The 144179-nt window shown below is 43.5% G+C and overlaps 1 pseudogene; it reads right to left on the reverse strand.

Moving 5' to 3' along the window:
* Window positions 1-68058: 68058 nt before the first annotated feature.
* LOC113613300 (eukaryotic translation initiation factor 4E pseudogene) lies at window positions 68059-68709 on the reverse strand (annotated as a pseudogene).
* Window positions 68710-144179: the final 75470 nt, after the last annotated feature.

Below are 144179 nucleotides of genomic sequence, written 5' to 3' on the forward strand. Positions count from 1 at the left end.
CACGTGCTCCTCCATGAACTTGCAGCCCAGGAAAAGCCATATATGCCCACTAAGACTTGGGAGTAGGTCACAGGCTTCCCTCTCCTCTGCGGTTCCACTAAGACTAAGTTCCACTAAGGCTTACCCTGTCATGAGCTGCAGTGGGATGGGATGAGAAGGCTGGACAGGAGTGCTTTGGAAGGGGTACCAGAAATAGATTTGAGACATTTTATATTTGAGATCCTTTCAGTATCCAAGTGGAGATGTCAGGTGGGCAGCTAGGTATGCACATGTGGGGTTCAGAGGCAAAGCCAGGCATGGAGATGGAAGTTTGGGTACCATCAGCCTATAGGTAGTACTTAAAGCCATGGGGCTGCATAAGACCACTAGGCGTGGGTGTTAGTATGGAGGCAAAGAGATTCAAGGACTGGGCTCTGAGGTGCTCCAACAGTTTCAATTTAGGGAAATGCAAAGGAGTCAGAAAAGGAGGCTGAGAAGGCCCAGTCAGAGAAGCAGGAGGAAAACCAGGTGAGGGTGTCGTTTCCAATCAAGCCAGAGAGGAAATATTTTGAGGAGCAGAGACGAGAAGATGAACAGGATCCCCTAGCTAAGTTCATCTAGGTGTTAATCTGGGTACTGGCTCTTCCAGAAAGCCTTTTCTGGTTCTCCCTCCATTTCATTCCCTCCCCTGACCCTCACCTCCAGGTGGGATTGGACGCCCTTGCCCTGGGTTCCCAGCCTCTTCAGGGTAGAGCCCTTTTTTTGCACACCCCATACTGTCTTACAAGGGTCAGTTCACGTGTTCCTTTCCCACACGAGACTGGGAGCCTATGGAGGGCAGGGCCCGTGTCTTCTTCAACTCAGAGCAGATAGTCAACATATTTTTAATATAAATGAGTGATGTATTTCAATCTGGTTTTACTTTGCATTTTTTGAAAATGAGTTTTTTCTTTTTAAGTTTTGGTACTTATAAACTTTTTTTTTTTATAAACTTGTTTTTTTTAAAAAAAATTATATTGGAGTGTAGTTGATTAATAATGTGTTAGTTTCAGGGGTACAGCCAAGGGCTTCACTTATACATGTACGTATATCTATTCTTTTTCAGATTCTTTTCCCATATAGGTTATGACAGAATATTGAGTAGAGTTCCCTGTGCTGTGCAGTAGGTCCTTGTTGATTATTTTGTATTATAGTAGTGTGTATCTGTTAATCCCAAACTCCTAATTTATCCCTGCCCCACACTTTTCACCTTTGGTAACCATAAGCTTGTTTTGAAAATGAGTTTTGAGCCAAGTATGTAATAATTTGAATTTTGGAGACTTAGCCGTTAAGGAGGGTGGCAGACAAAGAATCACATTTGCCTCTTCAGGTGCCTTTGCCCACTATACATAAAGTTTTATAATCACTTCCGTATATCACAGCGACTGTCTGAGGCATGCTTTGTAACTCCCTCCCTCTATACCCTTGCTAAAGCCTTTCTTTCCACCTGGAATGGCCTCCCCGAAGGAACCTTCCCCAAGAAACCTTCCTACTCACCACCTCTGACCCAGACTCATGTTCTATTAACACTTTTCTGGCTCTTATGTTAGTATCAGTCTGCATTAAATTTGTTAAGATTAATTGGCATACATATCTCTGCTGGAAGCCAGCAATGGATTCATTTCCCTATGGCTTACAGCTAACAATGCAGCATCTGGGTAAAGGAAGAACCCATTAACAGTTTGCAGTGTCAAAATTGTTCGAAAGTAAGCAATTTCGGTTTCAGAGGCCATCCGTATTGAAGACAGCTTATTGTGTAAGAGTCCTGAATTGATTTAAGGGCTTTCACAGATGCACAGCTTCCTAATAGGAATCAGTGCAATGTTCCTGCCCATTGTTCAGCCAATGGACCTTCTAAAACAATTTAGGCATTGTTATATGTTGGGAGGATCTGCAGAAAGTAAATACTGTAATTGAATGCTCGTAATTCTTAGCCTCAAGTAATATCACCTACCTTACGTTCTGTAAAAGGTCAATGGAATCAGTCACCATTGTTCTTTTATGCTCACTAAATATTTTGTACACACGCTCCATCAGTTAGTCACTCAGTAAACAGTGCCAAATGGCCTACTATGTGTTCAGAATAGGGAGTTGTGCTTTGGACAGTCCAGAGCACTTACATGTGGTTTCCATCCTCGTGAAATTATTACGTACCATGGCATCTGCAAATATCTCCTTGCTCTCTTCAGTGGTGGACATTGCTAATTGATTGTCACATTCCATGTTGCTAATCGTGAGCGTGATCTAAAATCTTTCTCAAGGAAGCCACTGATGATTGGAGCTCACATACGACATGAGAGCTGTTGGCTGTTTCATATGCTGGATTTCATGACCTAGGTGCAGTGAGAGTAAAATGGAGCACAACTGTGAGAAATGGAAACCAGTCTCCTGGCCCAGTGAATGGGTCACTGGGCAGGAAGTCAGCAGTGCTGGCTCCAGTGCCCGTTCTGCCACTGGAAATGTGATTTGGGACAAATCACTTCAACTTCAGGACCTCTTCGTTTGGATAACCCTATGTGGCCAGAATATTTTTACAGCAGCTGTTTCTTCATATGTAGGAGCTAGGCTAATTCAGGGGTTAATATTTCTCTCACTCAAACTTCTGCTGTGAAATCACTATTGAACACTTATTCTGTAACAGGTGTCCTGCTAAAGGACTTACGGGTTGTGGATCAAATTCCAACCTGTATGTGAGGAGTTTTTCCCACATCACCAGGCATTTCTCCCATACCAGCTGAGTGTCTTAGAGTTCAACTCAATTCAGACATTATATGCCTGGAGATAGCATCAGATTCCACAGTTAAACGCTCAGTTCCCTAAGATTGCCCCACTGCAGACGCCAGTCAAAGTCCATGTTATCACCTGTGCATCTGACCAACGGGCTATAAATCAGAGTTTCCCAACAACCGCCTCCTTGGCTTTGATTAATTTGCTAAAATGCACACAGAACTCAGGAAACCTGTTTACTCACTTGATCATCAATATATTACAAAGGATGTTAAAGAATATGAATCGGGACTTTCCTGGTGGTGCAGTGGTTAAGAATCCACCTGCCAATGCAGGGGACACGAGTTCGAGCCCTTGTCTGGGAAGAGCCCACATGCCGCGGAGCAACTAAGCCCGTGTGCCACAACTCCTGAGCCTGTGCTCTAGAGCCCGCGAGCCACAACTCCTGAGCCCACGTGCCACAACTCCTGAAGCCCGCGTGCCTCGACCCCATGCTGTGCAACAAGAGAAGCCACCGCAATGAGAAGCCCGCGCACCGCAACGAAGAGTAGCCTCCGCTTGCCACAGCTAGAGAAAGCCCTCAGACAGCAACGAAGACCCAATGTGGCAATAAGTAAATAATCAAACAAACAAACAAATTTATTTAAAAAATATGAATCAACAGCCAGATGAAGAGATATACAGGATGAGTTCATAAACAAATGAGCTCTGTCCTCATGGAGTTTGGAGGAAGTGTTCCACTTCTCCGACCTGGAAGCTCTCCAAGTGCCCCCCTTCTGGGTTTTTCTGCAGGATTCATTTCGTAGGCATGACTGACTACATCTTTGGCCGCTAGTGATTGATTCAAACTCCAGCCCCTCCCACCTCTCCAGAAATCAGAGGGTGGGACTGAAAGTTCCACCCCTCTATTCCTGGTTGGTTCCCCTGGCAGCCAGCCCCCATCCTTAGGTGCTTTCCAAAAGCCACCTTATTAACATGAACCCAGTTGTGGTGGAAAGGGACTTGTTACCAGTAACAGGACACCCGTTTCCCCTCTATGGCCCTGAAGCCACTTCAGGGACGGAGGACAAGAGACCAAATATCAAAAGAACAGATGCTCCCATTGCTCTTTGCCAAGGCTTTTGGGAGCTGTGAGCTGAGAACTCTGGAAGAAGACCAAACTACATGTTTATTACGAATCACAATATCACAGGTCTTTATCAAGCAGTTTAACCTTCCGAATGATCACATACAGTCGGTCTTATTAATATCCTCATTAGACAGATGAAGGAACTGAGGCACAGAGAGGTGAAGTCATTTCCCCCAAGTCCCACAGCTAGTGAGTGAGTGAATTTGAATCCTTGTCCACCCCTCACCTCCAAATAACCCCCAATTCCACTCCTTGAATTGCTGCACTTGACTCGAGCCTTGTGGTTTCCAAACTTTGCTCTGGTTGAAGCCAGGGACGTGGACCGCAAGACCCTGTCCTGCCCTGCTGGCCTCTCAGTGCTCCTCCGACCCTCACACATCCTCTGAGGCATCTCTGTGGAACCCAAGGAACAGCCTCAGAACCTCTGGGTTGGAAGACCCCTGGCTCTTCAGTTCCATGTTCTCTTTGCATGTGACTAGTACAGCAGCGTGAAATGGCAGCATCAATTTCCCAGCTCTGGGACTTCCCTAGTGGCGCAGTGGTTAAGAATCTGCTTGCCAGTGCAGGGGACATGGGTTCGATCCCTGGTCTGGGAAGATCCTGCATGCCGCGGAGCAGCTAAGCCGGTGCACCACAACTACTGAGCCTGTGCTCTAGAGCCCACGAGCCACAACTACTGAAGCCAGCGTGCCCTGGAGCCTGTGCTCCACAACAAGAGAAGCCACTGCAATGAGAAGCCCCACACACTGCGACAAAGAGTAGCCCCCGCTCGCCACAACTAGAGAAAGCCTGTGTGCAGCAACGAAGACCCAACACAACTGAAAATAAATAAATAAATAAATAAAAAATTTCCCAGCCCTGAAGGGGACCACTTAAGTTATAGATGAGGCTAACTTGAATCCTGGCTTTACAAAACATTGCAAATAGGAAGCGATTGTTCAGGGCTGTTCTGGGGGCTGCCAAGGATGGTGTTTGTTACATTATTCGGTGTCTTCACTCTGGATGCCCAGGGGAGGCATCTTTCTCTGGCCTCTGTGTGAAGGGATTTTCTTGAGCACTGTGTGCTTTAGCCTTATAGACACTGTGAGTCCCCTAACCCACTGGGGCTTCCTTGACGTATTGGCTTCTGGACAACTTGGATCCAAATAGTGGCAGAGTCCTAGGGAGTTTGCTGGCTTTGCTCCTGACTCTAAATCACTTTCTTTCCCTTATTTTCCTTTTGTCTCGTTTCTCTTCCTTTTAATTTAATTTATTTTTCTGTGGCATGTGCATTTGGAGAAGCAATTTTAAGTCCCTTTTGGAATAAGGTGGGGTATGAATGAAGAAAAATTATTTTCTTTAAAAAGTAATTTTCTTCTCATGACCGTATCTGGGCTTCCTTAATTAGCTCAACGTCGTGGATGAATGAGTTTTTCATTGCTATTGATAATATATTTTAAAGTTCACCATAACGGTGGACCCCAATCTTGCTAGAGATGAAAGGAAATAGGGACATATTCCCTACTTCCGAGTCATCATATTGTAGATGGGCCAAAGTGGACACAGGAGCTGTTAAAGATGAAGGAATGAGGGTGAAGCTGGAGAAAAAGAAAAGGCTTCTGAAGAACAGAACTCCTACTAGCTGAGTCCCTATTTTGTGTTAGAGACCATGCTGGCTGCTTCATATATATTTTCTCATTTAATCTTCATAACGAATCTGTGACTTACTATCCCCATTTTACTTAAAAGAAAACTGAAGTTTGGTGAGGTTTAGGGAGAGAAGCAAGGGTGTGGTGGTTGGATGTTTCAGCCGGTTTCCTGCATCCGTCTTCATAGCCATTTTCATTATCCCGAGTTCAAAAGGCATCATCTCTCTAGTGGGGCTGCAGCTTCCCAACTGACCCCGCCACTTGCAATCTAGCGCCCCCTACAGCTTGTTCTTCACACTGCAGCCAGAGTTATAGCAAATTGCAAATCTGATCATTTTACTTGCCAGAGATACTGGGATGTAAGATTTATTTGTTTGGTCATTCATTCATTAATTCAATATTTATTGAACACAAGGCTCTGCTCTAGGTCAGGGGACAAAAGGATTGTCCAAAAGAGAAAAAGATCCCTGCCCTCATGGAGTTTGCCTTCTGGTTGGGGATAGGGGTGGGGAAGACATGAAATACTCAAAACATATGTTGTATTACACATAAATCAAAGGACCAAAATAAAGTAGGAATCAGGAGGTAGAGAGTGCGGGGTGGAGAGGCAGGCAATTGCAATTTTAAATAGACTGGAGAGTGAAGGTTCTGCTGATAAGGTGACATTTTAAGCAGAGAGCTGAAGGAGGCGGAGGGGTTAGTCAGTGAGCCAAGTAAATATCTGAGCATTCCAGACAGAGAGCGAGTCAGTTCAAGGGCAGTGAGCTGCCTGGAACATCCACGGACAATAAGGAGGCCAGTGTAGCTGGAGCGGGGTGATCAGTAAACCCTATCAGCTCTGGATCAGATGTTAGGTCTAAAATAAGACGCAGACAGCGTGGATTCAGGACATTCCCTGGGTGAGGAGCCTCAACACTGTCTGGTGACCAGCAGCTCAGATGTAAGGCTCTCCAGTCATGACAGTGAAGGAAAAGTAAAGATTTTACAAACCTCCCAAACTCAAACACTCTCTTCTTGGCCTAGCTACCCCTGAAATAAAGCCCCTGAAATCTGGCAGTTCGGTAGCATAAGCTTAGGGGAAAACTTGAGGCCCGGGTTTACCAGGAGATATTTCAGGAAGATCTCTCACTATTTTGAGCGCTTTGCCTGGAGGAGTTACTGGGTAGTGTTTAACTAGATTGTACTTTTTTTAAAAAAAAAAAATGATTGAAGTATGGTTGATTTACAGTGTTATGTTAATTCCTGTTAATTATAATATGTAATTATGTATATATTCATATTCTTTTCCATTATGTTTTATTATAGGATATTGAATATGGTTCCCTCTGCTATACAGTAGGACCTAGTTGTTCATCCATTCTATATATAATAGTTTGCATCTGCTAGTTCCAAACTCCCAATCCATCTCTCCCCTAGCCCCCTCCCCCTTGGCATCCACAAGTGTGTTCTCTGTGTCTGTTAGTCTGTTTCTCTTTCATGGATAAGTTCATCTGTGTCATACTTTAGATTCCACATGTAAGTGATATCATATGATATTTGTCTTTCTCTGTACACTTAGTATGATAATCTCTAGGTCCATGTTGCTGCAAATGGCATTATTTCTTTCTTTTTTATGGCTGAGTAGTATTCCGTTGTATATATGTACCACATCTTCTTGTAGATCCTACCTCTTTTTTTTTTTTTTTTTTGCGGTATGTGGGCCTCTCACTGTTATGGCCTCTCCCATTGCGGAGCACAGGCTCCGGATGCGCAGGCTCAGTGGCCGTGGCTCACGGGGGCAGCCGCTCCGCGGCACATGGGATCTTCCCGGACCGGGGCACGAACCTGTGTCCCCTGCATCGGCAGGCAGACTCTCAACCACTGCGCCACCAGGGAAGCCCTAGAGGAAGATATTTTTGCATTCACGTTTTTAATGGCTTTGTGGTATCCGATTGGTGGATGTACTATACTTCATGTAACCATATCCCTATAACTGGGTATTTAGGTAGCTGATAATGTTGTGGTGAACATCCTTATTGCTAAATCGTGGCACAGACTTTGAATTGTTTCCTGAAGATAAATTCCCTGAGTAAACACAGTGTGGTGAGCATGTGAGAGCTGGGCTTGTCTCCAGGGAACAAGAGAAAAGAGGAGCTGGGGGTGCCTGAGGTCACGCTGCCTCACCCAGACTCACGCTGCTGCGGACAGCCCCTGGGTGACGTTCAGGGTGATGAGCGATGCTGACTGGTCAGGCCTGGGTTGTGGACCAGCAGTGGATAAGTGGGAAGTTGACAGCACGACAGGAGTACAGGGACTGAGGTTTGGAGCTCGGAGGGCAGGTAATTTCCTTAAGGAAGTGGTTCTTAAACGCTGGTCCCTGGACACCAGCAGCCTGAGCATCACCTGGAAACTGTTAGAAATGCAAATTCTCGAGCCTCACCCCAGAACTACTGAATCAAAAATGCTGGGAATTTCCTGGCAGTCCAGTGGTTAGGGCTCCGCGCTTCCACTGCAGGGGGCACAGGTTCGATCCCTGGTCCAGGAACTAAGATCCCGCATGCTGTGTGGTGTGGCAAAACAAAAACAAAAACAAACAACAACAACAGCAAAACGCTGGGCTCAGGCCCAGTCATCTGTGTGTCATGCAGCCTTCCTACTGATTCACATGTTGCTGAAGCTTGAGAACCATCTCCATGACGGAAACAAGGATGCTCATGCCAGAGAGACGGGAAGGGCTCCTACAGAAGCAAAGAAGACAGATGCTGTGAGGATTTAACATTTTCCTTTCACTAAAATTCCACAATACTCTATTTATAGTTTGTTTTACACCCATATGTTCTCTCTCCCATAGACTGCGTGCTTCTTGAGGGCCCTCAGTGAGGCTCTTCAACTGTGTGTCCTCGGGGTGCAGTGCGGTCGGGGTGCTGGCATCTTCCCTGTGGCCCTGCATCCACTTCCCATCCTTCTCTGCTCTCTTTCCCCGAAGGCCAATCTCTATGCATCCCATCAGTGGGTTCTGCCATCCTCTGGTTCCCAGTTGGATTTGGCTAATGGACGGTTCTGGTGCCCCTCCCCCCACAAGAAATGGAAGAAGAGAGAAAAACAAGGTCAAGGTCTTTATTCCCTTGGCCCCTTCCCTGTGAGTGCTCTTCAGACCAGGTGTTTGTCCCCTGCCCCCATCCCCCAGGTCACTGCTCCTCTAAAGGTAGAGCCCCATTGGACTGTTCTTTCAGGGTCTGGGAACTGTCCCCTCCCTTGGTCCCTCTGGCCTCGGGGCCACATGGCTTCACTGCTGCTATAGCCCCAGTGCTCACCACCACCCCTTGTCATTACCCTGTGCTCACACCTTCGTAATCTACCCCTTTGTAAATAAGCCCTCCAGGAGTATTTATTTTAAGTGCATCATCTATTTCTAGTGGAGACTTGATTGGTAGAAGCAACACCTAATAAATATTTTTTAATGAAATTGGAACTTTTTCAAAATTATTTTTTGTTGAAAACAAGGTATACACATACTTTCTAGTGTATTTTTTAAATTTTTCTTTTTTTCTTTTTTCCCCCACATTCTATCATCTGAAATCCTTTGGTAAAATTCTTTTGAGATGGATAACTTGAACCCCCGTTTAGCCTTGATAAGAAACATAAGTCCTCAAATATTTATAAGGAATTGAGACAAGGATTCTCTTATTCATATTCTTGGTTTAAACCATGGCAGAGGGGGTAAGGTGGCGTCTCTTCCAACTGCTGTTCGTAGTGATAACTTGGACCCTTGGCCTGCACAGAATCTCAAGGGATATATGTATTTGTAAAGGTGGGCAACGGTTTAATTTATTTTCAAAATTATAATGACATAAATTAAAGGTACTTTGAGTTATATTATAAGCCAAATAAATTAGTTTTAGTCCTGACGGGCGTAAATTAAACCTTGGTATTTAGGAAGAGAAATGTTCCCCACGGCCGCTGACGGGCCCTCACCCTGCGGCTTATAAACCAGAGGTACAATTTGAGAATAAAACACGTTTTATGAAATCGAATGTCAAGAGCTCCTTGTTAAATTTGCTGTAGCAATTAAGTTCTCAGGTGAGAAAATGCCTCTTTTTCAATGTTGTATTACCTCTGTCATTCAGTACTCCATTTATAGGAGCTACTCTTCATAGTAAGTGCACGTTAGGATGACTTTTCACCTCCATTTAAATGATAAGTTTGAGAGGAGGAATTGGTTCCTGTCTGTGGGCTTGTAGAGCGATGCAGACGGGATCCTTGCCAGTTTGGAGAGAAGAGAGAAGAGGGGAAAAGGACGGTAAATGGTCAGCTTGTTCCAGGCTGGCTGGTGCCGATGTCCCCCAGCTAATGCGGGGCGGGCAGAAGGCCATAGGATGCCCTCAGAAGGGAACTGTGTAAACCGGTGTGCAAGCTGACATTATCAGGGTCGTGAGGAGTAAAAGAGAGGGAGACTGGAGATGGGGAGCCCAGGTGGATAGAGTAAAGACAACAGCAGTGTGGCCCAGATAAAAGCAGAGACTCTGTGATAGAATGGCTGGCCTCAGGGCTTCTTCCTTGGGGCCGGACCACTTCCCAGTTACACCCTTGACCACACCATGATAAACTCCTTCCTCACGAGCTGGCTCAAATCGACCTCTGTGCTTTGTAACAGTGTGATGCTGATTTGTGTCACTGTCTACAGTGTTAGAGATTTCAGGAACTGTAGACATCATCTAGCCTTTGCTTTCCAGTTGAGAAAACTTAGTCTAAGAAAAATGAAAAAACTACCTGCTCAAGTTGCTGGCGCAGGTTGGAGGGAGGGTGTGAATAGAACTGTACACTCGTCTTCGGGAGAGGCGCACACAAAGCACAGTGTGCTTTTTGCTAGGGGTGATGATCCCATTTGGGGGAAGTCTGCTTTCCCAGAGAGTCCTGCATGTAGAGGGAGTAGGTAGCTGTCTGCATGGTATTTGAGGAGCCCTGGGAAGCTCTCATTCCTTCCCTGTTCTCCTCCCTCGACCTTGGGTGGTAGCACCTTGATCCTCAGATTGTTGCGAAGGTTAAGTGAGCTTCTGTGTTAAATCATTACCACAGTGCTTGGTACATCGTATTATAAGAGCTAAAAGGGTCGTAGCTACACAAATGGATCAAGCCACTGTTCTCACTCCTTCACTACTGGCTCCAGAGCTCGTGGGAATAGAAGATGATGCTGTTAATACGACTAATGTTAGCGAGGCTTGTTAGGTTTAGCTTAAAACCACACCTGGAAGTTATGATCAATAGTACAGGATTGATATCACCTTGCTAATACAAAAGAACAATATCTTACACTTACATGTATCTGGCTACCTATAGAAGCTCCTTTAACAAACCCCAAACTTGAAATAGTTATCCCCATTTTACAGATGGAGAACTCAAGGCTCAGAGCCATTGAAGGATGTGGAGGGATGTTCTCCCTGCAGGAAGCATTGTGGGGACTTGGGGCACATGGAGGTGGGGAAGAGAGTGGGCCAAGTTGGGGTAAACTTTCCTCAGTTCAGTGTTTTGTTCAGGACCGGCTCTCCCTGCCCAGAAACTTGCAAATAAAGGGCACTCTCTCCATCTAGCTCTGAGTGTCATTCTTCTGTGTCCAGGCTGAATGTCACCAATGTGATTAGCACCTGGACCAGGGAAATCACTTCCCTGGGGTGCATCCACCTTTCCTATTCCTCTCTGTCTCTGCAGGTGATGAGAATGGCAGCTGGAGGTTGGAGAACATTCCTTGCATAATGAAAGCAACCCTTATGGAACCAGCTGACCTTCCAGGTCAACAGAGGTAGGAAAGAGATGGATGTGTGACTTCCTGCGGTGCAGTATAGAAAGTTTATTTGAAAAGTTCTTATACTAAGAACTGGCAAGTGCAAAGCCCCGTTCCTTTCGAGAGGACCCATTGCGAAGCCATGGTATCTGGGGCCCTTCTGCTGCTTACAGGCAGGGCAGTGCTGATTTGGGAGGCAAGCGGCTGCTGGACGTTAGGAGTTTGTCCAGCCTGACAGTCACCAATTGTTGGAAGGTGAGTAGCTTTTTCAGGAAGTGACTCTAGAAACTATGTGGACTGAATGCCTACATTTTCTAAGCTTTTGACAATTCTGAAACTAAGTCTAGGCATGTTTTTAAAGCTGTCAGACTTAGGATACTTATTTCGATCACAATGTTTTTAGACACGTGAAATTCACTAAAGAGAAATCCATTACTAGTTTGACTTTGTGTGTGTAAGGCCACTTAAGACCTTAATTCTAAAATAACTTTTTTGGTTGCTGTCTCATGGGTCAAGTGCCCAGTTTCTGTAATATACTCATTTTTTTAAAAACAAAGTTTCATTCTAAAATAGAATCTCTATTATATTATAGTTCATAATACACATTAAGTGTGGCTTTGGTATTTATGCAGAGTATATATATCTACTCAGAATCATAAAGTCGGTCTGGATATTAAAGGCTTATGTTCATATCTTTTGCACTGTTAAGACAATCAAATAAAATTGCTGTATTTTAAGTAATGGGTTAATCTTAAGGAAAAGAAAACACTTCTGAGGCTTTTTTCCCCTCGAAAAAGTTATTTGCAAAATTACAGCTAACTTTGCCTGATAGAGTCAATTCCCTCTTGTTTTTATTGATGCGGTTGCCCATAAACAAAGCAGTTCACTGCTGTGTGCGTGCGTGCGTGCGTGTGTGTGTGTGACACACTTTAACAAACGTGTTACCTTTTTGGCAAAGATAAATACCAACTTGAGCATTTCTGGACTGACTTCGTTATAATATCAGAACTTATATTACAGATACCTACTTACCTGGGTAATTTGACCCTTCTCTCCTGTTTCTAATCATGAATCTTGCTTTCATGAAATCAAGCAAGAGAATGGAATGACATCTCTGTGATACTAATAGTACAGGTTCATTTCGGTAGGTTGGTTTGATCCTCTCTTTTAAGAGAGTTGTCTTGACAACCTGACCTTCTTTTCAGCCTGCTATTATCTGAAAAATAGCCTTTGTTATTATTTGGAACTTTTCCACTTTGTTTGGCCTCCAGTATTTTTATCATCGTTCAGACATTTAGCTTTGCTCCCACGGAAGTACAGACTTTTTTTTTTTTTTTAGCAAGTCTCAATGTACTTGCCAAAATACAACAGCCATTATTAGCTAATCATTACTGTGTGCTGAGCAGATAAAAGCTCTTTAAAATGAGCGTAGGTTTGTTCTCCAGTGACAGTAATTCACGGACTCGGTTTTGTCCATCATTACATGCCAGCAACTGAGGCTGAAGCTTGACTTCAACCTCGGGAACGAGATGAGAAGAAAGGAAATACACATGGGGATGATGTGCAGTTTCAGTAAAACCAGACACTTTGTCCTACGCCTCTGTCTTGGGTACTTCCTGTCGCCCTTCCCCATCCCCACGCTAGCATGGCTAACTGGGGGCCTGGTGGACTGAATGGTTGGATAGATGAGCCCACGTATAGCATGGACATTTGTTATGTTTTGTAGCCACAGAGAATCTTCTGCAAAGTCTTAGGAGTATTTTCACAGTATGAACACTTCCTCTCCAAGGCTGGAGTCGAATCCTAACTTTCTTAGACTTTCTTGCTGCTGGGTGGAGAGTCATGTGACCCAGGCTCCATCATTAAGATGCAGACGCAGGAGAGATTTTGAGGTGACATGGCAAGAGGAGGCAAGCTGGACACAGAGTACATCTTCGGGGAGTATTGTGGTGGAGGCAGCTGGCTTTTGGGGACAGTTGTAGGGCAGGATTCCTGGCGGTCAGGGTCCAGCCAGTGGACAGGATGCAGTGTGTGTGTCCCAGAGGCCGTGGACCTTCACTGGGGCAATTCTGAAATGAGCTTTAGAGTTAACTGCGTGCTCCGTAGCCTCTCAGCTGCCCTCTTGAATATAAATTGTTTTAACTTATTTTAAAATGTATTTACATTTGGATTGTATAACGTGATTTTATTTTTAAGGTGTACAGTGTGATGTTTTGATATACGTATACGTTGTGAAATGATTACCACAATCAAGTTAAATAACACACCCATCACGGCACAGTTACCTTTTTTTTTTTTTTTTTTGTGGCACGAACACCTAAGATCTTCTCTGCCAACAAATTTCAAGCGTACAGTACAGCATTATTAACTATAATCACCATGCTGTACATTAGATCCCTGGAACTTATTTATCTTAAAATTGAAAATTTTTACCCTTTGACCAACATTTTCCCTCTCCCCCACTCCTAAGCTCTGACAGTCGTTCTACTCTCTGGTTGTATGAGGGTGACTTTTTTAGATTCCACGTATAAGTGAGATCGTAAAGTATTTGTCTTTCTGTGGCTGCCTTATTTCACTTTGCATAATGTCCTCCAGGTTCATCCATGTTGTCACAAAGGGCAGGATTTCCTTCTTTGTCATGGCTCCTTTATAGGAAAACACATAAAGGAATTGGTGTGAGAAGGATCTAAACAGTCTTCCATAGAGTTTTACTGAGAAATGAACTTTGACATGTGTCTAATTAATTATAACAATTATGACACAGCCTCCTCACTTGGGACAGGTAAAGTCTTTTAGCCAAGGGAGGTAGCGAGAGGCTCATCCCCTTGCTGACTCTTGGCGCTCTGGGGGTCATTCATTTCTTAGGCTCTACCCTCGATTTGGTGTGCTTTCATTGGCTGCTGGTCACCTCTGTGTAGAAACAGGCTGATCACAGGAAGGCAATTTGGGAGCCATATCTCTTGGCGGTTTAAGTTAATTTTCTGACGTATGAGGCTTTCTGTGGCATCAGTGTCGCTGAAGTTGTGGCATTTTCTGGTGCTGCTTTGAGTCCTCTGCTTGAGGAGCACATCTGTTCTGGGTTGTCCAACAAAACCGTGAGTGCCGCCAATCACACTTTGTACCCCAGTGCTCAGTTGTACTGGGCTCCTATATCTCGTGTTCTATGTGGTAGGTTGTGCTAACCTGAGCTGCCCTTGGATTCTCTTCCTAGGCTATTTCTTTCTTTCTTTTTTTTTTTTTTTAAGTTATCTGCCTTCCCTAGAGTGTAAGCTGCTTGAAGACAGGAATCCTGCCTTGGCCTCTTCTTGGTCCTCAAGCTCAGAAATAGTGCTAGACACATTTCCACTACTGAAGGAGGCATCAGAGCCCTGGTGCTCTGAGGGACCTTAGTTTTGGCTGCATGAACCCAGAGATATTGACATTGCCTGACGATCTCTCTGGCCTTACTTGGCCCCTTGGTCACACTGCCCAGTAACCAAACCTATCCGTTTGGTCTTCAAGTGAGACCTGGTCTTATCTTCCAGTGTCGTGTCTATGATCTTATAAATCCCCTCATGACCCCTTTTACTAAGGCTTCTTAGGGTGTTTAGGTACCTCCTTTGGCCTTTCTGGGCATGTGCTTGTTTGGGCTCTTAAGGAACAAGATTCCTTTTTTCATGACTTTTTCCCTTTCTTCCTTTTTTCAAAACAGTTCCCATTTCTTCCACAGCTGCTGGAAAGTGGACAAAATAGTTGTTCTTAGTCAAGTAAAGCCACATTGTGCAGTTTAAACTGCTGTGGTCCTAGAAAACAGAATAAATAAGCAAAAGGCATTGAAATCCTTTAAATTGTGTCTGTCCATGCTGAGCGGATTACGTCTGCCTAAAATACAAATAATTGAGTGAAAAGAAAAATGCATGTTATTATACAATTCAGTTCCGTAACTACAAGTATCTGAATATTCAGGAATACATCCAAACCACAGAATACTTAATTGTGAGAGTCACAAAGGACCTTAACATTTTTCTTACGTGGTATATCTATGCCATAAACTGACATCTAGGCAGTTTCGTATATCAGACAAAAGACTTGTATCCAGAATATATAAAGAGTTTGTACAACTTTATAACAAGAAGCAAAATACCCCAGTAAACATGGGCTACTATTTGAATAGACACTTCAGAAGTAAGGTTTACCAATGGGCAATAAGAACGTGAAAAGATGGTCAGGGTAATTATTCATTAGAGAAATGCAAATTAAAACCACGGTGCCATAATGCCCCGGGCCCATGCGGCTAAAGTGAAGAAGCCTGACCATCCAAGTGCTGGTGAAGACGGGTGGAACCAGAGCTCTCACACGCTGCTGAAGGGAATATAGAATGCTGCAGACACTTTAGCAAATGTCTAATGGTGCTTTTTGAAAGAGTTAAAAATACACCTACCATGGGATCAGCCATTCCCCTCTTAGGTACTTACTCATGAAGAGTAAAAACACGTCCTTCTAAAGACTTGTACCCACATTTCCATGGCAACTTTATTTCTAGTAGCCCAGATAGAAACGACCCACGTATCCATGAGTAGGCCATGGCTTAGTCATATAATGGAAAACTAAGCAGCAATAAAAAGGAGTCAGCTACTGATACAACAACTTGGATGAATCTCAGAATCCTTACACTGAGTGAGAAAGGCCAGACCAAAAAACAGAGTATATAACGTATGATTTCATTTACGTAAAATTCTAAAAAATGCAAGCTAATCTATAAAAATGGAAAGCAGAGCAGTGGTCGCCTGGGGACAGGGATGGAGGAAGGAATGAATTACAGAAGGACGCAGGGAACTTCTTCCAATATTGCTTTTGTCCACGTTACATGTAGTGCATTTTCCCCCTCCATTCCTGATGAGGAAGACATATTTGAAAATGATACTTCTCTTTTGTATTTCCTATCTACATTATTTCTATATAAGAAAATTGCTTGGATGTTGTCTTTCCTCCATGGTTCCTGAGTTATTTTTGTCATCCATCATAAATGGGTACTTCACAGTTAGTGAGAATCTTTTATACTTTTTCTTTGACTCAACACACTGTATATGCCTAACCACTCTGCACAAAACTACCCTTTCCCCTTTTAAATGACCCAGAGATTCAATAAAAATGATGCAGTGAAGAAAAACATCTTTGTGTGCCCGAGAGAAGTCACCCAACAAAATTGTATCTTTAAGTTTCAGCCTGACCTCTCTTGTAATTTGTTTGAAATTTCATGATTTCAAAAGAAATAGACTGTTCCTTGAGGAATGCATCCTCCCCCTCCCCATGCGAGATTTGGAAAACCAAAGCTCTGAGTCTAATAATCTAATGGCAACAGCAGCCTTGCTATTTGCTGTCCATTTCTATGCCCGCGAAGAGTGGGAACTGATTGTATCCAAGTTTGGTCATCATCAGGACCAAAGTTACCTCTTGGTCTTTCTCTGAATTGAAGAAGTCATGGCATGCTTCACCATCTCTCAAACTTTAACATGCATACAAATCGCATGAAGGTCTTTTAAAAAGGTAGATTCTAATTCAGTAGGGCCAGGGTGGAGCCTGAGATTCTTAATTTCTAAGAAGCCTATGAGTGATGCTCAGGCTGCCCGTCCATGGAGCACCCTTTGCATAACAAGGGCATAGATGACACCAAAATATTGGGCTGGCCAAAAAGTTCATTTGGGTTTTCCTCCATAAGATGTTACAGAAAACCTGAACTAACTTTTTGGCCAACCCAGTAGCACACAACCCTCCTATTACTCGTTTGCACGTAGAATAAATTCCTCAGCTTAGAAAATGTTTAAAGTAGAACACTCAAAACGTTGACCAGTTTTTAGGTCTTCATTATGAAATAGTCATCATGAAGCATGTTGTCTGATGCTCTTCCTAAAGATGACACCAGCCAGGAGGCAGAGCTAGTTAAAGGGCCAAAGGGAGTAAAGAGACAGGGATGATAGAGTGTCTGTCTCCAGCCTGTGCTGTGTATGGAATACTGGGATTGTGTTCAAGCTGGATGTCAGGTCAAGTCTGGGGGAGTACATTGCATCCTTAGCCTCAGTTTTTAACCATCCCTGTATCTGTGCCCTTTTCCTTACAGCTTTGCAGTGGAGTGGTGGCAATCCTACTAGACTTTGGGCTTGGTCATGTGACTGACTTTAGCCAATGGGGTGTTAGCAGATATGACAGAAGCAGAGGCTCTACTGGACTTGTGCATTGAGACTTTGACCTCCTGCATCTTTACCGTTGCCATGGGAATGCCGTGCACCGGCCAGCCCGCTGGCCTCAGGATGAGAATGAGGGGCATGTGGAACAGAGCCACCTGTGGCTACATTCAGTGTAAATCAGCTCACCGTGGCCGACCTTCAGATCCTTGAAATATAGGTGGTCATTGTTTTAAGCCACTCAAATTTGAATTGGTCTGATACACAGCACTAGCTTCCTGACTCCCTGGAGTAGTGTGTCTGATACAGGAGGGCATAGCTAGAGGTGGGTGGTAAGGTCCTGGGGGCCAGATCAGGAGCTGGAGATCCAGAAAAAGCAAGAAAGGATATAGCAGAAGGTCGAAGCAGGTGAAACAGAATGGAGTTCCACCTAATGCCCTCCGCTGGCTTTGGAAATATTTTTGGTACGTACTTGCATGGATTGATGAGATCTACGTAAAGGTGAGCTGAGGTGAGACAGGTGGACATTGTTTTGAGCCAACCAGGACTAGACCTGACACAACAGGATACTGTTTTCTTGTTGAGTTCTTGGACTGCTTGTATCATGGAGCAAAGATAGAGAGAAAGAGGGTCGGGAGAAAACACTTCATTGACTAAATGTGAGAATGAATGAATGGAATAACTTGTATCTTCTCATGTGGCTCATCTGCTCGTGATGACAGAACAACATTTTTTCCATGTAATTGACAGACAGTGCCTGAGGGATTTCGCTAAATCACTAGGCAGGTGGTACTTGGGCTGTAAGTCCTGGGTTGGCCCACTCCATGTATAGGACATTCTTGAACTGTTTTAGTAATTCACTTACTAACTCATTCATTCTTTCAGATGTGCTTGTGAAGCTATTATGTGCCTTCGTAGAGCTGATAGTCCTGCAGGGAAGAAATACATTGATTATTTGATTACAGTTGTTGTAAGTGTTAGAAGGGGGGAATCACAGTGAGTTCTATGTTTGGAAAGAATGGGTACTTGATGGAGTCTGGGGACCAGTGAAGGTGTCTCTGAGAATAAAATGATGTTTAAGTTGAAATCTGAAGTGAACAGGAGGACACATCTGGGCACTGGGGACAGAATATGCAAAGGCCCTGAAGGTGGACGATGGGTGGCTTCTTTGAGGAAGTAAACGGTCAGTTTTGTTGAACAGCGGACGTGGGCAGGTGCCTGATGAGCCATGACCAGGTTAAGGGTTTGGGGTGTATTCTAAGCGCAGTCAGGAGTAACTGAAGAGTTTCAGGCAGGGGAGCAACATTATTAGATTTGTGTTTTAAGAGATTACTCAGGATGCGACGTGGAGAATGGGTTGGAAAGGGGTAAAAATGGAGGATAGCTCTTGCAGTGATCCAAGGAAAAGAAAACGTTGGCTTGGACTCTAGTGGTTTCAGTAGACGTGGAAAGCTTTGGGTGGGTCCTAGAGATATTTAGGAAGTAGAATCGATGGTTCTTGACATGAATTGGGATGTGGTGGATGAGGAAGGAGGAAGATTGCCTTTGAGTTTCTGCTTCGTAACAACTGGTGGTGCTCTTCACGGAGACAGAGGACTTTGGAGAAAAATGAGTCGGGAATTGGTCAAGAGTTGAGTTTTAGACACGTTGATTTTGAGGTACGTGCGGTATGTGGGGACTTGCCGAGTAGACAACCGAGCATTTTGTTCTTCAGCGCAGAGGAGAGGCATGAGCTGGGTACATACATTTGCAAGTCATTGGCACAATGATGGTCATATGGAAGCCAGGAGACAGAGTATGAAGCCAGGTGGTAGAGATATCCTTGGGGAGTATCACAGTTGAAAGGAGGATTAGTGGGCAAAGGAAGCCAAGAAGGTAAGAGGCAAACCACAAGAATGCAGTGCCGTGGAAGATAAGGACAGGACAGAGGAGTCAGCTCTGCTGAATGCAGCTGCGAAGGTTAGGAAGCTGAGCAGTGACACTTGTCTGTTGGATTGAGCAGCAGGGAAGTCATTCATAAACTTGGCAGTAGTCACCTGGCAAGACAGAGGCGGAAGCCAGGTGATAGTGGGTTAATGAGGGAATAGAGGTAAGAACATGAAGAGGGAGAAAGCGGATTAGAATAAGAACACAGCTTCCAAGCGCTCACAATTTCTGTTTCGTGCAGAGGCAAGCCTGATGCATGTGGCAGTAGGAAAAGACGTACATGAGCTGAAGGAATGTTGATGGATAGCTCGAAGAGTAGACATTGTCTTTACCAGCGTAACTTATAGTTAAGTTGCATTGGTTCACATGTCAGGAACTCATGATTTGGATAGTGGCTTTGCTCAGAATTACCTATAATTTTGTTATAATAATATTTATCTTTGTATAAGTAAGATTAATGGGGTTGGTTGCCATATTTGGAAGGAAACAGTTTGTGTACATCTTTTCATACAACCATTGATTTGATGACGACCTGTCTTTCCCATTTCTGTTGGATACGAAGTTCCATACAGGCAGAATCCTGCCTATTCTCTCATAATTGCGTCTTTTATCACTCAGAACAGCATCTGGTGCAAGGAAGGGGTTCAGCTACTGTTTGGTGAGTGAATGGATACTAGGTGTTCCTCTCTGATTCTAGGAGTTACTCTGCACTCAGAAGAATCACAGTGGTACCTTGGCAACAATACTCAATGCGTCTGACCTCTCTGACAGTTAAGTAATTCAGGCTTGACATTTTACCAGTCAGCCCAAGTCAGGGGGCTTATACTGTCCTGGACAACTCACCATTGAAACAAGCTCAGCATGACTTCGACTGGGCCAGATGGAATTCTGCTTTCCAGAAACCTTGAGTAAATAGCGAGTAAGTGGGGCACTGCCAAAGGTAACTGTTTGCCTTTGCTAGCACACCCTTGCTATTACCCAGCTGATAAAGGGAGCGTGCTCAGAATGTGCGTGCACAGAGCTGAGTGGTACGTGAGGAGCCCCAGAAGTCTAGAAACCTCTCCCGCGGTTCCTCCTCAGTGCTAGCAAGGATATGGGAGACATTGGGTTCGGCTGTAGCAAGTGCTCTCACTTGTTACTTAATCAGAATTTGCATTGTTTTTTTCATTATGGTATTAAAGTGTAAGTGTTGCCTCCATGTGCTGTGGAAATAACAAAGCCCCGAAACAGTTGGTTTTATCCGTAGCGCCTTCCGTCTTAGAATCTCCCGGGATCTCATAAGGTGATAATGTTCTTTCCAAATGAGCTATTTTGTAATCACACTCCACATGATTGTTTAAAATGATTATTATCGTGTTACCTTAATATAAAAAGATGCATTTGCCAATCGAAAGCTGAGTTTACCCAGCGATGCTTGTGTTAACTGCCTCGTGGCTCATCAAGGTCTGTGGGACTCTGGAGCTGGGGAAATGCAAATGTTAGTTTAGGGTTCTGTACATTTTAAGAAAATGAGGAGCTGACTTTCCACATCCAAAGACTCATTTTACTATTCTACTCCAATCTCAGATTAGGGCATTGACCTCGGCAAAAGGAAGGAAGGCTGAAGTGGAGGGAGGGTGCTCGTTTGGGGAAGGTTAGGGACGTGAGGATCAAGTGAGAACTGGAGATGCATTCGTTTCTCCCCACCCCCCAGCCCGGGGTTTAGGGTTAGGATCAGATTTCCAAAACTCCGATGCTGCTCTTGTCCAGCATCCCTGGATTTCCACCACATACTGGACCTGGGCTTTTGTTTTGTTCTGATTGCTGTAAGCAGATATCGTCTTACTCAAGCGATCATGTCACTGGCCGATTTTCATGCCCCCCTCCATTGACTCAATCCCTGCCTGGTACTCCTCGATAGTTTCCTGACAATGTCCAGACCGCTTTTAGGTCAACAATTTTGTGATGGACTTGGAGATCCCTATTTTATCGTCCTTCTGCTCACTTTGTACCAAGACTCTACATTATGTGGGTCAAAGCTACACAATTTTTTACGAACCATATGTGGTAGTTTTCCTATTCTGAAATCACCTGTACTTCATCCCTGAGATGACTAACTCTCTAAATCAGGGTTGGCAAACTTTTTCCGTAAAGGAGAGAGTAAATATTTTAGGCTTTGTGGGCCATATGGTCTGTGTTGCAGCTGTTCATCTCTACCATGGACGTGCACATGCCACCTTATGCAATAAGTAAGTGAATGGGTGTGGCTGTGTGCCAATAAAACTTTATTTATAAAAACAAGTGGTAGGCTGGACTTGGCCTGTGGGCTGTAGTTTGCTGACCCTGTCTCTAAATAGTAGCTCCCACAGTTTCTCTCTTCTCGTGACGTTGAAACAGGCATACACTGGGCTCTGATATGTCTTCACAGTTGGGATAATTTCCAGCTTACTTTGTCATTCTCTCCCTTTCCACATAGTCAGTTGGGAATCTTGAAATCTTTTTAGGGTAATAGCATCATTTCAGTGGCCTCATCATCTGGCTGTTTCTGATCTCATTTTCTGCTCTTCTCTCCCGCCATCACTCTGCTTTGATTCCCTTGGCCTCCTTGCTGTTCTCTGAAAATACCAGGTGTGCTCCTGCCTCAGGACCTTGGCACCTGCTCTCCCCTCTGCCTGGAATGGTCTTCCCCCAGATCACCACAAATGCCACTCCATCCTCTTCAAGTCCCTACTGACCTGGCACCTTCTCAGCGAGACTTATTGTCTTGGTCAGTGTCCAGTCAGAAACACAGGAACAACTAGGCATTTCATACAGAATTTAATAGAGGAGATTGGTTATGAAATGAAAGGCTTGGAGGAGCAGAAGGGATAGGTGGGCTTATACAGAGGTTCGTGACCGAGGAGGGCTGGATGAGGAAAGGGGAAATGGTGTAACCCAGAGCCCATGCTCCTCGTGCCACGGCTCACCGCCACCACTGCCTCGCAGGAAGACCAGACTCTTCACTTCCATTGGTGCCTGGGCTCTAGAAGGGACCTACACTTGATGTTATCACTGCCAGAGCCAGAGCCATTAACTGCTGCTCTTAATGGATCACTCTGTCTGATCAGGGACCCGAGAGCCCTCTACTCAGCCTTGGTAGCTGCAGGTTCTTGGGGCACCACCAGAACCAGAAAGAATACTGCTTCCTCCTCCTTCCTGCTTTCCAGTCTCCCGCTGTTGCCTCCTGTTGGCGGGGGCTGCACTGGCAGAACCTAGCCAGGCCTAGCTACCAGGGAATCTGGAAGAATGTAGGTTGTAAGCTTCCAGCCCCTGGCTGCAGAGAGCTGACCCTGGAAGGACTAGAATAGGGCAGAGACACACTGAGCCAATAATCAGAGAGTTCTGTCCACTCCGTATAAATCGGCAGCTCTCCACAATCCATCCCGTTTCCCTGCTGTATTTTTCTCCATAGCTTGTGTGGCTGCCTAACATAGGATTTATGTACTTCGTTGTTTATGACCTGTCTCCTCCCCTAGAATGTTAGCTCGATGACAGCAGTGATTTTGTTCACACTTGTACCCCCATTTCTAGAACGTCGTCTGGAATACAGGAGACATTGCGTAAATATTTGTAGGATGAATGAATGAATTCCTTCACAACACCGAAGGTCTACTCCTGGAAACTGCTGTGGTTCATGGAGCCCAACCTGACAGCTTTAAAGAATCATAGAAAATAAAGGATCAAGAGAAAGTCTCTCCCTTCTTCTCTCCTCTTGTCCTCTCATGCATATGTACATTATATTTACATTTCCCCCCTGCTGGAAAGCATCTGCTTTGAAACACTGACCATTTTTGTTGGCATTGTAAACCTGCTCAGAGAGGGAACCCAACACCTGTATCTCCTTCTTCAGTTCTTGGGCAAATGTTGCCATGGCTCTGAAGAGTTTTATGAGTTTGCCAGGGCTGCTGTAACCAAGTATCACAGATTGGGTGGCTTAAACAACAGAAGTTAATTTTCTCGCATTTCTGGAAGCTGGAAGTCCAAAATCGAGGTGTCTGCAGAGTTGGCTCTGAGAGCCTTGGGGGGGGGGGTCCATCCTAGTCATCTCTTCTTGGCTTTCATTGGTCATCTCCTCCCTGTGTCTCTTCACATCATCTTCCCTCTGTATGTGAATGTGTCCAGATTTTCTCTTCTGATAACATCACCAGTCATATCAGATTAGGAGGCACCCTGATGACCTTATTTTAATTTAATTACCCTTGAAAGGTACAGTTTTAACTCCAATATGGTTCTCTTTTGGGGTTCTTGGATGTTATGACTTCAACATCTGACTTTTGGGAGGGACGCAGTTCAACTGAGAACAAGAGTCCAGGCAGATCCTTGGTCAAGTTCCCTAGCTTTCTGCCTGCATTTCGTCTTTCCAGTTTTTGAACCACAGCTTACAGGTTTGAAATGGAAAACCTTTTTCACTTGCAGTCTTCCATGTTTTATTTTTCCAGTTTCCTCCTAAATCATTGGGGGAATATGGTGACAGCGTGCTTGTTGTGTTGTTTTCCTGAACCAGGAAGCTTCTGTGCATGTCTTCACAGGTGGGGGTTGGACGGTTTCTTTCTTTACAAGCACTGTCTACCGCTGATTGGGTGAGTATAGGTGCCCATCAAGGGCTCAGATGTCAGCCATTCCAGCCAAAACGTCAGGGTTCCATGGCAAGGAAAGGGGTTCTGTGCGTGTCCTGCGCTTTAGCCCTGTGATGACTGTTTCAACAGACTGTTAAAGCAGATTGCATAGCAGGGGTCACCTCGGACCATGAAGTTGCACAGCATCTCTTGACTGGTGATGCTGGTCCTGTGTTTATAAGTCGGTGTCCGTTAGGGAGGAGCTCGATTTGGTGGCTAGTGGGCGAGCCAGCACCTGTGAGGTAGGGAAAGGTTCAGCAAGAAGACGTCCCCTCTTTGACCTGTGACCTGTCATGGAACACACAGCTGAGCTCTCATCTTGTCTGCGTGCAGCCTCGTTCTACGAATAGGCCACCAGATACCTTTCCATTCTCTCCTCGAATATTGAGTGACCTTGGAAAGAGCCTAATCTGTCTTGGCACGTTTGAAGATAGAGAAAACAAGTGGGGGAGACAGACCTGCTGGTTCCTGCTGTCGATCAGAGGCTCGAATGAAAGCTTATCGTGAGCTGGAGAGATGTGTCAGACACGGTGTCAAGGGTGGATAAACTCAAAACAGACCCTGGCAGCAGGGAGAAGTGATGACAACGGCAGCAGCAAGACACACACCGCAGAAGCCACTGTGCGTTCTTTGGGTGAGTTTATTCTGCGTGTTTGGCCATTTCTCCCCAGTCACGGGAGGCTACACGAGAGAGACGTTTCCTAGAAATCAATCATCTGGTTACTCCAGTTCCCTCATTGGATAAAATGAGGCCAAGAGGGATGAAGTAACTGCCCACGATCCCACAGGGAGTTTGCAGCCCCGTAGGGGCGCTCGAACCGTGTCTGAGCCGACTGAAATCCAAGTTCCTTCTGCCGCTTGCTTCAGCTTCTCCCCCTTGCCCAGCGCTAGGTCTCAGGGTCCTGGCGATAGACTCTGCAGTGTGAAGACCCTGGCTCCAAGCAGACCAACACAGTTCTAGAAAGAGCCCCAAACCAAAGACAGACCCACATGAGTTCAAGTCGCTGACACTTATCGGACACGTGAGTCGGTCTTTCCACTTTACGTGCCTGAAACTTACATCCTCATTAAAAAAAAAAAAAGAAAAAGGACATACTAATGCTGTTCACCTTGCTTGTCTGGGAGGATGTGATATTAAAATCAGCCCATGGACACACTTGCAGGTGCCCGTTATGATGCATGTTCTCCCAGAGGAGTCATCTCTGAGTCTATTCATACCTAATAATGCTGCAGCCAGAAATAGTTAATCAGATAGTCCTAGCAAGCCCAGGCCCCAGAGCCATGCACTGTGATTAGAAGGAGTGGCATGGGACTCCCCTGGCGGGCCAGTGGTGTAGACTCCGCACTTCCACGATAGGGGGTGCGGGTTCAGTCCCGGGTCGGGGAACCAAGATCCCGCCTGCCGCGTGGTGCAGAAAGTAAGCAAACAAATAAATGGGTGTGTGGATGTGTGTGTGGCGAGCGATGGAACTTAAAAACATAAGAAAAGGGGAGTGGCGAAACCATCCGGGTTCTCTGGAGAGATGGAACCAATAGGATGTATGTATCTAGAGAGAGAGATTTATTTTGAGGAATTGGCTCATGTGATTGTGGGAGGCTGTTGAGTCCCACGTTTGCAGGCCAGGCTGGCAGGTAGGCTGGAGACGCAGGCAGGAGTTAATATTGGAGCTTGAGTCCCGAGGCAGTCCGGAAGGCGGAATTCCTCCATCCTTGCAGAACCTCGGTCTTCTCTCTTCCGGCCTTCAGATAACTGTATGACGCCCACTTGCATGATGGAGGGTGAGCTGCTGAACTTAGAGTCTCCTGATTTCAGTGTTAATTACATCTAGAGAACTCCTTCACGACAGCATCTAGACCGGCGTCTGACGCAAAGCTGGGTACCATGGCCCAGCCAAGGCGACACAGCAGATGAACCACCACAGGTGGAGATTTCCAAAGTCTGGAGCGTTTGGGGAATGGAGCGTGGGCCTCCTGAAAGGGAAGGAAGAGAGAGGTGGTGTAGAAGTACGGGGCCGGAGGAGCCAGCAGGGCTCAGCTGCAGAATGTCAGGCCTGGCCTGAAGCACTCGTTTCGCTGAGAACCAGACTTTATCTTACGGCCCTGGGACAAGTCAGGTTCTCGCTTCTCATCTCTGATCAGAGAAAGCACCAAGGAAAGGGAGCGAGGGGGCGCCCCCTTGCTGTTCTCCTGTACCTTCCATCCGTTACTGGCTCCCTCCCGTTCCCTTTTCCCACCCTCTGCCGCACCAGTGGCAACCTGCCAGAGGGCCATACCACCTTCGAAGGCCTTCTCTGTGGGAGGAAGAAGGCTTGATCTCAGTGTCACACTGCAATTGTCATTTCCTTGGAAGGTCACAGGCTCTGTTGATTTCTGATTCTTTTTTTGTGTAGCCGATTCGAAACAACAGTTGCTTACGTTGTAGATTAGATGAGTGGATGGTTAAAAGGGGGAAGCAGGTCTGGGCATCCTTGTCAAAGGGGCGAGAAATTGACACTTTCTTTAAGAGTGCCGGCACGTGTATGATTCTGTGTAGCACGCGTTGCCCACCCATCACGGCTTTGCATGACCCCCCCCCTCTTCCCCCTGTTTCTACCTGCTTTCTCCCCTTGCTTCCTTGCTCCTTCCTTTCTCCTCCCCTCCTTCCTTCCGTGAATGTTTATTGAGTGCGTACTATGTGCCAGGCCACTGGGCAGTGTAACGGAGTAACAATAGTGAGCAAAATAAACATAGACCTGTCATCACAGAGCTTCAGTTTTGGAGAAGGGGTGGCAGAGACAGTTGTTAAACACATAAAGTCACAAGTAAATAGTCATAAATCACGGCAGGTGCGATGAAGGAAAGGTTTTGAGGCCACGGGACCCTTTGGCAGGGGGACTTGATCTAGTCCATGTTGTGCAGGAAGGAAGAGAAGGTGGCCTTAAAACTGAGAGCAGAAGGAAGGGAAGAGTTTTTTAGGCGGAAAGAAGGGCTAGGACATTACAGGGAAGTGAGAAGTATGTGCCGAAGCCCTGATGTGGAAGGGAGCTGTTCCTACATATGGGACAGCAAGGACGCCCGAGAGAGTGCGTGGGGAGTGGCGAGGGCAGTGGAGATGGGTGGACAGGTGGGTAGGGTAGAGCTACGCCCTAAAGACCACCAGCCTGACGCGTGGAGAACAGGTGGTTGGTGCTGCAGTGCAGCCAGTGAGAATGATGACTTGGACCTGGGTGATTTCAATGGAGGTGGAGACAAATATTTGGAATCCAGAGAAATTTGGGAAGGAAAAGCAGCTCAACTATTCAACTAGCTTTGTGACGTTGGACAAGGAAGTCGGTTAACTACCTTGACCTCTGTTTCCTGCAGAGCACAGTGGTGCTGATATTACCTGCCCTACTTTCTTTGTCCCCAAAGATTTTTCTCATGTCTTCTGGATATCATTCACCCTGCCAAGCATGGGGCACAGGAAATGAATAGTCACTGGGCTGTGTCCCTGGGGGAGTCACAGTCTATGGAGGAGCAAGTGATTGTCATAAAGTATGACAGGTGCATAATCCTGGTGAACAGGCAGATGGAAGAGAGCCAGAGAAGGGTACCTAACTGTCTTTGTGAGACCAGGGAGGACTTCCAGGAGGAGGTGATGTCTCATTCAACCATGAAAGGATGAGTAGGAGCTTGCCAGGTGAAGGCTGGGAGAAAGAGTGGAGAAAAGGACATCTAGAAGTGAGGTAATACCTGAGAGCAGTGGTTCTTACCAGGGACAATTTTGTCCCCAAATGTCTGAAGACATTTATGATTGCCACAGCTGGAGCGGATACTACTGATAGATAGTGGTCAGAGGCCAGAGATCATGCTAAACATCTCACAGTTCACAGGACAGTCCCCCAAATATACAAAGAAGTATCAGTACCTAGCCCCAAATGTCAACTGTGCCGAGGTGGAGAAACTCTGCTTTTTAAGATAATTGCTGGAATAATACATGTGAAAAGTCTTAGCAAATTAGACAATTCTGTATATGTAAGAAGTCCCTTAACATTTCCTAATCCTTTATGACATTGTTATCAAGTGTGACTGAAGAGTGAAAATGACTGTTTCTAATGCACGAAAACCTATACGTCAGGACTCGTACTTTATCATTGTGCCCGTATGGTCTGTTGAGAGGCAGGGATGACGTCATGGAGGAATGGGGCAAGAGTGCAGGAGAGTGAAGTGTGGAGTCTGATGCCGGCTGGGTGACCTTCTAGGCTGCGGGAGTTGCCAGGCTCAGTTTGATAGGTAATCCCACCTGCTTGCATGTGCAGAGAGGCCGCTAAAACCCGTTACTCTCTGCCCTCATTTCTCAGCGTCAAGTCCCAAATAAAATGAAGCCCAGAATGACCTAAAATAAGGCGTAATCATCGGATGCTTTCATTTCTCCCTCCTTTTCCTGAGGAATACTCGAGTTTCTTGGTGTTAGGCTGAGTTCACTTCATCCAAGTTCAGCCTCCTTAAAGGTGGGCAGTGAGGAGAGGTGGAGATCACGCTGTCTTGTCAGGAGTACTGTTGAATTGGAGGACTCTGTAGATTTTTGAGAGGACTGGAGTATTTTAGACAATACAGTGACAGTAACCACACACTTAAAAACAAAAAACAAACCGATACAAACCGATTTTCTAAGGCCGAGTAATAGAATGCCACGTGTAACCTGAATGCTCTCTGGTTCCGTGAAATTACATTTCTCAGATCTGAAACCACCAGGATTAGAGAAGAATGTGCTTCTGACTGTCTGAAATGAAATTTACTTTGCTTTATGGGATGCCTAGCTTTGAGCTCTGTGGTTTCTTTGTAGATATTTCAAACCTACATCCAGCCCCTTGTTTCCAGGGGAGGGTGAATGTGGCTCTGAGTAATCTTTGATAGGCGTCTCAGTAGATGGCGTGCCTTGTGCTGTTTGGTATCTGTTCCTTCGAATTATTGAATTATTTCTGCGTGTCTGACGATAATCTCCCTATTCTTAAAATCATTTAATGACCCTCCATTTTCCATTTAATTAAGCACAGACTCCTTAGCCTGCGTTAAAGATATGGGTTGCAAGCAACAGAGTATGATGCAAGCAAAGGCGGTAGCTGAGGAAACCAAAGGAGGAGACAGATAATGAAGCCTCGGGAATGGTAGGACCCAGGGATGCCCCCAGGGGTCTCAGAGGCCAGAGCTCATGGCCTGCTCTCTAGAAGAGTGCCAGCAAGTGACTCAGGTCCAGCCGCTCGCGGTGGTTGGGTGTCTGAAGACCACTTGGATTCCCAGAAGAGAGAATCTGATTGGTCCAGCCTGAGTCAAGGGCCTTGCCCTCCACCTTGAACCAATCACTGTGGTCAGGTAAAGGTACTAGGATGGGCTTAGCTGGGTCACATGGTACTTGCTGGCATGCGTTAGCAGCGGAAGAGAAGATGACGGGGGCCACAAGCAAGGCCGCTACCAACTGATACTCAGTGTTCTCCACGGCTCACCCAGGCCAGGTGATAGATAGACACCCAGTACGTCTACTCTGTTCTTCTACTACATGTATTTTGTTCTTTATCAAACCTGAACTCTGATTTGGGACATATTCCTGCCTTTGATAACATCCCTACTCCGTACCTTTGTCCATAATGTTTACATTTCCCCACAACTTGGTTCCTCTCCAAAGCATCATGGTCAAGTGCTGTCTCCTCTCTAGAGCCCTGCAGATTCCAGTTGCAGCTGGTTGGGTTTTGCACGTTTTGAACTCCTGCAGCCTTTGTTTCTTGACGCTCCAGTCGTGGGTGTGAGGTGTGGTAGAACTGGCAGAATGGGGCAGGATGGATGACTCACTGGCCACCCCCCGCTACACGCACGGTGAGGGGGTCCTCTGGACAGTGTAGCCTCTGAGGGACCGGATCAGGAATGTAACAGAGAGGGGAGTTCTGGTCAGAAAAGAGGGCGGTGTAGGTGAGGGGTTAGGTGGTTAAGTGTAGAAGGCAGCGTAGATGAGAGTCAGACAGGCCTGCATTTGAAGCTGTCTCTGCCACATTCTGACCATGGCACACGGACTTTATCTTCATGGCCTCTCCCTGTGCCTCATTTCCTACCTACTGAATAGACAGCAGACGCTAACCTCAATGATTTGTGTACATGTAAAGGGTGGGGCACAGAGCCCAAGGCATAGTGTGGAAATCGGAAATTAGAAGCTTTGATTTCTTAGACCAACGAGTTGTTAAAGTGTAAATTATAATTGTAAAAAGCAAACAGATCAGAAACCTTTGTGAAATCCAAAATACGTTGGGCTAATCTTGCCTTTCTCACTAAAAATAAGGAAGAAAATGTTAGAGTTTTCATCCCTAAGTACTGTATGAAAAAAGGACCAGGTGGGGCAAAAGCTTCAAAGAATAACTGCACGTTTTCTTATCCTCCATGTAATATTTTCTCCTTCATTTTAATGAGTTGATGAGACAGCAAACCTGAAGTATCAGATTAACCATTTAAACATGTAAATTGTTTGGAGACTTTATTTGTTTGCTTAAAATTATAAAACATATTTGTCATAGGAAATTGGCTTTACTCCCCCAAGCTATAAAATGAACTTAGCGGTCTTATTTTAACTTAGCCCACTGTTACACGTATCATGGAGATATTGTTGCTAATCAGAAAAAAGGGAAAGAAAAGAAGCCCTTAGGTTTCTAGAAACACTAGGTCTAAGTTTTCTAGAAACACTAACTAGGTCTAAGTTTTCTCTTTTAGGCAAGTAATGGTAAGTAAATGAAGAAGGGCCTTTAATAGATTCCTGTCAAAATACAGCATGTATTAGTCAGCTCGGACCATCGTAACAAAACACCAGAGACTGGGTGGCTTAAACAACAGACAGTTATTTTCTCACAGTTCTGGAGGCTGGAAGTCCAAGGTCAAGTTGCCAGCGGGGCTTGATTTCCGGTGAGCACCCTCTTTCTGGCTTGTAGGCAGCACCCTCTCGCTGTGTCCTCACGTCCAGAGAGGGACAGAGAGTGAGAGGAGTTTTCTTATAAGAACACGAATCTTGTCGGATCAGAGCCCCACCCTTAACCATAATCACTTCCCTAGAGGGCCCATCTCCAAATGCAGCCACATGGGAGATGAGGGCTTCACAGGAATTTTGTGGGGGACACGTTCAGCCCATAACACCTCCCAAAGGCTCGTTTGTTCACGATAGTAAACGTTCAGTGTTGATTAAGTGGCCCTGATGTTGCCGAGCAGTGGATGTTCAGGTGTAAGTCGTCTTGATCCGCGGTGACAGCAGGGGTCCAGATAAGCAGTCCCATCTCAGTGCATCCTTAGGTCTCCACGGAAACATCATCCTCAGGAAAGCCTTCCACGCACCCCTGATCGGCTTTGGCTCCCCTGTTATTCACTTTCACAGTGCTCTGAACCTCCCCTCCGTGGCACTGATCCCTGTTTGTAGTGAATTGATGGCCATCTTCCTTCCCCGAGAGGCCTGCAGTCTGGTTTCTGGGTGTAGATACGGCATCGGTCTTTTATCTCCATAGTATCTCCATCCTGGGCACACGTTTGTGAAATAAACACGTGCTCAAAATCCAGGTGCTCCCCCTTCTGGGAGCCGACAGGGAGATGGTTGGACATCAGCAAGAGGTTTGTACCCTAACAGAGCAGGGGTTTTCATCTTAGCAGCTATACAAGGAAACCCACGCCCAAACCGAGGTGAACACACTAACACCAGCATAGCTGGTGTGCAGGTGCACGCTGGGGGCACGCGGAGGCCTCAGTTCAGGCAGCAGCCAGGAGAGGGACTGAGGTCATGGGCAGTCTACTGTCCTGGTCAGGATGGTGGCTCTGGTGCCAGATGGGGCCAGCTGGCCGAGGGAGGGCACAGGGGTTTCTACTTTGGGAGAACTGACTCGGCTGGTTGCGTGTCTTTTGTGTCGCCAAGAGCCCGTGCTTTGGGTTGTGTTGACTTGTGTCTTTGCGTATCACCCTCCTTTGTACCCCTGATTCTGATGCTGAGTGTAGGGACTCAGCAAACGTTTGCTGAACTGTATGGAATTGATCAGGTGGCTTCGAAAGGAAAGTCGAAAGCTTCCCTGGGATTCCAGATCAGCAACAAGTGAGTGTCTTCTTAGGATCCCTCGAAGGAGCCGTTTCCTCCCATTTTTGGTTACATCTTCCAGTTCTAGAAGAAAGCCTCGAACCCCACATCTAGACCTTAAAAGGAAGGAATATCCCACAGCGTTGGTTTTCAGGCGTCAGTGTGCCGTCAGGATAATCTGAAGCCCTGGGTCCCACTCCCAGAGAATGCCATTCACACCAGGAATGGACCCCGGAGGAGTGCCTTTTTCCTAAGCACTCGGGTGGTCAGAGGTAAGCCATCTGGGAACTACACCTGGAATTCTCAGCACCCAGTTACCTGAGGAGCCTGGTAAAGCGTAGGTCTGGGAGGGAGGCGGAGATTCTGCATTTCGCGCAAGCTGCCAGAAGGGAGATGCAGCTGGTCCACACACCACACTCTGAGCGGCAAGGACACAGAAAAGTCACTAACGTGACGGTTGCGTTAGGGCGCTGGAGTCAGACAGTCACGGGTTTGAATGCAGCTTCCCCACTTCCTCATGTGACCAACCTCTCCCAATCCCTGAATCCTTGTGTCTCACATGGGAATAGGTGCAGGGCTTAAATGGGACAGTAATAGACATAAAACATTCGTTACCTTGCCCGACATGCCATTCATTCTCCATGAATGTAAGCTACCCCAGTATGTTATTATGAACACTAAATCCTGCTACTTCAATGCAAATTAGTCAGAGACATTTGTTTTATAATCTCCGTCATTTTCCCCCCCTCGTTTCACCTCTGTGAGGATTTGAGATAATGTTTCCGTTCCTATCATACAAGACATCTGGAAGATAAGAAAAAGGAATCTGTCCCCTACTGGATAGCCAGCCCATGCAGTGCCGTGAACACAACACATCCTTAATAAGATGTCACGTTAATGACCATCACAACATCTGGATGAGGGGCAGCTGATCTCATCTGTCTCCAGATGTTGGCCATTATGTTTACAGAGCTGGTGACCCAGAGCTGGGTTGATGTGATTCAAAACTGAAAATCCCCACGGTGAAAGTTTCAGCCCCCGCAGGTAGGTAGGCTGTTTGACATCTTGGGAAATAGCAGCCTAGGGATTGGACCAAGTGCTTGAATTTCAGCTGCTTGCTACATGCATTCCAAGCGTACCTAGTGACGTAGGAGCCCATTGTTCTGTCCCACGTTTGTTCAGAGCATCTTTAAGGTTCTTCTTGGAACCAGACAAAGTCCCCAAGGGCAGGGTGATGTTTACTTGATGGGCAAATATTGCAGCGTAATGGTTAAGCCCTTAGTCTTTCTTTTCATAAAGAGCTGGACTACAGCCCTTTACGCCTGTGTGACCTGGGTTCACTGCCTAACCTCTCTGAGTCCGATTTTCCTCAGAGCACCACTGCTGGGACCACTGCTGTTGGTGACCTTAATGTCATGTGCCCCGTTCTTGTAGGTGAAGCCATAGTAGGTGAACTGCACGGAATAGTCTGAGCCATAATTTGGTGATTGGCCATAACTTGGCCATAATTATGGATTTGAGCCATAATTTCACGTCATTGGGACTTGTTTGACTCACAGCCTAAGTTCACATTTAAAATTTAATTTTCACCATAGACTGCAAGTGTTAGAGTGAAAAGAACTGATGATTTTTATTTTCTTTTAAGACTGGTATACGTGGGCTCCCCCAGTCATATGTAGTAACTCTGGGAAGGGGAAGAAAGGTGTTTTGGAGACGATAGAGGCTATTTCAACTCTCAGATACAAGGAAAACTCAGGACGCTTTCATGCATGCCATTACATCTGACCATTGGCTTTATTCTGCCTTTTCTTTTCTTTTTTTTTTTCAGATGAGAAGCTGAAGCACAGGGATAGCAAATGTCTCCTCCAAAGATAGGTAGGGAGTGGAATTTGAATCCATTTAATCTGATCCCAAAGAACATGCCTTGAAATGGCCCTGTACCAATTATCACACAATCCCTTCTCACAAGACATTAATTTTTTGAACTCATAAAAGAGTCAGAGTCCAGTTAATTCCAGGAGCAGGAATCTATCTTTCTGCCTACAGTAACTGGATGAATTAGATGTTATGTGTGAAAAAAGCTATTTATGTTATACGTACTTGATATTGACATTACAATCAATGTCTAATTACAATTAATGTCTGTTGTCCCGATTATTTTGCAAACACCATGATCTACATGAAAAGCCTTTGTCACTGTAATAGTAAGAGTCAGTTTCTATGATTTATAATCCCCAAATGATGTGTCTGATGAGCCAATCAAAGAGGGAAACTACCGAGCGTTTCGGCTTATAAGGTCTAGGACCTGCAGACATACCAGCAGAATCCCATATAGCATACCTCGATTGGTTAATTAATTGATTCGTTCACATTCATTTTTTTCTCTGTTGGAAAATCTCATTTTCATTTTTTGCATTTTCCATAAATATCTTGAGCTTGACTGAGTGGACGACTACCTCCTTCTAGACTCTGGAAACTTACATCTTCACTGCTCTGGGGCTGTTTTCTCGCTCCATATGGTACACAGCTGCTCACAATGATTGCTAGCTGGTGGGTGCAGTGAAATGGGATTCATTTAGTAAATGCTCACTGGCGTTTCTACGCCTGTGTCAGGGCTGTACTGACACTGGAAATATAGACATGAGTAAGACGGTAGTGGAAATAGATGACAGCTGTTACGGACTGAATTGTGTCTCATCAAAATTCACATGTTGAAGTTCTGACCCCCCAGTGTGACTGTATAGAGATAGAGCCTTTAAGGAGGTAACTGAGGTTAAACGAGGTTATGAGGGCAGGGCCCTAATCCAATAAGAACGTATCTTATAAGAAGAGGAAGAGACACCAGAGATCTCTGTTCCCACGCACGCGCAGAGGAAAGGCCATATGGAGACACAGTGAAAGCCAGGAAGAGAGGGCTCACCAGTAACCAACCCTGCTGGCATCTTGATCTTGGCATCAGCCTCCAGAACTGTGAAAAGATACATGTCTGTTGTTTAAGCCCCCTAGCCTGTCCTGGCGGCCTGAGCTGACTCTGACGGTAGCCGCTTACTTTCAGGCGGGCTCTGGGTGAGCCGTGGGACTGGGCGCTGAGGATCGTAGTGATGAATGAGCCGTGGTCTCTGTCCCTGACGATTATGCCAGGTGTCCAGGGAGGTGAGTACACGGATGTATTCACACCCCAGAGTGCGGAACAGGCGCCTGCAGGGGGAGAGGAGAGTTGGGAGGAATTCACACAGGTGAATCTGGGGCAGGCCGGAGCAGAAGACGGTGCAAAGCTTTCCCCAGTGCCTTGTTCAAGGTCTGCTCTTGGTCTTGTCTGCCTGACCCTGTGAGTATTTTAAACTTCCTTCCTGGTTGTATCCTTCCAGGCCAAGTCCTGCTTCAGTAAATCCTTTCTGAGGGGTTTAATGATGGCAAGGAATCTAAAAGCCAGGTGCATTTAGCAATTCTGTGTACATAGACATCATCTAAAAAGCTGGATTTCTCCCGTTAGAGTTTTATAACTGAAGGTGTTCTGCTTGGCAAGTGAAACTCACCCCCTTTTTTTTTTCTTGCCTGAGCAGAAGGGTGACTAGTTTGCTCTTTAATGAGTGCTCAGGAGTTATGATAGGCTGAAGCAGGGTTTCCCTGTGCATGATTTCCTGTGTGAACCAAGCCTTCTGAGTCCTCTAGGCCTGGCTGTCTGGTGCCCAGGGATGCCTGTGTGTCGAGGAACCTGACCTTTGAAGTCGGACAGGCGTGGATAAAGAGCCATGCCTCCATACAGGAGCTGTGTGGCTCCAGGCAAGTTTGGGGATCTCTTAGAGCCCCGGTACACCCATCCGGGAAGGATAATAGTGGCACCCGGAATTAAGTCAGTGCTGCAGCTATATAAAATACTGGGCGTAGGGCCTGGTACATGGTAATGGCTCCCAAACCACTTTTGTTGCTTTGTAATTCGGAGGAGACGGGCAGAAATGTAATAGTGACTGGTAAGCAACCTCTGCGACCCAAGGCCTCAAATGTCAATTTATCAATCAATTGAATTTGACCATATCCATTTCACATGAAATATATGAGGGCGAAACGCAGTAGCATGAACCTCTGTCTGGATCATAGTAGGTGCTCAATAAATGTCACTTTCCAATTCCTTCTCATTAGGAGCAGTTATGGTCGATACCTTAGCTGCATGGCTTAGCAGTTAGTATTCTTTACTTCCTCCAACCCCAGTGGTTATTCATGACTCTCCATGCATTAACCTCTCATAGTGGGTAAGGAGGGGTTCGTATTATCAAAGCTCTTTTAATGTGACATCTGTGAGCCACATTTGGACATTAAATTTTCAGTGTTATTAACGTTCCAGTTACTTCCAAGTCAAAGGTGATATTGCTGAAAATACAGCCAACACAGGTTTCTGGTATAATTCCTTAGTTCAGTGTAGAGACTTGAAATCACCTGGTATCCTCTAGTTAAATCATTAAGGTTAAGGGCTCCCAGGTGGACCTCAAAGCACTCAGTCTGTTCAGGAGCAGGTGAGCAAAAACCACTAAATAAACTGAAACAGAAATGATGGGCTGTGTCCCTTAGTCAGAAAACTTTTATAAACAGTGAGCACCTACTCTGTGCCTCATGAAATCCATTTGCCCTTCAGACATCGGCTCAGGAAAACCATTATTTTCTCGGAAACCTTCCTGGACCACTCTCCCCACAGCTCTAGACACACAGGCGTGTGTGCTCAGAGGATGCTGTGCTGCTTCTTAGCGCTGGTCTGTTTACGTGTACACCATTGGATCCTCAGTGCCAAGCAGCTGGGCACATAGTAGGTGTTCAGTACAGACAGGTTATTCGACTGGCCGCATACAGTGAAGTGGGTGCGGATTTACTGTAGGTAAGAACGCTTGACTCTTTGAGGGAAGAAAATTGGTAGCCATAGAGGCTATACCAGGGGATTCTGACCAATAGCAGTTTCACTGCTTCTGACAATGTCACTTTCCCACAGTGGAATCTTCATATCAGGGGGTGAATACTGAGCAGTGACTTCTCTCGGTCCAGCAGGCGGAGGTGAGAAGCCTTGCTCCTGCCTCCAGTTCCAAGAGCTGATTAAATGGCAAAATGCAGAGTTGAAAAGGTTTCTGTCCAGTAGGGGGAGCTCTGGCACTTAGTCACATTGATCCCTGTTTAAAAACTTAGGGGTAGATCTTCATAAACGTCTCCTTCTTTTTACATTCACAGAACAGAGATAGGAGGGACCAAAAGTCATCTAGTCCAGCCACTCTGAGAGCAATAACTCCCTCAAGAACTCCCTCAAGTTCTCCCTCAAGAACTCCTCTCTCTATTATATCCCCTTCCCTTCCTTTCTCAGACATATTTATCGAGCACCTACTGTGTGCTGGGCAGAGAGGTTATAAAGATGAACAAGGTGATCATGAACTCTCCCCTTTTTCTGCTTACAGCCTCACTTGATTACCTCCCCAAACCGGGCAGCTCCTTACTCCTTGAGGATTCTCCACTCTTGGGCTACTCTGAAGGCTCAAATGTTCTTTGCATTGAATCAGAAAGTCTTCCCTGATACCTTCTATCTTTGATTCCTGTTTGTGTCTCAGAATTGTACCTACAACATTATAACTATGAGTGCTGCCTCTGGGCCTTCTGTCCCCTGAGTTCCCTTCAGATATTTGAAGGAGAGGGATTGAGCCTCTTTGAGTCATTAATTTTCATCCTTGTTCAGTCCCGACTTTGGATTATTGTTGCAGGAAGGGGGACCCCTTCCAGGGCCCAAGAGTGGGCTCTTGTCTAGCTCTCAGAAATGAATTGTCTGAGGAGACACACGTGCTGACAAAGCAGGAGACTTTATGTGAAAGGGGCCCCCGGAACGAGAGCAGCAGGGTAGGGGAACCCAGGGGAACTGCTCTGCCACGTGGCTCGCAGTCTCGGGTCTTATGGGAATGGGGTTAGTTTCCGGGTTGTCTCTGGACAGTCACTGTGACTCAGGGTCCTTCCTGCTGCACATGCATCGTTCAGCCAAGATGGATTCTGGTGAGAAGGATTCTGGGAGGTTGGTAGGACATACGGACTGACGTCTCCTCTCTCCTTTTGACCTTTCCCGAATTCTTCGGGTTGGCGGTAGCTTGTTAGTTCCGCGTTCCTTACCAGGACTGCTGTCGTAAGAGAACTCATGCAAGTGGGTTACTATGGTGTCTGGCCAGGGCGGGCGGTTTCTGTCAGTGGTTCCCCTAACATTATGAACCCTCCTTTTGGTGAGTGAGGTGGGCAGGGAATAGGCAGGTGAGGGGCCTTCATACTGACAAAATGTAAAAGCCAGCAAAATGAGACTTAAGCTTCTCTTGTAACGCTCTGAGTCCTCTTCCCTCTACCAAGATTTCTATCTTGAGTTCAGAGTTCTGTGATCTTGCTGGGGCTGGGCATAGCCAAACCCCATCTAATCCATCTGTTTCCTCTGAGGTATTGGGGACTAAGTGCGGACATTGCCCTGGGAGATGAGCAGCTTAAAAAGATAGTGTAGGGGGTAACCAGCTGGATCCAGGCAGTGCTGTGTCTTCTGTTTGGTAAAAATGTCCTTCACTGGAAAGAAAAGAACCAAAACCAGAGTTGGGAATCCCCACCCAAGCAGGTAAGGAATCAACAAGAGAACACCTGGCTGGGCCATGCCTGTGGCTGCTACTTAAAAAATTTGTGAGTTTGAACGAATAAATGAATCAATAAATCAATTAACATATTCCAAACTTCCTGATCCTGACAAACTACGTTTCTAGGTTCTGCCGCTATATGTAGACAAATCTTTTGGTACCCTCTGAGGAGCTATGGAAAATGAGAAGAGTGCCAGAGATGAGATAAGCAAATATGTTGTGATTAAAAAAAAAAAAAGCTATTGACTAGCCGTCCTTGATATCAGCTTAATATGGAATAGATTTATTAATGGGGAAGATCTTAAGTATTAGCAAATCTGGGGGCGGCAAAGAGGTTTAAGCTGGTGTGCCAGTTCTGGCCTCGTGATAATGCCTGTCCATTGAGAAGAATTGTGACACTTAATTTTGGCTCAGTGGAAAATGATTGATTAGTGATGTCTGCCTCGGGTCTGGGAACGGAGCTTGGTGGCAGGGATTTGCTATCCCTGAGGCTTCCAATGGCCCCTCTTCTCATAGGAGGGAAGAGTCTTACTTAAAGTCACACAGCAGGTTAGTGGCGAGGGCTAGCCAGATGGAGTATCTAAGTGTCTTGACTCAGTTCAAGTGCTTATTTCTGTCTCGTTGCCCACTTCCTCTACGTGACTGTTAGTTGAAGATCCCTCTTGTTGGGGGAGACAGAAGCAGTGGGTAGAGAACTTCGTCTACCACAACCCTGAAGTAGGTGCTGTATTGATGTTGCCCAGCAGTGTCGTGGAGTTTCTGAGGAGTGCAATGCCCTGTGTTTCTTTTCTCACTGATTTTTATTTTTTTGTGATGAGAAGTCTTAGGGCTTCCTCTCTTAGCAGCTTTCATATATACCATACAGCAGTGGTAATTGTATTTATCAAGTTGTACCTGATCTCCATAGTACTTATTTCTCTTATAACTGGAAGTTTGTCCCTTTTTGACGGCCTTCATCCAATCCACCCTCCTGCCACCGCCTCTGGAAAACTCAAATCTTACCTTTTTCTATGAGTTTGTTTGTTTTGCTGGTGAAGTATAATCAGCCTCCAACACTGTTAGTTCCTATTTCACAAACAGTGATTCGAAATTTCTATACATTTCAAACCAATCACTGTAATAAGTTTAGTGACGATGTCACCATACAAAGATATTACTTAGTCATTGACTGTATTCTGCACACTGTACGTTTCATACCTGCGACTCACTTACTTTACAACTGGAAGTCTGTACCTCTAGATCTTCCTCATCTATTTTTTTTCCTCCCCGACCCCCGTCCCCTCTGGAAACCACCTGTTTGTTCTCTGTATCTGACTCGGTTTCTGTTTTATTTGTTGTGTTTTTTAGATTCCACATGTAAGTGAAATCATACAGTATTTAGAAGACACCTTGTTTTCTTTCTGTCTCAACAGAAGCCATGTCTCTGGGAGGGGCTTTGCGAAGACGACAGTGGTCTAGAAACAGCACTGGGAATCTTCCCTCCTTTTCCTTCCTTCTACCAGCTTTCATTAATATCTACTTTGTGTAAGGACACCGGATTACCGGGGGAACTTACACGGAATAGGTGGGGAACTGGGGTCGCTATCGTACGTCCATAAGGTCACCAAGAATTTCAGGGATACCATGTTCAGTTGTTGTTTGTTTAGTTTTTTGAGGGGCAGTTGCTTTTATCCCCCCCACCCCCAAATTATTTGTTAAGTTAAATGGGCTAAACAACATGGACCTACTGTATAGCACAGGGAGCTATACTCAATACCTTATGGTAACCTATAGTGGAAAAGAATCTGAAAAACAATATATATATATGTATGTATGTATGTATGTGTGTGTGTGTGTGTGTGTGTGTGTGTGTGTGTGTATATATAAACTGAATCACTTTGCTGTACACTTGAAACTAACACAACATTGTAAATTAAGTTTACTTCAATAAAAAAGCATACATTAAAAAAATATAGAACAAGCAAATAAAACTTCCTATACTTAAGATGATTAAAACAAACTGTGTGAATTTACAATCATAAAAGGGAAAGTTCAATGGGGGCTGGTATTTGGGTTAAAACTAACCAGAAGCTTCCTTGGCATGTACGCCCCAGCCCTTTTTACTTTGTACGAGTTACTTACTCTCTCTGTGCCTCAGTTTCCTCATCTGTAAAAATGGTACCCACCTCCTACATTGCTGTGAGCATGAAATGAGTGGTTATATGTAAAGCATTTACATCGGTGCCTATTACATAGTACGGGTGACTACAAGGTAGCTATTATTGCTCTGCCGGTTTGGATTATCTACTCCTGTGACTTGTTTTTGACCTTCTCATTTTCTATTTTTAAAACAATTTGTGCCATGGCGTGCCCCGAGGATAGCATGTACAGCTACAAGTCAAAACAGGCCTATTGGGAAGAAAAAGACTTCACCTCTTGCTGAAGCTGAGGATTTAAAACCCTCGAGATACACCTTCTAAATCAGGAATCAAAATATTTAATTTCTTGGTAGTGCAGCCACAGATTGCAGTAAGTACTTAGTAAAATAGAATCAATAGCAGAACGTTGGAATTCTAAGGGTCCCAAAACTTGGTTTGAATGACTCTGTGTATATTTTGAAGCGCCAATCGTGCTGTGAAAGGTTTCTCTACCCGGCAGATAATGAAGTGATCAGAGAGCTTTCTGACTGCCAAGCACGGGTTATCATGAGGGTGCAGATTACCGGAGGGGAGCGTGGACATATCTGCTGCAGGCACTGCCTGGGTCAATGTTGTACTGTGTAGGAGGGTGGCACGTTGCCAGTTGATTCTCAGGGTGTTGAGATGGCCTCGGCTGATGGAATATTGATCTCAGGCCTGTATGTTTCAATGGCATTCAGGAGTGAGTTGCAATAAAACAAGTTCGTATTTAGTTTTCTAGATAGTTGCCATCCTGTTAATTTCTCTTTGTATGTAACTTTCCCTTCCATTCTCAGAAAACTACACCTTACCTTTCTTATAAGAGGGACCTTTGTGGAACTAGGGGAAAATGTTTTGAGAGAAATACCTCAGGCCTCCAATATTCTGTCTGTGAGCCCTGCTAGGAATAGAAAGACTCCAGGGCAGTGAGGATTTTCAAGCCAGGTTGTAACCAACGCAGTGTGTTCACTAGATGGGCTCATAACTGCAGTGAGATATTTCAAATGTTAGGTAATCAAATCTGTTGCAGGACGAAGAGTTTAAACTTCCAAATTAGGTGTAATACACCATCACGGTGTCTTTGAGACCCCTGAGGTGGGACCGAGCTGAGTGAATTAGAAGCAAGCTTCGCTTTGTTTTCTGGTGTACAATCAATTAAGCAATTTCCAGAAGCAATGGCACAGTGGCATTTTACTTAGTTTTTTGTGTTTTTTTTAAACATTTTTATTGGAGTATAAAATTGCTTTACAGTGGCATGTTAGTTTCTGCTTTATAACAAAATGAATCAGTTATACATATACATATATCCCCATATCTCTTCCCTCCTGTGTCTCCCTCCCCCCCACCCTCCCTATCGCACCCCTCTAGGTGGTCACGAAGCACCGAGCTGATCTCCCTGTGCTATGCGACTGCTTCCCCCTAGCTATCGATTTTACATTTGGTAGTGTATATATGTCCATATATACACTACCACTCTCTCACTTTGTCCCAGCTTACCCTTCCCTCTCCCCGTGTCCTCAAGTACATTCTCTAGTAGGTCTGTGTCTTTATTCCCGTCTTGCCCCTAGGTTCTTCATGACCATTTTATTTTATTTATTTATTTTTTTAGATTCCATATATATGTGTTAGCACACGGTATTTGTTTTTCTCTTTCTGACTTACTTCACTCTGTATGACAGACTCTAGGTCCATCCACCTCACTACAAATAACTCAATTCGTTTCTTTTTATGGCTGAGTAATATTCCATTGTATATATGTGCCACATCTTCTTTATCCACTCATCTGTCGATGGACACTTAGGTTGCTTCCATGTCCTGGCTATGGTAAATAGAGCTGCAATGAACATTGTGGTACCTGACTCTTTTTGAATTATGGTTTTCTCAGGGTATATGCCCAGTAGTGGGATTGCTGGGTCATATGGTAGTTCTATTTGTAGTTTTTTAAGTAACCTCCATACTGTTCTCCATAGTGGCTGAACCAATTCACATTCCCACCAGCAGTGCAAGAGTGTTCCCTTTTCTCCACACCCTCTCCAGCATTTATTGTTTGTAGATTTTTTGATGATGGCCATTCTGACCGGGTGAGATGATACCGCATTGTAGTTTTGATTTGCATTGCTTGAATGATTAATGATGTTGAGCATTCTTTCATGTGTTTGTTGGCAGTCTGTATATCTTCTTTGGAGAAATGTCTGTTTAGGTCTTCTGCCCACTTTTGGATTGGGTTGTTTGTTTTTTGATGTTGAGCTGCATGAGCTGCTTGTACAATTTGGAGATTAATCCTTTGTCAGTTGCTTCATTTGCAAATATTTTCTCCCCTGCTGAGGGTTGTCTTTTCATCTTCTTTATGGTTTCCTTTGCTGTGCAAAAAGCTTTTAAGTTTCATTAGGTCCCATTTGTTTATTTTTGTTTTTATTTCCATTTCTCTAGGAGCTGGGTCAAAAAGGATCTTGCTGTGATTTATGTCATAGAGTGTTCTTCTGCCTATGTTTTCCTCTAAGAGTTGGATAGTGTCTGGCCTTCCATTTAGATCTTTAATCCATTTTGAGTTTATTTTTGTGTATGGTGTTAAGGAGTGTTCTAATTTCATTCTTTTATATGTTACTGTCTGGTTTTCCCAGCACCACTTATTGTAGAGGCTGTCTTTTCTCCATCGTATTCTCTTGCCTCTTTTATCAAAGATAAGGTGACCATATGTGCGTGGGTTTATCTCTGGGCTTTCTATCCTGTTCCATTGATCTGTATTCCTGTTTTTGTGCCAGTACCATACTGTCTTGATTACTGTAGCTTTGTAGTGTAGTCTGAAGTCAGGGAGCCTGATACCTCCAGCTCCATTTTTCTTTCTCAAGATGGCTTTGGCTATTCAGGGTCTTTTGTGTTTCCATACAAATTGTGAAATTTTTTGTTCTAGTTCTGTGAAAAATGCCAGTGGTAGTTTGATAAGGATTGCATTGAATCTGTAGATTGCTTTGGGTAGGAGAGTCATTTTCACAGTGTTGATTCTTCCAATCCAAGAACATGGTATATCTCTCCATCTGTTTGTATCATCTTTAATTTCTTTCATCAGTGTCTTATAGTTTTCTGAGTACAGGTCTTTTGTGTCCTTAAGTAGGTTTATTCCTAGGTATTTTATTCTTTTTGTTGCAGTGGTAAATGGGAGTGTTTTCTTAATTTCAGTTTCAGATTTTTCATCATTAGTGTATAGGAATGCAAGAGATTTCTGTGCATTAATTTTGTATCCTGCTACTTTACCAAATTCATTGATTAGCTCTAGTAGTTTTCTGGTAGCATCTTTAGGAATTTCTATGTATAGTATCATGTCATCTGCAAACAGTGACACCTTTACTACTTCTTTTCCGATTTGGATTCCTTTTATTTCTTTCTCTTCTCTGATTGCTGTGGCTAAAACTTCAAAACTATGTTGAATAATAGTGGTGAGAGTGGGCAACCTTGTCTTGTTCCTGATTAGTGGAAATGGTTTCAGATTTTCACCATTGAGGATGATGTTGGCTGTGGGTTTGTCATATATGGCCTTTATTGTGTTGAGGTAAGTTCCCTCTATGCCTACTTTCTGGCGGGTTTTTTTCATACATGGGTGTTGAATTTTGTCGAAAGCTTTCTCTGCATCTGTTGAGATGATCATATGGTTCTTCTTCAATTTGTTAATATGGTATATCACATTGAATGATTTGCGTATATTGAAGAATCCTTGAATTCCTGGGATAAACCCAACTTGATCATGGTGTATGATCCGTTTAATGTGCTGTTGGATTCTGTTTGCTAGTATTTTGTTGAGGATTTTTGCATCTATGTTCATCAATGATATTGGCCTGTAGTTTTCTTTCTTTGTGACATCCTTGTCTGGTTTTGGTATCAGGGTGATGGTGGCCTCGTAGAATGAATTTGGGAGTGTTCTTCCCTCTGCTATATTTTGGAAGAGTTTGAGAAGGATAGATGTTAGCTCTTCTCTACATATTTGATAGAATTCACCTGTGAAGCCATCTGGTCCTGGGCTTTTGTTTGTTGGAAGATTTTTAATCACAGTTTCAGTTTCAGTGCTTGTGATTGGTCTGTTCATATTTTCTGTTTCTTCCTGGTTCAGTCTCGGAAGGTTGTGCATTTCTAAGAATTTGTCCATTTCTTCCAGGTTGTCCATTTTCTTGGCATATAGTTGCTTGTGGTAATCTCTCATGATCTTTTGTATTTCTGCAGTGTCTGTTGTTACTTCTCCTTTTTCATGTCTAATTCTGTTGATTTGAGTCTTCTCCCTTTTTTTCTTGATGAGTCTGGCTAATGGTTTATCAACTTTGTTTATCTTCTCAAGCAGCCAGCCTTTAGTTTTATTGATCTTTGCCATCCTTTCCTTCATTTCTTTTTCATTTATTTCTCATCTGATCTTTATGATTTCTTTCCTTCTGCTAACTTTTGGAATTTTTTGTTCTTCTTTCTCTAATTGCTTTAGGTGTAAGGTTAGGTTGTTTATTTGAGGTGTTTCTTGTTTCTTAAGGTAGGATTCTATTGCTCTAAAGTGCCCTCTTAGAACTGCTTTTGCTGCATCCCATAGGTTTTGGGTCATTGTGTTTTCATTGTCATTTGATTCTAAGTAGTTTTTTATTTCCTCTTTGATTTCTTCAGTGATCTCTTGGTTATTAAGTAGTGTATTGTTTACCTCCATGTGTTTGTATTTTTTACAGATATTTTCCTGTAATTGATATCTAGTCTCATAGTGTTGTGGTCAGAAAAGATGCTTGATATGATTTCAGTTTTCTTCAATTTACTGAGGCTTGATTTCTGACCTAAGATGTGGTCTATCCTGGAGAATGTTCCATGTGCACGTGAGAAGAAAGTGTAATCTGCTGTTTTTGGATGGATTGTCCTATAAATATCAATTAAATCTATCTGGTCTATTGTGTCATTTAAAGCTTGTTTTTCCTTATTAATTTTCTGTTTGGATGATCTGTCCACTTGTTGTGTTACTGTCAATTGCCTCTTTTATAGCTGTTAGCAGTTGCCTTATGTACTGAGGTGCTCCTATGTCTGTGCATGTATATTTATCATTGTTATATCTTCTTCTTGGATTGATCCCTTGATCATTATGTAGTGTCCTTCCTTGTCTCCTGTAACGTTCTTTATTTTAAAGTCTATTTTCTCTGATATAAGGATTGCTACTTCAGCTTTCTTTTGATTTCCATTTGCATGGAATATCTTTTTCCATCCCCTCACTTCCAGTCTGTATGTGTCGCTAGGTCTGAAGTGGATCTCTTGTAGACAGCATATATATGGGTCTTGTTTTTGTATCCATTCAGCCAGTCTGTGTCTTTTGGTTGGAGCATTTAATCCTGTTACATTTAAGGTAATTATCAGTATGTATGTTCCTATTACCATTTTCTTAATTGTTTTGGGTTTGTTTTTGTAGGTCTTTTCCTTCTCTTGTGGTTCCTGCCTAGAGAAGTCCCTTTAGCATTTGTTGTGAAGCTGGTTCGGTGGTGCTGAATTCTCTTAGTTTTTGCTTGTCTGTAAGGTTTTAATTTCTCCGTCAAATGTGAATGAGATCCTTACCTGGTAGACTAATCTTGGTTGTAGGTTTTTCCATTTCATCACTTTAAATGTGTCTTGCCACTCCCTTCTGGCTTGCAGAGTTTCTGTTGAAAGATCAGCTGTTAAATTTACGGGGATTCCCTTGTATGTTATGTGTTGTTTTCCCTTCCTGCTTTAAGTATTTTTTCTTTGTATTTAATTTTTGATAGTTTGATTAATATGTGTCTTGGTGTGTTTCTCTTTGGATTTATCCTGTATGGGACTCTGTGCTTCCTGGACTTGATTAACTATTTCCTTTCCCATATTAGGGAAGTTTTCAACTATAATCTCCTCAAATATTTTCTCACTCCCTTTCTTTTTCTCTTCTTTTTATGGGACCCTACAATTCGAATGTTGGTGAGTTTAATATTTTCCCAGGGGTCTCTGAGGCTGTCCTCAATTCTTTATATTCTGTTTTCTTTATTCTGCTCTGCAGTAGTTATTTCCATTATTTTAATCTTCCAGGTCACTTATCTGTTCTTCTGCCTCAATTATTCTGCTATTGATCCCATAGAGTATTTTTAATTTCATTTATTGTGTTGTTCATCGTTGTTTGTTTGCTCTTTAGTTCTTCTAGGTCCTTGTTAAATGTTTCTTGTATCTTCTCCATTCTATTTCCAAGATTTTGGATCATCTTCACTATCGTTATTCTGAATTCTTTTCCAGGTAGTCTGCTATTTCCTCTTCATTTGTTAGGTCTGGTGGGTTCTTACCTTGCTCCTTCTTCTGCTGTGTGTTTTTCTGTCTTCTCATTTTGCTTATCTTACTGTGTTTGGGGTGTCCTTTTCGCAGGCTGCAGGTTCGTAGTTCCCATTGTTTTTGATGTCTGTCCCTAGTGGCTAAGGTTGGTTCAGTGGGTTGCATAGGCTTCCTGGTGGAGGGGACTAGTGCCTGTGTTCTGCTGGATGAGGCTGTATCTTGTCTTCTGGTGGGCAGGTCCACGTCTGGTGGTGTGTTTTGGGGTGTCTGTGACCTTATTATGATTTTAGGCAGCCTCTCTGCTAATGGTTGTGTTCCTTTCTTTCTAGTTGTTTGGCATAGGGTGTCCAGCACTGTAGCTTGCTGGTGGTTGAGTGGAGCTGGGTTTTGGTGTTGAGATGGAGATCTCTGGGAGATTTTCTCTGATATTACATGGAGCTGGGAGGTCTCTTGTGGACCAGTGTCCTGAACTTGGCTCTCCCACCTCAGAGGCACAGCCCTGATGCCTGGCTGGAGCACCAAGAGCCTGTCATCCACACGAGTCAGAATAAAAGGGAGAAAAAAACAAAGAAAGAAAAAATAAAATAAAAATGTTATTAATATAAAAAACAAAAAATAATTATTAAAAAAATTTTTTAAAGTAATTAAAAAGAAAGAAAGAAGAGAACAACCAAACCAAAAAACAAATCCACCAATGATAACAAGCGCTGAAAACTATACTAAAAAAAGCAAAAAACAAAAAAAACGGACAGACAGTACCCTAGGGCAAATGGTAAAAGCAAAACTATAGAGACAAAATCACACAGAAGCATATGCATACACACTCACAAAAAGAGAAAACAGGAAAAAAGTATATATATCATTGCTTCCAAAGTCCATCTCCTCAATTTGGGATGACTCGTTGTCTATTCAGGTATTCCACAGATGCAGGGTACATCAAGTTGATTGTGGAGATTTAATCCGCTGCTCCTGAGGCTGCTGGGAGAAATTTCCTTTTCTCTTCTTTGTTCGCACAGCTCCCAGGGTTCAGCTTTGGATTTGGCCCCGCCTCTGCATGTAGATCTCCTGAGGGCCTCTGTTCTTTGCTCAGACAGGACAGGGTTAAAGGAGCAGCTGATTCGGGGGCTCTGGCTCACTCAGGCCGGGGGGAGGGAGGGGCACAGAGTGCGGGGCGAGCCTGCGGCGGCAGAGGCCAGTGTGACGTTGCACCAGCCTGAGGTGCGCCGTGCGTTCTCCTGGGGAAGCTGTCCCTGGATCCCGGGACCCTGGCAGTGGCGGGCTGCACAGGCTCCCGGGATGGGAGGTGTGGATAGTGACCTGTGCTCGCACACAGGCTTCTTGGTGGCAGTAGCAGCCTTAGCGTCTCATGCCCCTCTCTGGGGTCCGCGCTTTTAGCCGCAGCTCGCACCCGTCTCTGGAGCTCCTTTAAGCGGCGCTCTTAATCCCTTCTCCTCGCTCACCGGGAAACAAAGAGGCAAGAAAAAGTCTCTTGCCTCTTCGGCAGGTCCAGACTTTTCCCCGACTCTCTCCCGGCCAGCTGTGGCGCACTAGCCCCCTTCAGGCTGTGTTCACGCAGCCAACCCCAGTCCTCTCCCTGGGATCCGACCTCCGAAGCCCGAGCCTCAGCTCCCAGCCCCCACCCATCCCAGCGAGTTAGCAGACAAGCCTCTGGGGCTGGTGAGTGCTGGTCGGCACCAATCCTCTGTGCGGTAATCTCTCCGCTTTGCCCTCCTCACCCCTGTTGCTGCGCTCTCCTCCGTGGCTCTGAAGCTCCCCCCTCCGCCCCCCCCACAGACTCCACCCACGAAGGGGCTTCCGAGTGTGTGGAAACCTTTCCTCCTTCACTGTTCCCTCCCACTGGTGCAGGTCCCGTCCCTATTCTTTTGTCTCTGTTTTATCTTTTTTTTTTTTTTTTTTTTTGCGGTACGCGGGCCTCTCACTGCTGTGGCCTCTCCCGTTGCGGAGCACAGCCTCTGGACGTGCAGGCTCAGCGGCCATGGCTCACGGGCCCAGCTGCTCCGCGGCATGTGGGATCTTCCCAGACCGGAGCATGAACCCGTGTCCCCTGCATCGGCAGGTGGACTCTCAACCACTGTGCCACCAGGGAAGCCCCCTGTTTTTTCTTTTTTCTTTTGCCCTATCCAGGTGCGTGGGGAGTTTCTTGCCTTTTGGGAGGTCTGAGGTCTTCTGCCAGTCTTCAGTAGGTGTTCTGTAGGAGTTGTTCCACATGTAGATGTATTTCTGATGTATTTGTGGGGAAGAAGGTGATCTCTACGTCTTACTCTTCCGCCATCTTGAAGCTCTCTCCCATTTTACTTAGTTTTATCGGGTAGTTTTCTACCCTTTGATACAAGGGGAAACGAGAGCAGCAGCAGTAAGACTTGATTATTGATTACTCTCTTTGTACTTTGTTAATGAGCCCTCTTGCCTTCTACTCTGTGTCTTCCCAGGTTCAGAGGGCCACAGCATTTGCTCCTGCCAGGTTCCATACTCAACACACCATCTATACTCATTCCTGATTAAAGGTTTGACACAGAACCATGTGGAGTGTTCTTTAAGAGTTAGCCCTTTCAACTAGATCCACATCTACAGGTGAATGTGCCTCATGGGATCAGATATTCATCTCAGTATCTTAAGATGCATCTTAACATATATGCATCAGCTCTGGACTGAATTGTGTCTCCCTAAAATTCGTATGTTGAAGCCCTAACCCACAAATGATGTTCTTTGGAGGTGGGGCCTTTGAGATGTAATCAAGGTTAGATGAGGTGATGAGGGTGGGGCCCTGATCAGATAGGATTCGTGTCCTTATAAGAAGAGATATCAGAAAGCTTGCTTTCTCTGCCCATCATGTAAGGACACAGTGCTAGGAAGGGACTGCCAGCTGGGAAGGGAGCTCTCCCATGGAACTGACCATGCTGGCTCCTTTATCTTGGACTTCCAGCTTCTAGAACTGCAAGAAAATAAATTTCTGTTGTTGAAGTCACCCGTTTTGTTTTGTTTTGTCACGGCATCCTGAGCTAAGATAGCATCTTACATATCTGTGAACCAAAACATAGCATAATAAAGGCACCTTGCCAGCCCTAGGTGAGGCTATTTGTAATAGACCCAGGGTGTAAGCAAGTCTCACTTCAGGCCCTCCAGCCCCTCAAATAATTTTCCCACCCTGTGCCTCTGTGTCTTCACTTCAGCCTTTGTTGTTCATTCCTTTGAGATTCTAGCAACTGTCTTTTCAGTTAGCTTGTTTTCTTTTTATATGTAAAATTGAAAAATAATACATGTACGGTCGTACTTCCGTGTCCTAGGGGGATTGGTCCTAAGACCCTCATGGATACCAGAATCCACAGATGCTCAAGCCCCAATATGAAATGGCATAATATTTGCATATAACCTACACATATCCTCCTGTGCACTTTAAATTCTCTCTAGATTACTTATAATATCTAATACAATGTAAATGTTATGTGAATAGTCATAAATACGATGTAGATGCTGTGTCAGTAGTTGCTTGGGTGAGGCAAATTCAAGTTTTACTTTGTGGAAGTTTCTGGAATTTTTTCCCCCAAATATTTTCAGTCTGTGGTTGGTTGAATTCTCAGATGTACACCCCTTGGATATGGAACCCTTGGATACAGAGGGCTGACTTTACATGGTTATCAAACAAACAACAATAACCACACATTACATATGGGTAGCTGGTGAAAAAGTCTCCTCTCTCTGTACAGATCCTAAGAGCTCCAGTTTCCTCTACAGAATGAATCATGGATGTCAGTGTCTTTGGATATTTTTTCAGATGTTATATGCATACATAGGCATGTTTGTATATACCCTCCTTGTTTTAAACACACACGTATGCATACTATTTGTATTCACTTTTCTGTGTCTTGCTGGTAGTGTTAAGATTTGCAGAAACTCCTGGTTGATTAACCCATCGAGTCTCCAGCATTTATCAGGACAGTTACTCCTCTGATTAGAGGGTCACCTCAATCTAAGGAGGGACAAGGGAACAAAAGGAAGCTGAAAATGAAGGTAACGGATGTCAAATAAAACATTCAGAGGCTTCCTGAGGTTTGCCCGACTTGACCTAAGTAAATATTTAGAAATTCTATGGTAATCTTATCACATTCACACGACTGATGCTTTTTTATCTCTCAATTTTCACTTTTGATGTCACATCCTCCGAGAAGCCTCCTGTGATTTCTCTTCCTAGAATAACTTCTCCCATTGCTCCTAACCAGAGGATTAGGACAGCTTTCCGTGTAGCCTCATTCATAATTTCCTTCCATTTTGAGTATGAGAAACAAGAATGATTTTTGCATCTTACAAATGTAAAATTATTTTATATTGGAATATACTCTTTCGAGCTATCACCTTTCCTCAGCGGCAGAGATTTTAGTATTTGTAACCTTCTAAGTTCAGTATCATGCCAACTAGACCCTGAGATCAGTAGAGATGGAGGCTAGCTCTTACGTGTTTTTATATCTCCAGTGCCTAGCCAGGGTCTCAGTAAATCTCTTTTGAATAAAGAATGATGTCAATCCCTGCTGCATCTCCAAGGTTTGCGTCAAGCCAGAGTGGCCTTACCACAGTTTTTGTTTTGTATCCGAAACAAGAACATCTGTGAGTTCTTCTGTGGCTTTCACTAGGGTCAGGAGGGTCCTCCAGTGAGTTGTTGTGCGGTAAGAACCTTGCTGGGGCCCCCATCTGTCCTTCTCTGGACAGACCTCAGAGTCCCAGGCATGCTTGCATTTTTATTTTATTCATATGGGAGAGAGAATCACTCTCTGCATCGTCCTCCTTCTAGAAGCTGACTCTACTGAAGAGAAATTACGACTTTTATTTTTCCCTATCACAGTATTTTTCTAGTCATGATTTACCCCCTCCATCTAACATCTCTTTTAACTGATTTCAAATTCTTTGAAACCTAGAAGCAATTAAAAAATGATTTTGCATCACATATTTAATATTACCAATTATTACCTTAGGAGACTTGAAATTCACATTAAGAAGGGGTATGACTTCTACCCCACCCAAGTTATATTTTGACTGTATTTAAAAAGAAGGCTTTTCAGAAAGTTTTAATTTTTCCTTACTTTTACTGAGCCCTTCAGTAGCTTTGTATACCTTTGAAGTTCTTTATTGACCTTCCACACTGTCCATGATTGAGATGTCCATGATTGAGAAAAGAACTTGAATTTGGACTGTCTCCAAACCTGGCCATCGCCTTTGGCATGTGGCCTCTGAGATGGAAAGAGACATATCACAGAAAACTTTATCATCTTCCCAAAAGGTCCTGTCTTTAATTTTGGAGGAGTAAACAAATTGAGTGACATGAATTCTGAACTGCTCATCCTATGATATGATCTTAAATTAATCTAACCCTCACTGCTGGAGAGATACAGTGTATTATTTTAATGATAAAGAGGGCAATAATTGGGAGTCTTAATCCTTGCAGGAAATGAAGGAATTAAGAAATCACACAATCAGGGCTTCCCTGGTGGTGCAGTGGTTGAGAATCTGCCTGCCAATGCAGGGGACACGGGTTCGAGCCCTGGTCTGGGAAGATCCCACATGCCGCGGAGCAACTAGGCCCGTGAGCCACAACTACTGAGCCTGCACATCTGGAGCTTGTGCTCCGCAACAAGAGAGGCCGCGACAGTGAGAGACACGCGCACCATGATGAAGAGTGACCCCTGCTTGCCGCAAGTAGAGAAAGCCCTCGCCCAGAAACGAAGACCCAGCACAGCCAAAAATAAATAAATAAATTTATTTTAAAAAAAAGAAATCACACAATCAAAGACAAATGAGATGCCTAAATAGATGAACAGCAATGACATCCACAGCCCCTCTACTTAGTTAGGTACTTATTACTAAAAGAAGCTGGCCACATAACACGTCAGCTACCTACAGAAATGTGGGACCCACCCCTGCCAGCGACTGAAAGCGTACGGATTATTTTGGTCTTAAACATTTTATCCAAGAATTCCTTTAGGCTTTTGGGAAAATGTACCCAACAGCCTTCTGTTCCTAGGCATGTTGGATGTTATAAAGGTTCAGAGACTTAGTTTTTAAAAATCTTTTCACTTATCACTAAGTCCTTGAGACATTTGGGCCTTGAAAGATGGGTAGGAGCTTGCCAACTAGACAATGGAAGAAGGACATGTGATGGCTGACATACAAGGCAAGGTGTGCTCAGTATTAGCTGAAGGTAGAGCTGGTGGAGTCTTGGGTGCCGCCTGAGCGTGCCTACACATTGCGCTTTAGGCAGGGAGGAGGCATCATGGTCTGTAAGGAGGAGAGAGAAGGTCTGGTGATGTAGATGTGTCCCTTGGGCAGCAAGGTGGAGAAAGGATAAGCCCACGAGAGACTTGAGGCAGGAGAATGCTGGGAGACTATGGCAGAAGAGAGATGAACAGATTGTGACAAGAGAACTCAGCACAGAGATTCAAACCATAAACCTTAGTGGCAGGCTGCCTGTGGAGAGTGAGTGTGTCCATAAAGACGTGACGGGGGCTTCCCTGGTGGCGCAGTGGTTAAGAATCTGCCTGTCAATGCAAGGGACATGGGTTCAAGCCCTGGTCCAGGAAGATCCCACATGCTGTGGAGCAACTAAGCCAGCGAGCCACAGCTACTGAACCCGTGAGCCACAACTGCTGAAGCCCGCACGCATGGAGTCCATGCTCCACAACAGAAGCCACTGCATTGAGAAGCCCGTGCACCGCAACAAAGAGTAGACCCCGTCCCTGCAACTAGAGAAAGCTCGCGCAGCAACGAAGACCCAACGAAGCCAAAAAATAAAATAAATAAAATGAAATAAATAAATTAAAGAAGAAAAAAAGAGACATGATGGAAGAAGAATAAAGAGGAGGAGGAAAGGAGGAAGAGGGGGAGGAGAAAGGAGATGGAGGGAGGGGAGAGAAGGATGACAGTTGACGTATCTCTATCTGAACACACATTAGACAGAACACTTCTAGACACTGGAAGGACACCTTATCGTTTTACTCGTTCATACATTGTTCTTTTTTTCACTCACATTTTTTGAAAGAGTTTTTTGATTTTAAGTCCTGTGATTTATTGTTTCTTGAACCAAGCTTTATGGCGAGCTTACCCTGTGCCAGGTGCTGTTCTGGAGGCTGGGGATGGAACAGTGAACAAAACAAATAAAAGTCCCTGGCCTCATGGGGTGGCCTCTCTTTGGCCTTTTTTTTTTTTTTTAAATTATTTATTTATTTTTGGCTGTGTTGGGTCTTCGTTGCTGCGCGCGGGCTTTTCTCTAGTTGCGGTGAGCAGGGGCTACTCTTCGTTGCGGTGCGCGGGCTTCTCACTGTGGTGGCTTCTCTTGTTGCGGAGTGCGGGCTCAGTAGTTGTGGCGTGTGGGCTCTGGAGCGCAGGCTCAGTAGTTGTGGTGCATGGGCTTCGTTGCTCCACAGCATGTGGGATCTTCCTGGACCAGGGCTCGAACTCGTGTCCCCTGCATTGGCAGGCGTATTCTTAACCACTGCGGCACCAGGGAAGTCCCTCTGACCTCTTTGAATCTTAGGTTTTTAATGTATTTTGGCATCAGAGTCGCGTTTCGGCATCTCTATTGCTCTATTTTCCTAAGAAGCACTTAAGCCCTAAAAAGTACTGAAGAATAAATTTACATCTAAGCCACTCTGATTGTGGTTTTCTCCCAAAAAGCCTCATTTATGATCTTCAAGACTCAGAGCCTCCCTGTGGCCTTGGATGTTGATAATATGCAGGAAATGGCCCTGAGTCCCAAGGCAGAGCCCACAGCTTGCTTAGTGGCTGGTTATTTCTCTAGTGTGAGGTGGGAGTTCTGCAATAATTGGGATGAGGTGCGAGGTTTCTCTTATCTCTTCTTCTGCTCAAGTAGAAAAGAATTTTATTTTAATTTAAAACGTGCTCAGTTTTCAAAAGACCTTTGAAGACAGGGGCTGAACTAGAACCTGGAGGCCAGTTGTTGTAAATGTTGGAGGATCACTGGAGTTGGCGGAGGGAAGGCAGGAGAAGGGTGTGTGTAGGGGTAGAAGGCATGTCTCTTAATAAACAGCACGATCAGGCCCATGGACACTTTGTAAATATGAGGGAAGCAAACGGCAAGGACCTGACGTGCCCACCGAAGTCCCTGGCACACCATGAATTTAGAGAACATTTTTCTATTTCCCTTAATATTTCTCTGCAAATTCCATCTCATTTCTTGTTTTAATGAGCACATCCTTCACGCCTAAACAAAACCCCTGCTGTTAAAACCCAAGCCCATTACCTCCATCACTCTCCTCTGCCAGGACCCCCATAGGAGGGAGTGAAGAGGAGCTTCTAAGTGCTGTGGGCTCCAGGGACGGGCAGCCGCCTGCAGGGGGCCTCCTTGTTGCTCTGATTGACAGCTCCTGGTTGCCCACATGATGGAGAACATGACTCCCCCCTCCCTCTCCTATATCTCCACACTCCCAGACTGTGCCAATATGATGGGTGCACTGACAAAGCAGCTGGATTTATTTTGGCTCATGGCTATTCTGTACACTTCTGCTGGGCAGTGAGCTGGCCACTGACTTAGGTGAATAAAGCGGCATCTAGTCTGTGGCTTAGCCAAAGACAGAAACCTGCATCGCCATATGGTAAGTATTACCCTAGAAGAGCGTATAAGTTGCAATGGCAAGATGGAAGGAAGAGCAGTTAATCCCCGTGGAAGGTGCAGAGCAAGGTCTAGCAAGGAGTTGGCATTTGAATTAGGAAATTAAGGATGAGTGGGTTTGCCAGGGATACAGGGAAGGTGCTATTCCAGATCGAGAGAACATGGACAAATGCTCAGAGGTGCCTGACATCCAGGAGTATCCATTAGTCCAGGAGCCAGTGCAGCATCTCCATATGGTTGGGGCCAATAAGGGAGAGTTTGAAGTGTAGATTTGAGTGCCATGCTGTGGAGTGGCGTTGGATTTGGTATTTAATGGGAAATCAGAGGTTTTTAAGCAGGTGAGATTCCAGTTTTAGAAACACCTCTCTGATAGGAATGTGGAGGGCAACTGTAAGAAAATTAGAGGCAGGGACCCCAGCTGTGAGATCATTGCAACAATGCAGGTGAGCAATGATGTGGACCTGGGCTAAGGTTGTGTCTCTACTCTGAACCTCTCTCCTGAATTCTGACCTTTTATCCAACTGCCTATTTAATGTCTTTGCTCAGATATCTAATAAACATCTCAAACTCTGCATGTCCAAGACAGAACTACTGATCTTCCCTTCTCCAAGCCTGCTCCATCTCTAGCCTTCCCCATCTCCATCGATGGGTGCTCCATCCTTTCAGTCGCACAAGAAAAAACCTAGGAGTTGCCCTTGATTTTTCTGTTTCGTAGCCCCATTTAGCCAATCATAAAATCCCATCACCTTTACCTTCCTTGCCATCTCTACTGCTACGATCCTGGTCTAAGCCCCCATAATATTTTGCTTGCATTATTGCAATAATGTCTCCCTCCTTAAGTCTTTGTTCTTTCAAATCCTTGCTCAGAATTCATCTTCTCAGGGAGGTCTCCCCCGCCCCCCATATCTAACAGTGAAATCGGGCTTTACTCAGTGCAGCCCATCCATTTCCCCACTTACTGTCCATTTACTGTGTTTTTCATAGCACTCATCCCGATTATATAGAATGTTACTTAATTTTCTTTTGTTGTTTATTGTCTCTTTCTGTAGTCAAAGGTAGCACCACAAGGGTAGGGTTCTTGGTCTATTTGCTCACTACTGTATCTCAAATCACCTAGGAAAAAGCCTGGCACAAAATAGGGACCCAAGACATATTAGGTGATTGAATGGTTGGGAAATTCGCTGGAAAGAATGGAAGATGTAGCTTAGCAGAATAGAAATTAGAGCTCTTGGCATTGTATTGCCCTTGAGGGTGGAGAGAGGAAAAGAGTAAAGAGTGATTCTGGTTCCTTAACTTGGTTTGATGCCTTTACCTGATAAGGGGAAGGCAGGAGAAGAAAAGTATCTGGGGGAAATTAATGAGTTCTACTTGTGCCATGCTGAGTCTGAATGCTTGTGAAATAGCCCAGTTCAGATACTTGGCATATGGGTTTTGCTCAACAGAGAGGTCAGGCTGGAATTAAAAGTTATTTTTATAGGCATCAGCTATGGAGTGGATGAGATTCCCTGGGGAGAGGGAACCAAATGAAAGGAGGAAAATATCAATAGGTGGAAAGATGCTAGGAGACATATACCTTTATTTTTGTGATGCATCCAGGGTGAGCCAGCATGTACTAGTCGATATTCTTGGGTGCACATTTGGTGTCCTTGGCATACTTGGACACCTCTTAGGAAGCTGGAGAAAGAGGCAGATGTACGAAGAGGCAAAGAGTGAGCCGATCAGAGCACCTTTTGTCACACAGTCTTGGGTGAGTCTGTGTAATGCTTAGGTTGTTTCCTAGGCTCCTGTGTCCTCCAGCCATCCTTGCCCCAACTCCCTGAATCCTGTCTACAGCATCTATCCCAAGTTGGGGTGATGTTCGTATCAAGATGGCAGACAGCAGAGCCCTAGCTTAGAGCTCCAGCAGTTGTTTCCTTCACTGAGTTGTCAGAAAGGCAATCCTGCCTCTATATGCCTCTCACATTCCATGATGCATTAGAGACAATTTGCTACAAGGCTTCAGATTCCAATTTTGCAGAACAGTCAGAGATCACTTAACTGAATTTTGCCTGCGTGCAAGAGCTGATGATGCTTCGCCAAACGACTCTTTAAGGAAATTCAAACAAAAAGCCATTTTCTTTTCTCTGCTCTTTTCATTTTCAGAAACTTCTCAGGGAAAGGCAACAGATAGATCTGCAAGAATCTATATGAGCCTGAAAACCAATGCTTATTGGAAGGATGGGGAGTTTGGGCTTACATTGAATAGTCAGAAATGCTGAAAGTCAAGGACCCTGATAAATGACGGCAATCCATGGGGCAGCTATTGTTAAACTGGTCGCGCCCACACAAATCTGTGAGGACCTTTAGAAAAGGAACTTACATGTGAAAGTGCAAAGAAAATATGAGGTGTGTTTCCTTTCAGCTGAGAGAGGCTTTTCTCCACTGGATAGCTTTTACCTTCAGGGCAGGTCCTCCAAACCCTTGTGGGCTAAATAAGCCATGTCTTTGGGTCTTCCTCTTCTCTAGTGTCTCCTTTAGGCACCAGGGCTGCCAGGGTGCCCTTTGTCTTCCCGGCATAAGCACAGCTGCTGCAGACGGGCAATGTCACGTTCTTGGGGTCTTTCTTGTGATGATAGTGATGATAGAGTCACGATAGTGCTGTTCTTCTTGCTGGTGGTAGTGGGTGTATCTGTTACTTAGTACTACAATAATGCTGCATAACAAAACACTCCAAACTCAGTGGCTTAAAGTAACAATCCTGTTGACTTAAAAAATACACAACCTAGCAGTTGAGAATTATGTTTTATTCGGTGGACGTACTAAGGACATAAGCCCAGAAGACAGCCTCTCGGGTAGCTCTGAGAGACAGCTCAGAAGAAGTCAGGGAGGAGCCAGGATATATAGGAGTTAAAAAAACAAGCAAACAAAACAGATAGTAGGAACATCAAAAGATTACTGTTAATTAAAAAAAACCAGGCATCTCAGGTTAATGAATGTAGCACTTTTCTGGTTGGGAAGACACAAGAGTCTGGGCCTATTGATATCATTCCTTTGATATGCGGCTTAACTCTCTTGGCCCAGTATCCTGTTCTTTTCCATCCTGAGGCCCTTAGGGTGCACCTACGCGCGGGTGTGGCTGCAGTGGCTTATGGCCTGGTGGCTACAGCATCCTTTGTTTACTGATACGGTAGTTGGCATTCTTTGTCCACAGTCATTTATTCTTGCTTACCTGTCAGTGGGTTGCCTGATGGTTGACTCTTCTAGGCTGGGCTCCTGGGAGACTGTGCTTCAAGGTACAGATCCATCTGGGCGTGGTTCCTTACCAGGGTTGTTCCGTATGTGTTCATACCAGATCCCAGACTGAAAGAGTAGCAGCTACCTCGGGGAGAGTGGGAGTTCTTCTCATGACGATGACAGAAGTATAAGAAGGTAAGCTAGGTTTCACAGTCTTTATTGCATCAAGTTTGCCTGCATCCTGTTGGATGAAGAAAGTTACATGCCTAGACCCAAGTTCAAGGTATGGGGAAGCATTATCTGCGATCATGAGAAAAAGTGAATCATGTTGCCAAACCTGGTATCAGTCAAGCAAGTACCTACATTTCTTGTGTGGGAGGGGAGTAGGGAATGAATATTTGCTGGACAGTATTCTCTTCTTCCACAGTCACCTATCATTTCCAGGGCACGTGCAAGGTCTCAGCACATTCATTTATTTTCCTATGCAATCAACTAACACTTTCTGAGTCCATACTGTGTGCCAGGCATAGTGCTAAGCACTGAGGTTATATTAACAAAGACGTAAAGGAGATTTGAAGCACACAGATCCCGGGATCCTGCTGGGACACCAAGCAGAGGCCTGATCTGATTGGCTGGAGGGAGACAGATTTGCTCCTGAGCTTTGGGAAGGGAGTCAGTTTAAATCTTGGAGATCCTGCCCCCTAGGGGCAGTGAATACAGTTGATATTTCCCATTTTCCAGAGACTTAAGTTCTTTCTACCAGCCTCTGGGCTTCTAAGAGATAGCAGGTAAGATTTTCCTGGTCTAGAGGGAATATGTGTGTCTCGGACCCTGAGTTCAGAAAAGGCTTAACATAAATGAGTCAGGGAGACTGGCTGAACAAGATAATGATTTCCAGAACCAGAGCCTCGTCAGATCCAGTCTTCAGCTGCCAGGATTCTGAGGTCCCCGGAGAGGTGGCTGCCATCTCAGAGATTTCTAGGACTTGGTTGGATTCAGTCCAGTGGTATGTGACCCAAACAGAAGCTTCTGGAACTCATGGAAACAGTAGACAGCATGGCTAGATGGTGGCAAGGTGAAGCCTTGTGTCGTTATCTTCTGCAGTTGTGGCTGGTTGACATCTGCACATCTGATTTTTCGCTGGTCGTGACTGATGCTCGAAGGTGTCTTTGAATTGATTCATACATGTTGCTGGGGGCCATTCTCATTGCATTTCACAAAAAAGAACCTAGATAGATGTTTTGTCCACTTACATCAGTGGGGCACAAGTTCTAAGACCTATTTCAAGAAGAAAAACTCTCCTAGAGAATAAAAATACTTGGAAGTGAAATAATGAATGAGCTGGAAAGGAAGCTTTCATTAAGTCTCTCAGGAAAAGGTTAAGTAAAGCTTGGTGAGTATCCCAGGATGGTACAAGTCATCATCAAAAATATAATACACAAATAAGACTGAAGCAGCTTTGGTCTTCACTGATTTGGTCAGTACTGATTAGACAGTCAACTAATTTTCAGTTTCACTGGGTTTGGCCTTAGAAAGTTCAGCGTTAGCAGCTAAGCTTTTTTTTTTTTTTTTGCGGTACGCGGGCCTCTCACTGCTGTGGTCTCTCCCGTTGCGGAGCACAGGCTCCGGACGCGCAGGCTCAGCGGCCATGGCTCACGGGCCCAGCCGCTCCGCGGCATGTGGGACCTTCCCGGACCGGGGCACGAACCCGCGTCCCCTGCATCGGCAGGCGGACTCTTAACCACCGCGCCACCAGGGAAGCCCAGCAGCTAAGTTTTATGAACACTTGAGGTTTCTTTTCACCATGGCAGTGACTTTTAGAGCCATCCCTGTAAAGTTTTCTCCCTGAGGAATTTTCTGAAGCACAAATTCAGTGGCCATTTCTGAAACTGACCATCCAAGGTTTCTGTAGAGCCGGGGTCAGCAAGCTACAAGCTGAGAGCAAAATCTGTCCTGCCGACCTGTTTCTGTAAATAGAGTTTTGCTGGAACTCAGCTCTGCTCATTCACTCACATACTGTCCATGGCTATTTCTCTGCTCCAACAGCAGAGTCGAGTAGTTGCAGCAAAGACTTGACAGCCCACAGAGCCTGAAACATTTACTATTTGGCCATTTACAGAAAAAGTTTGCTGACTCCTACTGTAGAGAGTAGACTGGGTAAATTGGCATGCACATAAACTGGGGGTACGGGGCAGGAACGCTTCTGGTTGTGATAGGATCCTTCCTGGAGTCTGGGTCTGGAGACCCCAGGTGTGGATGGGGCCTCAGTTATGGCTATATTCATGGGCTCAAGGATGTCACCAGGACTCTCATTCTCAACCTCTTGCCTCTGCTTTCTTCTGTATTGGCTTTATTCTTAGGGAGGCTTTCTTTAAGGTGTAAAAGATAGCCAACAGCAGATCTGGGCTTACATGGTCCTTAGTTTTTATAACTGCTGAAGGAAACAGATTGTCTTTCTCCCAGCATCTGTTGTAACCCACATCCCAATTCCATAGGACTCTCATTGAGCTGGGTGCCCAACCTGGACCAGTTTCTGTGCTCAGGAGGGTAGAAGGATCTGTACTGAGTGAGCATTTGTGTCGTGGATCCATCTTCTCCTCACGAAATGGGGAAGGAAGGACCATGCATTTGCAGCCCTACCAGCTCGGGGAAGAGTGGTTTCCGATAGGAATCAAAGGGAAACGAAGAATTGTTGGAAAATTTGGAGACAGCCTAGAATCTAAGAATTCTCGAGAGGCTTTTATTTGTCCTATTTTACCTCTCAGTATGATTTCTTCCAGATGCTGAATCTTCCACCTCTATGCTCTCTCCTGCACCTTGCAGCCCCTGTCTTCTTCTATAACTACTTGGTCTGTGCTGCTCATAATGTCTGTTCTCTCATTGCCTCCAAGTTCAATTAAAGAAGGTTTTTGTATGGTGCAGACTCTACCGTGAGCATGCAGTATTTGAGGGCAAAAATAACTCAGCACAGTATGGCAGAGACAACTTAAAATTTAATGTCAGTCATTACTCCCAAGAAAACATAACCATTCCTCACCATAGTGAATTTTTTTCTAACCCTGTGCCCCTCTAATGCCCCAGCTCACCACCATATTCTTAGTCAATTCTTCCCCTTAAGACCTTTCTTCTCACTAAACTCCAGACTCCAACATCTCAAAGTTTGTGACGTATTTTGCTCCGACTGGTTTTACTGTCTCTATCCCACCTCAAAGTAGGCTCCAGAACAGTTTCTATCCCCGAAACTTGTTAAGGATCTGTGAGAAACAAAGTGTATCCTTGCAAGGTCATCAACTTAACAATAGTAACAAAAGTTTTGAAAGTACTGTGCCATTGTCACCATGATTGTAGCAGAAGGGAGAAAGGAAAGGGGAGGGGACTGGGAAAAGGGAGAAAGGAAAGGGGAGGGGACTGGGAAGCATATTATTTGCTTTCGCATGCATATTATTAATGAAAATGCATATTAAAAAGCATTATTATTTGCTTTTAATATGCATTAAAAGCATTTTTAATAAAAATATGCATATTAAAAATGAAAATAGGAATGCATATTATTCTTACATTTACAAAATTGCATTCTCCATAAATGGTTTTTCCTATAAAGAAAACTTCACTACATTATCAGTAAAGTATATAAGGTTCATGTGGCCAAAATCAGGCATCATTTGCCTTTCTTTTTCAATGAGAAGAACGTCTTAGGCAGTCACTGGTCCAAGAAGGTGGAGGAGATCTGAATCCAACTCACAATCCAGAGGAGTGTAGGAGGAGCCCATTCTAGATCAGTTGAAGCTCAGGTATCCTGCAGAATGAGAAAAATGTTTGTTGTTATAAGCTATTAAACTTTCACGGATGCTTGTTACACATTATTATTGCAGTAGTAGCTGACTGATACATTGAGGCTGAGGGTCAAACTCAGTCTGTGCCCACAGCCCTTGCTTTTTTCTGTGCCACACCCTCTTCTTGCCTCTAAGGACACTTATTTTTGTCTTAGCATACTGATGCCTTTTTTCTCTTCCTCCTGTTAGACCTTCAGTTCCTGAAGGACAGAAAATTCATTTCTGCCATCTCCCCGCCCATACCTAGCATAAATCTCTGTACCTTATTGCTGTTCAAGACAGATTTTGGATAAATGGTAAATTTGAGGTTCATGGTGGTGATAGCCACAGATGGAAATTATGTCCTAATTATCTGCTGGTAAATAGAAATCACTGGTCTCACGTGGAACCAGGTGAGATTTAGAAATGGACTAGCACAAACTCATCTCCCTAATAATGACAGGACTTAGACCTGGCAGCAGAAATAGTGAGGTGAACCACAGTAATTTTCTTCTAACACTAATGGTCTCCCCATTATCTCACCTTAGTGCATGGTGAAAGGTATTTCTGGGTTCATCTGAAAGGGTTTGTGATTAGAGTAAAAGACTGTATCAAAATGAAAATAGTTTACAGGTAGCGTTCTCTGCTTGCCCAAGAAAGCCATGCTGTCTACTGAGAAAATTGGGGAGTGTTCTTTTCTGTAACGTAACTCTTTTCATTTCCTGGTTTTAGTCAAATAGGTGTCCTTAAAATGGCCAAAAGCATGACCTATTGGTATGTAATATGCTGCCACACCTGTGTTGCTGTATGACTTCTGGTGGGACTTAGCTGTTCTAACAAAAATGTATCTCAAACTATAAAGATGGAAATAAAATACAAAAGAACACCATGGTACCTTGCTTATTCTTGGAGTAATACACAAAGGATTGAGCAGATCAAGGCAGGAATCTTACAGGTCAAAGATACATGGGGGTGGAGCGGCTAAAAAAAAGTCAACTCACCCAGAACATGGTGTGATGATTCTTAGTTTGATCCTGAAATAACTTTGGCTGTTTTTAGTCAAATGGTAGTAAAAATAGGAAAGGCTATCACAGAACAGAAAGGCTCAAAGTAGGGCTGTGATCATCTCTTGTCAGGTGATACCAAGGAGAACAGATATGGAACTCTCCAGTATGTTCAAACCATCTCTGCCTTGGCAAAACTGAAGGACATGGCAGGACCTCAGAAAAGAGAGAGGATGAGAGAGTTTTAGCACCTGGCTGAAGTCAAAGAGGAGATTAAATGTGTCTTGGTTGTGCTTAGGCTCCTTAGAAAACTTTTGCAGTGACTTCATTTGCAAGAGAACAGGGATGAGGTCTAAAAAATGTGACTTGTGCCCCTTTATTGTGACATAAAGCCCTCTTAATCCCCTCAGGGCCTTCCGGCATAGAGTTTGGTTCAAGGTATGAGTTTCTGAGGTAGAGACTGAAGGCATTTCAAAAAAGCCTACTAGAATGTTAGAACATCTCAGTGCTGGTCAGCTGGTCTACCTCCTTGCCGTACCACGGGACAGTTCATCCAGTGATTCCACGGGAGTCCAGCTTGCGACCTTCAGCCTTGCAGGACCGGAAGTTCACTCCTATTGCTGATTTATGGGGACATGAATAACAGAGAAATGGAGCCATTCAAATATTACTGCAAATGTACAGATTGATATGGGGAATTGGAGCAGTCAAGGAGAATACTCAAGTTTGCCTAAACCAGGATATCTTAAAATCTCTGACCCATTCGCATTGTTCTTTCAACAAATACTCCCTGGGTGCCTGCTGAGTGCTGGCCATGCAGGAGACCATGCTAGAGGCTGTCATTTGTGGTAAACAAAACAGACTGCCCTGTGTCCTTGGGACTCATATCCTAGGAGGTCAGACAAGTCAGTACATGATTTCAGATAGTGGAAGAACAGTACAAGTAATTTAAAACAGGATTGTAAGAGTGAACAGAGGTGCTACCTGTGATTTTTTGTGGTGTTCTGGTCCCTGGTTCCATTTGTTCCTGAGGACCAGCTGTAAGTATTAGTTTGATTACGAGCAGGACCTCTGACTCCCTTTGTTTGCATATGAGAGTGCCAGTTAGGTTTCTGCCATTTCCAGTACGAGTCCTGACTCATGTACTTCATGACTAATAAAGGAAGGTCTGGACTCCTGAGCCTGGCATTGGAGGCCCCTCTCAAGCTGGTCCCAGTTGGCATTTGCAGCCCTAATTCTCACTGTATCCCCAAAGCACCTTCTACACCCCCTGACACAGCTAGTCCCCTTCTGCCATGCCTGCCTTAGACAGGAGGACAGAGAAAGTGCTTTGGAACCTTCTACTGGGACCTTCAGTGCCTCCCATTGTCTAGATTTACCCCTTCCCCAATCCCCTGGCCCATGTGTCCATGTGCGAAATATAAGTGGTGTTCACGGCCCCATTTATAACTTCCCTCCTCCAGGAATATGTCAAACGCTTCAGCTAAAATGAATCTTCTCGTTGCACGTTGAGCCTCTGTCAAAGCATTTAATAAAATTTGCCTTGCAGTGTAATTACTTACATTATGGGTCTAATTGCACATATGAATCCCTGAAGAATGGAATCTCTGCATTTAAAAACTTTTAACTTTGTACTGTCTTCAATGCTTGGCAACACAAATTGAATTTGCATCTCTGATATAGAAATACCCTAGAGGTATCAAGTGCTCTAAAGAGTTCAGGGTAATAAACACAAGAGCAACCCTATTTTTTGTGTTCTCTGTGTCAGGCATTGCATAATGCTTGAGATACAGCGTGTAATTCTTGTTTTGGCTAACATAGGGTTAACTTCTCTCACAGGCAAATCCTGGAGTCTCAGTGGCTTACTATAGTGGTTTATTTCTTGCATTTTCTCAAGTCCAGGATTTGAATTTGATGGACCGTTCTCCTCTCCAGAAAGATTGAAAGACCAGGTGTCTTGCACTTTCTGGTACGGCAGCAGGTATGGAGCCTAACGCCATTTGCTGGGCTGAAGCCTCTGCATCAAGAGGCTTGTTGTGTTTGTGAGTGTGGAGAGCTACCTGCAGACTCTGGTGGGCCAGGCCTTGAGGTGCTGGGAGTCACTTCTGCTCAGTGTATTGGTTAGAACTTGATCACGTGATCCCATCTCGGTGCAGAGAGGCCGGGGAAGCAGGGTCCCTGGCTGAGCCGTGCTCCCAGCATGGCTGTACTCTGTGGGGAGGCAGCGTGATCCTTGGTGCCCAGCCAGCCATTTATGCTGTAATCATTATAACCCTATGAGACACGTTCTGTTTTTATTCTCCTCTTATAGGTCAGGAGCTTGGAGAAGAGAGATGAAGTGGCTTGTTGAAAGTGCCCTGCTAGATATTTCAGAACCAGGTTTAGAACCCAGGTCTCTGTGCCTTTTAGAAGCTGCCTTGGCACTGATACATAAGGCAACATTCCTCTTTGCTGCTCACTCTGCTGCATCGCCCAGGTTGCGAAAAATGTGTTCTCACATCAGTCTCCCGCTATCGAGCGTGCTCAGTAAACCTTCCGGCATCTCTGTCAAAGCATCCCCTTCTATGTAGGTAGTTGTGGTCTCTGAGCATGGCAGGACCCATTATCCCCTGTGTGGCCAGACCCTGTACCCTGTCTCATCCACCCCTCTGGGGCTGCTGCGTCCAGGCCCACAGCGTATGCTCTCCTGCTTTATGCTTGATGGCTTGCGATGTCCGACAGCTGTGGATCCACCACTCAGCACATGGAGACACGGCTCGGGGGGGAGGCGTGTGTCTCGTCTCGGGGGAGGGTTTGGTAGAGGGTGCAGGGGATGAGAATGGGAGAAGGAGCCGGTCTTCTTTTTCTCAGGATGATGTGCGTTTCAATGAGTACTGAAGAGTAAACATGCATGAAAAACAATAGACACAGTTCAGCCCATAGCTTGTGCGCTCTTCCAAGAAGGAGTGCCGGAACTAGGCTTCACTGTTGGCTCTTAAGTTTCATATAATAAACCATCCGTGGATTTATTATTTTTTCTGAGACTCTCCTCCGTGTCCCCATGTTCCGTGCTGTGGAAGATTCAGAAGGAGTTTCATTAGTTAAGGTCTTAGCTGACATTCTCTTTTGGGGAGGTGAAGCATTGGTACACAATGACAGTAGGTGGCTGCTTTTCGCCTAAAGGCACTCCGCAGCTGTGGGTGGCGCTGGTGACCAGGCAAGGGAGGGGTCTATGTGCACTGAAACGGCCAGCAAAGGCTTCCTGGAGGAGGAAGGGCTTGCTTTTTTTTTTTTTTTTTTTGCTTTTTTTTTGGTCCAAAAGGCAATTCACTGTACACATGCTATTTACAGTTTTCTACAGTGTCTTAATATGAATGGGACCACTTTTCTACTTGACCCATTTTTTTTTTTTTTTTTTTACTTGACCCATTTTTTAACCAAAGCAAAATAACCTAAGTATAACAAAGTGTTAAAATACAGCATAAAGATACAAAAACAGGCATACTGATTCTAATTAGGAAGGTAATTATGATGATACACTTTTTATAATCTACAACTACATTTAGGAAATCACACAGACATAGATCACTGATCTATGAAATGCATAAATTTGTAGTAAAGCTTTGTAGTTACAAAAAACTACCAAAGAATGCACAAAATTAATCTTTTTTCCACCTTTGTGTCATATTCCTGGATCCTTCACCAGTATTACATGAGGAAAAAAAAACAAAAGCAAAACAAATGAAAAACTGAAACCAGAATCACTGATGTTATCAAGTAGGGAAACAAATAAATTAAAATCTAGCAGCCATCAGCAAGAGTACAGCACAGACAATGCTGTAAAAAGAAACAAAGACAGTTGTTAGAAAACCGCACGCATCATACTCTTTCAAACGAGCAGAATAAGCTTCTGCGTACAATGGAACATAAACAGCATCGTTCTCTTGTGAGGTATAGAAATGCAAATGCTTTTCTTGAGTATTGTGCACGGGCCAAATGTGTCTGTAATGTTTAATTCTATTAAGCTATTACAGAGTGGGCCAGGAACACATTTATGGATTCTGGAGACGATGTGTACTATACTTCTTTGACTGGGATAGTAGACACTCTAGCCAAAATTAAGAAAAAAAAAAAAAAAATATATATATATATATATGAACACAAAAGTATAAGACAAAGGCGAATGAAACTTCTCTTATATCTTAGCAACATTTAGATGGAAATCAAATTTAAATGCAGTCCCCTCTGCTTTTGAAGAGGCTTTGGTTCAGCTCCCAAATCTCGACTGCTTGACGCATTCTCACACGAGAATACTCAGAAGGTGTCTTCTTAAACAGCAAACCTATTTTTAGTGCTGGAGCCGCTCTGAGTAGCTGTGTCTGCATGGGACTGGTAACCAATCACTGTCCTTGGAGGAAGTCCTAACCTTTCCTTGTCTACCCTCCCTGTATGTGTAACAGCTTCTCAGTTTTCACATTCAGTAGTCCACATTGCTATTTTTTCACCTTTAGCTCTAACATTAACAGCTCCACATACATCATCACTGTAGTCATCAAAAGATTCTCCAATAAGGCACAGCAGTGTCTCTAGCCGAAAGCAATCGAGGTCACTTGGTCTCTGCTGTTTGTTCAATGTAATTAGCCATCGTCCTCCTCGTTTGTTTTTCTCATCTTCCCACATAGGCTCAATACCATCCTTAAAAAGTGCGTAGTCACAGCCAGGCATTAAACTGCTAGACAACTGGATATGGTTGTACAGAGCCCAAAAGTCTTCAACAGTATCAGACTTAGAGATCAGCCGAAGGTTTGCTTGCCAAGTTTTGCTTTTATCATTTTAAAAACTCCAGAGTGTCCATCTGTTCTGTAAAGGATGTTTAATATAGCGTTCTGGGTTAGCAACCTCCTGATGAGATTCTGTTTTCTCTTCTTCTGTAGGTGGGGGATTAGGTGTAGGGGTGGTTTCCAGTTCCACAGTCACCATCTTAGATGGATCTCGAAGAGCTTGCTTTGAAGCTGGAGAGGTGGGATGGATTTAAATAGATGGACAAGAAATGGCAGAGCATTTCTGGCCAAGAGGAAAGAGACAGACTTCTTGGGGCTGAATGAATAGAGGTGCAGTCAGGGTGGGGATGAGACCTGCCCCGTTGCATCAGAGGCTGTGGCTGGGGAAGCAGCAGGCGATGGGGGTGGGGGTTGGGGAGATTGAGAGGGTAAAAGGGGTCAGAGGGCAAAGTATCATTAGAAGATGGCTGGAGAAGTTTCAGTAACCGAGCCAAGGGTCCCACTTGCTACTGTTTCTTCCCAGGAGGGCTTGTTCTTCCTTGATAGGTTAGAGGTAGGACCAGGGCACCAGTTAGAAAGCTTGGCTTGGTCAGGCCCTGGTGCACATTGAAGGGGCAGAATTTAAGAAGAGTTATTCATCGTGGGCCCCTGTAACCCTTGTCCTTCTGTCCTTCTCTGCCCTGAACCATCAGCACCACCATCACCTCTGCAGATAACGCATCCCTCCAGTTCCCGCTCCGGGGAATGTCCGTGCCTGAGACCAGGTGCGTCAGAGAACATCATTCTTTCATGCTTTCCCAGATTTTCATGCTGTCCTAGGGACAGGTTCTCGAAAAGTGACTAAGCTTGAACATACGTGAAACCAGTTGCGTGAGTGTAAAGCTTGATTCAATTTGGTTTCACAAAGTGAAACAATATGTCATGTCTTGCCTTTTAACATTTTAGGGTTATTGGTGCTGCTTTGATCCTGAGCCAGGGTGGCCAATGCTGGGAGTGCATCCCCTCTGTCATCCCTTCAGAGCCCTTTGCTGTTTTGACCACACTGGCTTCCAGGGTGCCTTCCCTCCTGACCCAAGTTTGTTTTCATAGGAAACAGACCCTGAAGCAGGAATTGAGAGCAGGAGGTTCCCTGGGAGGGGTGCATAACCTTGGGCAAGGATTCTTCCCTGGCCAAGGGCAATTCCTGGGCAGGATTGTAGCTGGGGAATGAGACCTTTGAACTTGAAAGGGGGGATGGGGAGTGGGGGGGTTGTCTGGGCAGGACAGTGCAGCAGCCACTATAGCTCCCAGCAGCCAGCACTTGAGTTCTCTCAGCAAAGAGACCCTCAGGCTGCTGGACCCCCTTTGCCATTTCCTTCAGAAAGCCCAGAAGTACCTGGGAATCTGCATACCCCAGGGCAGCCGCTAACCAATGACGAACACAAACACCTGGCTTCCTTTACTACCATGGTGACCGTTCTGAAGTGTGACCAAAGTTTTCTCCAGAGCTCCCCACTGGGACGGAGCCATGGTCCCCTGCATGGGATGGATGCTTGCCTGATGTCCCCCTCTTGTTTCGTCCCCTTACCTCTGGGTCCCATGTCCCCATTCAGATAGTGCCTGGTTTTGTTTTGTTTTGTTTTCCTGGAAATGCTTCATAACAACTCACTTTTTCCTGAGTTCTGCAGTCAGCTTTGTCTGTTCTGGGGAAATTGATCCAAGACAACGGCTTTGTGACCCTTGAGTATGTTATTGAACCTCTCTAAGCCTCAGTTTCCTCATCTGCAGAGTAAGCACAACAGTGACAATGAACGTGTGGGATTGTTGTTTAAGCTATGAGAACACACCCAGGACAAAGTAAGTCCTGAGTAAAGACAGCTGTTATTAACTGAACAGTGATACTCTCCGGTTTTGGCTAGAAGAGCCAGATACTGCCTCATTTTGGCTGAAAAGTGTGAGCTTTGCGTCCTCTATGGTTGGACTTGAAACTCCTTCTACACCTGAGGTCCTCTTTCCTCATTGTTTCAGCTTCCCTTGCAAGTATCCGCTGCACTTCTTTTTTTTTCTTTCAGTGTGAAAGGAGGAAATCCCTGAAGGAAAGGTCCTGAGTGTTCTTTTGAGTTTCTGTATATTGCGTTTCCTGATAGCCTCTCCAAATAAAGAACCTCTTGAACTAATTAAGCTAATTGGAGAAGAAGCTGGCTCATTTTCACATGCTGCTCCAGGGAAAGTGCCTGATATTTAAGAATGTAAATTTCACTACGTTTTTAAACTGTGTTTTGCACTGAGGATCTTGGTGGTCCGGGTCTTCACTTGGAATTGGTGAGGAAAAGCAAGGGCTCGTCATCCCTGGGGTCACCTTCGCCCTGGATCCAGCTCTCCTGTCCCATCCTTGTTGACAGGGCCCGTTGCTCCGCCACCATGGCTGGTGCGGTGACCGGAAACCACATGGGGGACCCTTGAGAACTGATGGCTCCGCAGGACCACCCTTGGCTGCAGTCCTCAGTCTCAGCTGACTAGAGTGAGTCTGGCGTATCATTTTGAATTTGTCAAGGTGGCTCTGCTTGGTTGACTGTGGCTGCCTGAAGAGCTGTGTGAAAGAGGATTCCCAGTTCTTCTTTGGCTTCGGTGAAGAAGAGAGCAGAGATTATTAGTAACACCTGTTGTAAATATTGAGTAGGCAGTGATGGTGTGTGTTTGCCAGACTGGTGTAGAGTTACATGTTTCTGCAGAGATTCCAAGTTTTCTATGGGTAATAAAAGTTTCCTGTTATTTTATATAATACTATATTATATTTTGTATATTGTATTTTATTATAACTTGGAATATATTCAGATATATTCATATTTGTAATTATAACATATAAAGTAAAAATATATATAATATAAAATATATAATAACATACACAGGGATGTATCCCATATTTATATACATATATATATGAATCCCAAAAGGTGAGGAATATGAGTATTAGCATTCATCCCTTTTAACCTTCTTGCCAGCCCTCATTCTCCAGTGAATTCAATTGTCAGCTAAAATGACCTCTCCTTACAGACTGTATTACCCTTGACAACTTATTCAGTTTTTCTGTGACTTGGTTTCCTCAGCTGTTAAATGGATGGGAGGGGCTGCCCCCCAGGGTTGCCATGGGAACTAAATGAGTGCTACATCTGCAGTACTCAGGGCAGTGCCTGGTAGGTAAGTAGACTGAGATGCATTAGCTCTTCTAATATTCGAATCACGTTACTGTGTATCAAGCACCCACTGTTTGCCACCAGGCAGTGTTCTGTGGAGGCTGCTCTTTAATTTCCAAGGCTGTCCACTTATCTCCCTTTTCAATCAAGAGTAGAAGAAAGTAATTTTCATTTTTATGTCAGCACTGCTGATTTTCTGATGAAGTTTACAGTACATAGAAACCCCAGAGAGAAGGCTTCTTCTTTAACAGTGCTGAGACCGAGGGAAAGAATACACATGACAAAGAGCCTGTGTCTTTTCCTGTAAGACCTGGAAGATGAAATTAAAGCTTAATTTCTTTTCCCCCCTTTACCATAATGTTGATGGAATTTAGCTATTAAAAATAACTCTTCATGTAACTTAGCTCATTGGGTTTTCTCATGTTTAGATACAGAGGACATTGTTAGCTTTGCCTTTGCAAAGCAGGGTGGGCTTATGGAAAGAACCAGGGTTTTGGTGTCAGATAGAGTTGGACTCAGCCCCACCATGAGCTGTCTGACACTGTAAGCAAAGTGACTTGACCTCACTAAGCCTCCTGTCCTCAGCTGTAGAATGGAAGAGTAGCCAGCCCTTGCCATTCGCTGGGTCTCTGCAAATTCATGCTTCAGAGCCCCCTGTTCGGCGAGGGTTACACATTATAATGAGAGTCCTGAGGTCCTGCAAACTTCTAAAGTGCCTTCTGAATCTTCAGAGAAGAAATTAAATTATATCTAGCTGGTCTCAAATATAATGTATCATTGTTATAAGCCTTTGAGCGTTTGAGCGTCAATAAACCTGTGTAGGCTGATCTGGTAATTTTGTTCAGATTATGGGGTCATTCCCAACAAAGGGAAGGTACCATAGCCCGCGGCGGCTGGCTGCTGGATAACAGAATTCTTTTTCCCCATAGAACCACTGTGAGGCCTGGATTAGTGGCTCAGCATAGGCCACAAATGCCCACTCAACACATAAGGCCCTTGGAATGTACAGTGTAAAATTCACCTGCACTGGGCTTATATAATTGTCAGTGTACTTAAGTTAAATTCTAGCTCTGTCACTTGCTAGCTTTGGGATCTCAGCTTCTCTAAACCTTAGTTTCCTCATCTGCAAAATCAAAATGAAAATGTCTTCTTTGTGGGGTTGTTGGAGAGACGAAGTGATGTCTGGCCCACAGTAACTGTTCCATCCGTCGTTCTTGGGCCTACTCTTCTACCATTGTTACGCTTATTTGGACCAAATATATCAACATTTCTGTGGAAAATGGATAAGGTGAATTCCAACTCCAGATTTTAGGAACACATCATCCTGCACGGTGTTGCTCTGAAAGCAGTGTTCTTTTTTTTTTTTGCGGTACGCGGACCTCTCACTGCTGTGGCCTCTCCCGTTGCGGAGCACAGGCTCCAGACGCGCAGGCTCAGCGGCCATGGCTCACGGGCCCAGCCGCTCCGCGGCACGTGGGATCTTCCCGGACCGGGGCACGAACCCGCGTCCCCTGCATCGGCAGGCGGACTCCCAACCACTGCGCCACCAGGGCAGCCCTGAGAGCAGTGTTCTCCCGGATCTCGGTCTCGGATGGTGGCTCCCCCTGTCTGGGGGAAATGTCCCAGGGGAGCTAAGTGTGGGGGAGTAAAAGAAGAGAGTGGGGATTTCAGGATGTAGACGTTTTAGGTGGCCTGGCCAGGTAGGGGGAGTACCCTTGGGTTGAATCTGAGTGTCACTTCAATCCCTGCCTTTCTCCTTCACCAGCCAGGATGCTAGATGGGCTCCTCCCCAATCCTCCATGAGAATTCTGCTCGGCTGGAGCCTAAGAAAGGCGCTCTCAGGGTTCCCTGCTGCTCTCGTGCTCCTCATACAAGCGCTAGGCTCGTTCAAGGTTTCCTTAAATGGTTTTACTTTATAGTAAAAAAAACGTTTTCAGGTGATACCACTTATGTAGAATCTTAAAAACTCAGAAATGAACTTATTTACAAAACAGACTCACAGAAATGAACTTATTTACAAAATAGACTCACAGAAGTACTCACAGACATAGAAAACAAACTTATGGTTACCAAAGGGGGAAGGGGTGGGGGGAGAGATAAATTAGGAGCTTGATATTAACACATACACACTACTATATATAAAACAGATAAACTACAAGGACCTACTATATAGCACAGAGAACTATATTCAATATCTTGTAATAACCTATAATGGAAAAGAATCTGAAAAAAAATTATAAATATATGTATATATTTATGAATAAATAAATATAGCTGAGTTACTTTGCTGTACACCTGAAACTAATACATTTTAAATCAACTCTGCTGCAATTTAAAAAATGTTTATGTTTATTCTAAAATTTACATATGGTAAAATTCACTCTTTTAGTGCATAGTTTTATGTGTTTTGACAACTGCATAGAGTCTTGTCACCATCATCAAAATCAAGGTACAGAACATCACCCCCCAGAATTCCCTTTGGCAGTCCCCTTGGTATTTTACACTCCTGATGAAAAACAAAATATCAGGCAGAGGGGAGTAAATAACTTTTTTTGCAACTTGCCCTTTACTCTTTTCTCACACAGATCCTTTTGAGGAAGACGGAGTTCCCTCTAAGAGGCTGGTGGGCCACAGAGGACTGTCCTGTGGGAGCCCAGTGCTTTCTAGGCTCTCCGAGATCTCTCATGGCAACCAGAGCGGGGGTGGGGGTTCTGAAGCCTGGGACTCCCAGGGCCTGGGGACCAGCTTGATCAAGGAGACCACTGGGGCTTAGATTAAGGGAGCTAGGGGTACCAAAGGAAAGCTCTGAGAATTTTTCTTCCCTTGCTCTGTCACCACACACCTGCCTGCCATGAAAAATCCTGGGCTGTAGGGTAATGAGCTAAAAAGCGAAGACTAGCTCAGAGCAGAGGATACAGGAGTAAACTGGCAAGAGGGAATAGGATGGGAGAGGAATATTAGGTGTCTGAACAGGAGAGCAGAGAGAAGTTCCAAGGTTGTTTTCGGAAAGTTTTCCATGAGGACCTTACTGGCCCAGAGTCCTCTTTTTGTGAATGAGAATAGGTAGCCCTCTTATCCTTCTGCAGCTCTGCTCCCACAGATAGCTGAGGGGTTTGTGCCCCCATGCACCCTTCAGCAGGGCATCCTTGAGCAGGACATCCTGGTGAGAACATCCATTGCAGTTCTCACACGAATCAGGCATCTGTGTTCAATGAATCCTTCCCCGATAACCCAGGATAGCAGAAATGTTGCTGAATAAGAAATGATTTGTGGAAAATGCACTGGCTTCAGCCATCAGACTTTTTGGCAGAAATATTAAAAATGCAGGTAAAAATGTTCCGTTAGGACCCTGGCTGTCCGTATGTCTTGGTGAGATCTTATTATGGAATGTGTGGTAAACACTCGGGCTTCAGGAGCTAGCAGCAGTTCGCTGCCTTTGTGTTTCACATTTAAGTAAAAAATATCAAATGTCAAAATGCACGTCACTGTCTAAATAAAATTGTACACCAAAGAATGGGAGGAATGCTGCTGTTGAGTCATGAGATGTCACGCCTGACAGGAATGCTGATGTCTTAAATGGGTGGCTGATGAGGACAAAGGGGGGAAGTGGGAATATTTTGCTGGATGTGAGATTGGGGATCTGTGTCTGGCAGTGGTGAGTTTTCCTCACCTGTGATAAGATCACAGCCTGGATCAGAGTTCCGTGTGTAAGTCATCTCCATCCTGGGTCTGGGTGCAGCACCCTATAGGCTGGGAATATGGACTAGTGTTTTATTTCTTCATCTGGAAGCCTTGAGAGTGTTTTAAGTTTTTTTTTTTATGGTCACATAATTTTATTATTTTAAAAAATTAAAATTTTTTTATTTTCTTATACAATTTTTAAATGTGACCTTCCATTTACAGTTATTACAAAATACTGGCTCTACTCCCTGTGTTGTACCATATATCCTTGTAGTTTATTTTATACCTAATAGTTTGCACCTCTTAATCCCCTACCCCTGGATTGCCCCTCCCCACTTCCCTCTCCCTACTGGTAACCACTAGTTCGTTCTTTGTATCTGTGAGTCTGCTTCCTTTTTGTATATTACCTAGTTTGTTATATTTTTTAGATTCCACATATAAGGATATGATACAGTATTTGTCTTTGTCTAACTTATTTCACTTAGCATAATACCCTCCAATTCTACCCATGTTGTTGCAAATGGCAAAATTTCATTCTTTTTTATGGCTGAATAGTATTCCATTGTATATGTATATACCACATCTTCTTTATCCAATCATCTGTTGATGGAAGTCAACAGATGCTAAGCTAAGCTTTTTTTAAAGATGATGATTTCCCTACCCGGGCTCTTTGGTGGGGCTAATGGCGGACTCTGGGAGGGTTCACGCCAAGGAGTACTTCCCAGAATTTCTGCTGCCAGTGTCCTTGTCCTCACTGTGAGACACAGCCACCCCCCGCCTCTGCAGGAGACCCTCCAACACTAGCAGGAAAAGAGGAAACTTCCACGAGCCCTTAGGTAGCCTCATCCACCAGAGGACAGATAGCAGAAGCAAGAAGAACTACAATCCTGCAGCCTGTGGAACAAAAAACACATTCACAGAAAGATAGACAAGATGAAAAGGCAGAGGGCTATGTACCAGATGAAGGAACAAGATAAAACCCCAGGAAAACAACTAAATGAAGTGGAGATATAGGCAACCTTCCAGAAAAAGAATTCAGAATAATGATAGTGAAAATGATCCAGGACCTCGGAAAAAGAATGGAGGCAGAGATTGAGAAGATGCAAGAAATGTTTAACAAAGATCTAGAAGAATTAAAGAACAAGCAAACAGAGATGAACAATACAATAACTGAAATGAAAACTATACTAGAAGGAATCAATAGCAGAATAACTGAGGCAGAAGAATGGATAAGTGACCTGGAAGACAGAATGGTGGCATTCACTGCTGCAGAACAGACTAAAGAAAAAAGAATGAAAATAAATGAACACAGCCTAAGAGACCTCTGGGACAACATTAAACTCAGCAACATTCACGTGATAGGGGTCCCAGAAGGAGAAGAGAGAGAAGAAGGACCCACGAAAATATTTGAAAAGATTATAGTTGAAAACTTCCCTAACGTGGGAAAGGAAATAGCCACCCAAGTCCAGGAAGTGCAGAGAGTCCCATACAGGATAAACCCAAGGAGAAACACACCAAGACACATAGTAATCAACTTGGTAAAAATTAAAGACAAAGAAAAATTATTGAAAGCAGCAAGGGAAGAATGACAAATGACATACAAGGGAACTCCCATAAGGTTAACAGCTGATTTCTCAGCAGAAACTCTACAAACAAGTAGGGAGTGGCCTGATATACTTAAAGTGATGAAAGGGAAGAACCTACAACCAAGGTTACTCTACCCAGCAAGGATCTCATTCAGATTCGATGGAGAAATCAAAAGCTTTACAGACGAGCAAAAGCTAACAGAATTCAGCACCACCAAACCAGCTCTACAACAAATGCTAAAGGAACATCTGTAAGTGGGAAACACAAGAGAAGAAAAGGACCTACAAAAACAAACCCAAAACAATTAAGAAAATGGTAATAGGAACATACATATCGATAATTACCTTAAATGTGAATGGATTAAATGCTCCAAACAGAAGACACAGGCTCACTGAGTGGATACAAAAATAAGACCCATATATATGCTGTTACAAGAGACCCACTTCAGACCCAGGTACACATACAGACTGAAAGTGAAGGGATGATAAAAGATATTTCATGCACATGGAAATCAAAAGAAAGCTGAAGTAGCAATCCTTATATCAGAGAAAGTAGACTTTAAAATAAAGAATGTTACAGGAGACAAGGAAGGACACTACATAATGATCAAGGGATCAATCCAAGAAGAAGATATAACCATGATAAATATATATGCACCTGACATAGGAGCACCTCAATACATAAGGCAACTGCTAACAGCTATAAAGGAGGAAACCAACAGTAACACAATCATAGTGGGGGACTTTACCACCTCACTTACACCAGTGGACAGATCATCCAAACAGAATATTAATAAGGTAACGCAAGCTTTAAATGACACAACAGACCAGAGAGATCTATTTGATATTTATAGGACATTCCATCCAAAAATAGCAGATTACACTTCATTCTCAAGTGCACACGGAACATCCTCCAGGATAGATCACATCTTGGGTCACGGATCAATCCTCAGTAAATTGAAGAAAATTGAAATCATATCAAGCATCTTTTCTGACCACAGTGCTATGAGATTAGAAATCAATTACAGGGAGAAACATGTAAAAAACACAAACACATGGAGGCTAAACAATACGTTACTAAATAACCAAGAGATCACTGAAGAAATCAAAGAGGAAATCAAAAATACCTAGAGACAAATGACAATGAAAACACGACGATCCAAAACCTATGGGATGCAGCAAAAGCAGTTCTAAGAGGGAAGTTTATAGCTATACAAGCCTACCTCAGGAATCAAAAAACATCTCAAACAACCTAATGTTACACCTAAAGGAACTAGAGAAAGAAGAACAAACAAAATGCAAAGTTAGCAAAAGGAAAGAAATCATAAAGATCAGAGCAGAAATAAATGAAGTAGAAACAAAGAAAACAATAGCAAAGATCAATAAAACAAAGCTGGTTCTTTGAGAAGATAAACAAAATTGATAAACCTTTAGCCAGACTCATCAAGAAAAAGAGGGAGAGGACTCAAATCAGTAAAATTAGAAATGAAAAAGGAGAAGTTACAATAGACACAGCAGAAATACAAAGCATCCTAAGAGACTACTACCAGCAACTCTATGCCAATAAAATGGACAACCTGGAAGAAATGGACAAATTCTGAGAAAGGTATGACCTTACAAGACTGAACCAGGAAGAAATAGAAAATATGAACAGACCAGTCACAAGTAATGAAATTGAAACTGGGATTAAAAATCTTCCAACAAACAAAAGTCCAGGACCAGATGGCTTCACAGATGAATTCTGTCAAACATTTAGAGAAGAGCTAACACCCATGCTTCTCAAACTCTTCCAAAAAAGTGCAGAGGAAGGAAAACTCCCAAACTTATTCTGTGAGGCCACCATCACCCTGATACCACAACCAGACAAAGGTACTACAAAAAAAGAAAATTACAGACTGATATCACTCATGAATATACATGCAAAAATCTTCAACAAAATACCAGCAAACAGAATCCAACAACACATTAAAGGGATCATACACCATGACCAAGTGGGATTTATCCCAGAGATGCAAGGATTCTTCAATATATGCAAATCAATCAATGTGATACACCATATTAACAAATTGAAGAAGAAAAACCATATGATCATCTCAATAGATGCAGAAAAAGCTTTTGACAAAATTCAACATCCATTTATGATAAAAACTCTCCAGAAAGTAGGCATAGAGGGAACCTACTTCAACATAATAAAGGCCATATGTGACAAACCCACAGCAAACATCATTCTCAATGGTGAAAAACTGAAAACATTTCCTCTAAGATCAGGAACAAGACAAGGATGTCCACTCTCGCCACTGTTATTCAACATAGTTTGGGAAGTCCTAGCCATGGCAATCAGAGAAGAAAAGGAAATAAAAGGGATACCAATTGGAAAAGAAGAAGTAAAGGTGTCACTGTTTGCAGATGACATGATACTACACATAGAGAATCCTAAAGATGCCACCAAAAAACTACTAGAGCTAATCAATGAATTTGGTAAAGTTGCAGGATACAAAATTAATGCACAGAAATCTCTTGCATTCCTCTACACTAATGATGAAAAATCTGAAAGAGAAATTAAGGGAACCCTCCCATTTACCATTGCAACAAGAAGAATAAAGTACCTAGGAATAAACCTAGCTAGGGAGACAAAAGACCTGTATGCAGAAAACTATAAGACACTGATGAAAGAAATTAAAGATGATACTAGCAGATGGAGAGATATACCATGTTTTTGGATTGGAAAAATCAATATTGTGAAAATGACTCTACTACCCAAAGCAATGTACAGATTCAGTGCAATCCCTATCAAATTACCAATGGCAGTTTTTACAGAACTAGAACAAAAAAATCTTAAAATTTGTATGGAGACACAAAAGACCCCCAATAGCCAAAGCAGTCTTGAGGGAAAAAAAAAAACAGAGCTGGAGGAATCAGACTCCCTGACTTCAGACTATACTACAAAGCTACAGTAATCAAGACAATATGGTACTGGCAGAAAAATAGAAATATAGATCAATGGAACAGGATAGAAAGCCCAGAGATAAACCCACGCACCTATGGTCAACTAATCTGTGACAAAGGAGGCAAGGATATACAATGGAGAAAAGACAGTCTCTTCAATAAGTGGTGCTGGGAAAACTGGACAGCTACATGTAAAAGAATGAAATTAGAACACTCTCTAACACCATGCACAAAAATAAACTCAAAATGGATTAGAGACCTAAATGTAAGGGTGGACACTATAAAACTCTTAGAGGAAAACATAGGAAGAACACTCTGACATAATTCACAGAAAGATCCTTTTTGATCCACCTCCAGGAGAAATGGAAGTAAAAACAAAACTAAACAAATGGGACCTAATGAAACCTAAATGCTTTTGCACAGCAAAGGAAACCATAAACAAGATGAAAAGACAACCCTCAGAATAGGAGAAAATATTTGCAAACGAATCAACGGACAAAGGATTAATCTCCAAAATATATAAACAGCTCATGCAGCTCAATATTAAAAAAACAAACAACCCAATCCAAAAATGGGCAGAAGATCTAAATAGAGATTTCTCCAAGGAAGACATACAGATGGCCAAGAAGCACATGAAGAGCTGCTCAACATCACTAATTATTAGAGAAATGGAAATCAAAAGTACAATGAGGTATCACCTCACACCAGTTAGAAGGGGCATCATCAGAAAGTCTACAAACCACAAATGCTGGAGGGGGTGTGGAGAAAGTGGAACCCTCTTGCACTGTTGGTGGGAATGTGAATTGGTTCAGCCACTATGGAGAACAGTATGGAGGCTCCTTAAAAAACTAAAAATAGAACTACCATATGACCCAGCAATCCCACTACTGGACATATACCCAGAGAAAACCATCATTCTAAAAGACACATGCACCCCAGTGTTCATTGCAGTCCTATTTATAATAACCAGGTCATGGAAGCAACCTAAATGCCCATCAACAGACGAATGGATAAAGAAGATGTGGTGCATATATACAGTGGAATATTACTCAGCCATAAAAAGGAACGAGATTGGGTCATTTGTAGAGATGTGGATGCATCTAGAGACTGTCATACAGAATGAAGTAAGTCAGAAAGAGAAAAACAAATATAATATATTAGCGCATATGTGTGGAATCTAGAAAATGGTACAGATGAACTGGTTTGCAGGGCAGAAATTGAGATACAGAAGTAGAGAAAAAACGTATGGACACCAAGCAGGGAAAGTGGAGGGAGGTGGTGGTGGTGGTGTGATGAATTGGAGATTGGGATTGACATGTATACACTGATGTGTATAAGCAACCATGTTGTTTATGGTTTCCTTTGCTGTGTATAAAAAAATAAATAAAACAAACAAAAAAATAAAGATGATTTCCTTTTTTTTTGATACTCCATGACAGCTAAATTTTTGTGTACATAACAGTTTCTCAATATCTATGTCTATTGGGTTGATGAATATGTATGGCAATAACATATAACAGATATTTTTATTTTTATAAGTATTCCATAGCAATGCTAATTCTTCATCACTGTGTTGGTAGATAGTGTGGCTTGGAGGAAAGAGACCACACTTTGGACTTGGATTCAAATCTTTACCTTTTCTGCTTCTTACTATTTGTGCAACGTTAGGAAAAGAAAAGTTTTATGGGTCTTTTATTTATATCAGAGTTTACAAGGCCTGTAGGTTGAATGATCCTTTCCCCAGACAAAACTGAGTAGGATAATAACCTCTCTCAGTTAACATTAAACTTGGGGGTTGGATGTGGGTGTATGGGTCAGGATATCCCAGGTGATGCTGCTGTAACAAACAGCCCCATAGTCTCAGTGCCTAGATTAACAAAACTCCATTTCTCTTTGATGCAAGTTCTCTCGGGGTCCTGGTGGCATCCCGAGTGGTTCTGCACTTTGTGTAATGGAGGCTGCCTTCTATTTCCACATGAAGTCTCTTCCCTGATTACTGCAGCAAGAAAAGAGTGCTAGAACGTTCCACATCATCAAGTAAGTGCTCCAGCATGAAAGTGACAAATGCTGCTGCTTCTCACAACCCCTAAGCTGGCAGGCAGGTGGGAGTCAGGGAAGTGTAATCCATCCATCCAGAAGGGAGGGATAACTAGATATAAAAGGACATAAGATGCCTCTACCACAGTGCAGGAAGTCGATTTTTAACCAAATACATTAGATGTGTAGATCTCCAGAGAGCCAAATGGCTGATGTTTTCCAGAAGAATATTGGACTGTTGGTAATGGGATCAGACTTCCGTAATTCCAGAAATACTCTGCCAGCTTATGAGATAAGTAAGAGTTAAATTCTGTGCTTTTATGAACCTGGATTTTCACTTCTGTATCAGGCTTCCATTTTGGCCAGATTCTTTGGGGCAACTAGAAGAAAGTGCTGTAGCTGTAACTTTAATGAAGTTATTTACCTTTTCTCAGGGGCTGTCAAATGAGATGGCAAGATTCGACTGTTCTGTGTCCCTCTGCTGCACTGTTGTGGTTTCTGTAGATGTTCATGGTCACTGTTAGCAGTACTGAGAGATAGCCCTTCTGAACATAGAGAGGACTCTAAGTGCTAGTGTGGACTTGAGCCTTTTCTGTTTTCTGCACCACTCGTAAGCACAAACCCTCTCTTCCTGTCTGCCGTTGTTTTCCTCAGAAATTTGGAGTTAGTGCTCTTGACAATAGAGAGCATCCGTTTTTTAAAAGTCAAGTGTATTGAGGTATAATTTCCATACAGTAACATTTTCCCTATTGAGGTATACGGTTCTATACACTTTGACAAATATATGTAGATGCATAACCACCACTGCAGTTGAGATGCAAGATATCTCTCCCTTTATCTCACTGTAGTCAGTCTCCATCTCTCACCCCAGTTTCTGGCTACATTGATTTGATTTCTGTCCTTAGAGTTTTGTCTTTTCCCGAATGTCGTAGAAATGGAACCATAGAGTTGGTCGCCTTATTTTTTCCTTAAAGAAGATGTTGGGTGTAGGCGTTTATTAATTAATTAATTTAGTTTTGCTGTGTTGGGTCTTTGTTGCTGTGCGAGGGCTTTCTCTAGTGGCGGCAAGCGCGGGCCACTCTTCATCGCGGTGCGCGGGCCTCTCACTCTCGCGGCCTCTCTTGTTGCAGAGCACAGGCTCCAGACGCGCAGGCTCAGTAGTTGTGGCTCACGGGCCTAGTTTCTCCGTGACATGTGGGATCCTCCTGGACCAGGGCTCGAACCCGTGTCCCCTGCATTAGCAGACAGATTCTCAACCACTGCGCCACCAGGGAAGCTCGTGAGTTGGTCGTCTTTGAGTCTGGCTTCTTTTACTCAACATATTGCCTTTGAGAGTTATCCATGTTGTTGCAGCATCGGTAGTCTTTTATTGTTGAGTGGTGCTTCATTGTATCACTGTTGGTTTATTCAGCGTTCATAGTCATTTGGCCTGTTTCCAGTTTGGGAGCATCAAAGCTTTTTAAGAGGAGAATTGAACTGTTTTATCATTTGAAGGGTGACCGTGTTAGGGAGTCACCAGTTAGGAAAAGGACCGTATATAAGGCAGTGGCTGTGGGTTCGAGGAGTTGTATATTGGCAGTCTTTATCTTAGGTACGTGAAGCCTTTTACACACAGGGAACTAGAGGCTCACGTGGCCACGGGGAGAGGAGGGGCGGGGATACAGGTCTGGATGGAGACCTGATGATCTCAGCTTGCAGCTCTGATCCAGGTAGCTCTCAGGTGTTCCTCTGGAAGCTACTCGCGGATGCTCCTCCAGGTGTCTCCGCCTGCAGAAGTAGTTCTCACTCTGTGGTCTCCCAACCTGCAGCATCCGTGTCATCTGGGCACTTGTTAGAAATTCATATTCTCAGGCCCTACCCCAGGTTGCCTAAGTCAGAGACCCTGGGGCCGGGGCCCCGCCATCTGTGTGTTAGCAAGCCTTTCAGAAGATTCTGATGCATGCTAAAGTTAGAGAACCATAGGTCTGTAGCATAAGTACAAGGAGTCCCCATGAAACTCACCTCAGAGTGGCTTCCAATCCAGTATTGACCCATGTGCCTCCATGTCAGTGCTCTGCCTTCCAAATGTCACGCAAGTGGCTCTCGTTGACTAAGTCTAATCAGAGACCTTATGGGGGAGGATATTATGGGAAATGTAGTTATCAGCTTTCTTCTGAAATACACACAGGAAGCTCAAAGGGAGTGGACATGATCGTAGGTTGATGAGGAACGATCTAGCACGATATGGGGGAAGTTGTGGAGTTAGCAAGACGTTTGAGTAATGGTTGGAGGTGGTGAATGACCGTGGGGCTTCTGCAGATGCTTTTCGCTTTAAAACCAGGTCCTCACTCCAGCTGTTCTTTCTTCTGCCTGGTTAGGTGGCGCCTCACTGAACTCTCATGTAAGTGAGCCTCAGTTCACATGTGGTGAAGTTAGTGGCTACGTGTGGGCATGTGCTACTTCCAGTCTCCGAGGCCATTACATCAAGTTAAACCCTCACACACTGGCGAGCTTGCCATTTCCAGTAAGCTAAGGTGGTTTCTTCCTGCCACATCAGTCACGTTATGTCTGTGCTTTTTCTGCTTGATATTTTAAGTCAAGGAGAAAGGTAAATAATATTTAAGGAACTTGTAAGCCAAGTGTGGAACCATTTTGCACAATTCATGGTCTTATTTAATGAGCTTTAGTACCACAGGATGAGAGTTGTTCCCAAAGGGCCTCAGTCAACCAGACTATTGAACAGAAATGCAGAATGTAAATTGGGTTTTGACTAAAATCATCCTGCTGTTACTTTTTATGGAAGCCATAATTTCTGGTCGAGATCAGGCATGTAGAAAACTGTCATTATAGCAATGCCTTACGGGATTTGACCAACAGCATTTGGGGCGCGAATGAATACTTGGCAGCGTGATTCGTATGCCACTTGCAGTTGTCTAGGGCTAAATATATATCACACGGTTCTTAGCAATGCTGCCTTCATGGCTTTGTGGATTCCACATACTACCTTTTAGATCCAGTATGCCTCATAATTATTTATTTATAATTTTAAAGCCAGAGGGAAGATGTATTTTCTTTCCATCCTCAGGGCGGATTTTTCTTTGAGGATGATGGTGAGATGTTTGGAAAACGTGGAGAAAAGGAAGACAAACCATGTAATATTTTCCTCCTGGTAACTGAATGTAAACAATTGCTCGAGATTGAATTTCTTTCCTCCTTTGTACTTCCTCCGGGGCCTGCTCTGGACTTGGGAATTCAGAGTGAGGTTGGTAACCAGGTCAATACTTGCACAGCTGATTTCAGATATTACTTGCATGTTGATGATTCCAAAATTCCAAAGCTGCAAGTATGGGTTTCTGTGTGTGTGCTGGATGTCTTCATCTGAGGGTCTCATACACAGTTTGTGCTGGACCACACTGAGGAGACTGCTTTCTGCGGTACAGGTGCTAGTCTTCCCTTGCCAGCAGTAGTAGACATTTCTTGAGGACAGCGTGCTTTCATCATCATTCTCTTACAAGGCTTGGACTGTAGTACACACTTAACAAATTCCTGTTGATTGGAAAACAGTGGTGGCAACAGCAAGTGGTGTATACAGGCGGGGCGCTGATGAGAATATTCACAATGTGTAGGTTTATAATGTCTCCTGTAGCACACCTCTAATTGCCAGAATCCACGTTTAGCCAACAGCATCTTGGCCATTCCAGTGCCTCGTAATAAGAGTAGAAGGCAGTCTGGTACGTTGGAAAGAGCACATGTTTTAGCAGCTGTGTGTTCACATTCTGACTCTGCCCATTAGAATTTATTTAACGACTGACTGTCTCAGCTGTGAAATGAAGCTAGCAACATCCACCGTAAGAGAGTGCCTTGGAGTTGCTAAAGTATGTAAAACGCTTAAATGACGCCTAGTACTCAGTAGATGCTAAATAAACGATGACTTTGCTTGTGCTACTTCAAATCTGTGTGCTCTCTTGTGGTTAATAAGGGATCCTCCCAATCACTGCAAGAGCTTAGGGATGACTGTGATCTCCATCTTGTAAATGGAGCCCTCAGCTGGTCAGTGGGAAGCTGGAACTAGGAACTGGACTTCTTTCTGACACCCAATCCTTTGCTCATTCCCTTGTTTTAAACTGTCAGCACTTTGCAAAAGCGTCCTTATCCTACATCCAAGGCAGAATCAATTCCGGTTTTCTCCTCTCCTTGTAAAGTGCTTTGTATGGACTGTTACTGTGATATTTACCATATTACCTTGTGATTAGAGTTGGGTCTGAATTCTTGAAAGCCTGCGAGATCTTGAGAGCAGGACCTGGTCTGATTTTTCCGGGTGGGCAGTGTCTGGTACATAGTAGGTACTCAATGCAGGTTTGTTGAATTAGGGAGGGGAAGAGTCAGCATGCAGCAGAGTTAAAAGATTCCCTTAATTAAAGAAGAAGGAGCTAAGAGCAGTTGCTTGGGGTATTATTCCAAAGCCAGTGTGAGCTAAGGAGACAGGAAGCATCCATGTGAAGTAATGTGCACAGCCCACCCACTGAGAATGTTAATTATGTTTTCAAAGGAAGACAGGGAGCCCTGGTTGCTTTTAGCACAAAGCAGTGGGGAGAGGGAGGCCCAGGGAAGGAATGCTAAATACTTTCTCTGATTTGAGTTGCCAGCTCTCTGTGTAACTCTGGGAAGGGAGAGGATTCATGAAAGGTAACTGTCATGTTTATTCATCTGGAGAGAGATTTCATCTCTGTTGTTCTGATGATGATTCCACAGGTACCCTTCTTGCCCAAGTATCTTTTTAGTACTACTCCTTATGACCTTGTCCATATCCTCTCCTGGTCTAAAGTACTCCGTATTCTCTAGAACTTGGCTCTGTCCATGGTTCCTTTCCACTCTTGTATATGTTCAAACTGATTCGACATATTTTCAAGGAGAATTTTAAGATGCACTGTCAACATCTTAATGAGCTTAGTCTTTGACTTACTAATTCCACTTGTAGGAATCTCTCCTATAGAAATTCTCCTTCAAGAAAGTGAAACGTATAGCACATGCATAGGCTTATGTAATAATAGAAATTAGAAATATCTGCAATGCTCATCAGTAAAAGATTACTTAGAAAAATCTTGCCATAGCCGTTTTATGTAACTGTTAAAATGAATAAGGTAGATCTCTATGCAGGGATATAGTTCTATTATGTTGAAAAAGGAAGTTGTAGAATAATATATATTGTGTGGCCTATTTTCATCTACAGAAAAACCCAGAAGCACACGCCCCACTCATTCATTCAATAAATATTTATTGGTGTATACTGTGTGCCAGGCAGCACACAGAAGAGGAAATCTGCCTTTCTGGAGCTTACATTTTCATCCAGGGAAATTAATAGTAAACACAATCAATAGGAGTACCTAGTATGGTAAAATTTTAAGTAAGCATTAAGGAGAAGTATAGAGTGAACAGGTAAACCCCTGAGGCTGAATGTGCTGGGTCCTGGGGGAATGGGCAGGGCTTTCGTTTTGGACTTCTGTATTGCTCAAATGAGTATGTGTTAGTTTCATTATTTTTTAAGGGGAAGGGAAAGAGTTTCTCCTCTCCCCTACCTTCAACTTTTCTTATCCAGTGGGATGTTTCTGTTCCACTTTAAACACAGCAGTTTCTCTTGCGACTTTAAAATAAATGAAAATCCTCCCTTATCCTTAAGTCTCTCTGGTTACAGACCTATTCTTCTACCTTTCCTTTCATCCTAAGGTTTTGGGGAGAGTCATGGACATTCAGAATCTCTGATTTTTTACCTCCCATTTGGTCCTCTACCCAAGCCCACCTGGCCTTTTAGCCTCTGTGCCGCTGAAACTGCTCTGATTTCATCAGTGCCTTCTGAGGACACCCATCTCCTCCTATTTCTCTGGGTGGCTCTGCTTAGAGCCCTCTGGTGTTCCCCTCCCCCCCCCCCAACTTCCATGAGCTTCTTCATGGTACTGTCCTGAGGTCACTACTTTTCTCCCCTCTACCTGCCACATTCTCTCTGGGTGACCTCATCAACCCTCATCCTTCAATGGCCTATTTTCTAATGTCTCCCAAGTTTCGAGCTCTGTTTGAACTTTCCTTCCTAGCTGTAGGCACCATGTGGCTGTCTCTTTGGGACTTCACACTGAGCAAGTTTTTAAAACTGAATTTACATCCTTCCTCTTAACCTGCTCCTTCTCCTTTATTTTGTTCCGTGGTTGGGGGTAGTATCATTTCACAATCAACTAAGGTTGAAAGCTGGGAGTCACCCAGTGTGGAAACGTGTCCTGATTACAGCCCTTAGCACCAGGCACCATATCCGGCCGGTAGGGGGCGCTCAATAAACGTTTGAAAGTAGGAAGGAGGGATTAACTGGAGCTTTGCGACAGAGATAACACCATGAATTTACCCCACTGTTTCATTTTCTTACTGGCAAGAAAGGAATTGGGTATTTCTCAGTCCCTTTGTATCTACGTGAGTTGGCATCTCTAGTTCTAGACAGCGGGGTGTGGGTGGTAGTGATGTTCATTACTTTCAGGTCTCGTCCTGAGACATCCCATGTGACCTTCCACATACTCTCTTACTATCCCCATCTGCATGGCTGGAAGCCAAGGGCTCCAGAGCTTAGAAGACAATAGCATGTAAACGGAGGAACGAGATCTCCTCCCCATCCTTGCTTGGAAGAAAGCCAAGCAAGAGAGCCACTCCTCCAGGAGTGCTGACATTAGACTTTGCATGATCAAGAGAGAAATTCTTACTGGGTTAAGACACCAAGGTCGTAAGGTTGTTTGTGGTAGCAGGTAGCATTGATTAGGATAGGCTTCAAAATGCAGTTCTTCCTTTGGCACTTGACCATACAAAATTATGTTATTTAGCAAATATGTGTTATTTAGACACAAGTACAGTCACTTATCAGCATTGTATTTGACAGTTTGTGACACAGCCCCCTGTCTTAGGAATAAGTCTTCCATTTCTTTCAGATCTCAAGTTCTCACATGCCTTGAGTGTTGGGTTCATCCTTCTACTCTGTATCCAGTGGTTGGCCCATTCTGCAGGCTGAAGTCAGGTTCACATTGACCTTCAAAATGCCCAGTGGCTGCCACTCTTCCCTAACCCTTACCAGATCTTTAGTCTCTGTTTCCTTGACCATTTCCTGAAAGACCCTTTGAGTTGCCCTATGTTTTCATACCCATACATTAGATATTGGTTTCCTTACGCTAAGTCCAGTGCTACTATTATACAACTTTTTGTCAGCCATTAGGGGGAAAAAATGTGCACCAGATAGAAAATAAATTGAAGATGTGTCTGTGGTGTAGGGCACACCATGCATTGCGAACTTGCTCACTCAACACAGCATGTCACAGTGCTCATTGGCCGAGAGTGTGTAGGGCCGTCTCGCAGGCTAGCTTTCCATTGGCCAAGGGCATAAAGCTGTGGTCGGAGCATCAGAAGAATACATATCAACAGTGTACTCATGCAGTGCTGTGTATGCAAACGATATGTATTAGGGTTCTCCAGAGAACAGCCATATACGAGGAGATTTATTACAGGAATTGGCTCAGGCAATTACGGAGGCTGAGAAGTCCCACACTTTGCTGTCTGAAAGCAGGAGAACCAGGAAAGCTGGTGGTATAATTTAGTCCAAGTCTGAAGGCCTGAGAACCACGAGCCGTCGGTGCCCAAAGGCGGGAGCTCAAGCAAAGAGTAAATTTCCCTGCCTCCACCTTTTTGTTCTATTCAGATCCTCAACAGGTTGGGTGATGCCCATGGGATGAGTGAAGGCAATCTTTGCTTAATCTACCAATTTAGATGTTAACCTCTTCTAGAAATACTCTCACAGACATATCTAGAAATCATGTTTTACCAGCTATCTGGGAACCCCCTAGCCCATTCGAGTTGATATATAAAATCAGCCATCACACAGTATTTAGAAAATTATTTCGGAGGCAAACAGATGTTAGCTGGAGATAGAAGTATATGTGCCCGGTCTGCTGTAGCGTCACAGCCAGGAAAGCTGAACTTGGCTGTGAATCCATATTGTAGGGGGTTCCATCTGGTCATGAATAGACTTGCAACAGGTCCTTAATAGTCTGAGAAAGCATTGGCACTTGAAACCAGGAGTGCCCTGTAGAGGGAAAGGTTGTCTGATTCCTAGACTACTTGTCTGCTCTTGAAGAATTTTGCCTTTGGTTAGCCTGGGAGCCCCAATGTGAGTTTGAATTTGAAGCATGAATTCTTAAAAAAGTGCATTTGTGTCGGCTTTGTGACACAGATTTCTTAGGTCAAGGCCATGGCTTTAATGACTGAGTCTCTCTCCTTCCTGAATATCTCTTCCCATGGTGGGGATATGAGAGCTGTTATCACACGTATACTTTGAGTTTTATTGGCGTTATGAATGCATTTTGTTGATCATGGTTATTAGCAGACAGAAGGGAGATTTCTGAGCCTGACACCTTGCTAGATTGAACGGGTGCTCCAGGTTCTGTGCAGAAGTCTGAAGACATCTAAGGTGATCAAGACTCTCCCTACCTCTTTTCTCATCATTTTCTCCTATGGGTTGCCCAGCACCTCTCTGTATTTAATCCCAAACTATACATGATGGCTCCTTACATCTGTAATTTGCAGCTTTATCTACCCATTTCCCTCTCTCCTTTACTTTCAGTTTTAAAGTCTCTTGGATCAGTGGGACTCTAGGCAAACACTTATAACTCTACATAACAGGATTCTTTAAGAAAAAAGGCCACCTGTTTGGGTGATTTATAGCGTCATCTTTTTGCTTAAGCATATCTTTTGAATTTTCTAAATTAAATATGCATTTTTTGTACTTCAAAAGCTGTTTTTTTTTTGAAAAAAAGATGACTTAAACTTGAATCAAGCTTATCAGAACTCTGAAAGACAGTCAAGGATTGATAGAAACCAATTGAATGCTTAGCCAGGAGAAAGGCCACTGAAACAGAGTAGGAGCTCCTTTTTTTTTTTTTGCATTTTTACTTAACCTTCCCTCCCCCGGCCCCTGGCACAGTGGTAGTCTTGAAGACAGCAGCTTGTATTTCCAGTGTGAGTACATGATTCTGGAGGGAGCAGAGGGGGTCTAGTCCCAAAGAAATTGTGCTTTTCCGTTTTGACCTTACTGGGGTTTCCTGTAGGATTGACATAAGGGGCTTCCTTTTGTTTCACCTAACTCTGCCTGGGAAGAGTGTCTACATAGTCTTCAAGGAAAAACAGAAAAAAAGGTGAAGAAATGAACAAGCGGTTGCCACCTGAGGAAAAAATAACAGTTGAGGAAAATGATAAACGCACTGAAATCCTGGAAAGAAAAGCCAGGGATTAACCTTTTGTGAAGGAAATAGGGGCTTTGAAAAGCTACCGTGTATTTGGGCAACCCAGAAGGACATGCACATGCTCAGGGCAGGACCTATGCTCAGAAAAGACCTGAGAAGACTGTAAGTTTTTACTCCTGGCTTGTTTTTAGGATCAGAATAAGTGAATACTAAGGCAGAGTTGTAAATGGCCTGTGTTGAAGGAGTGCCTTGACACAAAGTCAACTTGCAAAGACCTGGAATATACTTTTTTTTTAACTTAAAATTTTTTTGAAATTTTTCCTATTCTTTTTCTTTCTCTTTGCACATCAGAATATCCAAAATGTCCACTTTTAAATGAAAAGCGATGAAGCATGCAAAGAAACAAAAAAGTATGAATTATTCACTGCAAAAAAAAAAAAAAAAAGAAATGAACAGAAACTGTCCCTGAGGAAGCAGACATTGGACTTAATAGACAAAGACTTGTTTTGTTTTGTTTTGTTTTGCTGTATGCGGGCCTCTCACTGTTGTGGCCTCTTCCGTTGCGGAGCACAGGCTCCGGATGCGCAGGCTCAGCGGCCATGGCTCACAGGCCCAGCCGCTCCGTGGCATGTGGGATCTTCTCGGACCAGGGCACAAACCCATGTCCTCTGCATTGGCAGGCAGACTCTCAACCACTGCGCCACCAGGGAAGCCCTCGACAAAGACTTTTGATCAGCTCTTTCAAATATTCTTGAAAAGCTGAAGGAAACTATGGCTAAATAACTAAGAAAACCAAGAGAGCTATTTCTCAATAAATAGGAAATATCAATGAAGAGAAAGTATAAAAGAAAATCAAATAGAAACTTTGGAGCTGACAAATACAGTAACTTTAATGAAAATACTTACAACAGGGGATTAGGAATAGATTTGAACAGAAAGAAGAAAGAATCAGTGAGCTTGAAGATATGTCAAATTAAATTGACCAGTTTCAGCAGGAGAAAGAAAAAAAAAAAAAGAATGAGGAAAAATGAACAGAGCCTAAAAGACTTGTGGGACACCCTCTTACCTACACACACAACAGCAGTCCCAGAAGAAGAAGAAAGAGAGAAATGGTCAGAAAGAATATTTGAAGAAATAATGGTCTAAAACTTCCCAAAATTGATTTTAAAAGTATGAATCTACACATCTAAAAAGCTCAATAAACACCAAGTAGGATAAATGTAAGATATCCACATTGAGACACATTATAATAGCCAACTTCTTAGCAGAAACCATGAAGGTCAGAAGGCAGTGAGATTACATACTTAAATTGTTGAAAGATAAAAACTGTCAACCAATAATTCTACATATGGCAATAATCTATTTCAAGAATGAAGGATAACTTAAGACATTTCCAGATAACGGAAGATGGAGTTTATTAATAGTAGACGTGTCCTATAATAAATGCTAAAGGAAATCCTTCAGGCTTAAATAAATGAACACTAGGCAGTAACTTAAAGCCATGTGAAGAAATAAAAAAAATTGGAAAAACATTTATAAAAGATAAATATAAAAACCAGTGTTATTGTTTTTTGTTTTTGTTTTTTCTGGTTTGCAGCTCCTCTTTTATCCCCCTATATTATTTAAAAGAGAAATGGGTAAAACAAAAATTATAAATGTCATAATGTGCATGTAATATATAAATATGTAATCTGTGACAATAGCAATATATGGGAAGAGGAACAAAGATATGTAGGAGTAGAGTTTTTGTATATTATCAAACCTAAATTGGTATCAGTTCAAAAAAGTTACATAAGTTTAAGATGTTAATTACAAGTCCAAAGGTAACCACTAAGAAAATAATTTCTAAAAATTCAGGAACGAAATGAGAAGAGAATCAAAATGGTATACTATAAAAATCAATTAAAGGCAGTAATGGAAGAATTAAGAAACAAATAAAAATATATAACATATGGAAAAGAAATAGCAAAATGTCAGAATTTCTTCCATAATTATTTAAATGTAAATGGATTAAACTTTCTAATTAAAAGGCAGAGGTTGGCAGAAAAGATAAAAAATATGATTCATCTATACATTGTCTACAACAGAATCACTTTAGTTCCAAAGAAAAAGGAAATTAAAATTAAAATGATGGGAAAGATATTCTATGCAAAGAGTCCATACAGTGGAACATTATTCAGCTATATACAGAAATGAAGTAATGGGACTTCCCTGTGGCGCAGTGGTTAAGAATCCGCCTGCCAATGCAGGGGACGCAGGTTCGAGCCTTGGTCCGGGAAGATCCCACATGCTGCAGAGCAACTAAGCCCGTGCACCACAACTACTGAGCCTGCGCTCTAGAGCCTGTGAGCCACAGCTACTGAGCCTAAGCGCCACAACTACTGAAGCCCACATGCCCTAGAGCCTGCATGCTGCCACGATGGAGCCCACGCACTGCAACTGCTGAAGCCCGCACACTCAAGGGTGCGCATGCTGCAACTACTGAGGCCTCTGTGCCTAGAGCCCGTGCTCCGCAACAAGAGAAGCCACCACAATGAGAAGCCCGCGCACTGCAATGAAGAGTAGCCCCTGCTCACCGCAACTAGAGAAAGCCCACACACAGCAATGAAGACCCAGTGCAGCCAAAAAAACGAGAAAGAAATGAAGTACTGACACGTGCTGCAACATGGATGAACCTTGAACACATTATGCTAAGTGAAAGAAGCCAAACCCCAAAGGCCAGATACTGTATGTTCCATTAATTTGAAATATCCAGCATAGGCGAATCCATGGTGATAGAAAGTGGATTAGTGGTGGTTATGGCTGTCAGGAAGGGGTAATGGGATTGGCTGCTTACATGGTGCAAGGTTTTCACTGGGGGTGATGGAAAATTCTGAAACTAGGTGAGTGGTGATGGTTGCACAACACTGTGAAAGTACGAATGCCACTGAGTGGTACAGTTTGAAAGGGTTACATTGGTAAATTCTAACATACAATCAGTGGAGACTGACCCAAAGATAATGGAAATAGCAGAAAAGGATTTCAAAGTAGCTTTTATAACTATGTCCAGTGTCTTAATAAAAATATGTTAATAATAAATGAAAAGGTAGTGCTGAAGCCAGATGCCCAGTCAGAAGACTAGACCTCATGACAATTCAATATCAGGAGAGTTCAGATAATGAGAAATTAAATAATAGCATGAGTCTAAGAGATTTCAGAATTACAGAACTCTCTAAAGGAAGGGGTGCTTCCTTTCTCTGCTGCAACCCACAAAGGGCCTTACAGCTGGTCTTGAGCCTCTCTTTCAAACTAGTAAATTGAATGCATTACCATCTTTTACTTTAGGCTGCTTGAGGCTTAAAATTAGAGTGGAATAATATCAAAGAGAGTCTTCAGTATCCTCATCTGGGTTTTCAGGGTTGAGCCTTCAAAAACTAGTGTCATTTCTTGAGATTACCTTCTGTGCCATAAATGTTGCCTTAGATTCCTAAACACAGATCATGCACTCATATGCTTGGCTTAAAGGGAAAGCAGAGTTTCAGGCTGAAGAGTCTCAAAGTATCCCTGAGTCCCTTCTTGCTCAGGCAGCTACCAAAGTTTTATCAGGTGTCTAGTCAAAACATTCGTCATTGGATCAAACAACATTAGTTATTTTGAAGTTGAACATTTAGTTCGCATAGACGCTATGTACATTCTTTTATTTTCTCACCAGAAGCCACATGTTACATTCTGACTGGTGATAGAAAATATTGAACAATGAGATGCAGAGCTACTGTTATCAAAGCAAGAATAACACATTTAAAATATGCACTGTTGAATTCTGTAGCAGACTGAAATTAATTACTCTTAGGCATGAAATCTCTAAATGAGATTAACTTTTTCTTCAGAACAAAAAATAGAAAAATCTGACTCCTTCATACATTGTCCCCACAAAGTAGTAATTTTTCCAATTGATTTCTTTTGTTCCAAAAGCTGAAAGGCATCTCAATTGAAAATCCAACCTTTAAAAAGTATTATTCACTTCGTATATAATGATGTGTAAAGTTAAAAAATAACTATACCTGGTTATGAATCTTGTTATTTGGCAAATGAATATGACATAGGACAATGACTGTATAACTAGATGTGGTTCCTGGAGGATTAGGTTATAGTTTGTGATCTATATTATTTCATAGTTGGCCACTAGGGTAAGACGGTTGTGCTCAAGTGGTGACATGTAATTCCTCCTTTTAAACTTGAAAGGAATCTATTTTAAGAGTACGTCTCTTAAAACCAGAATTTTAACTGGGAAAAGCAGCAAACACACTTACACTTCAACACCCTATTTCCTAACCTGTTCCATGCTTCATACAAGGAGCCGCGTAGTCTTAGGATAGTTTGTCTCTAGAACACTACAGATTCTGTAAGTGAAAGCCTCTAGTTACTTAGTAATACCCCTTATGTTTTTTTTTTTTCTATTTCCTTTTCTTAATTTTAACAGCTTACCACCATTTCTCATTGTAGGTGTGGTAAATTGTATTATTCACAATTATTTGTTTGTGCTCCCTTTTGGACCCACATCCATACAGCCTTAGTATATTTCCGTACCCATTGACATTAAGCTTGGCCATATAATCTTCTTTAGCCAAAGGAACCTATCTGAACAGAAGCTTTAAGTGATTTGGCTTTGTACCTCTTGTTCTTGCTCTTTCATGAGATTAGCATGCTCTAGAACTTGGCTTTTCTTTCAGGCTGGAGTCTGTTATGAGAAGACAACTGGAGCTAAGCCTAGCAGAGGCACAGTTGTAGCCCTTTTGTAACAGGAGCAGAAAATAAATGTGTATTTTTGTAAATTACTGCGACATTGGGATACTTGTTACTTGGCAAAAACTGACTTATATACCAAAGAATACCAACAAATAAAACTTCTTTTTCCTTTGTCCCGTTCTCTCCATAGTAGATGCATTGTCCATCAAAATCGGTATGAGGGACAGACTTTCCCAGAAATTTTGAGTTTCTTGACAGCAAGGCTGGGAACCTCCCTAGTCATTTTGGTATCCTCAGTACTTAGCATAGGGTAAGATACAATGAATAGTTGATGAGTGAATAGTTACCTTGATCTGCACATTTAATCTTTGTAGCCCAAAGAGGACCTTTTAAACTCTCAACTGGTTCTTCCCAACCTGTCACCCTCGGGTCTCTTGAGTTTATTCTCTACAATCTCAAATTAACCTGTACAAAAGAGGTAAGGGGAAGAAAATGTTATAAAGAAATAATACTGTTAAAAATAACAGTTGTATATATAGACTTAGTCCCTACTATGTGCTAAATGCTGGGATAAGTAGTTTAACCCATTTTATTATTTAAATCTCACAAACCAACCAATGAAGTAAATTCAAGTAGTATTTCTCTTTTTTTCTTTTTTGAACAGAGGAGAAAGCAACTTTCAGTCTGCTGCTGGTTAGTGGTTAACTTTAGGATTTTGAGCCCAGATACTCTGATCACAGAATTGTTGCGTTCTTAGGCCATTGTATCATCCTCAAATACTGTATTTCATAGACAATTGAATCTAAAGTTTGCCTGATTTGATATTTTCTATTGCCCTCAGAATAGCTGACCAAGTAGCAAGTTTCAATCATGTCAGAATTCCCTAGGTTGGCAGTGCCTTGGGTTGTTGAGACAGAGAACATCAGAAATCTTTTTCTTTGCCCTTCTTGGGTTCATCGTGACTAGCAGGTGATCTTTGAGGAAAACTTTTGTTTTTGACAGGTTTTTTTTTTTTTTTTAATTCTGTGAAGTGCACAAGGATTAATGAGACAATTGCCTGCAAAATGCTTTGACCTCACGGGAGCCAAGAGGAGATTTAAGTGCAAGGAATTACTCCCCGACATAAGTCAGTACTGAGTTTTTAAATAGAAATCCTCTTTAAAGAGTAACACGAAGGTTGTGATAAAAATCAACCAGTGCCAAACAATTTAATAAGGTTAAATGTCTCCCAGCGAAAGTGAGATGTGAGAGGCTGTCAAAAAAGAAAGGTAGAACCAAAATCTAAGCCAGGGAGGCCCTCAGAGGTGTCCAGTTTAAACCATTTATTTAAAAAATAATGAGGAAACATGCCTAAAATGCAAAACTAGTTGGGTTAAGTGTCTTGCCCAAGGTCACACAGCTGGTTAGGGTTAATGTAGAAGGGAATATTGATGTATGGTGGATACCAACGACATGTATCATAAGATTCTATAATCATGGGCTTCCCTGGTGGCGCAGTGGTTGAGAGTCCGCCTGCCGATGCAGGGGACACGGGTTTGTGCCCCGGTCCGGGAAGATCCCACATGCCGTGGAGCGGCTGGGCCCGTGAGCCATGGCTGCTGAGCCTGCGCGTCCGGAGCCTGTGCTCCGCAACGGGAGAGGCCACGGCAGTGAGAGGCCCGCTTACAGCAAAAAAAAAGATTGTATCATCAAGGAGAAGGAAGCACAGGGGGCTGGGTTGCTGGGTGGAACTTGTACTGAGCTGAAGGACTGGCGAGATTTGAGTAAGTGAAGGAGTGAGGGAGATACATTCCCTGCCATTAAAACGGTGTGACCTCAAGTTTAGAGGGTGAAAAAAATCACACCACCTTAATACTATAATTTGATGTAGGCTCAATAGAAGACGCAAACCTGTTATTTACTGATGTTTTCTCAGCCTCTTGCTCCAAACCTCTCTTCCTCTTTTTGCAAACACAAATGGTTTATCTTGCATGTGTGAGGCATTGGACTGAGTCCTAGGTTCTTGGAAGGAAAGTACAAGTACAAATTGATAAATTATGCTCTATATTAAGGAGATAATGTATCTATTGATTCATCATTCAGTCGTCCGTGTATCCATCCATCCATCCATCCGTCCATCCATCAACATACACTCCCTTGTTACCGAATAGATAATGAGAAAATAAGAGGTGGAGAGAGAATACCGTGTTTGTTCAGAGAAGGCAGAGATTGATTCCAGTGGGAGAGACAGTAGTAGCAAAACGATAACCACCATTTATATTGGGCTTACTATAAGCGAGTCTATGTTCAAGGGCTTTACATGCATACTTTACTTAATCCTCACCGCTATTCCATGTGGTAGTTTCTATGTCAATAGGAGTCTGTCTCTCCACGTCTCTTGGCTCTGTTTTCCTCTGCCTTGGCTAGGTCCTCGGTATAGTCTCCAGAGTGGTGGCAGAGTTACAGTGGAGTATGAAGCCTAATTGGAGTCTGAGGCAAAGGGAGTAATCAGTATAATACTAATCCTGCCTTCCTGGTAAAATCTGATATATTTTTTATTATTTTTGGCATTATTTTGGTTTTTAAAAATAAAGTATTGTGATTACTGAGTTTTTAAAAGGATTTTAAAGAGGCTTTTGTGAAAGCATTCCCCCCTCTAGTTAATTAACATACCTGTCATTTCACATATTTATCTTTTATTCTGAGGGTGGAGAGCTTTTCAATCCTACTTTCTTAGCAAATTTCAGTTACATAATACAGTGTTATCAATTATAGTCACCGTGTTTTACATCAGATCCTCGGACCTTATTTATTTTATAGTGGAATGTTTGTTACTTTTCCCAGCCTCACCCTATTTCCCCCAGTTCCTCCCAATACCTGGCAACAACTCAACCACTTTTCTATTCTGTTTCTTTGAGGTTTTTTTTTTTTTTGGTTCCATGTATAAGTGATCCCATAGAATATTTGTCTTTGTCTAGTTTATTAAGGTCAGCACAATGCCCTCAGGGTCCATCCATGTTATCACAAATGGCAGGATGTCTTACTTTCTCCTAGCTGAGTGATGTGTATCCCATAATATATGTGTGTATATGTATTCAGTTATGTAGGATATATATATTCATTAATGGACACACTTAGGTTGCTTCCACATCTTGGTGATTGTGAACAGTGCTGCAGTGAACATGGGAGTGCAGATCTCTCTTTACATCCTGTTTTCATTTCCTTTGGATATACACCCAGAAGTGGGCTGGGTAGTTCTCCACATCGTTTTCCATAGTGGTTGTACCAGTTTACGTTCCGCGATTAAGAGCTTCTTGGTAACCCTCCTTAGGTTTTGCAGCTGCCACGCCTTCCTCTCCTCACCCTAGTCCCAGTCCTGAAGAATGGCCTCCACCAGTTCCAAAGAGTTTCCTTCACAGTAGTCCTACCAGGCAGGGCTGTCATTGGCCTGACATTGGCCCCGCACGCATCCCTGGACCATTGCAGTGCTTAAGAGCAGTGCAGTGCTTTCGCTGGACTCTGGAACAGGGAGAGTGGGATCAGGTCCCTTTCCAGCTGCTGAGAGCAGAGCGTGGTGGAGGGACAGCTTACTTGGCTTCCCAGAAGCAGAGCCTGAAATAGGGATTTGTACTCAGGTGATTTTGGGGAGAGGGCAGGAGTTGAGCTCCGGAGATGGGGGTTGAGGAGGTAGAAGGTCGCTGAATGAACGTGTGGTTTCAGGGTAAGACCGCCTTCAGTGTGATGTCACTCCGTGGGAGCAGGGAGCCCACCTTCTGTGCCCTCCTGCTTGTCAGTCCCTGGCTGAGGCCTGGCAGTCGGGGAGGGAGGCGTCTCCGTCCGACTGAGGCCACTTAGCAGGTTGGGCAGCTGTGAATTATTATCAGCCGAGAAACGGGAGCCAGGGCTGGCTGCAAGGGCCACTCAGGGGCCTGGCCAGGGCCCCACCAGTGTGCAGCACAAGGGGTGGTCCTGAAAGACACTGTTCCCAGAAAGGGCAATGGATCCATTCAGCACTTACGGGATGTCCTCTCCACTTAGCTCCTCAGCAAAGGAGATGGAATTAACTGTCCCTTAATGACAACTATTTTAGCGAAAAAAAGATATCACAGACACACACAAACACTTTCACATATCCTCATCTGGAATATTGAAAAGCCGAAGCAGCTGCCTTCTTGCTGCCTGGTTCAGAAGTAAGAGCTTTCAGCCCAGAGTCGTGGACAAGCTCACCTGGGTTCACTCCCTGGGACCCACCTGGGTCCCAGGACGCCAGTGAACCATGCCGACAGTCCGTGTGCAGGCCCCGGAATGGCTCTACAAGATGGCATTACGATGAGCGAAATGGACTTCCTCCTTGAAAATTCCATTGGGGGAAGTGTCATGGCATTTAGAGTTTCCATATACCGGGGAAATTGTACTGGCGGAGTGAACCGCAGTCCGGAGACGAGAGAAACCGGCTGTCAGCTGCACACCAGGCCAGGCAGCCTACAGACTGCTCGTCTGTCACCCGGGGGGAGCCCTGTCACCCTTTCATTAGCAGTAATTGAGTGCCTACAGAGGTGGTCATTACCCACACCAGCCGGGCCTCCCAGGCTCATCTGTCTTTATCATCTCCGTAAGAGTATTGGTCATTACCAGGGCCCTCCGTTCCTTTGGAGAGGGACTGGGAAATGGGATTAATAAGGCCTGAAATGTATTGTGTAACACACGCCGGCAGGGAAGACAAAGCGGAAGGACTGAGAAATGGTGAGCCCTTGACTTCCTGGGGGGTCCAGGCTGCTGAGACGCCTGGGTGCTGCCTTTTCAGGGACTTATGCTCAGATTCTCTGGCACCCTAGCATCCTTGATTTTGTAGGAGCCAACACAACTCCACAGATACAAAATAAACTCAATAGCTCCCCTCGAAAGGCATCTTTCTACTGGTACCATCGAAGTTAACAAAGTAAATAAAATAATGATGGCTGGGGAACCAAATCATTATTCTGAAAGCTGGTATGTAAAGGGAAAGAATCAAGCATCTAACAGGTTTGGCTGTATGAACTGTGTCAGGGTAACCAAAGAGTTGGTGACGAGAAGTTTCAATAAAAAAGGAGTGGTGAAATGAGAACAGTGGTACTCAAATACCAGTGCGCATCAGAATCCCCTGGAGGGCTTATTAAAGCACTGATGCTGGACCCTACTCTGGAATTCCCGATTCAGAGGTCTGGGATAGGGCTGGAGAATTGCATTTCTAAGACGTCCCCAGGTGATGCTGCTACTGCTGGGACAGAGAAACAAGTTAAACAACGTCGCCAAGAGGATGCAAACAGCAAAATCCCAGCTGTGGGGAACTCTGCAAGACAAACAAGTCATTTATCACTGGGAGGAAAAGAGAGGAAGGAGGGCAATGTGTGGATTCTGAGAGACTTAAGAGACACGTGATCCTGGTGATGGGACTCTATTGGACGCTGAATTGATCCAACAAACTCTGAAAAAGAAAACTGTGAAGCAGGCACAGAAACTTGAAAGCTGAGCAGGTATTTGATGACATCGGAGAATTATTGTCACCACCCTCACTGTCTGCATGCCCGGTTTCCTTCTCAGCACTGAATTCTCAGCTTAACTGTCATCTTTTCAAAGAGATTTTCACTGACCATCTTTCCTAGATAGCTCCGCCTTCTCTTAGCATCCTCTTCTTTTACTGCATACAACTGACAACTCGTAATTATTTGTTGGCTTTTTCTGTCCATCTCTCCTGGAGTGAAAACTCCGTGAAACCCATGGCTCTCTTAGCTCTCATCTCCCCAGTGCACACAGAGCTAGAAGCACAGTAAATGCCCAGTATTGATTTCCTGAATGAATGATCAATAAATCTTAGGGAATTCTGGGGTTTCACAATCCTTTCCCCATCTCTGCTTTTAACTTTTATCTGAAATTCACAGAGCCCTGTAAGGTGGGAAGTTATACTTTGCCATTTTTTCTTAGTGAGGTCAAACGTGAGTGTTGTCCCCAAGGTCACAAATAATTGTTCTGAATCGGCAAAGCTGGGTCAAAACGCAGTCTTTCCAACTTGAAACCTGACGATCTTTCTGTTCCAAGACATTTTCATTCAGAAGTGTCTGAACATCTAAATATAGTCATTTTAATAGTTAAACTTACACCTGAGTAATTGGTGGGAGAGAGGGAGCTGTGTTTAAGGATATATTCATTTTCTCTGTTCATAGAGGCCAGGGTAGGGAGCACCTAAGATGTTGCATATGTGGGTGAGAGCAGTAGTATATGGTACATGGGAGGTGGGTGTCTTTGAAGTTTATCTGTCTGCGGTTTGCTCTCCTGGCTGCAGGTGGTCTCCTGGGGTGGGTTTGGCAGCTCATTTCTGTCAGTGTGGTAACATATTTAGGATTTCCCGTCTGTGTGTGTGTGTGTGTGTGTGTGTGTCTTTCCCTACCTCTGTCTTTTTTTTTTTTGGCTGCTTTGGGTCTTTGTTGCTGTGTGCTGGGGCTACTCTTCATTGCCATGCACGGGCTTCTCACTGTGGTGGCTTCTCTTGTTGTGGAGCACGGGCTCTAGGTGCGTGGGCTCAGTAGTTGTGGCTCGTGGGCTCTAGAGCGCAGGTGCAGTAGTTGTGGTGCACGGGCTTAGTTGCTCCGCGGCATGTGGGTTCCTCCTGGACCAGGGCTCCAACCCGTGTCCGCTGCATTGGCAGCTGGACTCTTAACCACTGCGCCACCAGGGAAGTCCCATACCTCTGTCTTTTTTCTTTGTATTTTTCTCTCTTCCTCCATCTCTCTGTCTCTTTTTCCTCTAAATGTCTCTATCTCCATCACTTTCTCTGTCTCTCTGTCTCTTTTTCTCTTTCTCCAACTCTATACCTTGATTTCTGTTTTAGTCTCTATTTCACTATCTCTTTTTCTGTCTCTGTCTATCTCTTTCTATCTCAATTTCCAGCTCTCTACCCTTAACCTCCTGCCTCTTCCCAGCTTCCGCCACATTGTTTTCTGCTCCCCATTCACTGAAAACCTTATTAAGAGAACTGTCCACAACTGTTGCTTTCCATTTCACCTCCTCTTTTTCCTCCATCCAGTCTACACTGGTTTCTCTTCTTTGCATTCTGCTCAAACTGTCTTTGACAAAGAACTGGACATTTTCCACATTTCCAGATCTGATGGGCTATTCCCGTGTTACTTGCCCTCAGAAGCCCTGGACACCTACCATTCCTTCTTCATTGGATGATTACTCTCTCGGGGTGTTAGGATCGATTAACTGCCACAAGAAGTAATCACAAAATCTCCGTGGCTTAACAGTATCATAGTTATAATAAAGGGGAAAGAATAAGGAGGATCTTGTGGGAGATTTTTATGGGTGAGGCTTGGAGTAACATACATCACTTCCACCCATATTCCGTTTGTTATTCCCTTGGTCCTTCCTGGATGCAAGGGGTGCTAAGAAATGTTGCCCCTTGCTGGGCACGTACTTCCCAGCAATAATCCTACACTTTGGACAGTGAGTTTGAGTCTGTGGGGGGCAGTTAACCCATCTTGCCCATAGGTGGAGAGACACGCAGGTGCCAGGTCATGTATGTGTGGCTCAGGTCTGCAAAGCAGTGCTCAGCATACTGTCTCCCCAAATCTTCTTTGGCCGGTGGAGGTCACTTTTCCCAGGTCACCCTGTTTTTCCCCTAGTGTGGGTCTTAACTCCTTATGAAGACGCCCCACAGGTAAAGATTTCACGGGGCACCCAGCTCACTTTCGCACCTAGATCTTCTCTGGAAAGTGGACTGTTTGATCCAGGATGCTCACTTCTAGGTCCCCAGTGGAAGCTAAATTGTCCTGATACAGAGGAACTGGATTTCTTGGTGGGAGGCACATTTTAATAATTTCTCATTTAACGTGTTCCCTGTGCTCTTTGGGCTCTCGTCTGTACTCTGGGGTCATCTGGGTCATAGAAGGAACACAGTTACCCAGCACCACACCACAATTCTGCAATCCTTTCTGTGTCACATTAGAAAAAACAAAAAGCATATATCACGGGTACAACATGTGTAGACAGTTACTGGCTTTATTCCACGTGGATGCTTAAGGCTTTTTATTTTAATATGCCCACAGAAATCGTAGGAGCTCTCAACATGTTCCTCCTTTATCTGGAGGAGGATTTATTATATGGTGGGTCTCTTAATGGTGTCCCCGTTTGATCACAGAGGCTGGCTCCGAATCGGACACGTTCTGGGGTTTGCATGGGGAAGGAAGAACTGGACACTCAAGCCAGGCAATCCGTTTGCATAAAGAGCCATCCTGCTGGGTGGCAGGTTGGAGAGTATCCAACTCTGCTTGACTGTGACTCTCCCAGCCCTCGGAGAGTCTCCGTATAGCCTTCCAGATCTTCTCTCTTGCGAACATACCTTACTCTCTAAGATTTAGTCGATAGGGCACACCGTCAACACAAGATCTGTGTCTGTTCCTAATGATTAGCATTCTCGGAGCACTCCACAGCCTCTCAGAATTGCCGAAAAGCTATTAGCCCAGGTCATTTATAACCACTGCACTGTAATACCTGAGAAATTGTAGGCACAAGAAGCAGGGTACCTGAGGCCAGAGCATCCCAAGGCCCATCTCTGGCCATCTTCACTTCGGTGCAGAATAATTCATTTGAATAAATATTCATTGAACGGTTAATATTCTATGCCCAGTACTAGGTAATTAGGGATATAAACAATAAACAAAATAACAGTGGATGCTGTGACCCCCCTTCAGGACTTAAGGACCTAACTTCCAGCTGTTGTTGAGTGCTGTTGGCTGACAGACTTCAGTTGTCAGCCCTCTTCCACAGCTGACTCAGCTAGAGCAGGTTGCCTCACCCACGGTCACATCCCCGTCCCGTGGCAGCGCGTATGTAATGATTGATCTGAAGGTCTAACCCTGCAGGGCCATCCCAGCTTGAGAGTTCCCCGCAGGGTTGGCTGAGGCCCTGTTGAGACTGCATTGCAGCCCAACTGTTCCCTTTGCCCAGTCTGCTGCCCCTTCCTTCCTCAGGGGGCGTTCTCAAGGGTCCTCCTCAGTAGCCTTCCTGCAAGCTAATATCTGTGTCAGGGTCTGCTTCCTGGGGACCCCAAACAGAAACAATGGGATGTCGAGGGACCTTCTGATTTGAGGAGCTCACAGTCGAGCTATAGAAATAGATGTGCAAGTGACGGTAACCCACCATGTAAGTAGTGTGCTCCAGCTGGAGTGGGAGCTAGTGCTCTAAGGACATTGAGGAAGAAGTGACAGGAAACTCTTCCCCTCTTATCCTTCCTTTCCATCAAAAGGAGAGCACAGGGGCCCTGTCCTGAATGGGAGCAAGGATGTGGGATCCTTATCACTTGGCATAGGCAGGATGTGAAAGGATGTCCATGAGCCATTCATTCTTATTTCTCTTTCACAACTTCTTCCTCTCTACACTTGCATAACACCTTGATTTTCATTTCAAGTGGTGGGTGGGGCTTTCAACAGCTCCCAGGTAGGCATTGCATGTTCTGCCATGGATCTAAGAGGCCAGCTCCCAGCTAACGCGTTCCGGAAGATCAGTAACCCAAGTTGTTCCCAGACTTGCTAAAGCAGATTTAACATGTATAATGTAAAAAATAAAAGACTCAAAGAAAGAAGAGAGCTCATCAAAAGTGAGCTAGATTACATCATTAGACCTTTAATTAACCTGATGGCTTGGACTTGAGAAAAATCAACAGAGCTTTCTCACTTGTAGGAAAGAATAAATCTAATATTTTATGTGCAAATATTTATCTTTTGGTTCTATTTCAGGATGCAGTTTCTTTGGTGAGTGCCTGTTGGGCTCGTTTTCTTTTTGAAAGTTTAAATATGAAATTTTTTTTTTTTAACTGGAAATGTAATAACTATATTCGGAGTAAGATTTTAAAAGATCTTAAAAGTTAAAAAGAAACTTGACAGGAAGTAAGTAGTGTTTTGATTTGAAAAGCTTTGTGTGTGTATGGAGGGGTGTAAAGGGGTGCGAAAGCATTTTTATGTGCTAAATAAATACTTTAAGTTTAAATTTGTTCTTAAGACTTTTGAATTGTTTATTTCACCAGGAGTTCACTGGGCAACAAAGTACTGCATTAGGTACTTTGAAGAGACCTCAAAGAAGTTCTAATTTAATTAATCTAAATCTATGTAATGCACAGCTGTAGCTATACTGTTCTGTTCAGCGTTCATGTGTAAAGACAATTCTCTTAGCATCACAAGTTACTTGTGAACAGCACGCATTAAACCTGGCAGCGCCCGGGACACCTTACAATTCTTTCTTTCCCCATTCATTAGTCGAGGCTTGATAGTTACCTTAAGGGTCTGCATATCTGTACCTAGATTTTCCCTTTGTTCCTTCCTTTATGATTCCAGCACTTAGTATTCATAAAAAAAAATTCAGATCAGGATTGAATAAGTCAAGCTGAGTTTTAGGAAATACAGACTATTCTGGCTTTATATGGCAGAAATTTAGGGAATTAGGTATTCACAGCCTCCCTGGAGGGCCTGGAGGGTCAGATTCAAGGTTGAGCCTGGAGGTGTAACTCCCAGGACCACAGTGTCGTAAACACACAGTTTTGGTGTCCTGCCACTGATTGGAAGGGTAGGAGAGGACACCAAATGGACGGCAAGGGCTTACCTTCTTCAGTGGGTAAGAGAAACGAAAAAGGAACTGGAGACACATATATTAATGATTGATTTTTTCCCCCAAAACATATTAACGCAGAAAATGAATAGTCCAGCTGAGTGTACTTTCCACCATTCTTATGTGACTAAATTGCAGTAATGGGGGTCAAATGACCCTTTGGCCTGGGAATGTGATAACTTGGCTACAGGGTCATCATTTTCACAAAGTGGCGAGAAGGCGGCAGAGCAGGAGTTCATCATGTTAGCGGGGGGCAGGGACTTCGTGACATTTTGGAGAGCAGAGCACAGGACTAGTAATGATGTGTGAGGGAAGGTAATGAAAGGAAACGGTACTAACAGATATTTTTTAATGGTATTTGAGAAACACAGATAAAGATGTTGAAATTACTGTGAAATCATGCTTTGCTTGTTGAACAGTTTTAAAAACCTTCCTGTTACTCTGAGCTCGGCCACATGGATGACGGCTTTGATAAGGTTCCAGAAATTGACCACACATATTCATCCTTAAGGATTTCTATGTCTGTCCCTTAACATCTCAGTGGTGCCCCTGTTTTTTTTTTTAAAAAAAAATAGGAAATTCGTGTTTACGTGAATGTTCAGATCACACAGGTAACCTGAACACATGGCTTCTGAGGCAAGGGAATCGGAGGAAGTAAGCCCTAAAAAGCCACGTCTTTGGGGAAGTTTCTCCTCCCTGAGTTCTCTGTGATATCATCTCGCTGATGTCAAACTCAGCTGTATTATTTTCAGCTCTATATTCCAGGCATTGTGGTAGATGCTGGGGAGACAGAATGGTTAAGGTAACCATGAGTATTCACAGCAGCTACTAGTTCGTTGGAAGAGCTAACAAAACTTGCACGTACATAGTTGTTGAAGCAGTGTTTACTCAGTGCCGTAGACCGGACCCGAGGCTGTCAGGATAAGTAAGACAGACATGGTTTCTGCCTTAGTGGAGCTTGTGGTCTAGTGGGAGAAGTGATTACCACTGAATGTGTTATGTGCTGTCAGAGTGTATGAGCAAAAGAGGGCAACTCCCCTCGTCAATAAGCTTGTAAGGTCCTAGGTCATAAGGTCGATCAAGGCTTTCCAGAAGAATTGATGTGTATGGTGAGAGCAGAATAATGAGTAAAATTGGTCTAGGAAAAAGAGGGATGGAGACGATAGAGATGTGTATTACACAGAGGAACGATATTTACTAAGCTCCTGACCAGTGTTGGCTGTAAGGAATAGTATCTCTTAGTGGACCGTGACTGGTTCCCTTCTGTGTCAGGAACTGCTAGTTCCTGAATACATGTTCTTTTCCTTCTTCTCTGTTAATAGAACCCTAGATTTTTAGACCAGCACATGGCCACATGGAATAAAGATGACATATCCTACCCTGTCTTATAGCCAGAAGTGATCACGTCACATGGTATTAACCAATACAATATAGTGTGTATAGTAACTTTCACTTCAAGGATAATTCCGTGGAGAGGATGTGCTTCTCCTTCACCTCCCATTTTTTTCCCTCCATGTTAACTGGGGCTGGAGGAACCATCTTGGGCCATGAGTATATGCCATTTGCCAAGGATGACTGAGTTACAAGATGCAAGGAATCTGGGTTCTTGATGGTAGTAATAGAGCAGCCCTGTCTGTCTTGGACTTCCTGTCTTTACATTGGAGAGAGAGAAAAAAAACCTGTACCTTTTTAAAAATAAATTTATTCATTTATTTGTTATTTTTGGCTGCGTTGGGTCTTCGTTGCTGCGCACGGGCTTTCTCTAGTTGCGGCGAGCGGGGGCTACTCTTCATTGTGGTGCATGGGCTTCTCATTGTGGTGGCTTCTCTTGCTGCGGAGCATGGGCTCTAGGCACGCAGGCTACAGTAGTTGTAGCACACGGGCTCAGTAGTTGTGGCTCACGGACTCTAGAGCGCAGGCTCGGTAGTTGTGGTGCACAGGCTTAGTTGCTCCGCGGCATGTGGGATCTTCCCGGACGAGGGATGGAACCTGCATCCCCTGCATTGGCAGGCAGATTCTTAACCACTGTGCCACCAGGGACATCCGCAAACTTGTACCATTTTAAAGTCCCTGTTGTTTTGGGTTTTCTGTCATAGCCCCAAATAAACCTAACAGATCCATCTTTTGTTGCCCTATCCACCTCTGACTGGCTCGTGAAAAAGCAATAATTAAAATTTTGACTCTTATTTATAAGCTGGTTTGATCCACTTGGTAATGTTACCGAGTCCAGGCTTGTCCTGCTCGCCACATGACAGGCCAATAAATCATGAGACGAGGCGTTGGGGCAAGGAATAGTGACTTTATTCGGAAAGCCAGCAGAGTGAGAAGATGGTGGACTAGGGTCCCAAAGGACCATCTTCCCTGAGATAGAATTCAGGCTTCTTTTATACTAAAAGCGCAGGGGGTGTCTGGCTGGTTGTCACAGACTTGGTCCCAGAATTTTTTATTCTTGCAGTTGTCCATGTAGGTCTGGTCACAGTGTACCTATAAACCTCCCACAAGACAAATGTTATTCTCTGTTCTGCAACTTTTAATCTCTGTATGAATGGAAAAGTATTATACCTTTAAAGGTCAGAGCCTTGAGCATGGGCTGTCCTGTATATTTCAGGCCGTAGGCAACATTCTTTTACAGAGGTGCAGAGCCCACATGACTAAGCACAGGCAACAGAACACAAGGGTTAGAACTAAAGGAATAGATCCAGTGTGGAGTCAGGTTTGTTCTTCTCTGTCACAGTAATGCGCTAAGATGTCTTTCCTAGTGAATCCTTGGGCTGTTGAGAACAGGGATACAGTCTTTGGGCTTTTTCTCTTAGATTAAATTGTATTTTATTTCAGGCCCTTGCCCAAATCAACATACATAGTCAGTGCATTTGTGCTTCCATTGTCTCACATTTCTTCTTCCTTTCTCTGGGGTAAAGAAAGAAAGAAGTAGGCGGTGGTGGTGGTGGTTCTGCTGGGGTGTGTGTTAGTGAGTAAACAGACGATTTAGAAAATGCAGGTGGAAGGAGAAGCTGGGAGAGCTGATTGGTATCGTTACATCATGTAGGCAAATGACACCATTTACAGGGAGCGCTTCTACTGATCACCTTTTTTTTTTTTTTAAACCTTTTATATTAGAAGAGTTTTATATTTAGAGAAAAAATGTGGAGATAGTAACGAGTTTTCCTATATACCCCACATGCAGTTTTCCCTCTTACTAGCATCTTACATTAGTATGGTACATGTTATAATTAATGGACCAATATTCACACATCCTGCTTAACTAAAGTCTATACTTTCTTCACGTTTCCTTGGTCTTTAATGAATGTCCATTTTCTGGTCCAGGATCCCATCCAAGATAACCACACTGCAGTTAGTCTTCATGTCTCCTTTGGTCCCCATTGTCTGTGACAGTTACCCAGACCTTTCTTGTTTTTGATGACCTTGACAAATTTGAGGCATATTGGTCAATTATTTTGAAGAATGTCCCTCAGTTGGGATTTTTCTGTTATTTTTCTCATGTAGACTGAGGTTTGGGGATTGGGAAGGTAGACCACAGAGGTAAAGTGTCATCTTCATCACATCGTATCTAGCGTAAGTACTCCCAACATTTACTACTGTTGATGTTGGCCTCGATCGTGGCTGGGGTAGTGTCTTTCAGGTTTCAACACTGTAAAGTTACTCCCATTTTCCCCATTTTCATACTGCCCTCTCTTTAAGGTCACTGTGTGCACCTTGGGGTGTGGGCAGTTAAGCTCCACCCCTTTGAGGGTAGAGGATCTGTGTAAGTGATTTAGAATTCTGCACAGAGATTTGCCTCTTCTCCCCCGTGTGTTATTTATTTGTGTATTCAGCCATTGATTTCTATCAGTGTGGACTCACGGATGTTTATTTTATACTTTGGGTTCTGATCCAATATGACTTAATTTTCTTGTTCAGATTGTTCCATCAGGAGCTCTTTCAGCTGATTCCTGAATTCCTTTGACTTTCCATCATCAGTGTGGCTGTTGTTTTTAAGCACCTCCTACCTTTTATCACGGTTTTTTTGCTACAAGATGTTGCTACGGGCTCAACTTTTGCTTATTTCCTGCTCCAGTCCCTGAATTAGCCATTGCTCCAATGAGCCATGGTTCCTTTCCTTGGAGAATGGTGTAAGAAACCAAGATGTGGATGCTAGGAGTGCCCTAACTCTTGGGTGTTGTCACATCTAGGCCCTGTCAGATGGCAGCAAGGACTTACGTGTGTGTGTGCTAACCTGTGTCTATGCGCATATCTATAAATATTTCTCTATGTCACTATATCTATATTAATCTAAATATGAGCTCATACTGATGTCTCCAAATCTAATCCATTACCACATGGCTAATTCTAGCCTTCTCCCCACATTTACCTGCAAACTCCCACTCCAGTAGTGAGACACCTGCCCCCACCATCCGCCATCTGAATGAAACAATTCACTAAATTGTTTAATTCCAGTATAACACGTGTAGCAATGTCAGAATTGTTGACCTGTACTTGTGGGAAAGAAGTTTGTCAACAGGAGTACAGAGCTCACGTACAATTTACTTTGTCTTTGGTCTTATAGATGCCACTCATTTCCAGAGTTACTTAGATTAACACCTTTCTCCTCTACCCTAGGTTGTTTCATACTAAATGATTCTTTAAAAATTTGTACCCATGAAGGTTTATTCCTCGTTCTCTATAGTTTCATGGTTTTGACAAATGCATAGAGTCATGTACCCGCCATTACAGTATCTTACAGAATGGTTTCACCATCTTAAACAATCCCTATGCTTTACCTATTCAACCCTTCTCCCCACCTTCTAGACCCCTGGCAACCAGTGATCTTTTTTTTTTAACTGTTGTTACGGCTTTGCTTTTTCCAAAATGTGATATAATTCTAATCATGTAGTATGGAGGATTTTTACAGTGGCTACTTTTACTTAGCATAATGTATTTAATGTTCATCTATGTCTTTCTGTGGTTTGAGAGCTCATTTCTTCTTTATGTTGAATACTGCTCTGCTATATGGATAAACCATAGTTCGTTTATCCATTCACCTCTTGAAGGACATCTTGGTTACTTTCTGTTGTTGGCAACTATGAATAAAGATACTATGAATTTCACAGTGCAGAGATAAGTTTTCAACTCAGTTGGGTAAGTACCTGGGAGCACAGCTGTTGGCTGGTGTGGTCAGAGTAGGTTTGGTTTTGTAAGGAAGCGCCAAACTGTCTTCCAGACTGGCTGCACCGTTTTGCATCCCACCAGCAGTGAGTGAGAGAGCGTTTCTGTTGCTCCACACCCTTGCCAACAGTCAATATTGTCAGGTTTAAAAAAAAGCTATCCTGGGCAGGGCTTCCCTGGTGGCGCAGCGGTTGAGAATCTGCCTGCCGATGCAGGGGCCACGGGTTCGAGCCCTGGTCTGGGAGGATCCCACATGCCACAGAGCAACTAGGCCCGTGAGCCACAACTACTGAGCCTGTGCGTCTGGAGCCTGCGCGTCCGCAAGAAGAGAGGCCACGGTAGTGAGAGGCCCGCGCACCGCGATGAAGAGCGGCCCCCGCTCGCCGCAACTAGAGAAAACCCTCGCACAGAAACGAAGACCCAACACAGCAAAAATAAATAAGTAGTTAATAAACTCCTACCCCCAACATCTTAAAAAAAAAAAAAGGCTATCCTTATTGGTGTGTAGTGGCAACTCGTTCAATTCACAGTTTCCTAATGATGAATGATACTGAGCATTTTTTCATATGCTCACTTGCCACCTGTATATCTTCTTTGGTGAGATGTGTATTAAGGTTTTTCAACTACCTGATCCACTTTTCAGAATCTGTAAATCCCACCTGTGCTTGTTACTGTGGCCCATGTCATTTCATTATTGGAAAAAAACACGCAATTCTTAGAGATGTTCAAGAGTATTAAACACTTAATGGCAATGCATGAGTAGAAAGAACCTGTTTGTAACCTGACGATCTGAAAGGAAGAATAGGTGCTGAGCTTTAGATTTTGGACCCAACGGTAAAAAAGGACATGGATCTAGTAGGTAAGACATAGATCTCTTGGTGATCCTAACATCTTCTTTCCTCAGTCTCTATCATTTTTGTTTTCCATGGCGTTTGTGTTACGATCTGTCAGTTTGGGATCACTTGGAAATCCATTAGGATGGTCACGAGAACCATTCTGGTGCATGTAATCCTGACTCAAGACTTGAACAGTCCTAGGATTTGAACCATCTCCCATGAGAAGATGTCCAGCATTGAGAAAACCATTTCAAATGACACAAGTACAGGCATACCTCGAAGATACTAAGGTTTCGGTCCCAGACCACCACAGTAAAGTGAATATTGTAATCAAGTGAGTCACACAAATTTTTTGGTTTCCCAGTGCATATAAAAGTTATGCTTAATATTTTAGTCTATTAAGTATGTGGTAGCATTATGTCTAATAAAAAAGGTACATAGGTTAATTAAAAAACAGTTTATTGCTAAAAAATGTTAACCATCGCCTGAACCTTCAGTGAGTTGTAATCTTCTTGCTGGTAGAGGTTCTTGCCTCGATGTTGATCGTTGCTGACTGATCAGGGTGGTGGGTACTGAAGGTTGGTGACAATTTCTTAAAATAAGACAACTATGAAGTTTGCTGCCTCGATTGACTTTTTCTTTCATGGATGATTTCTCTGTAGCATGCAGTGCTGTTTGATAGCATTTTACCCACAGTAGAACTTCTTTCAAATTGAAGTCAGTGTTCTCAAAGCCTGCTGCTGTTTCATCAACTAAATTTATGTAATTTTTCTAAATTCTTTGTTGTCATTTCAACAGTCTTCACAGCATCTTCACCAGGAGTAGGTTCCATCTTAGGAAACCACTTTCTTTGCGCATCCGTAGGAAAGCACTTCTCACCTGTTAAAGTTTTATCATGAGATTGAAACAATTCAGTCACATCCTCAGGCTCCACTTCTAATTCTAGTTCTCTTTCTGTTTCCACCACATCTGCCGTTACTTCCTCCACTAAAATCTTGAACGCTTCAAAGACATCCCTGAGGCTTGGAATCAACTTCTTTTAAACTTCTATTAATGTTGATATTTTGATCACTTCTCATGAATCGTGAGTGTTCTTAATGTCATCTAGAATGGTGAATCCTTTCCAGACAGCTTTCAGTTTACTTTGCCTAGAACCATCAGAGGAATCACTATTGCAGCTATGACCTTACAAAACGTATTTCTTAAATAATAAGGTTTGAAAGTCGAAATTACTCCTTGATGCACAGGCTGCAGAATGGATGTTGTGCTAGAAGGCATGAAAACAACATTAATGCCATTGCACCTCTCCACCAAAGCTCTTGGGTGACCAGGTACATTGTTAATGAGCGGCAGTATTTCAAAAGAAATCTTTTTTTCTGAACAGCAGCTCTCAACACTGGACTTAAAATTTTCAGTAAACCATGGTGTAAAAAGGTGTGCTGTCATCCAGGCTTTGTTGTTCTATTTATGGAGCACAGGAAAAGTAGGTTGAGCATATATTTTAAGGGCCCTAGGATTTTTGCAATAGTAAATGAGCATTGTCTGCAACTGAAGTCACCAGCTGCATTAGCCCCTAACAAGAGAGTCAGCCTCTCCTTTGAAGCTTTGAAGCTGGGCATTGACTTCTCCTCTCTGGCTATGAAAGTCCTAGATGGTGTCTACTTACTTGTTTTGTCTCCATTGAAAATCTTTGTTTAGTGTAACCGCCTTCATTAATTATCTTAGCTAGATCTTCTGGATAACTTGCTGCTTTACTTTGCACTGTTGTATTATAGAGTCTGCTTCCTTCCTTAAACCTCATGAAGTGACCTCTGCTAGCTTCAAACTTCTCTTCTGTAGTTTCCTTGCTCCTCTCAGCCTTCACAGAATGGAAGACAGTTAGGGCCTTGCTCTGGGTTAGGCTTTGGCCTAAGGGAACATGGTAGCCGGTTTGATCCTCTTTCCAGAGCACTGAAACTTTTTCCATAGCAGCAATAAGGTTGTTTTGCTTTCTTATTATTCACGTGTTCACTGGAGTAGCACTTTTAACTTCCCTCAAGAACATTTCCTTTGTATTCACAACTTGGCTAACTGTTTGGTGCAAGAGGCCTACCTTTCGGCTTGTCTTGGCTTTCGACATGGCTTCTGCACAAGGCTTAATCATTTCTAGGTTTTGATTTAAAGTGGGGGACTTGCGGCTGTTCTTTCACTTGAACACTTAGAAGCCATTGTAGAGTTATTCATTGGCCTAATTTCAATATAGTTGTGTCTCAGGGAATAGGGAGGCCTGAGGAGAGGGAGGGAAACCAGGGGATGGCCGGTCAGTGGAACAGTCAGAAAAAAACATTTATCCGTTCAGTTTGCTGTCTTATGCAGGTACAGTTCATGGCATCCCCAAACAATGACAGTAATAACACCAGAGATCACAGATCACCAGAACAAATACAATAATAATGAAAAAATTTGAAATACTGTGAGAATTACCAAAACGTGACACAGAGACACAAAGTGAGCAAATGCTATTGGGAAAATGGTGCCCATAGATGTTCTGGGTGCAGGGTTGTCACAAGGCTTCAGTTTGAAAAAAAAAATGCAGTAAAGTGAAGCGTGATAAAATGAGGTCTGCCTCTGTCATCCTTCCTTTGCATTTGTAGTGATTGTAGTGTTCGGCGCACTCTCAGTTCTAGTCTGACGGATTGACTTGCTGAAAACCTGGCAGGACTGTTCAGCATCCCTGGCAGGGATGAAGCTGGGGCTCTGTGTCTGGAACACAGGCTGGTGGCCAGAGAAGCACTTGGCACGCTGTCCTGCTGAGACTCGTAAACAGTGATTAAATGCACTTACGCATCCTCATTCTGGTGTTGCATTTCCTTCTTTCAAAACAGTCGAAGGAGTTTTAGTTCTGGATAATAAATGACAAGGACCATAGCACTCTGCATTTAAACCAGATGAGCTCCATGAGGCTATACAATTCTTGCAATTTTGCTGTTTTGTATGTTTTCACAAGAGAAGAAGAAAGCAAGGAAGCACAGGCTTCTTGGCGTGCTGAGAGCTGGGAGTCCTTAAAAAGCTTCGTGGGACCTTTGGTTGTCGGATCATTTGGCTCCCAAGTGGTTCCCGCTCAGCCTGTGACCGGTTCTGTGATCTTGGGCAAAACTCTCGAGACTTTTGCCATTAGTCCCATGGTTCAAAATCAGTAAGTGGAGGTGAATGATAGCTGATTTAGCTTCGGATGCAATCTGTGATGATATCAGGTCTTAAGATGGGCTGGGGCTGCAGTTTTGTGCCAAGAGGGGAGCAGCAGAGCTGGGGGTGGGACTTGTGTTCTCATAAAGCTTGCATTGGCTCCAGTTGGCCACCAGGGGACGAACAAGAGCATAATTCAGAAAGTGGTTGCATGCAATATATATCTCAGAGTGGTTTGTAAATCAGTTTTTTGTAAATTGGACCTTCCTTTCCTCTTGACAAGGTTTCAGAGATGTGTTCCCTCAGGAAAACGGCGGCTCCTAGAGCAATAAAAATGATGCTCAAGGGTATAAACAGTTTTAACAGCAGTGTTTAAAGGGAACATGCTGAATACATCTTTGATATTCTCGCGCCTTGCATGAAATTGGATTTGTGGTAAGGCGGTGATTTCGTACGTTTGTAGAAAGAATTCTGTTTCTTTGGGCTATGGAAATTTTAATGTTTGCCTTGTTTTTTAATGCACATGTGGAACTTTTACCTGAGTAATACATGGTCATCGTATCACGGTTACCTACTCCATCTCTCTATGCTTAGTGCTTATGCTTATGCTATAAGCTTATGCTTATAATGGAGAAAGGAGAAGGATTACATGTGGTCACAGAAGGACGGGATGGGAGAACTCTCAGGTCATTGAGTTTAGTCCTCTATTGTACTGATGAGGAAACCAAAGTGAGACAGATGAAATTATCTGCACAGTAATCCACAGTAATTGGATTGAGTTGAAACGACTACATATGCATATTCCTGAGGTCAGTAGAGCACCCGCCTTCTCAGAGTCAACCTAAAATACGTGCAGAGTGGACGAAATTCTTCATCTGAGGGAGCAGACCAAAGAGTGATACACAGGTGACTAGGAAGTTTGCAGAAATCCAGTCGAGGTAGCCTGCATTTCTCAGGGGACAGGACAAAACAAGGACTGTAAAACAGTAAGTGGAAATAGAAGCAGTTATATCCGGGTGGAAAAATATCATAAGAAGGGCACGGCTAGAACAGAGCTGGTCCAGAAAGCCAAGAGCTAGATGTTGGCAGTGTGTGTCCAGCACCTTCCAGTGGCAAAAATCAGTTCCCACTGCAGGTCGGGGATAATCCATGAGTTTTTACCGTGGCCTTAGTGAAATTTCCCTTAAAAATGTCCACCCTTTTTTCTTGAATCATACCCCTCAGTGTCTCTGTCTGTGGTTCTGCTGCTGAGGAATCTGGACCAATTACCTCCATTCTAGACCATATGAGTCCCCATTTTCCATCTATGATGTCGCCAGAAGCAAGCGTAACAAAACCGAACTCCTAAAGGAGACGTTAATGATTGAACCAAAGGGATCTGTATCTTTTTGGGAATACGCTCCAGCAGAAACAGAGTCCAGGTTTTAGTGCCTTCAGAGGCCAGGATCCAGCCTAAGATTGGCCTTATTTCATATTTGATGTATATTTGTCAGTGGTTCATCAGGAAGTCTTCCGAGTGCAGCCAGAAGGGCAGGCCGCAGGCTGGTGCTGTGATGATGAAGTGACGTGAGGATTTATTTTCCATGCCCCCGATGAGATCAGCAGATTTCTTTGTATAGCCCAGAGTTACGGTTTCTACAGAAGTCATTTAAAATGGCAGGTCCTTATACATTGGCCAGTCCATTCATGTAAACAGAAATATCCCTCCAGTTGCTCGTGGATGAGTGGGTGGGATGAAGATTAAACCAGCTCCTGATGAGTCCTCAGGCAGCGGAAAAATTCAGGTATTTTGAGCATTACTAAGGATCTCAGGTGTTGTAGGAAGCAAGAAATTAAGGTGGCTGAAGGCAAAGAAAAGATACGTGTATTTGAAAGGAAAACACCGTATTTCTGTTTTCTGTCTTTACTGAGTCTCGTTGTAATGGGGACAAGGTACTTTCCTGATTGCTGGGACCAAGGTGGCTCTTCCTCATCGTTGAGCATGGGGCATGCTATCCCACGCATTAGAATTGCAGTTGCCAAGTTCTGTGGGCACTTAGCATTGGAAATGTGACTTCCAGTCTGTGACATAGCCACCTTTCGATGTCTCGGTCTTCTGAATTGGGAAGGAGGGGCCCCAGATGGGGGACTGAGATTTCTAGGCATTAGAACACGGTGACCCCCACTGGAAACCAAGGTGGCCTGTGGGCCACGTGCTCCATCCCTTCCATTCGATCGGCACAAGTTAGCTTTCCCGTGTCGGGGAACTCTGCCACTTTGGCCGGGCTGAGGCTCAGACCCTGGATTGCGGTCCATGAGCTCAGGGTGGCCTCTTAGGAGAGAGCTCTCTTCTGCTCTCCTCCTCCTGGACTTTGCATTTCTTTTGCTTAGTTCTCTTGATTTCTCACTCACGCTTCCCTTTTCACGGCCATGTTGCCAACCCTCTCATACGGGCCAAGACATTAATAGGTCAGTGTCTCACTTTGGATGGTGACCATTCTAGTGGCTTGTCCAATCCGTCTCCACTACCGGAAATTCTTCCAAGACTCCGTATGTGTATTTACAGGTGTCCTCTTGTGGTTTGGCACTTTGTATCTTGTTGATTTTCAGTCATTGTTAACTGGACAAATTAAATAAAATCAGGCAAAGAAAAAAATTAAACAGACAAAAATTAGACTAAATAGCTGGTGGATGTATACCTACCATAGAAGTCAAGGCTTTAACGTCTTGAAGAGATTTTTTAAAAAAGGAGGAAAAATACAGATGACAAGGAGGAGGGGGAGGGAGAAGAGGGGAAAGAGGGAGAGGAGGAACTTAGCACAAGAGAAGACTAACAGTAAAATTTAGAAATAGGCCCACATCCTACCCTGGGCTTCCAGTTAGAAGAGAAATAACAAGTATCCGCACAGCAGAATATGATACCACACTTCATTTATTGCCAAACACTTAAAATCCAGCCTTTATATAGAGATAGGTTCTTTAACGGTGTTTGCTTTTCTTGTCACAGAAACAAATAAAAAATAGCGAACTCTTCTGTTTGAAGTAGTCCACAGTAATGAGGACAGGATGGTTGGGTCAGCATTAGAAATCAGTCACTCGTAGTTTCAAGCACAGCTGAGAATCAGACAGTCTGACCTGGCAAAGTCCCGGTGCAGTTTTTCATGGTGGAATCTGTTTGGATGGGTTGTGATATCTGTGTGATTGGACAGTGCCTGTACTGGCTTGTCTATTACATGTTTTCCATCTCATCCCTAGTTTTGAGTAAAATATACTGCATCTGCGCTTTCTCTTAGCGAAGGCAGCTAACGTTTGTTGATAACCTACTGTGTGCAGTCATTTCATCCTTATAGCTTTCCTATAAAGTAGAGAGTATTAGCCTCAGGATATAATGAGCAATTAAGGGTTCTGTCAAGTCCAGCACCCCGAAGAGGTTAAGAGCTGAAACCAGGCCTGGTCGGCTTATGTTCTTTTCACTCCTGTCCTGAATAATCACCTCCCTGATCTTTCCCTACCTTCTCAAGAGGGTGCAGAGTTATGAAGTCTTGTAAAGGTACGTACCTCAGCTTAACACCTTTAATTCCTGCTGCCCCAAGCAAGGCAGAGGCAAAAAGGCCTTAAGCAAAGTCATAGTCCTAAAGCTTTATGGGTAAAAATCATTGTATCATGAGTCTTTTGGGGGTTGTTGCTTCTGAACATTATTATCTCTCTAGTTATAAAAACCAGGAAGAAAATAGAAAAACAACCTCACCAGACAAATAATGAGACTGTCGCCTTCTTCTTTTCCTTTCTTTCTTGGTCTTTCCCTCAAATGCTTTTCTGAATTATTTCATGACTTACTCCTTGAGTCACGAGTCGACTTTGCGGTGGCAACCGTAATTCTGCAATTTAATCTTTTGCATTACTCTTTAAACTTGTCACAGTCTACTTTCAGGTAGACTTACGGGACCTGAAGTGCAAGAGTCTTAAACTCCTCCTTCCCGTCTTTAGCGTTCCTGTCACTATACGTTTTCTTTGTTATAGACACTGCAGAGCAATGTCATGAAATTGGCTCCAGACAGTGAATTTTTTTTAAGAGCCATTAGAGGTAAGAAAAACAATTACGCTTAATTACTTTAATTTGGATCATATCCAGATCTCATTTTTTCTTTCTGTAAATGCAGGTTTCTGTCTGGGACCATATTACTTCTGCCCAAAGAGGACCTTTGCCATTTCTTAGAGCACCTGTTTGCTGGCAGTAAAAATGTCTGTTTATTTGTTAGTCTGACTGATCCTTTATGTTGACCTTACTTTGTAATAAACTTTTAGTCTTAGAACAATTTTAGATGAATAGCCAACATGCACAGGTGGTACAGATCGTTCCCATATGCTTTATACCCCGCCTTGCTTATTAATATCTCACATTAGTAGGGTACATTTTGGTACAATATTGAAACAGTGTTATTATTTGCATATAAAGTTACCTGTAAAATGTAGAATATAAAGAATTCAGAAAGCTTTACTATCATTATTACATCTCTGTGGTCCATTTATTAAAATCAATGGACCAATATTAATTACATTCTGATTCTGGACTCATTTCCTTCCTGGGATCCTGTCCAGAACCACATTATGTTTGGTTGACGTGTCTCTGGGTTCCTGTGGGTTGTGACAGTGGCTCAAACTTTTCCCGATTTTCATGACATTGACGGTTTTGGGAAATATTGGTCAGTTACTTTGTCAAATGTCCCACATGAGATTTCTCTGATTTATTTTTTCTCATGATTAGGCTGGAGTGGTGGCTTCTTGGGAGGAACAGCACAGAGGTAGAGTGTCATTCTCATCATATCATGTCCCACCAAGGGTACCTGCTGTTAATATGACTTATCGCGGCTGCTTTGACCTTGGTCATGGCTGAGGTAGTGCCTGCCAGGTTTCAACACTGTAAGCTACTTCTTTTTCCCCGTTTACGTTCTGTACTTCCCATGTGCAGCCCACAGTTAAGGAGTGGGGAATGATGCTCCACCCTTTGAGGGTCAAGTGTCCACATAATGGGTTTAGAATTCTGCACTGGGACTTCTTTCTTCTCCCCCATGTATTATTATTATTATTCTGAACTAAAGTATAGTTGATTTACAATATCATTTAGTTTCAGGTATACAGCACAGTGATCCAGTTATACATGTATATGTATATCTATTCTTTTTATATATGCTGTGTGTGTGTGTGTATATTCCTTTTCAGATTCTTTTCCCTTGTAGGCTATTACAAAATATTGAGTAGAGTTCCCTGTGCTCTACAGCAGGTCCTTGCTGGTTATTTATTTTATATATAGTAGTGTGTATATGTTAACCCCAACCTCCTAATTTATCCCTCCCCTCCCCCATGTATTAGTTCTTCGTGTATTTACCCATGGGTCTCTACCAGTATGGACCCATGGATGTGGATTTTACATGTCCATCCTCAGCGCTTGCCTGTTCCCACACACTGGCAGCAGAGACGGCGTCCCCAGACTCTGCCTCTCGTCCAGGGTCAGACCGCGGTTGCCGCATCTCAGCGTTAGCCTCATGGCGGGTGGGGTAAGGGGGGTCCTCTGTTGTCCTGGCCCAGCCAGGGTTTCCGTAGGCCCCAAGCACTTGGGTCTCAGGAGTGATGCTTTCTTCACATTCCTCCTTTCTTTCCGTGAGAACAGAGCTCTGACTTGGATCTCTCGCTGGACTTAGAGGCGGGAGTTTCTTGCCTCATCTTCAGTCACATCAGACCTCCCCTTGCTCCAGGCTTTTTGGTCCAGGACAATTTTCAGCCCTTCCCTAGGGGTGGGGTTTCCTCTACCCATACCCCAGTTGCACTGGTTCTTTGTCTGAGGCCTAGCAGTGACAGAGTTTGTTGCCTCACCCCCAGCAGCCTCAGACTTCCGCTTTGTGGGAAAGAGGGGTCTGGGAAAGTGGGCAGAGCTCTGTTCCTTTCTGCCAGCGGTCCCTGATCATCCCCTGCTTTGGGATTCTGTACCCAGTGGGCGTGTCTCTGGGATCCTTTTTTATCCCCAGTATTCCTTGTGAGCCCCCGGTGGAGGGCTGTGAGAAATAGCTTGTGAGAAATTGTGGATTCCCCTTGTGTTTGGGGCCCCTAGGTATCGCAGACGGAGGCTCTAGTCTACAATTAACCTTTAACGAGTTAATTGACATTTTAGCTGATTTATTTTTAATTACGTGTATGGTGGCCGCCTCTTCGTCCCAGTGTCAGGCGCGGGTGAGATAGTTTATGTGACCCATCTCCCCTGGGCGGGGCCTGTCTCTCTTTGCTCACTTATTGGCCTATGTCTCACCCTTGAAGATGGAGACAAAAGTATGCAGACACAGGTCTTGGTTTTTATTTTCACGTTCAGTTCTTTATATTGAATCTAACCATATTATCAAATGTGATGTTTCCCTACGGTATTATGATTGGCCTTCCACACTCATTACTTCTTGACCAGTTTTGTGGAGGGATTTCTTTCATTTATGTATTTATTTATTTTTACATCTTTATTGGAGTATAATTGCTTTACAATGGTGTGTTAGTTTCTGCTGTGTAACAAAGTGAATCAGCTATACATATACATATGTTCCCATATCCCCTCCCTCTTGCGTCTCCCTCCCACCCTCCCTATCCCACCCCTCTAGGTGGTCACAAAGCACCAAGCTGATCTCCCTGTGCTGTGCGGCTGCTTCCCACTAGCTATCCGTTTTACATATGGTAGTGTATATATGTCCATGCCACTCTCTCAGTTCGTCCCAGCTTATCCTTCCCCCTCCCTGTGTCCTCAAGTCCATTCTCTGTCTGCATCTTTATTCCTGTCCTGCCCCTAGGTTCTTCATGACCTTTTTTTGTTTTTGTTTTTTAGATTCCATATATATGTGTTAGCATACGGTATTTGTTTTTCTCTTTCTGACTTACTTCACTCTGTATGACAGTCTCTAGGTCCATCCACCTCATTACAGGTAACTCAATTTTGTGTCTTTTTATGGCTGAGTAATATTCCATTGTATATATGTGCCACATCTTCTTTATCCATTCATCTGTCGACGGACACTTAGGTTGCTTCCATGTCCTGGCTATTGTAAATAGTGCTGCCATGAACATTGTGGTACCTGACTCTTTTTGAATTATCGTTTTCTCAGGGTATATGCCCAGTAGTGGGATTGCTGGGCCGTATGGTAGCTCTATTTTTAGTTTTTTAAGGAACCTCCATACTGTTCTCTGTGGTGGCTGAATCAATTTACATTCCCACCTGCAGTGCAACAGGGTTCCCTTTTGGGATTTCTTGACTCTTAATGCATTAGCCTTCATGAGGCAAAGTCCTCCTGCCCTGTATCGACTCACCCACAAAGCAGATAAGGGAATGCTCATGGGCTGTGCAGGGCCCAGTGCGGTGTCTCCTCTTGGGGGGACACAAGGTATGGAGCAGAGTGAGCACTGTGTCAGCCTCAGATGTAAGGTGTCTGTTTCCTCTAATTGTTGCAGCAAAACTACCTGCTAAATGCAGCCTGGATATGAATTGTTCTACTAGAGTATTGCATTTTCATGCAGAGTCAGCTTATAACTGCATCAAAATGAGACGAGGACTGGTATATATTGACTTAAGCAGTTTTATATGTAGACACATACGGGTGTAGGAAGAATGCATGTAAATCTGATAACTGATCTGGGGGAGAGGATGTGGGTGGGGAAGGGAAGGAATAGGGAGCAAAATATTGGGTTGGCCAGAAAATTCGTTTGGGTTTTTCAGTAAGATGTTACGGAGAAACCCAAACGAACTTTTTGGCCAACCCAATAGGATTTGTCCTAGTTTATACAGGTGGGTGGCAGCTACAGATGTTTTATCTTTTCAACCTCCTTTCCCCCATTCCTATCCATTTTGACTTCTGAAATTCACCCGGGGGTGACATCACCTGCTGTCTCAAAATTAAGGCTCAGATGTAAATAGGTGTGATGGAAGGATCATGGAATATAGGTTCAGTGGGCTTGCATCTGAGTCCGAACTCCATCACTTTGTAGCTTGTAACTTAGGTCAAGTTCTTTCATTTTTCTGAGCCTCTCTTTCCCCATCTGGAAAAAAAAAATCCCAACCCTGCAAGAGAAATGAATCAAATAATGGAGGTGAGGAAACCGCTCTTTAACTCTGAAGTTCTGTAAAAATGTTCATTTCCATATAGCGTTACATCCTGCTCCCCTGGAATAGGTGGGCCAGGATAATGGACACATTCAATGTTGAGAACAAATTTTTTTTCAGTGTTCACACGTGCTCCTTCCCGCAATAAGTGTATAAATTTGAGCAGTAGCTTATTTCGTTCATCTGTTTCTTGAGATACTTGCCTAAGTTGATCTTCTTTTCTTGCAAGCTGAGAAATGGTAAATTAGAAAGCTGTAGGATCACAGACTTAAAACAGTAGTCAGTGTTTTAAAAAGAAACGTGAACTTAATATGGATACAACAGAGGTGTGGCAAAAGCCAGAATGTTGGAAAGCAAGGGAATTATAACCTGAGAAAATATATTTGTATAATTTCAGGAGACTTACTAGTCCCAAATTTACCTTCCGGCTGAATGATTTTACGGTGTGAAGATGAATTTTCTCTGCTGTATTAAAGTAACTCTCTGGTTTTAATCTCCAACCCAGCTCCATTCTGGTTGAAATGAAAGCTTCCAGCATGCAAACCAAAACTGAGAACTGTGGCCACAAATGAAATACTGCGCTTGAGGTGACAATGACGTGATGAACTTTTTCGCACAGCTTGTGTTGACTGTTTTTGTTGGTCATAATTTTCATGGTTTCATGTTGATGTTTGTATACTTCTGTCTGTCCTTCCTTTTGATCAGGAGAGCATTAGAATTGAGATGCGTGTGCATGCTTGCAGGAGGGTGATACACAACATGCATGAACATCTACATTGGGAGACAAAATTGTCATCAGTCGAGCCCTGGGATTTTTTTCTTTTCCCCTTCAGTTCAGTTCCAAAGAACTGCATTCATGCCTCACTATGTCATTGCTTAAGCTTACCTGTCTATCTGTCTAGAAAATACATATAAGGTTAGAGAAGACCTCATCTTTTCAGTATACCATCAGAGGACCCAGAAGTTTGTTTTGTATATAACAAGTGCTAATTAAATTGTGTGGCCATATAATTTATTATCCAAACGGAGACACCTTTATCCATTATAAATTTCAGAAAACCAGATCAGACAAAGACTATAGAGGGAAAATCAGAGTGTATGGTTACCCCTCAACAAACATTTGTTGATTTGAGCCAGATTAAATGATACACAGCCTCTGTAATGGTTTCGTGATTATAAGGGAACAGTTTTCTTTGGGTGAGTGTAGACAGTCATCCTGAAGATCTGTTTTAGTTAAACTCCTTTAAATGATAGAGATAGAAAGTCATCTTTACCCAGCTTAAGCATAAAAGGTAATTTATTAGTTGAGGTACCAGGGAGTCCATGGGCGTAATTAATTTCATGCATAGTTGGAACCAGAGTTTCATTTAATGTCAGTCGTCCTCTCTCCCACTCTCCATCTCCCTGTCTCTCTTTCTCATTTCTTAACTTGTTGTTTATCTTTGTATATAGCCTAATTCTCAAACGTCACAGACAGGCCTTTCTCATGTGATTGCAAGATGACTCTCCTGTGGTATCAGGGACTGTCCTAAGTTCTAACACCTTTTGAGTCTCCATAAAGAGAGAGAGTCTTTCCTGATACGTTTTCTGCCCTCCTCTGGATTTAATGGAACACTCAACCTCCCCCCACCACCAAAAAAAAAAAAAAAAAGTCTGTGCTTGATTGGAGTAACGTGAACCAAGTTTTTTTTTTTAATTTTTTTTTTTTTACAATTTTAGAGGTTACTTTTTACAGTTATTACAAAATATTGGCTATATTCCCCCTGTTGTATCCCCCCCATCCTTGAACCTATCTTACACCCAATAGTTTGGACCTCCCACTCCCTCACCCCTATATAGCCCCCACTGGTAACTGCTGGTAGCTACTGGTTTGTTCTGGTAACTACTAGTTTGTTTTGTATATCTGTGAGTCTGCTGCTTTTTCGTTATAGTCACAAGTTTATTGAACTTTCTAGAGTCCACATGTAAGTGAGATCATACCGTACTTATGTGATTGGCTTATTTCACTTAGCGTAATGTTCTCCAAGTCCATCCATGTTGCTGCCGATGGCAGAATTTCTGAACCAAGACTGACTGAGCCCTTGTGTGCCAGGTTTATCTCATTTACTCCTCATCACAATACTCTGAGATAGGTGTGCCCATTTCCCTCCATCTTATGGATGAAGAAACTGTGGCTATTGTAGCTTTCCCAGGGTTACACAGCTAGGTTCAGAGTGCTGGCTCGGGATTCAAACCACCCAGGTTTGAATCTCAAATCCAACATGGGCATGAAAACCTAATTCAAAAATATCATGAGCATCAATGAGACGATGTACTTGAACACTTTTGCAAATGGTAAATTACTCTGTAAATGTGAATGGCCTACCAGTGTGTGGCCCATTACAGGATACAGTGCGCGAGCAGTGGTTCCCAGGAGGAGGTGGGAGGTTCCCAGTCTCCAGGCCACTTTCACAATCTCTGGAGACGTTTTCAGTTGTCATAACTGGAAGAAGGATTGCTGTGGGCATCTAGTGTGTAGAGGCCAGGGATGCCCGTTATACATCCTTCAATGCACAGAACAGCCACCCATAGTAAAGAATAAGGAACTATCCAGTCAGTGGTGTTGCGGTTGAGAAACCCTGTCCTAGATGAGTAGAGGGAACACGTGAACCTTGACTTTTTGAAACTCGTAGCTTAGTTGGGGAGAGAGACATGTAGGCAGATATTAAAAATACCGTGCAGTGGTTCCGGAGACTTGGAGACACTTAGACTAAAAAGTTGAGAAGGAAAGTGTCACCATCGTGAGCTATGTATTGAAAGGAGGTCATGTGAAAGAGGGAGAGGAGTCCTTAAGGGTGACCCTAAGTAGCAGACAGACTTCAGCTCCAGAGAAGATGATCAGAGAAGATTTCCAGAATGGGCCGTGTGTCTCCTCCACTGCTACATCTTCATGTCTAGCTCTGCGCCTGGCAGCAGGGCAAGGCTTAACAAATGCTTGGTGAATGGATAAATAAATGAACTCAAGCATCTGAGGACAGGTAAAAATAGTGAGGATCCTGTCCTATTTGGAGATTCCTTGATTTTATGACAGTAATTCCTAGGAGTTGGTGGAGAGAGCTTGTCTTGGTGGCTGGAGTGACCAGGAACGCTTTGAGGAAGGGGAGAATACGGAGCCTCTCTTGTTCATCAGATGAGCAAACGTGTGGGCCTTAAAAGTCAGAGATGCAAAAAAAAAAAAAAAGTCAGAGGGGCAGGTTTCTTCTAGCAAGGTAAGACTTAAAGAGAATTCTGGAAAAAAAAAATGATGTTGGACGTAGCCTGCTTGGGTTGGGTGTAACAGCAGCTGTTTCTCTCCTGCCACTTAGTTTTCTGTGGACACAGCAGCGTGGCTGGAATGAGCAATATGGAGTAAGAACTACATGAGGGAATTACTTCTGTTATTATCACTGTGGATTAGTCATCATCACCAAGTGGGGTAATTGGAAACCCTAGAAGCTTCTTTCAGAATTCACCTTTCACCTTTTCTCAAGTAATTATTATCAAACACAAAAACAAAATGGTAGATTTAATGAGTATTTCATGGCAAAAAAGTCATAGCCTGTGGTTATCAAATCCACCTGCTGAAATGGCAGCATCTGTGTTTTTAGAAGAGCAGTTGGAAACGGTGTAATCTCTTGTTCTAGGCAGTGGGTCTGGGTGTGTTCTGTTGTACAGTGCGGCACTTGATGACACATGTTGCTGACCCACTCAACTCACCAACCCCCCTGGGTTTCCATTAACGTGTATCTTTGATGTTGCTGTGAACGTGTAGGGCTCTACCGTATAATATTTACAATGTGCAAGGATGACGCTGGTAGTCGTGTCGAGCAGTAGCCTAGGGGCATGCCAGACCTTGCTTGATGTGAGCTGGTGTTCTCTATAGTGTCCAAGTTTCTGTTGTATCTCTGTTGTATCAAGGGTGTTTTTTGTCTTGCTCAGCATGCGCCAGAAGAGAGTTCTTTGTTAAAAGATCAGAAATAAATGAAGACAAAAATATCTAGATGTTGACACGTTTCAAAGAACAGTGTGATGTGTGTGATTAGTGACTCCCATACTGGAGAAGGTGTCATTACCAGCATTTTACTTTTTATTCCACAAAATATTAAAATAAAAGTGCTAATAGTAGCATTGTAATTTATTTATTTATTTATTTAAAAAATTTATTTTATTTTTGGCTGCGTTGGGTCTTCGTTGCTGCACGCGGGCTTTCTCTCTAGTTCCAGTGAGCAGGGGCTACCCTTCGTTGCCGTGCGCGGGCGTCTTACTGCGGTGGCTTCTCTTGTTGCGGAGCACGGGCTCTAGGCGCGCGGGCTTCGGTAGTTGTGGCACACGGGCTCAGTAGTTGTGGCTCGCAGGCTCTAGAGCGCAGGCTCAGTAGCTGTGGTGCACGGGCTTAGTTGCTCCGCGGCATGTGGCATCTTCCCAGACAAGGGCTCGAACCCGTGTCCCCTGCATTGGCAGGCAGATTCTTAACCACTGCGCCCAGGGAAGCCCTAGCATTATAATTTAAATGGTTTAGAATTCACAAATTTAATAAGTAAGGGAAATTAAAAATTGAATAGTTTCAAACCTGAAATTTATAAACACTTCAAAACACAAGTATAATATGAATTTTTGAAACTATAAATGTAAAATATTTATATTTCTAATATTAAATATTATCCATATTGGCACTGAGCATCCTTCAACTTTAGTCCTCAGGGACGGGTATGATGAAATGGGTGAGAAGGTGGCGATAGAGGTTGAGATAATAATAAATGAAGGACTGGTTATAGAGACTCTCATATGCTCTGCAAAGGATGCTAGATTTTGACTGTTAAGCAATAAATAGTCTTAATGGAGGGGAGGAGGTGAATGCGGGAAGGAGGACTCTCTTTTTGTGTAGATAAGTATCTTGATGTAGTTGAAAGGACATCCATCCAGCTTGGATTTCAGTAACGCGCTTTGACTTTGCAGCTGCACAATTTTGGGCAAGTCATTTAATCAGTTTTACACTTTGTTTTCTCAGCTGAAAATTGGCCAAGGCTATGTATTAGGTATTATGTCTAGTCACGGACCATCGTGTGTACAAAAATCTTTTGTCAGCCGCAATGTGCATTTCTCATATAACGGATGGATGTTGTCTTGTTGGTACGTGTTTCCGTGATTCAATGAAGATTCTATTATGTGTGTCAGACCTGACATCATACATAATGTGGTCATTAATAAACGATTGGATGAGCATCTAATACATGAAGTGGTTTCATTTGATTTTTAAAGAAGTGTACAGTGCCAGGACACAGCCAGTTTTGTTTCCCTCTTGCCATGCTGGCATATGCAAGGGAACATTTGAGTTTAAAGAAAATTAAAAGAATTCATCACATTTCTCCCTCTTGGCTGGAAAAGTTTCTCTGCTGAGATTTTTCACTTTGCTGCAGTGAAGTTTCATAAGGGTTTTGCCCCATCACAGCAGATGTATGTTGCTTATTTCCACACATGAGAGATTATGTTTTCATTAACACTCCAGCTGCTGCATTTCTCTTCTAGTATTTGAACATCTGTAAATGCATATTTTAACCTGTAGTGGTATAGATTAGGTTCTACAAAGCAACAGAAATGCCATCTGTTTCTAAAACTCCCAAGTAATTTTAATGCGGACAAAGGCATGTCGCAGAGAATTACATTGAGAGGGTTGCTTCCTAGGTGCTGTTGTCTGCAGCTTGCTTGTCTGTTTAAATGCAGTCGTGTCACCAGCCTTGTCTCACAGTATTTGTTCATCCACTGCTTCCCCGTCTCCCCTTTTTGTAAAATTAAATCACTCCCTTGGGAACCTCAACTACTTCTTCCTGTGGGTGCCCCTCAGTTCTGCACATTGAGATCTGGCCTTTCTTCCAGGTGTTAATCAGACCTTGTCAACTTCCAGATGTTTCTGCTTGGCTGTTCCACATTTACATTAAATATACCATAAGGACCCCACGTCATACACAACCCTGTCTTCTTTTCACATCTTCCAAATTAGCTCCACTTTTTTTTTTTTTTTTTTTTTTGCTATACGCAGGCCTCTCACTGTTGTGGCCTCTCCTGCCGCGGAGCACAGGCTCCGGACGCGCAGGCTCAGTGGCCATGGCTCACGGACCCAGCCGCTCCGCGGCATGTGGGATCTTCCCGGACTGGGGCACGAACCCGTGTCCCCTGCATCGGCAGGCGGTACCCCAACCACTGCACCACCAGGGAAGCCCTAGCTCCACTTCTTTAAATTATCAGTGCCGCCCAGAGCTCTGCTCATCCAAACCAGAGGCATCAGAATCATCTTTGACTTGTCTTCTAGCCTTTCCTGTCTGTCATCATCATTTTCAGTCATTAACGTCCTCTTACTCCACCCTTCAGACATCACCCCCCTTCATTCTCCTCAGTTACATTGTTACATTAGAGTTACAGTTGCACTAGCTTTCCACATCTTCAGACCTCTAATCGCTGGCCAGCTAAAACCTTTCCACTTCCTGCCACTCTGATGTGCAAAGACCTCAGTGGACCCTAAAGGTAAAATTCTCTGACTGGCTGGAAAAGGTTGGGCTCCTGTTTCCAGTTCTTAACAGTAGAAGCATGAACCTCAGCCTTTGCTGGGTAAATTTGCCTTACCTCTCATGTGAGCAGAGTATACTTTCCCATCCCACTGACATTGAACTTGACCATGTGACCTGCCTTGGCTGAGAGAAGGGTAATGAGAATGATGCCACCAGAGGTTTGTTTGCATGACTTCCCCTCTCTGTGATCTACCCTGAGAAGAGCATGTCCCAGGTAGCCGTCATCCCTTTAGCCTTGGCCCCAGAAAGAGACACGTGAGTGAACCTGAGCCCAGCCCACAGTCTGAGGAAGAACTGCCTTAGCTGAACTGAAGACTGAAGTGTGGGAAAAAATAAATTAGTCGTAAAGCCCCTGGGAACTGGGCACTGTTTGTTACACAGAATTAGCGTAGCAACAGTAAACTAATGCACAGATGTTCGAGACCTTCTCAAACACCCGTTCTCATCATTTAAATACTCCCCTCTGTAAAGACTGGAAGTTGGTGAAGTGGTCTCTAGAGCGTTTCTCCTTCACTTTTTTGGCTACTTTGCTCACCTGTTGTCCTTCTCCCTCACCTTCAAGGCCCCATCTCTTTTCTCCCCAGTAGATTCTTCTCTGTTGACCACAACTCATTGGGAAATCTCCCTTCTTCGGACTCCTCGGTGTGCGTGTCTTTTGTTTCTCACCTCAGATTTGGTCTGGGATTGTTAGTTATCCGGAAGCGTACATTTGATCATAACATGTTATTTCCCTCTTCAGAATCCTCCCAAGAAACCTCACTGCCTTCAGGACAGGGTCCAAGCTCCTTACCAGGAAACCCTAGCCTCCTTTGTCACTATCCCCCTGCTACAGACTCTGCTATAGCCAAATCGAGTCATTTGCATTCTCTCAAACACAGTATGCTCTCTCTTGCCTCTGGGACTTTGTACATTCTGTTCCCTCTGCCTGGACCACGTTTTCCTCCACTCCTCTCTCCTAAACACACCCCTGAATGCATATATATTTGAAATTAAGTCACAGAAACTCTTCCTTACACCCTATGGCCGGATGATGTTTCTTGTCTCAGTAAAGGTGAGCTATGCTGTGTTGCAGAAACATGCCAGCACCAGAGTCTCAGTGGCTTTACCAGCAGAGGTGTCTTTCCCATATTCATGTCTCTGATGCTGACTGCAGGAAGGTGAGGCAGCTCTGCTTCACAGTCCTTTTGGGCTCAGGCTGAGAGGAGCTCTGCCATCTTGGATTAGCATCAACTAGACATACAGCCTTGTATCCTTCTTCTCACAGCTCCACCTAGCCCCAGGATCTCAGCCTAACTGTCAGCAAGGCTGTGACGTTTAGTGGGGCACGTGGAATATTTGGGGGACCATTAGCTCCCTCTGCTCTATGTTTCTTAGGTGTGTTTCTGTGAACCTCCGGGGCTTATCTTGTACCACACATAGTATCATGCCATTATCTGTATACATGTATACAGACATGTAGACATGTCTGTATCCACATGAACTTGAAGGTCCTGAGGGCAGATGCTGTATCTGACTTCATGTCATCCGTCCAGAGGCAAATGCAGGACCTGGCACATAGTCACTGGTGTAGAAATATATGTTGAAGAGATGCTGAGTCTTCGTATCTCTCTGCTCTCTAAGAAGACTCCATGGCCCCTGAAGACAAGAACCACCTGTTCTCTCCCACGACGTCTAGTTAGCGTCTTCCAGAGATTAGACAACCGATACATGTTTGGGACACTTCTCGTGATGGCTTAATGTAATTTTCCAACAGCTAATAGGACGTGATTACCCTTCTCTACGTAGACACTTCTGTAACATAGATTTAGATCCCTTTCCTATCACTCCACGTGGCACACTTGGAAGATCTTTAAACAAGTTGACTTTGTATGTGGTATATGCACCAGGAAAAAAAAGAGCAGTTCCCTTCGCTACCTTTCGGGAACCTCTCCAGCTTCTTTCCAGATGAAGATCCGGGAAGGCTCTTTCCTTTCGGATGAGGTCTTTGAGCCACGCTTCAACAATCAGCGAAGCCTCCAGAATCATCCAGCTTTCCTTCACTCTTTAAAGCTGCCTTTCTCGTCTCTGAATGTTTAACTCTCTCCGTATTATTTATCTATTACTATGTAACAAATTATCCCCCAATTTAGCCACTTAACACAACAAGCAGTTATCACGTTACAGAGTTTCTGAGGTCAGGAAATCCGGGAGCGGCTAATCTGGGTGGCCTGGCTCAGGCTCTCTCACAGGCTTGCGGTCAAGCCATCAACTTGACTGGAGCTGGAAGATTCACTTCCAAACGTACTCATGTGACTCTCGTCAGGAGACCTAAGTTTCTTGCTACACGAGTCTTTCCATCTGGCTACTTACCCCATGGAAGCTGGCTTCCCCCAAGTAAGTGATTCAAGACAGAGAGCCACTAAAGCGGAGGTCGCAGCACCTCTTCATGACCTGGTCTCTGAAGTCACACATTGTGAGTTCTGCTTTATTCTGCCAGGCCTTAGAGGTGAGTCATTAAGTCCAGCTGACTGGGCACTTGGAGGAAAAGACCGTAGGCTCCACCTCTTGGAGGAAGGGTATCCATTTGTAGACATACTGTGAAGCCGCCTCACCTTCCCCTGAGCGGGCTGTAGGGCTGGGGGGCAAATGCCACTTCATGGCCCTCCCTCCCCTGGTTGCTCAGGCCAGCATGTGCTTGTGCCTCTTCTCCCCTCCCCCCCATTTCAGGATATTTATTTCTAATCATGGAGATGCAATGAACAGCATAGATTTAATATAAATAAGATGCAAAGGGAAAGGGCCATTTCTGTAAGTTCTCAGCATCCTCAGAGCCACTGACCATGGTCTGTTAAGTCCACGACTTTCTTTCTTGGATGTCTCATCAACCTTGGGATCTCTGCTTATATTCTTGAGGGTGAGTCCAGGGGAAGCTTGGGTGGTCCCTTCACACCTCCCCTTTGCTGGGTAGTGATGTGTCTTCTGCAGGAAGACTCCTCTCTCCTTTCCATGGTCATAGATGCAGACAGTGCTGAACATATGATCAGAGGTCCTGGAAAAGCCCTTTGTCTCACCTGAGTCGTCTTCATCCTGGCACGCTACAGTGTAGGTAGCATCATCCTCATGAATCCCTGGCACCAGGGTAGGAAGTTAAACTTTTCTGGTTTGTTTCCATATAGGGCATCATGGTGCACTGGAAATACATGAGCTTCGGAATCAGACAGACACTGGTTCAAAACCCAGTTCTACCACTGTCTGGATTTCTGAACTTGAAAAAGTTATTTAACCTCTCTGAGCCCCCAGTTTTTCCATTATTAAAATGAGGATAAAGTGAGGAGTGGATGAAATAACACATAGAGGTAAATAGCACAGTGTCTGGCACATAATAGGCATCAACCAATACTCCTTCAGCAAATGAGTGAATAAGCTTCAGAACTCCCTGCGGTCCCTGTGGAACACTGTGGTCCTGCACATCGCTCTTGCGCTTGTAGAAATTGACAGAGAACTGGAATGCGTATTTCTGGGGCAGCCTCTCTCTTGTCTATCTGTATTACATGATTTGCTGAGTTCCTTGAATACATTCTCTTGGAAGATTTTCATTCTGCTTTGCCTTTTGTGACAAAGAGAATTGCAATTCATTTTGTACTTGAAAGCCATGACAACACACTATGAGGACGCCTGGAAAGAGCGCTTTTTGTTTTTTGTAAAAAAATTCTCTCGTATTTTAAGTAAGCTTCTAAGGAATCAGACCTTGGTTTCAACAAGAAGCATATTTTTCTAACGACTCCTCTCTCTTAGCTATTTTGTATAGAGGTTTTCTTAGGCCAGGGGGAATGGGGAGTGTGGGTCGATAGAGGTGGGACTAATTAGAGAAAACAAAATGCCGCTCCTGATACTATGTTCATGCTTAGGGACCTTCCCATATGTATATATTTTCTTCTCCTGTATTTTCTATGCCGAGAATTGCCCCAGCCTAATGGATGACACGATGCAATTTGCTTCTCTTGCTTTCTTCCCCTCCAGAGATGTGTGGTTTTGCCTTAATATATTCAAGGGCAGCCCCTGCTGTGTCTGGATTGGCATTTGTAATTATACACTGTGAAAATATAATGGAGAAAGTCTAACTCTTCTCCCAGTTTAAAAAAAAAGTTTCACGTGTTAACGTGTTCAGATACTCCCACCTGAGGAGCGCGAGATCAAGCTGCATTTGACTTCTTTCTTCTGTATGATAATCACATTCTCTTGAGTTAAAAGAAAAAAATGAGTGTGTGGTGCTTTGTCGTGTGCTGCACAGAACCTCTGCAACGCTCACAACCATTCCTCCTTAGTTATTTTCCAAGTGATTTGATGTTTTCAACAGCATTCATTGCACCGAGGTCTAATAGTTTGTAATGAATGTGTTCCGACCTTCCTCTGTGAGGCTTCTGTGAGTGAAGGGTGGACATCTCACCATACAGAGGCACAGAGGATAACCAGACATATGCAAATAAATGATGAATATCTCTTTACACAATAAGCAAGACAATAGCCTCTTGACTGTGTGGACAGGTCATTTTATCTTCCTAAATGTATGTTCTTCATCATCTTCCTTCAGTTGTTTGAAAAATATAAGATTAGCTCACCCACAATAACTAGAATTACTCCGATTAGGCAGACCACCACTATGAAGGGTCAAAGGCTCTTCTCCATTGTCATAAAGAGGCTTTTTGCTTACTGATATGTACTTGACACCACCATTGATCAAAACAAAAGGGAATTGATTAAAACTTTATCACAAGAAGCTTATGTGAGACAAAAAGTAGGACTTTCAGAACTAAAAGTTACTAACTGTAGTGAACATTTATTATTTTTGTAATCCTTCTCCCTTCTTTTGTAAAAACAAACAAACACACAAACAAAAAACATTCCCTCTTTCACTGGAAAAGTGAGGGAACTACCCCTCACTCACTCTTAAGTCATGTGATTATTCTCCATCCATCCCCTCCACTCCAGGGCTGGGCCCAGATTGGCTTAAGCCAATGATCATATCCCATCCTCATGCTTGACCATTGTGGGGAGAGCAGTGCTTTATCCCACTGGTGAAAAGCTGAAAGGGGGTAAGGTCTGGAACTGTGACAGCCACTTTGAGACCAGGAGGAGAGAGTCTGAGTGAGCAAGAAATCACATGAGGGAGAGAGCAGAGCTGATGTCAGAAACAAAGAGAGCAGAGTTCTAGGGAAACCATTAGAGCTTCTGTCCTAAGCCGAGTTTAAAGATACTGCTAGCCCTAGATCTTCCCAGCTTGGAAGTTGAGCGTTTTCATTTTTCCTCCAAGGAGAGTTCAGTTTTTTTGTAACTGGCAAATCAGTAGACTTCTAATTGAGTCAGACACCAAGAAAACTGGCACACGCCCTCTGCGTTCGTGGCATCCCTATGTGAATGGGCAGGTGTTCTTCATCTGGCATCACTTCTTTGGTTTGGATTAACTAGCGTTGCAAGACCTCTTTCTACCTCCTTCTGCCCTACTAATTGTAGTTTTGGATTTAATTCATTCTCTCAACTTGTTTTTCTAGTTGATCTTTTCCTTTTTTTTTTTTTTTTTTGTAAAAGTAAATTCTTTGTAAAATTTTTTGTAAAAGTAAATTTTTTTGTAAAAGTAAATTTTTTTTTGTAAAAGTAAATTCTGGTCACTGATTGTTAATACTCAGCACCCTGCCTGAATTTAAAGATTCCACCCTTTAAATCTTATCCAGGTATGCAGTGAAATGGGAAATTTTAACAACTTCTGCCGTATCGTCTTTCTATCTTCTTTCCATATCTAAGTTGCCCTGCCAGATTTAATAATTGGTTTTGTGACTTTATTATCAATCTCCTTTAATATTGTTTATTGTAATGAATTTTAATCTCTTCGCTTCCAGATTCTTTCACCTCCTGGGTGAACGAGATTTCCCAGGTATTTAAATGATTCAGCGGTTTGACTAGTTTATTATCCACCACTCTGTATTTTCCCATCCCCACAAAGCTCTTTATAGACGTTGCCACATTCATGTACAGGTGCTTTTTATATTTGCCATGGTTTCAGTTCCTCTGAAAGTTGTTTCCAAGTTTACACAGTGTTGTAACATGGGCATAAACATTTGTGAACAGCTCAAGGCTACTCCCAGCGTACCCACACACATGCCGCTCTGTCGTTCCAGTTTTACAACTGTGAAAAGAAGATTCCTTAGACAGCTGCTCGCTGCCTTCACCTCTCCTCCTTGTGCCTGGAAACCCAAATGGTTCTTTCATTACTTACCTTAGAACTTCCAATCTGCAAATGGGTCAGCAAGAGCTAGAAATGTCATTTTCTTGGCCCTCTGCAAAATCAAAACTTAAATAACCCCAAAGCAGCTTACTCCTATCTGCCTTAAGGAGCCTCCAGAAAATAAAATTTAAAATATTTCTGGGGTTCTATTTCAGTGTTTTATGACTCTTTAATTTTCTGTTGTCTCTGCTACCTCCCTGCACTCATAAGAACAATTTCCCCCCTTGGCTTTTACATCCCTTACCTGTCTATCCGTTTCTTAGCTCTTCCATTGGCTCCACTGCTTTGGTCTAGTTCGGAAATGTAGGAGCATCCCCAGGACATAAATGACATCTCAGTTGTAGAGGACCACACCCAAGCTTTCCACTTTCAATTGAATATATCCACCAGGGTATTTCATGGGTACCTCAAACTCAATATATTCAAGGAAGGACTCATTGACTTTTACTGTCCCTGCCCCTCAAAAGTAAGTTTGCTTTTCCTTCTCTGTTCCTTGCTTCACTTATTGGTCCCAGCGTAATCACTCTAGCTGGACACCTGGGTGGTATGTTTCACATCCCCACTTCCTCACATAGCCCCCCTGTGATCTCGGATATGTACCAGATCCCATTCTTTCCCCAAATGTCTTTCCTGTCTGTCTTCACCTTTATCTCAACGTCTCCTAGGAGGGATTCTCCAGCGGCTGCTTAACTGGTCCCATTGCCTCTGACTTTTTTCTCCTCTGATTTATCTTCCATATCGTTGCCATGATGATCTGCCTGAAACATAGATCATACGATGTTTGTTCCCTGCTCACAAGCCATCAGTAACTCCCCATGACCACAGAGTTAAATCAGATGTGGGATGGGGGATCTTAGTTCCCTGACCAGAGGTCACACCCACACCCCCTGCATTGCAAGCACGGGATCTTAACCACTGGACTGCCAGGAAAGTCCCTGGGATAATGACTTCTTAACTTGAACTCCATGAACCTTTGAGTGGAGTCTTTGAATTTGAATGGAAAGAACAAAAACAAAAAACCTTTATTTTCACCAAGCTCTACCTGACATTTAGCACTTCCTTCAATTACTAATATAAGCCACACACCCAAGAGTACCAGTAGAACCTGTCACCGGCAGAAATCACAGGTATTTTCATGGCATGTTACTGCACTACAGATAATTGAAATGTTATTTATGATCCCTCCTTTGAAATTGCAGGAACTATTAGACTAATCGTTAGATCTTGTTATGCATGAGTCCATTAGAAAAGCAGACACATTACTATATCACAATTTAAGTTTTAAAAAAAATTTGTTAACTATTTTTAAATAGTTAAAACTATTTTAAAGACTATTTTAATAGTTAGATTGCTTTATTGGTTTTCTTTGTAAATTTATGGATTTTATGTTATGAATTTAAAAACGTTGTTCTGACAAGAGGTGAATAGACTTCTCCAGATGCCAGACGGATCATAGCACAAAGGAAGCTAAGACCCCATGACAGACAGAATATGGAGACAGGACAGCAATCTGACTTCATGATTAGTTTGAGAATAACAAGAATAAGGCCTGATGTCTTTACAGTGCTTTACTGTGGGTCAGACGCTAGAAAATTTCATTGTCCCAACAACTCTATGAGGCAGTTATGATGATTTCCCCCATTTTAGAGATGACAAACCTGAGGCAAAGAGAGGTTAAGTGACTTGCCCGTGGTCACTCAGTAGGAGGTGGAAGTGGGCGACTAATTTAAGACGCCAAGCTGATTACAGCTACGTTACGCGGCTGCACGGCAGCCAGATAATGAGTAAGTGGTTGAGGGAGAGTCTGAACTCAGGTCAATATAATGTCAAGCCTGGACTCTTGATACTTGCCCCAAACTGAATGACAGCTGAGGTCAGAATCCCTATAGTACTAAGTTGAGGCCAGAGTATAGGTGACCTTGAATGCCATGCCAAGAAATCTGATTTAACTTTTTTAAAGTTAAAAAAAAAAAAAAGAAGTCGTTACCCAGATCCTACTCCTATTTTAAAGTCTAGTTCAAATATGCTTTGTCAAAGTCCTCGTTAATTTCACCCAGTTGGAATTAACCTACCACTTTTATCCCCAGGTGGAACTGTGTCCGTTTTTGTTTTTTTTTTTTCCCCTCAAAGTCCATGTTTTTTCCCCGGCCATATTGTTATCAGTTATATGCACGTGTTCCTCCCCATCAAGGACATAAGACCCATGGTCAGTTTTCACAGTGGTACACAGTGCCTGTGATTGAGGAGGCCATGGTTGGGTAGAAATGTGAGAATGCAGCGGGCAGTCATTACTTATCTCCTTTTCCCTAACTGTCCATTGCAACATAAAGTACAGCGTTTCTGAGAATGTAGCTCATTTCGTTTTCGCGTTATTTACTATGGTTCTGGTTCTGCCGCTTAGGCTGACAAATCACCCCTCCAAAAGGCAGGTTCTAAACCCATATGCGGCCCCTGCTCAGTGGCAATTTATAGGACAGGCTCTCCGAGTTTGGGCAAATATCCTGATGCTTTAGGTCAGTTATTCTGACAACAACAGTTTCTGCTTTGTGGAGTGCATATGTCACCGGAGAGGATCGGCTTCCGGAGCTTCCTGCCTTGTGCAGGAGCATAAATTTTCACGGTGAACTTGAGATGCAAATTATGTGTCTTGACCGTCTCTGCAAATCTTTGCTTGCAGCTGACAGCCATCTTTATAGAGCTTGGGGAAAAGGAAAGAGAGGGGAAAGAGGGAAAGACAGAGGCAAAGAAGAAAGAAAGGAGGGGAGGGAGAGAAGGACGGAGGGAAGATAGGCTTTTTTTATTTTCTGTCTTAACCAGTACCCAGCACGAAGCAGACAATAAATTTTCTTAAGTTTTGTGTATTATAATTTTAAGAAAGTAAAATAGAAATACTTAGTTTGAAAAGGTAGCAAGAATTAATGACTTACATTCAAAACTCGCTTCCGCATTTGTTTTAGCACTAATGCAGAGCAGGGTTTCTCAACCTTGACGCTATTGACATTTTCGGCTGGAGAATTCTTTCTGTGAGCGGTTGTCCTGTGCGTTGTAGGCTGTTCAGCCGCATCCTCGGGTTATACTCAGCACATGCCAGTAATGCGCCTCCCCAAGTTGTAGCCACGAAAAGCGTCTCCAAATGCTGCCGTATATCCCCTAGGGGGTGGCATAGCCCTATTGCTGCCCAATAGGGGACCACTGATTTAAAGCATAATGGACAATGTTGGGTGTCAGATTCTGTGTTTATTGTTCTACATACATCATCTAACTTAATCTTCACAAGGTCTTATAAAAGGAGTGCTATTATTATCTCCATCATGTAGTTGAGAGATAAGGTTCAAGGAGGTGAAGCATAGTGACTAAGGAGGAAACTGATGCAAAGAGATGGGAAACCAATGCAGAAAGGCAGTCACTACCTTATGCGGTAATAATGCATTAGAGTAGGGATTGCAAGTCTGTGACATTTGTACCATGGAATCACTGGTACGCATAGCAGGCATGACCCGTAAATCTCAGCACTGTATTCTGAAGAGACAAAACAATTTTTCAGGTGAGCATCACCAATGGAGTGATTAACAAGGGAGATAATTTTTTAAGCAACTTTGGTTAGGCTAAGTCTTCTTCAGAAATTAGTTTTTCATGAGACTATGTACATTCCTAGGGCAGTAGTCACTTACCTCTGTATCACTAACACATAAGCAGAGCCCTAAATATGGACCCTCAATAAATGTTTGTATAATAAACGTGGCGCGCAAAATATCACCACTGTTGTATCTTAAGGTGAGTCCTGCCTTAGGATACAACATTGCCATTTTTCTGTATTCTCCTTTAAATGCGTATACTCTTAAAAAGGTAGTGCCCAGGGGCAATGACTTAATAGTAATAGACTTATGGGACATTCAAAGCAAAACCACGGAGATCAGCATTTTCATTCGGTAGATGAGGAAACTGAGGAACAAAGCAGGAGAAGAAAACTTTTCCAACATAAATTATGGATCAAGTCTGGACAGAAAAGTAATTTCTGGAAACCAAGTCCCAGTGTTTCTTTTTACTGTATCATCCATCACTTAACACTTTATCATGAGCACATCACAGGCTGTTTCCTGTGGGAAAGGAAGGTCCTTATTTAACTTGAATGATACAGAAGGAAGTGATGGAATAAGGAGTGGGAAGAAGCTAAGTCAGTGGGGCCAAGGGACAGTAATACAGAGAAGATCACGGAGACCCTTGGAAATGCTTCATTATCAACTTCATTGGCTTGCGTTGAATTCCGTAACAGAGATTCTTGAAATTATTTCTTATGTCTTTATTTAATTACCATTTTGAATCTTCCCGGATCAGATTTTAAAAAGTAAGAGTTAAAGATTTAAAAAAATAGGTCAGAAACAGATTACTGTTTTGAAGCTTCAGTAGCACGGGAAAGAGAGGTGGGCTGGAAATGAGGTATGGATTTGAGTTCAGAACGGCAGTCAGCTCCAGACTCTCTGCTTTCAGTGCCCTTATGTTGAAGCCCTAGCCACCAATGTTACTGTATCTGGAGATAGGGCCTTTAGGAGATAATTAGGGTTAGATGCTATCGTGAGGGTGAGGCCCTCAGTGCCCTCATAAGAAGAGATACCAGAGAGATTACTCTCCCTCTCTCTCCACCGTGTGGGGACATGGTGAGAAGGTAGACATCTGCAAGACAGGAAGAGAGCTCTCATCAGAACGTCATCATACTGGCACAGTGATCTCAGACTTCCAGCCTTCAGAACTGTGAGAAAACAAATTTCTATTGTTGAAATCACACAGTGTATGGTATTTTGTTATGGCAGCCTGAGCTGATTAAAACAGTGTCTCACCAAATAGAGAATGTCAATAAAGGAATATAAATTATTTAAAACAGAGTCAAACAGAAATTTTCAGTCGAACAGTATAATAACTGAAAGGAAATATTTACTAGAGAGAATCAACAACAGATTTCAGCAGGAAGAGGAAAGAATCAATGAACTTGAAGATGGATTAATTGAAATTGTTCTGTCTGAAAAACAGAAAGATAAAAGAGTAGAGAAAAATAGAGCCTAAGAGACCTGTTGGATACGATGAAGCATATCAACATACTACTCTCAATGTGAGTTTGAGAAAGAGAGAAGAGAGAGAAAGTGAAAGAATATTTGAAGAAACAATAGCTGAAATTTGATGAAAAACAGTAATCTACACACTGAAGAAACAATGATTTCAAGTAGGATAAACTCAAAGAGTTAATATCTAGACACATCATAATTAAACTGTTAGCCAGAAGCAAAGAGACAATCTTGAAAGCAGCAAAAAAAATAAAAAACCAAAAACATATCATCATGTACAAGGGATCCTCCATAAGAGAGCCTGTCATACAGAGTGAAGTAAGTCAGAAAGAGAAAAACAAATACCATATAATATCGCTTTATGTTGAATTTAGAAATATGGTACAGATGAACTCATTTGCGAAGTGGAAATAGCGTCACAGATGTGGAGAACAAACTTACGGCTACCAAGGGGGGAAGTGGGGTGGGGGAATGGGGTGAATTAGGAGATTGGGATCGACATATACACACTACTATATATAAAATAGATAACTAATGAGAACCTACTGTATAGCACAGGGAACTCTACTCAGTGCTCTGTGGTGACCTAAATGGTAAGGAAATCTAAAAAAGAGTGGAGATATGTATACATATAACTGATTCACTTTGCTGAGCAGCAGAAACTAACACAACATTGTAAAGCAACTATACCCCAATAAAAATTAATAATAAAAAAGAAGAAAATAGGGACTTCCCTGGTGGCACAGGGGTTAAGAATCCGCCTGCCAGTGCAGGGGACAGGGGTTCGATCCCTGGTCCAGGGAGGTCCCACATGCTGAGGAGCAACTAAGCCCTTGCGCCACAACTACTGAAGCCCGCATACCCTAGAGCCTGTGCGCCGCAACTGCTGGGCCCATGTGCTGCAACTGCTGAAGCCCGCGCATGCCTAGAGCCCGTGCTCTGCAACAAGAGAAGGCACCACGATGAGAAGCCCACGCACCCCAACAAAAGGTAGACCCCGCTTGCCGCAACTTGGGAAAGCCTGCGTGCAGCAACGAAGACCCACCGCAGCCAAAAAAAATTTAAAAAAAAGAAGAAAATATAATTAAAAGCAAACAAAATAAGTTAAATTAAAATGGTTTCCCTGTTGTACCAGTACATTTTAGATGCTCAGTAGGCACATCTGGCTACCATACTGGATGGCACAGAGCAGTCCCGTTGTCACAGAAAGTTCTTTTGGACATGCTGGCTTAGGGAGAGATGACTAGAGAACACAAAGGAAGGGGAACAGTAAAGGTGTCTAAAAAAACCTCCCAAAATTTAAAAACTCTTCTAAATTCTGAAACCTTCTAAAAGTTACCTAATAATCTTCACTGAGAGTCTATCTGAATACTGTGGGTCAGGCTGGACAATAGGGATTGATTAATTCGTTGTTTTATTTATTTATTCAGTATTTATGGAGTAGTAACCGATTGAGAAACTGTGCCAGGGACACCATGTAAAGTGATCAGCAAAACTGGCATATTGTCTCCTCTCAAGCAGCTGACATTCCAGTGGAGGCGGTAGATATTAATCAGGAATGAGACAAGCAAATGTAAAATTATAACTGTGATAGTGACTCTGATGGAGAGGTATTTGGAGCAGTGAGAATGGGAAAGGGGTGTCCTCGACCTAGTCTGGAGCGTCTTTTCTCAAGAAGGCATCCTGAGATCAGATTTAAGTGAGTAGATTAGGGAAAAGGAGGGAGAGCAAGCCAGCCCCAACATACAGCATGCACAAAGGCCCTGGGGCAGGAGGAAAGAGGACAGGAAGGAGGAACTGACTGGGCCAGTGCGGACCATCACAGAAAGTGAGGGGAAGTTGGGTATAAGCTGAGGCCCGTGAAGTAGAGTACCTGCAGCATCAGCATCACCTACAAACTTGTTAAAAATTGAGGATCTGTATTGAACAAGACCCCCAGGTGATAGTCGGGCACCAAGTTGAGATGCATAGTCTATACCATAGTCCGTATATTCCAGCCTGCAGTCCACATCGTGCGACAGTCTGTTTTTGTACGTATTTTATTGGACCACAGCTACGCCTGTTCATTTACTGATCGTCGGTGGCTGCTTTCCTGCCGCAGTGACAACACGGAGAGGTTGCCATGGGGATTGTTTGGCCCACAAAGCCAAAAATATTTACTATCTGGCCCTTCACACAAAAGTTTTCCAGTTCCTAGTTTGTACTGTGCTGTGCCTCAAACACAGCATCAAGGTTCTGGGATGTATTCTAAAAGCAAGGGAAGCTAGTGAAGGTTTTCATTTTGGAAGGATCGATCTACCTGCATGGAGATAAAAGGCACACAGACGGTACGTGCCCCGCAGGAGCTTAGGATCCAGTGGGAACTCACTTTTAGCTCCCAGATTGGTTGTTTGCTCCTTTCCTGAGGGGGAGTACTATATTATTACCTCATTTTTTGTTGTTGTTAACTCCCTCCGTGCCTGGCAGAGTGCTAAGTGTTTAGCCAGTGTTTGGTGCTATT

This window comes from Aethalodelphis obliquidens, unplaced genomic scaffold, assembly GCF_003676395.1.
Source record: "Aethalodelphis obliquidens isolate GAN/ISIS:26980383/991018 unplaced genomic scaffold, ASM367639v1 scaffold86, whole genome shotgun sequence".
In the NCBI taxonomy this organism is placed as follows: Eukaryota; Metazoa; Chordata; class Mammalia; order Artiodactyla; family Delphinidae; genus Aethalodelphis; species Aethalodelphis obliquidens.